Raw genomic sequence first — 144,179 nt, forward strand, 5'->3', positions numbered from 1 at the left:
TTAATGTGCTTCGAAAAATTAACGTTCCACCCAGCTCACTCGTCACGAGCAAGTTGGTTGGAAAACTTTAAGCCGTTAGATGTTACATGGTTAATAACAAAAGGTGGGCCGGTATCGATCGTTGAAGTAGAAATAGTTATTTCTGTTGCAAATCAATTTCAGTCTCTGCCTGACCATCATCAGTGCTAACATTAAAGAGCTGAGGACTCACAAATACAAGCAGTGAAACTGCAATATCTACACTTATCCACGAAGAGTACTTGTCACACTGAAGGAACAAATGCAACTACCACAGGACATTAATACTGGCACTGACGATGGTTACGCAGTGATTGAAACGGATTTGCTGCAGAAATAAAAATTTCTACTTCAACGACCTATGCTGACTCTTCTTTTGTTGTTCATACTGTTGTAGTGGTCGTGGTGCACGCAAATCCTGATGGAGTCTCCATTACATAGTTAATACCTAATGTCTATTCGGTATAGATTTACACCAAGAACATGTGGGATAGCAGGTATTCTACGCACAGAACATACAATATAACTCATAACTGAATGTAAAGCAGAACAAATTAACATAAGAGAGGTAAACAAACACACGGAAGCAGCAAATTATGACGACAAGCTAGCCTGCACCTGACACGGAAACACTGCAGGGCGAGGAGTGGACTTGGGTGACACGTATGGGACGATATCGAGCAGTCTACTTTCGTGACAGCGACTTATAGTCGTTTCCTTACAATTGCTCGAAATTACACGGTGGAAACGGCGTGTGTGTACAGTCATGGGAAAAGGCATCTTCTAAGCAGAGGGTAGGAGCAAGAGGGGTACGAGAACCCACGTACTTCTCCTGGTTAATACTCAAATCATCCTTATTACTTGCATTTTCTTTTCTTTCCTGGACAGTTTTTGTGCCACCTCTATGTCTGCTCCCTTGACGGGAGCCCATCTCGCCATGCGTTTGGTACGGCTCAGGCTGTATTTGTAAAACATGATTATTCTCTATCCACTACTATGTTGCAATTTTAAGAAATCACAGTATATTTTGAGAAGGTTCATAACTGGATTACGAAAAGGAGCTTAGATTTCTTTGCCCAACAAAGAAATTCATTATCTACGAAAATACACATGATGTACTGTATTCTATTTCAAGAGCTACATAAGGCACGAGTAAAATCATGTTGTTTACCATCAATAGTAGAAGTGATGTTAATGTTTTTATTCCTAACGTTATCGGTGAACGTAGCCTACACTAGTTTCTCAAGAATCTGGAAATGATTTGGAGGGTAATGGTACAGACACTGAATGCTGTTTTTACATGTTATAGGAATTAAGGAACGATATCTGTGACCAGCAAGTGATGATTAGAATGTTCTCTACGGGGACCTGTTGCGGTGTCTTCGTATTGTGGGCGCTTGCTGTTACTACACATGCAGCTCATTATCCTATGTACCTCGCATTCTCTGCTAAGCGCAACTCGTCCGGGTACTGGATTGTGAAGGTGTGTAATTCACTGTTTTTTTATATCTACTGTGAATATGTATAAATACATATCTTTCTTCAGCTAATTAATTGCCGGTCGCGCTGGCCGAGCGGTTCTAGGCACTTCAGTCTGGAACCGCGCGACTGCTACGGCCGCTGTTTCGAATCCTGCCTCGGGCGTGGATGTGTGTGATGTCCTTAGATTATTTAGGTTTAAGTAGTTATAAGTCTACGGGACTACTGACCTCAGATATTAAGTCCCATAGTGCTCAGAGCCATTTGAAGACAAGAATTAATTTGTGTGGGTCGCTGACAGGTGTTTGTATAGCAAATGATTCAAACTGTCGTATTGTTAAAAGAAAAGAAATAAAATTGAGGACCTAGCCACTAAATTAGAATTTCCGAAACAGCAATTTATTTTTCCGGACAGCATCGACAAACAGATTCAATTCGACGATAATAATTCACTTCTAGCTAGTCGCATCTGATGAGCAGACGATACTGATCGAATGGCGACCAAAACACAAATTACAGTCAGTTGTGAACACAGCCTGCCAGAAATTTGTTTGCTAGGGAATGAGCAACGGCAAGTGTGCTGCTAGCAAAGTTTCCCCCCACGCGTTATCACCGTGCCACTTGGCAGCGACAGACTCGAGTGAGGGAACGAATATTGCAAATATTTGTTAACCGATTGGATTATTTCCTGTCTTGCTGACTCTTTCGGCTGTTTAAGGGTACCCAGTTGAACTAAAGAGTGTTAGCTACTGGAATCGTGCAACACCGACTGCGACAACTTTGGTCACCGAAGCCTGTGCTGATACTAGTGACAGCAAACGAGTGACTCCGGAATGCATCCAGCCCAGTTTTTTGCCGTTATTGCTACCAATACTGTCCTTTCCTTAGCTTATTTCATACAACTTTTATTTCGCTTTGGCAGTAACCAACTTTTAATACGTGCATACAAGGTGAGCACGAACTCCACCGACAAAATTTCATACACGGCTTTTTATACATGTATACTAGGTGAAAATAAACCCCACCGGCAGATTTCCGGAGGTGGTTCATTGATACTTCCTGAGTGATGTGGTATAAGGGACCTGCGGTCTCCGGTTGCTGTACAGAGTAATTTTGTATTTACGATTTATTCTGTTTGCTACCCAAATTACTTTTGTTCGCCAGAAAATATTTTCATACCAATGAACAGCTTGCAATATGGAATCATTAAAATGTCTAACTCAGAGTACAGATACAAAAGAACTGTAATGTCATTGCCACTGGTGTCGTGTCAGTTCAGAATATCGGTGGCGCAGTTGGGCCACTCGTCCGTTGCATTCATTGTACCAACAAACGAGGCGTGTAAAGGCTGACTCTTGGTCAGTAAACCTGTCCACACAACATGCCACTGATCACGTGCAACTGACACAATCGAAAACAAAAATCCGAGGCAGAACTGATCAGTGCTGAATGCAAGCTCCAGGACAAAAAGTGGGCGTTAATACTGCCAGACAACAAGTATCGTGACAGAATGGAACAAATTTTAGGGTTGCAGAGTGTTCCACCAGTAATGGTCAATATGGCCAGCCCTGTTAGCCGTGCGGTCGAGCCCACGGCTTTCCGGGCGGGAAGGAGCGCCTGGTCCCCGGCACGAACCCACCCGGCGGACTTGTGTCGAGGGCCGGTGAGCCGGCCAGACTGTGGATAGTTTTTAGGCGGTTTTCATCTGCCACGGCGAGTGCGGGCTGGTTCCTCTTATTCGGCCATAGTTACACTATGTCGGCGATTGCTGCACAAACAAGTTCTCCGTACACCACCATTACTCTACCACGCAAACATAGGGGTTACACTCGTCTGATGTGAGACGTTCCCTGGGGGTGTGCACCGGGGGTCGAACTACACAATAACCCTGAAAGAGTGGTTCGATGTGGAGCGGCGGAAGGGGTGAAGTGGACTACGGCGGTCTTCGTGGGGTTGTGGACCACTGCTGCTGCACTGGGGACGGAGCCTCTCCGTCGTTTCTGGGCCCCCGGTTAACATACAATACAATACAATACAATGGTCAATATGATAGAAACGATAATTCAAAACAAAAACGTCCGGTAAAAACGGGCTCCAAAGCGCATGACTTAAGAGATCTGAACACTTCAGCTAAGATACTATGACACAAATCACTTTTACTGAAACCTCTTTGCTTTCCAGATTTTGGAAGGGGGTAGTACAGACAAAAACAAGAAAATATTGCTCAGTAAACGGGGACTCTACGACGTATACCTTAAGCGCTTCAGTACCAGAGATCTGTTGCACAGCAGCGAAAATGATCAAATGCTCATTGCTCTTAAGGTATACATTGTAGAGTCCATGTTTATTGCACATTTTTGTTTTGTTTTCAACCATACTACCACATTTCAAAGTATGAAAAGCAAACATACTGCAGTGGAAGAGATTTGTTTCACAGTATCATCTATTAAAGGGAGTGCCTACACTACGCTAGTCCGTCCTCTTCTGGAATGCTGTTGCTCGGTCAGGGATCCTTACCAGATAGGATTAACGGAGTAAATCGAGAAAGTTCAACGAAGAGCAGCACGTTTTGTATTATCGCGAAATAGTGGAGACAGTGTCACCAACATGATACAGGATTTGGGATGGACACCATAAAGACAAAGGCGTTTATCGTTGCGGCGGAATCTTCTCACGAAATTTCAATCGCCAGCTTGCTCCTCTAAATGCAAAAATACTTCTTTGACGCCAACGTACATGCGGAGAAACCATCATCATAATTAACTGAGGGAAATCAGAGCTCGCACGGAAAGATAGAGGTGTTCGTTTTTTCCACGTGCTGTTCGAGAGTGGAATAATAGAGAATTACGGTGAGGGTGGTTCGATGAACCCTTTGCCAGGCAATTACATGTGATATGCAGAGTATCCATGTGGATGTAGATCGCTGTTAAGGCATGAATTTTACAGCCCATATTTACTAGAAATTTTGGTTTAGAATGATTATTCCTCTCATATCCCTGAATATTCAATATTCTTTTGTTTATAAATGTCCGTTTTCATCGCATACACTGTACAATTCATAATTACTGGTTTCGGCCGTTGCCATCTACAGAACTGTTACAAATAGATAAGTGGTGTAACCAACTAGGTTCAATTAGCTGAACCAAAATCTACAACTGGTCTAGCGATTCGTAAGAAAAATGAAACTATTAACATGCCAGAATGAGATTTTCAATCTGCAGCGGAGTGTGCGCTGATATGAAACTTCCTGGCAGATTAAAACTGTGCGCCGGACCGAGACTGGAACTCGGGACCTTTGCTTTCCGCGGGCAAGTGCTCTACTAACTGAGCTACTCAAGCTCGACTCGCGCCCCGCCCTCACAGCTATACTTCTGGCAGTACCTCGTCTCCTACCTTCCAGACTTCACAGAAGCTCTCCTGCTAACCTTTCAGAACTAGCACTACTGGAAGAAAGGATATTGCGGAGACATGGCTTAGCCACAGCCTGGGGAATGTTTCCAGAGTGAGATTTTCACTCTAAAGCTAAGTGTGCGCTGATATGAAACTTCCTGGCAGATTAAAAGTCTTGAACTCGGGACCTTTGCCTTTCGCGGGCAAGTGCTCTACCAGGTAGGATACGAGATACTGGCAGAAGTAAAGCTGTGAGGACGGCGCGTGAGTCGTGCTTGGGTAGCTCAGTTGGTAGAGCACTTGCCCGCGAAAGGCAAAGGTTCCGAGTTCGAGTCTAGGTCGGGCACACAGTTTTAATCTGCCAGAAAGTTTCGAACTATTAACATGATAAACAACCACACTTACCACCCATACGTAGCATAAGAATATTCTGATGCAGGTGTCAACATCAAAATCTATAGATCTAGGTACACAGAAGGTGCTGGTGATGGCCTGGATACGTCGAGTAATTAAACAAATACTTGAGGCCAGTAGAGGGTGCTAATATCAGTGTACGTAAGTAACCAGTATCGTTAATTCTGTACCTGAGATCCTGTATGCGTGGGCACTTATTAAAATTTCTTCATAGAGGAAAATGAGCGTCTGACAACGAAACATCAAAAGACATAAAGTATGTGTCCTCGGAGTCTTTCGGGCCGGCATTTCTAAGTAAAGCCTTTTCGGTTTTGACGCTGCGTCAATTCGAATAAAATTTTCGGAAGCTCGATAATTTTATTCGAATAAACGCTGCTTGGAAACCGAGAAGATTTTATTCAGACATAAAATATGTGGAAATAAAAATCATGCTTAAAATCCACATAAAACGTGTAAAAACTAATAATAGAAACCTACTAGCCTCGTAAAATAAAAGTACATAATTGCGTAAAAGTCAGAACAAAATATTTTATTGTTTCTGCAACACAAAACATTTAAACGTAAACGAAAATGTAAGACAGTTAACAAGACAGTTGACTCTTGATTAAAATCTCGATAGCTGATGACACATTCGGAGCGGAATCTCTGTGGCACCTCCTCGTGCCTTCTCGGTAAGAAGTTTTCGTTTTGCAGTGAAGGAGCTTGCGAATAAGGCAGGTGGTGGCTGGCGCACACGAGCACACACCAGTTTGCTGCGGCATTCGACGCTTCTAAAACTGAATATATATAAAAACTGAATGTATCAAAATAATCAGTCATGTTAAATTCATTCTGTTCATTCAACAGTAATCCCAGTAGCCATTTCCTTTAAAATTTCAATTTCTCGTTTTGATGCCTTACTCAGTTCAGCCATAATAGCCTCTAAATAACTTTCCACATGTTTTACTTCATCCAAATATGTATCGAATACGGTTTTATTTAGGCTATATGCATATTATGTAGAACGAGTCTTGAAATTTCTTCCCGTCTGATCAATATAAAACATTTCGGTTGTTGGCATTTGATCCTGTAGACGTTAGATTCTAAATATTTGTTAGTGTTATTGCGAACTTTGTGGTGTCGCTCAGAAACAACAGTACCTTTCGTTTTAAACCCAATTTTTACTCTCGCTTTTTCTGAAGGATTGTGCAGCATTGTATGACAAAGCAATAAAAAACTTCTTTCCTCTGGACCTTCTGACTCCTGTCATGTATTTTCGACTTTAGTTTCTCTTAAAGGTTAATTACATTACTGTCAAAAAAACTTGACTGGAAAGAGACAGCAAATACAAAGGGTAAGAAGTCGTATGTTGCTAGGTCATACAATGGTGCAGTTGCCGAGAGAATAGCACAAACCTCCAGAAAAACGAGAGAAAAATTGGAATTCAGGCGAAAGGCACCGTTTTTTCTAAGCTACACCACAAAGTTGGCAACAAAAGCGACAAATATTTACAATCTGGTATCTAGAAGATTAACTGCCAAGACTGCGAAAAGATATATATTGGTGCGACGGGAAGAACTTTCAAGACTCGTTTCAGAGAGCTTGTATACAACCAAACTAAGAGCGTATTCTGTACACATTTGGATAAAGAAAAGTATATGTCAGGAAATATAGAATATAATATGGCAGTGTTGCATAAGGCATCACAAGGACAGTTATTGAATGTACTGGAGAAATGGAAATTTACGTATACAGAAAACGGCAACTGGGATTACTGCTACCAGGTGAGAAAAGGCTGGACCTTTTTCATCAGCTACGCCATAGGAAAACAAAAACTTCTTAACGAGAAGCCACGAGGCGGTGCCACTGTCTTTCCGCTAAGATTGTGTCATCGACTATCGAGATTTTAATTAACAGTCACTGTCTTGTTAACTGTCTTACACTCACGGTTATGTTTAATTGTTTTGTCACGCAGAAAGGTTTCGATTTATGAATGTCATGTCACTTGCAAACTTTCTATTCTGATTTTGACACGATTATATGTTATCTACTTTTCCAGGTTAGTAGACTTCTATTATTAGTCTTCACATGTGTTATGTAGATTTTAAGTATGGGTTTTATTTCCACATATTTCATGGCAGTTGATGTTTTATTGTCAGATGCTCACTTTGCCATATGAAGTTATTTTAATTCATGACTACGCATACTGGATTTTAGCTACTGAATTTACGGTACTGGTTACCAGTGTACTCTATTAATAGAGCCCTCTACTGTCCTCAGTTATTTGTATAAATACGGGGCATATCCATGCCATCACCAGCGCGTATCGTGTACCCAGATCTATAGATTTTGGCGATTATACCTTCATCACAGTATTTTTATCCTGTATATGGCTGGCAAGCGTGGCTGTTAATCATGTTAAAATTTTTATTCTTCTTATGTATCACTAAGCCTGTGCCAACTGGATCTGGTTAGTTACACCACCGTGTTTCCGTATGTAACTATCTGATGATGGGGATGGCCAAAATCGATAATTGTGAATTGTACAATTTATGTGATCAAGACGAACCGTTACAAATAAAGTGGCATAACGTAATCGCAGACTCATGTACGGACTTCATGCCTTCATTTGCTAAAGTGACCATTATTCTCAGGTCGCTTTGCATAAAAAATTTCAAAATACTTAAAATTAGACTTTATCCGGCTCCATAGCCAACGGGTCAGCGCATCTGACTCCTATGCGGAGAATACGACCTCAGTTCCTGGTACTGGCAGTACTTTTCCTCTGTGAGAGAACTGCAACAGTTTCGTAATGTCAACTGAGAAGCTGCTTGACTGAGAAGTAGCGGCTCCAAGGTTGACGACCGCTGGGACAGCTGTATCCTGAACCCATCATCTTCCATATTTCATCCTCATGGCAGGACAGGACGGACAATTGGTGTCGCTTCTCAAACTAGTAGGGGTCTGAATACATAAGAATAAACGTCTAAGTTAAACTCATTCCTTACATTCGCATGACGCCACGCGGCAGCAGAGGGCACGTTGCTTGCCGCAACAGCTTGGTCTTTAGGACCTGACCTCCTAGATCAATTTCATTACATTTTTCGTCATTTATGCGTTTGTACATACGATATATATGTATTTACAACACTTTTGCAGACAAAACAGTGCTTCTACATCTATCCGCATCGATTGATTACAGCAAAAAAAAAAAAAAATCGTATCCCTGTTTGTCGGTAAGACTGCTTCCACAATGTTTAATACAGCGTGGTTTGAGAGAGTCTGTTAAGCGAGAGATCTTTTCTCAGACTAAATAATCCTTATTATGACGTAGCCTATCTATTAGTGGACGAGGGATCGAACGTTTATTTATATCTGACTACGAATTCTGTAGCACTGGAAAAGCGTCCTTCAACTTTGTTATAATCAATCTGTGTGAGTTCTACATGTAAACGGTCGGTGAAATGGATTTGACCACGCGCCAGTATTATTAATACATTACAGTAAACGTATTGGAAGAAATTAGTGTGCTGCTTTTACGGGAGTAGAACGATCCTGCCGTTAGAAGGGTGATGCAATAACCTGGTGTCAGAGTAATGGTGCCGATACTTTCAAAGCCTGTTGATGCAACGCAGTGGACACGCGTTAATTGATCTGGACGCATGAAGAACGAATGAAGAGGTTAATTCCGTTTGACACATAGCATGGCTTTGCCCACTATCTGTCGCTCGGGAGAGGGAGGGGGGGGGCAGGAGGGTGATCTGTCAATATGATAAAACTTTGGGCTCTCTTTTACATCAACATCATTGTTCTAAGCCCATAAATTCAATTTTCCTAAGTTGTGCCGCTCATAACCTCAGTTATCATTTTTCTCTCGAAACATGTTCTCCCCGACGCTTTTCGGTCCACATACGTTGGGTTTTTATTTTGTGTAGTTATGCAAAGCCATAACGTCTCTTATTATCAATACGAACTTTTTCCTCAGCGACTGCTGCTGACATTTGTGTGTTTCAGATGGACATGGATCACTCGTACGACGTGGGCTGGCAAGTAAACGAGGCGTTCGAAGCTGCCGTGGACGTCGCCGTCAGGACCTGCAGGAAAGGCGAACTGTTCGATATCACAATCCACTTCAAAGGTACGCTACCTTAAAACAAGTAATGACTGTATCACACTTCTGAAACTGTGAACTGACATACTGAGAAAAGGGAGGTTTTGTTCTCAATCAGAAAAATACCATGATTTTGATATACCACGGAAATTTTATAAAGTTCTTTTTGAGTAACGAAACGAAATAACAAGCAATCAAAAGGTAATAATTGCACGAAGTGCTCTACATAGATTATTAGAGGTTGATGTTTGCAAATACATAATTCTTTGTATTATCTATGCTTCAAAATCTACGAGAAACTGTTTGATTACATTATAACATACGTGAAAGTACACTGTTTCCTGCGGATTTCTGAAGGGTGCATCACTGTCTCTAGGTTTCTCTCCATTATTGTAGCTGAATCCGTCCTCCTTGCATCGGGGTGTGGTACACACATCTTTCTGCCGGCTGACCTTTATGGTAATCCACTGGCCAAAACAACGACTACGAGGTTACTCACCATAACCTTTGAGGAACATCTTTTTGACACTGTTCAGCATCACACAACAAAAACAATAACAACAAATATATTAATATACGTGCCGCCTGTTCTTCCGGACATGTCCGAAATAACAGATACCATTTGGATCTGGCAGCCGTTATGAATCAAGACACAAAGGAGTTAATGGCATTTAGCTGCTAGTGGGCGTTAATTTACATCAGACGAGGCTGGCCACTCATCCCTTCAGTGCAGATGCACACCACACTCGAATTCTTACGGTAGTCGGCGAAACGCCACGAGTAATGAGGGTAATCGGCAGGAGTATTACGTCAGTAGTGTGTGGGTAAGTTGAGAGTCTACATACGACGGGAGACGTGGTAGGTTAGTCCGTGCAGTTACGATGATCACTACGTCGGGATGGCTTAGTCGTCAGGGCATCTGTATAGTAAGCAGGAAACCTGGGTCGGTTCGAATCCGAGTCCGACATAAATTTCCAACTTTCCCCAATTATGTAATTCAATGCTCACTAGTAGCTAAATGTTATTAATTCCTTTGTGTCTTGAAATATAACAACTTCCGAAACTGTAAGAAAAAACAAACAAATTTACGGTGCCTAGGGAACGATCGTATAGGATAAGAAGCTGTCTTGAGCACAGAGAAAGCGCTAAGTGCTGTAGTGGTGACAGGCAAGGTTTGGTAAATGTGGGTGGTTGGTTTGTCTACATGTCTTCATCATGGGCCTCACACCACTACTTCCATCGTAGCTGTCCATATTAAAGTACTTTCGAACAGAGCATACAGCAAACTGTGGGGCCACGTAGTTCACTTGCTTGATGTGGCAGATATCCCTAACGCTTTATCTGTGTCAAAGAAGCCTTCTAAACATTTTTACACCACCCAAGCCTATTTGTGAGAGTGCGACAGACCGTGGTCCAATGAATGCATGCTCGTGAGCGACAGATACGGAATATTTTGCTGTCAGTATCTGACTTGTGAATATAGAAAAATGAATTTTCCTTCGCCACTCAGAAATAAACGAGTCATCAGACATCTGACTGGTTTGATACGGCCAGCCACGAGTCGCCAAATTCATCTCAGAGTTAAATTTGCAAACTACCTCCTCAGTTACTGTATGTAATGGATGTATTCGTATTTCTGTCTCTCTCTTCAGTTTTTACCCATTTAGCACAGTGGAAGTCATTCCCTGATGTCTTAACAGATGTCCTACCATCCTGTCCCTTAATCTCGCCCGAGTTTTCCATATTTTCTGTATTTTCTCGCCTATTCTGTGGAGAACCTTTTCTTTCCTTACCTTATCAGTCCACCTAATTTTCAGCTTTCTTCTATGCACTACATCTCAAAGACTCCGATTCTCTTGTGCTCCCATTTTCCCACAGTCCATCTCTCTCTACCATACAATGCAGAACATTCTCAGAAATTCCTTCCTCACCTTAAGACTTATGTTAGATACTAGCAAACCTCTATTGGCCAGGAATCATCTTTTTGCCAGTGCTAGTCTGCTTTTTATGACCTCGATGCTCTTTCCGTCATGGGTTATTTTTCTAAGTAAGGTAACAGAATTCCTTAACTTTGTCTACTTAGTGATTGTGTATTCTTACAGTGCTCATTTCTGCTACGTCTCATCGCTTTCGTCTTTCTTCCATTTGCTGTCATTACACATTCTGTACGCACTAGTCATTCCATTCATCACATCCTGTAACTCTTCTTCACTTTCACTAAGGATAACAACGTCGTCCGCGAATCTTATCATTGATATTCTTTCTTCCTCAATTTTAATCCCATTTCTGAAATATTCCTTTATTTCCGTCACTTCTTCTCCGACGTATAGATTGAACAGTAGCGGCTAAAGATCTCACCTCTGCCTTCCATTCTTTTTAATCCGAGCGCCTCGTTCTCGGCCTTCTGGTTTTATTGTTCCATCTTGGTCCTTGTACATACCGTATATACCTGTCTTTTCCTATAGCTCATCCATCTTACACCATTTTGCATTGTCGAACGATTTTTCCTAGTCGAGAAATCCAACGGGCGTTTTTTGATTTTTCTTCAGTGTTGCTTCTATTATCAAACGCAACGTCAGAACTGCCTCTTTGGCGCATTTCACTTTCTTAAAGCCAAACTAATCGTCATCGAAAATCAATTTTCTTTTCCATTCTTCTGCGTACAACTTGAATGCATGAGCTTTTAAACTGATTAAGCGATACTTCTAGCACTTTTAGCCTCTTGCTATATTCGGAATTGTGTGGATGATGTTTTTCCGAAAGTTTGATGGTGTCACCGGTCTCATACATTCCACACATTAAAGTGAATAGTCGTTTAGGTGACACTTCCCTGATGACTCCTGTTTCTTTGGTCACGTCATCAGACACGTTTTCCTTGTCGGAGTGGCCTTCAGTGCAATCTTGCCATCTATCTTACCTCGCTCCTGCATTAAACAGTGTGAATCTCATTGCACTCTTAATGTTACCATCCTTGTTTTTAATTTCACCGAAGGCTTTTTTGAATTTCCTATATGCTGAGTCAGTCCTTCCGACAATCATTTCTTTTTGATTTCTTCGCATTTTTCGTGCAGCCATTTTGCCTTAGATTCTTATATTTCATGTTTATTTCGTTCACAAGTTACTTGTATTTATGTATTCCTCAACATTTTTGTAGTTCATTCTTTCGTCGATCAACTGAAGAATATCTTCTGTCACCCATTGGTTCTTCGCAGTTACCTTCCTTGCACCTCTAGTTTCCTTTCCAACTTATGCGACTGCCATGTTTAGAGATGGCCATTCTTCTCCAGCTCAACTGCCTACTGAACTTTTCATTATCTCTTCATTCTTCAGTATTCCATTATCCTACTTCCCCTCACACTAGTTCTTCCTAACTAGTCTGTTCATCACTACTAAATTGTGATCTAAGTGTATATCTATCATTACAATCCAATATCTGATTTCTGAATTTCTGCCTCACCCCGTATCATCTGGCCTCCTCTTGTAACCACTGAACAGGGTATTCACTATTACTAACCAAGTCCATATTCTCCCGTAACCATTTCTTCTACTCCTAGTCTTAAACCCGCATCTCAGTCCGCCATGACTATTAGATTTTCATTTCCCCTTTATGTACTGAATTATCCGTTCAGTATCCCCACCTTTCGTTGGTCATTCAGTCTTTCTCTCATGGTCACCTAACCCTGGTAATCCCCTTCCGGAGATCCGAATGAGGGACTACTCTGGAATATTTTGCCAGTGGAGAGATTGTCATTACACTTTTTCACTTTTTTCAGTTACAGGCAACATGTACTGTACACACAAATCGTCTCTTTAACGCACTATTTTCCATTGCCTTCTGCATTCTCATACTGTTGACCATTTCTGGTTCTTCCACGTTTTAGGAACTATTCCCCACCACCTCAAGGATATGTGAGTGCCCTGAATCTCTGTCCGCTCTTTCGCCCTCTTTGACAAGGCCGCTGGCAGAACGAGGATGACAATTTATGCCGGAAGTCACCAGCGGCCATTACTGGTGATTTCTATTTAAAATTTAAGCAATGTTGAGGTTAACCCGGCAGCGAGAATGTTTCTATTACCACACAAAGACGCAAGTCCTAAACCGCCAGTGCACATTTCTGAAATGTACATAGTGTTAAAATATGTATTCCACACTTTTAATGGTGGTAGTTTCGACCGAAACAGGGCAAAAATGGTGAGTAAACTTGTACTCTAAAATGCACACACTAAGAACAATAAATACATGATCATCTTCGCTATTGCCATAAGTGAGTAGGACCTTACATGATACCAACCAGGTTAACTGCCTGGAAATGTCGTTCATGCATGATGGAGCACCAGCTTATTTTTTCTTTTTTTTTTCGAAATAGTCGTGGACACATCACCTAGATATTTAATGGACAATGGATAAGTCGAGGAGATCCAGTACAGTGCTCATTTCGTCCCTCCGACCTTAATTCCTTGGTTTTTTGGCTGTGGGGACATTTGAAATCTTTGGTGCGAGCAAAGTACCAATTACACAGGAACGGGTCATCAGCGCTTGCTAACGCATCCGTAATCAGTCTGGTGTTTTCAGAGAGTGCGCGATTCCCTAATATGTCGGTCGGAAGCATTGACACCATATTGAGCACCTCTAAACAGATAGATGTGTTTTCATTACGTGGCAAGGAGGAACAAGTGGTCGTAGCTGATAAGGTACACGTTTTAGGATCCATGTACATTGAAAATATTTTCTTGCTTTGGTCCATACTATATGTCACCCACTCCTTCTTCATTTACGAAATTGTCACTTTGCAGCTGTTAATCTTCTAGCACTGAGACTGACACTTCAGTACAAGTTTAATACTATAGGAAAGGATGATATTAGGTAATGTTTATAAAAGAATTATAGCTTCCGTAAAATTTTGTACACATGTATATAGTAGCACAATATTCGACTCTTATGTCTTCCTTGCCTGTGGATGAAATAGAGATCCTGGGATTTATATTTCACAGTAAAGAAAAGAAGTTTTTCAAAATGACGGTGTACGATTGTTTATTTAACACTTTTTTTCATGTTAGAACAACAAAATTTCATAGCGAAAACTCTTTTCCTACTTGTCTATAAGTACGGCTCTCTCATGATGACCACAAATTACAGAGCACGATATGAAGACAAGGAACGATGTTCCTTCACACATACATGTTGCCAGCTACTGAATTGTGCAAAGAACACGCGCATGGAAGACAAGTTATATGCTAGATGTCGACTCAACCACAACTGTAAAGCGACTGAATTGGCGGTAATTTTATTTCTGTATATTATAAAATGATCTTCTACAAAAGGTTATGGTTCAAATTAATATTTGTATTGCTTTCCTGCTGTTCAGTAGAGAATAATTTAAACAAAGCTACAGCTTTTAAAGTTTAAAAAAAGTAATGACAAAATTAGTGACATAAATTGTTTTAAACAATAATGAAATACAACATTTGAAATTTTTAATTATGCAACTTGTATAAGGAAGTGTGTATTTAGCTTTGCTAATCATTTCAATGTATTTACGAAAAGTTATGTATGATTTTGAAAAAGACAATAATTTTCTATTTATTGAATAAATAATTTCCGTAAACAAGAAGGTAAATAATATTTTGGCAAATATCTCATGTATGCGGCATTTTTGGTAACTCATGTAGAGAGGACCCTACAGGATAACTAACTTCCTTAGCTCAAGCTTAACTCACGGAAATATGTATAATATTATTACGTTATTGATATATTTAGAAAGATAGAAAACGAATTGCGTAGCTTTCAGGCGAAAATCAGACTAAGCATTACAGAAATGCAGGTTTTTACCGCTAATTTCTATTATCTCAGAATGTTGTCATACTTTTTTTTTTTTAAGTCTTCAGTCTTCTGACTGGTTTCATGCAGCCCGCCACGTTTTCCTCTCCTGTGCCAACCTCTTCATCTGAGAGTAACACTTTCAACATACGTCCTCAATTATTTGTTGGATGTATTCCAGGCTCTGCATTCCTCTACAGTTTTTTGCTTTCTACAGGTCCCTCTAGTAGCATGGAAGTGATTCCCTCATTTCTTAATACATGTCCTGATCATCCGGCCCTTCTCCTTGTCGGTATTTTCCGCATATTACTTTTCTCTTCGATTTTGCGCAGAACCTCTTCATTCCTTACCTTATCAGTCCACTTAATTTTCAACATTCGTGCAAATGCATCGATTCTCTTCTGTTCCGGTTTTCCCACAATCCATATTTCACTACCATACAATGCTGTGCTCCAGACGTACATTCTCAGAAATATCTTTCTCAAATTAAGCCGATGTTTGACACTTCCATCATTGGTTATTTTGCTGCCTAGGTATCAGAATTCCTTAACTTCATCTACTTCGTGACCATCAGTCCTGGTGAGTTGCTCACTGTTATCGTTTCTGTTACTCCTCATTACTTTCGTTGTTCTTCGCTTTACTCTAAGTCCATATTCTGTATTCATTAGATTGTTCATTCCATTCAGCACACCACGTAATTCTTCTACACTTTCACTGAGAATAGCAATGTTATCAGTGAATCATCATTGATATCCTTTCGCGTTGCTTCTTCGATGTAAAGATTGAACAGTAAGGGCGAAAGACTACATCCATTTCTTATATCCATTTTAATCCGAGCTCTTCGATCTTGGTGGTCCACTCTTATTATTCCGTCTTGGCTCTTGCACATATTGTATATTACCCGTCTCTTCATACAACCTGCGCCTATTTTTCTTAGAATTTCAAATATCGTTAAACGTTTTATATTGTCTAACGATTTTTCCAGGTCAACAAAGCCTATGAACGTGTCTTGATTTTTCTTTTGTCTTGCTTCTATTATCAACTGTAACATCATAATTGCCTCTCTGGTGTCTCTACCTTTCCTAAAGCCAAATTCATCATCTAACATATCTTCAATTTTCTGTTCCATTCTTCTATATATTATTCTTGTCAGCAACTTGGATGCGTGAGCTGATAAGGTGATTGTGCGATAATTCTCGCACTTGTCAACTATTGCAGTCTTCGGAATTGTGTGGATGATACTTTTCCGAAAGTCAGATGGTGTGTTGCCAGACTCATACATTCTACACACCAACGTGAATAGTCGATTTGTTTCCACTTCCGCCATTGGTTTTAGAAATTCTGATGCAATGTTATCTATCCCTTCTGCCTTATTTGATCTTCAGTCCTCCAAAGCTCTTTTAAATTCGGATTCTAATACTGGATCCCCTATCTCTTCTAAATCGACTCCTATTTGCTCTTCTATCACATCAGACAAACCTTCCCCCTCACGGAGGCCTTCATTGCACTCTTTCCTCCTATCCACTCGCTCCGCTGTATTTAACAGTGGAATTCCCTTTGCGCTATTACTGTTACCACCCTATCTTTTAATTTCATCGAAGGTTGTTTTGACTTTCCTGTATGGTGAGACTGTCCTTCCGACAACCACTCCTTTTTCAACTTCTTCACATTTTTCTTGCAGCCATTTAGTCTTAGCTTCTCTGCAGTTTCTATTTATGTCATTCCTCAGCAACTTGTACCTCTACGTTCCTGAATTTCCGTGAACATATTTGAGCTGCCTTCTTTGATCGATCGCCTGAAGTATTTCTAGAGTTTCCCATGGTTGCCTAGCAGTTACCATCTTTGTACCTACGTTCTTATTTGCAACTTCTGTGATTGCCTTTTTGGGGATGTCCAGACCTCTTCAACTGTACTTCCTGCTGAGCTATTCCTTACCGTTCTTTCTATAACCTTAGAGAACTTCAAGTGTAAATCATCATTCCTTAATGCTTCCGCATCTTACTTGTTTGCCGTATTGATTCTTGCTGACGAACTTATTCATCACTACTAAAAAGTGATCTGCTACTATATCCGCTCCTGGGTACGCCTTACAATCCAATATCTGACTGTGTATCGTTGTCCTACCACGATGTAATCTAACTGAAATCTTCCCATACCACACGGTCTTTTACAAGTATTGTGATTCATGAACACAGTATTCGCAGTTACTAGCTCAAATTTATTACAGAACACATTTATTTTTCTCCTACCTCATCCCCTTTCCCAAGCCCATATTCTCCTGTAACCTTTTCTTCTGCTCCTTCCCCTACATCTGTATTCCAGTCCACCATGACTACAAGACTGTAGTCTGCCTTTACTTACTGTATTATCTTTTCAATATCCTCATATACGTTCCTCTCTATCTCTTCGTCTTCAGCTTGCGACGTCGACATGTGTACCTGAACTGTCGTTGTCGGTGTTGGTTTTCTATCGATTCTGATAAGAACAACCCTATGATTGAACTGGTCATAGTGACATACTCTCAGCCGTATTTTCTTATTCATGACGAATTCTACTCCCATTATACAATTTTCTGCCGCTTTTTATATCACCCTATACTCAGATGACCAGAAATCCTTGTCTTCTTTACATTTCCCTTCACTGATCCTTACTATATCTAGATTGATCCTTTGCATTTTCTAGCTCCCCTACCACGTTGAATCTTCTGACATACCAAGCCCCGACTCGCAGGACGTTATCCTTTCGTTGAGTATTAAATCTTTTTCTCGTGATTACTTTCCCCTTCCGGAGATCCGAATGGGGGACTATTCCGGAGTCTTTTACGAATTGAGAGATCATCATGACACTTTTCAATTACAGGTCACATGTGCTGTGGACACACGTTATGTGTCTTTAGGGCAGTGGCTTCTATTGCCTTCCACATCCTCAGGCCGTTGATCTTTGCTGATTCTTCCGCCCTTAGGGACAGTTTCCCACCTCAAGGACAGGAGAGTGCTCTGAAACTCTGCCTGCTTCTCCGCCCTCTTTGATATGGTCTCTGGCAGAATGAGGTTCATAGTAGCTTGGTTTATAATAACTACAACCTATCGTCATAAGAAGTACCTTTCTTAACACCCTGTATTTACACGGAATTTATATCCTTCACCCCGGCCATGTACAACGGTTTGTTGTATTATAAAAATTCTTGTCTGCTGTTATTATTATATTCTGTGCATAACTTCCGCATCTCAACTTTTTTAACATTGAGAAGCATAATTAAAACGTCTCAGTTTTGTCTTGAAGGTTCTATTTTGGCACTTTCCTGCAATGGTTCGCTTCCGCCGTCACTGTAGCTCTGTACCAAAACCAGTGACGAGCAGCAGGAAACGGAATATTTTGCAGACCAAGTAAGTTTCCGTAGCTATCGTTATAACCAGTGTTTTCGTTCAGGCTCACCAGTGTAATTTCAAAATGGGTTTAGCCCGTGTATTTTTAGAAATTCCTGCGCATTTTGAGACGAATGATAAGTCTGTGGTTTGGATTCCGACGCTCCTAAGATGCCCGTGAGCAAAGGTAGGTCAGAATTTCATTGGCATACCTCATCAACTCCGGTCGCAAATTAGCGGCAGACACAGCAGCTTGGATGTCTCATCGTCGTGCTTGCCGCGTTGTTTTCCAAGTTGAGATGTAATTTTCTGCCGTAGGTCCGGGAGACCCGGCGCCGCGTGACGAGTACCCCATGTTCAGAATACCGGCCAGACACGACTCCGCCTTAGGGGGCAGCGGCAACGCGACGGCGTCGTGGCAGGACGCGGCGCGCCTCTGCCGACGGCGGCGCTCCCACCTGGCGGTCGTCAACACCATGGAGGACCTCGCCGCGCTCACCGGCTCTCTCGACCACCGGTCGAGGGCCTACATCGGAATTCGAAACCACAAGGGAGCCCTCATCGATCAATACGGTAACCTTCCAGCACTTTCAGTTCTATGCTCCGCACTGCTCTTACTGTAATGACTACCTTACCGCCCGTTGCTACACGCGCGTAGACTGTAATGGCCTGCAGAGATTTTGTTTTTTATGGTCGATTTTTTATATACTTTTCCTTTACTTTACGTCTACGGCGAAAACATTTTGTTAACAGATTACCGGTTTCGGTCTTTAATGACAATCATCAAATCTGTTTCATAAAAACAAAGTCCTAATGTACTGCAGCCACAGTGGTATCGTCAAATGTTAAATGCGGAATCAGCACCAGCATCGTCAAATACATATAAATAACATCACGTGATTGACACCATGACTCGTGCATGTGATGTTATTTATATGTATGTGACGATGCTGGTGCTGATTCCACATTTAACATTTGACGATGCCACTGTGGCTGCAGTACATTAGGACTTTGTTTTTATGATACAGATCTGATGATGGTCATTAAAGACCGAAACCGGTAATCTATTAACAAAAAGTTTGTGGCCATAGACGTAAATTAAAGGAAACTTATTACATATACGGGTCACTGTTTTTTCGCGACGATGTCGCAGCTTGTGATTTTTTATATTGTTCACAAATTGCTGCAACCTCTGAGCTTTTCAAGGTAATTAGGGTCATGTAAGCATAGTCTTTTCTGAATGTTTTTCTGACTATATCCATAGCAACTTTCATCGCCTAACAAAAATTTCGTTGTATCAAACCAAGAAGTGAAATACCAGTTTTCTTAAATTTAGCTTTAAATTTTTTAATGTAAAGAAATATTTTCTTAAAAATTTTCTTTCCCTATTGCACTCCGTTAAAGGCTGAATTTCCAGAAACACTGAAACTCGTTTGTTTTTCTCTAATATCTAACCGAGAAGTTAAATATCATTTGTCATAGATGTAGCCCTAAAAGTCCTTTAGTAGTTCTTTAGTAAGTATTTATTTTAAAAACAACTTTCACCTACTATTTAACCCCTTAGTGACTGAATTCATAAAACGCTGAAACTTGGATTTGTTTATTTGTGACCGAGAAACCAAATGCAAATTTTCGTAGGTCTAGCTTCAAATTAATTGCGACATTTTCCAAAAAAAACGCTTCATCCTCTATTTCACCCTCTTAGGGTTAGAATTACGAAGAACCTCATCTTAAACGACGCTTTCAGTATTAGATCCAAATGGTTCAAATTGCTCTAAGCACTATGGAAGTTAACATCTGAGGTCATCAGTCTGCCAGACTTAGAACTACTTAAACCTAACTAACCTAAGGACATCACACACATCCATGCCCGAGGCAGGATTCGAACCTGCGACCGTAGCACCAGCGCGGTTCCGGACTGAAGCGCCTAGAACCGCTCGGCCATGTAAGATCCACCCCTCCTCCAAATTTCAAGTTTCTGTTCTTAACTGTTGGTCTGGGTGATGATGAGTTAGTCAGTGAGCCAGGGCATTGCCTTTTATTACGAGACAGAGAAAAGTAACAATTCAAGTAATATACAGGGGATGGACAAGAATAAGGAAACGCCGCGATAAATACATGCTTGAACATACGAAGATGCAGATGCTAGCCAAGCCTGCACGATATGGCTTTGTATTTGACCTCGAACTGCACCAACTGTGCAGTGTTCTCATTACTTTGCAAGTGTCACTCGTGTTCATACCAACGTTCTGTGTATCACAGCTAAGTGAATTCTAAAGTGGCCGAATCATTCATGCTAGTATAGTAAGTCTTTCCGTAACAGTGGCAGCAGAAGTGTTTGACGCCTCAAAAGGCACCCTATCGAAGGTTTATACCGCATACGGAAAAAGCAGAAAAAGTATCACCCATTAAGTCACTAGGTGGTCGCAAGTGTTTACTGAGTGATGGTGACAGGCGCTTATTGGAGAGGATTATGCCGAAAAATAAGAGGACGACAGGTGCAGGTCACTGCAGAACTGAATGTCCCACTCGCTAACGCTGTCAACAACAAAACAACCCGAAGGGTGCAAGCAGAGCTGGAATTCCAAAACCACTCATCAGCGATGAAAATATCAAAATGCCCGTAACAGGAAAACGTGGTGCCGAGGCCATAAAGTCTCGACTGTGGAGCAATTGATGAAAGCCATTTGGTCAAATGAGTCATGTTGCACACTGATTCCATATTCTGGCCGAGTTTACGTCTAAAAGAGTGACACATGGCGGGGATTGAGCGATGATTTGGGCAGCCGTATCGCGGTATTCCATGTTCCACGCGATTACTCTGCAAGGTAGCCTTAATGCGAGGATTATGCGACCACTTAAGCAGATGAGATCCGTCCCATGGGACACTGTTTAGTCCCCAGTGGTGATGCAGCGTTCCAAGACGACAAGTTTCCAGTTCACACAGCTCGCATAGTCCAGGTTCTGGTTTTGTGAGCACGAGGATGAATTGTCACATTGTGGTCTCGCCTGCAGTTCTGACTATTTTGCAGAAGGAATGGTGTAATATTCCTTTGGAAACCATAAAGGGCCTTTATTTATCTATTCGGAGAAAACTGGAAGTTGTTTTGATGCCAACAAGTTTCCTATGCCGTATTTGGAATGGTAATATGTTGCTACAACACTTTTTTTCATCCTCATACACGTGTAATGGTAAAATCTTGTGAGTTCTCAGGCCGCGTCAGTATCCTGTACAAACGTTTTCAGTACTCAACATTTCGAACTCAGCTATTTGATTCACGTTTCGACTGGTGTCACTGGATGGCTGAACACTGCTGAAAGAAAGTCAACTGAACACATTCAGTCCTTTACTCATTTGTTTCGTATTACTTGATCTTGATTGTTCATTTATCTTATTGACTTATTTACAAAATTTGATACTATACTTTTTTTTTTGGTCATCAGTCTACTGACTGGTTTGATGCGGCCCGCCACGAGTTCCTCTCCTGTGCTAACCTCTTCATGTCAGAGAAGCCCTTGCAACCTACGTCTTCAACTATTTGCTTGACGTATTCCAATCTCTGTCTTCCTCTACAGTTTTTGCCCTCTACAGCTCCCTCTAGTACCATGGAAGTCATTCCCTTAGCAGATTTCCTATCATCCTGTCCCTTCTCCTTATCAGTGTTTTCCACATATTCCTTTCCTCTCCAATTCTGCGTAGAACCTCCTCATTCCTTACCTTACCAGACCACCTAATTTTCAACATTCGTCCATAGCACCACATCTCAAATGCTTCGATTCTCTTCTGTTCCGCTTTTGCCACAGTCCATGTTTCACTACCATACAATGCTGTACTCCAGGCGTACATCATCAGAATTCCTTAACTTCATTGACTTCGTGACCATCAATCCTGATGTTAAGTTTCTCGCTGTTCTCATTTCTACTACTTCTCATTACCTTCGTCTTTCTCCGATTTACTCTCAAACCATACTGTGTACTCATTAGACTGTTCATTCCGTTCAGCAGATCATTTAATTCTTCTTCACTTTCACTCAGGATAGCAATGTCATCAGCGAATCGTGTCATTGATATCCTTTCACCTTGTATTTTAATTCTACTCCTGAACCTTTCTTTTATTTCCATCATTGCTTCCTCGATGTACAGATTGAAGAGTAGGGGCGAAAGGCTACAGCCTTGTCTTACACCCTTCTTAATACGAGCACTCCGTTCTTGATCGTCCACTCTTATTATTCCCTCTTGGTTGTTGTACATATTGTATATGACCCGTCTCTCCCTATAGCTTACCCCTACTTTTTTCAGAATCTCGAACAGCTTGCACCATTTTATATTGTCGAACGCTTTTTCCAGGTCGACGGATCCTATGAAAGTGTCTTGATTTTTCTTTAGCCTTGCTTCCATTATTAGCCGTAACATCAGAATTGTCTCTCTCGTCCCTTTACTTTTCCTAAAGCCAAACTGATCGTCACCTAGCGCATTCTCAATTTTCTTTTCCATTCTTCTGTATATTATTCTTGTAAGCAGCTTCGATGCATGAGCTGTTAAGCTGATTGTGCGATAATTCTCGCATTTGTCAGCTCTTGCCGTCTTCGGAATTGTGTGGATGACGCTTTTCCGAAAGTCAGATGGTATGTCGCCAGACTCATATATTCTACACACCAACGTGAATAGTCATTTTGTTGCCACTTCCCCCAATGATTTTAGAAACTCTGATGGAATGTTATCTATTCCTTCTGCCATATTTGACCGTAAGTCCTCCAAAGCTCTTTTAAATTCCGATTCTAATACTGGATCCCCTATCTCTTGTAAATCGACTCAAGTTTCTTCTTCTATCACATCAGACAAATCTTCACCCTCACAGAGGCTTTCAATGTATTCTTTCCACCTATCTGCTCTCTCCTCTGCATTTAACAGTGGAATTCCCGTTGCACTCTTAATGTTACCACCGTTGCTTTTAATGTCACCAAAGGTTGTTTTGACTTTCCTGTATGCTGCGTCTGTCCTTCCGACAACCATATCTTTTTCGATGTCTTCACATTTTTCCTGCAGCCATTTCGTCTTAGCTTCCCTGCACTTCCTATTTATTTCATTCCTCAGCGACTTGTATTTCTGTATTCCTGATTTTCCCGGAACGTGTTGGTACTTCCTCCTTCCATCAATCAACTGAAGTATTTCTTCTGTTACCCATGGTTTCTTCGCAGCTACCTTCTTTGTACCTATGTTTTCCTTCCCAACTTCTGTGATGGCCCTTTTTAGAGATGTCCATTCCTCTTCAACTGTACTGCCTACTGCGCTATTCCTTATTGCTGTATCTATAGCGTTAGAGAATTTCAAACGTATCTCGTCATTCCTTAGTACCTCCGTGTCCCACTTCTTTTCGTATTGATTCTTCCTGACTAATGTCTTGAACTTCAGCCTACTCTTCATCACTACTATATTGTGATTTGAGTCTATATCTGCTCCTGGGTACGCCTTACAATCCAGTATCTGATTTCGGAATCTCTGTCTGACCATGATGTAATCTAATTGAAATCTTCCCGTATCTCCCAGCCAAGTATACCTCCTCCTCTTGTGATTCTTGAACAGGGTATTCGCTATTACTAGCTGAAACTTGTTACAGAACTCAATTAGTCTTTCTCCTCTTTCATTCCTTGTCCCAAGCCCATATTCTCCTGTAACCTTTTCTTCTACTCCTTCCCCTACAACTGCATTCCAGTCGCCCATGACTATTAGATTTTAGTCTCCCTTTACATACTGCATTACCCTTTCAATATCCTCATACACTTTCTCTATCTGTTCATCCTCAGCTTGCGACGTCGGCATGTATACCTGAACTATCGTTGTCGGTGTTGGTCTGCTGTCGATTCTGATTAGAACAACCCGGTCACTGAACTGTTCACAGTAACACATCCTCTGCCCTACCTTCCTATTTATAACGAATCCTACACCTGTTATACCATTTTCTGCTGCTGTTGATATTACCCGATACCCATCTGACCAGAAATCCTTGTCTTCTTTCCACTTCACTTCACTGACCCCTACTATATCTAGATTGAGCCTTTGCATTTCCCTTTTCAGATTTTCTAGTTTCCCTACCACGTTCAAGCTTCTGACATTCCACGCCCCGACTGTATAACGTTATCCTTTCGTTGATTATTCAATCTTTTTCTCATGTTAACCTCCCGCTTGGCATTCCCCTCCAGGAGATCCAAATGGGCGACTATTCCGGAATCTTTTGCCAATGGAGAGATCATCATGATACTTCTTCAATTACAGGCCACATGTCCTGTGGATACACGTTACGTGTTATTAATGCAGTGGTTTCCATTGCCTCCTGCATCCTCATGTCGTTGATCATTGCTGATTGTTCCGCATTTAGGGGCAATTTCCCACCCCTAGGACAAGAGAGTGCCCTGAACCTCTATCCGCTCCTCCGCCCTCTTTGACAAGGCCGTTGGCAGAATGAGTCTGACTTCTTATGCCGAAAGTCTTCGGCCGCCAATGCTGATTATTTATCAAAATTTAGGCAGTGGCGGGGATCGAACCCGGGACCGAAGACGTTTTGATTATGAATCAAAGACGCTACCCCTAGACCACGGGTCTCATCCTCGATACTATACTGTAGCCCTGTGTCACTATAAATGCTAATAAAGTAAATGATAAATCTGCTCATATCATTAATAACGAAATTCGACTATAGCACTATCAAGACTAACATAGAGCAGCTAGAACATTGTTTTTAACTTATTTCTGTTCCATAATAATATCAAATTTTGTAAGTGCTCGAAAAATACCTCTGAGTAGCAAAGGACGTGCTTGACTGCCTCCACACTGCTTGGGCATACGAACTGACGTGGGGCTGTGACAAAGTGCGAGGCCTATTTAAAAAGTAAGGTTCGATCGGTCACGAAATGGAAGCCACAGCGAAAATGAAAAATGTTTCATTTGAACAGTAAGATACACCTTCCAACTGAAACATACAGTCGCTGCTCCGGCTGAGATATTTGTCGTAGCACTGTACCAACTTTCCAAAGATCTCGTCACAGAACGTAGCTGCTTTCTACCAATTCTCTACGCTGACCTGTAGCGTGTTGTCTGTGCCAAAATGTTGTCTTCATACCCAGCGGTCCATGTGAATGGATACGAAACTCTGAGGAAGCCAAGAGCAGGCTGTATGCTGGGTTATTAAACACTTCTAATCGAAAACGCTGCAGCAGCTTGTTCATTGCCACTGCAGTGTCCGGCGGCCGGGAATTGTCATGAAGAAGGAAATGCATGACTGTTACACTGTGTGGGTTGCGTAAAATGGGTCGAAATCACTCAAAGGCACTGACACTCGGCGGGAGGCACTATTGTACTAGGCATCTTTACGTGTTAACAGTGGGCTTCGAAGTGAAAAGAGCGCCGTGGCGCGATCGACGGGCGAGCTAGGCACACCGTACAACTCACCTATGCAAAGCTTCATTGGATTTTCAGAGTGGTTTCCATTTCGCGATTGATCGAACCTTACTTTCCGAACAGCCCTCGTACATGAATATAAATCTCTCGGTGTACATGCCGCGTCAGTTCAGGATAAAACTCCAAGCTTTCGACCACTACCTCCATGGTCGTCGTTAGGGCTAAAACTGACTGTCGTGAACTAGCGAGGTTCCCACTCTTATATGCCAAGGACGGCTTCTGATTGGTTGGAATACGTCATAGCAACAGCGATATGGCGCGTAGTGAAGAGGTGCCCTCTACTTCCATAGATGTAGTTTCTATCCCGCGTTGCTTGCAGCGCCATCCCTTGCCATCGAGCACCAGCGCCACCTAAAATACAGGTATTTGGAAAAATCAGCGGTGGCTGAACACAGACTGCTTAACAAGCATAAGATTTTATTTGAAGAAACCAAAGTAATAGCCCACGCATCGAATTACTGGGGCTCTGTGATCCGGGAAGCAGTCGAAATTAGACTTAGCGATAGTAACTTTAACAGAGACAACGGCTATGCACTTAGCAACACTTGGAAGAGTGCACTGGATAAAGAAAAATCGCAGAGAAAAACGTCCCGCACTTTACCTCCTGATTCAAGGGATGGCGCTGCAAGCAACGCAGGATAGAAACTACATCTATGGAAGTAGATGGCACCACTTCACTACGCGCCATATCGCTGTTGCTATGACGTATTCCAGCCAATCAGAAGGCGTCCTTGGCATATAAATTGGAAACCTCGCTAGTTCACGACCCCCCCCCCCCCTCGGGGGGAATTGAAAATCATTAAAGGAAAAAAAAATAGTTCACGACAGTCAGTTTTAGCCCTGACGACGACCATGGAGGTAGTGGTCGAAAGCTTGGAGTTTTATCCTGAACTGGCTCTGAGCACTATGGGACTTAACATCTATGGTCATCAGTCCCCTAGAACTTAGAACTTCTTAAACCTAACTAACCTAAGGACATCACACAACACCCAGTCATCACGAGGCAGAGAAAATCCCTGACCCCGCCGGGAATCGAACCCGGGAACCCGGGCGCGGGAAGCGAGTTTATTCTGAACTGACGCGACATGTACACCGAGAGATTTTTATTCAAGAAATACGTCGCGAAAGACTTCGTAGCCATATCAGCCCTCGCACATATCGACGAAACTTGAGGGACGAGAAGACAACGCGTTAAAGCGCACTAACGCCACAAAATGTCAAATCAGCGGTAACAGAGCACAGAGAGGGGTATGGCCAGGTTGTGCATTTGGAGAACATGCGAGTGCCAGGTAGGGAAAGTAATATTTACAGAAGGAAAGTCTGAGACAGTTGAACTATCGGAGAATGAGTACAATTTCAATGGAGATGACGGCTACAGATTTCTGTCTTCGTTGTTACTATTACGGAAATAAGTAGCCAGACACGGCGAGAGAGGAACATAAGCGATTACTGAGGCTGCACAACAACAATATTTCAGATTCATTCTCTGTGTTTGCTGTCAGCACTTACCGATTGACGACGGCGCACCGAAAGCAGCCTGAAGATTTTACCCATCAACTCATCCGCAAAAGCGTGGGGAAAGCCGCCTTTTACGAGGGAAAGCGAAACTGTCTTCTGACAGCAGCCATCTAGGAAGACCAGTAAAATCCTGAAGAATATCCCAGCAGATGGATCGGAACGTCGGTCGTTGAAGTAGTTGGAAAAGAAATTACTTGCCTAACGTTTTACCATCAGTGACAGAGGCCACGGAAGCATGTTAACTTATTTATTTTCGCGCTACTATTTAATCTAGCAAGCACCGTACTAAGGCCATCCCCTGGTAAATACTCGTCAGAATTGTGTCCCCGAAAGAGTACCAGATGATAGGGTAACGTCAGACTTACATGGGTAAGCGACTTGGCTACTGTGACTACTTGAGAGTGTAACGACAATTCCACGAGGGTAACCTCGTAATTCTATTCATGCTTCCTAACTTCCAGTACATCTTACGAGTTGTTAAATACATGACAGCCGACGGTTTGCCCATTCTGTGTAGAAGAATGCACACGATCTGACGTTCTCGAGAGCACATTGTAGATCTATATGCAGGTCCGGAGATAGCCGGCCAGAAAGGGTGGAATGACACATTTATAGAGGTCTTGTCCCAGAGTCCTAAGCTGGGAGGGATGCGATGGTGAGGCCCTAATTACGTTCATTTTTATGTGAAACTGGCTGAGTGGACTTAGTTCCAGACTTCCCTCCCACAGAAAAATCCGAGGAGGAACCAGAATCCAAAGGTGAGTCATCCGGCATCGAAGTCAGATGACCCTAACAGTTATTATTATTGTTATTATTATTATTTTTCATTTCACGCGAACGGTCGCATTAACCACCGTCTTTGTCTAGTTTTAAAAATAATACATAAATGCTACGCTAATGCATTTTTTATTATTTTATTTATTATTTTTATAAGTCATTGTGCTGACCTTGTCCTCAGGGTACTGAACATAATAAATTACAATACAAAATGAAATAGCATAAAACAGAATAAAAGCAAGCTCAGATTACACTTCCGGTAATAACCATTCGGCTATGGAGGCAGTTTCATGACGCACAATACAGTTTGTATGGCATTATTGTTAATCTTGGACAGAGGATTATGGACATCTCATATAAGTAGCTAATAAACCACCGATTAGATAAAATGTCTTCCTTAACAGAAAATAACCTGTATGTGACCTACCTTTTCTCAAAGTTTTTCGCAGAGCTTCTGAAACATCATGTAGTACTCAGGAGTGTGGATGTGGAAATTAAATCGATATCAGCTGTCGTCAAATGTGACTGTTATTTTTTGCTGTCTGCAGGCTCTCCAGTGGATGTCGATAGCACTTTGATGGTGCAGCCACCGTCGCCAGATTTCGACGTCTGCTACGTGGCTGATCGTAGCTTCATGATGTACCCGGAGCCCTGCGAGTCCAAAGTCAGCTACGTCTGCGAAAGGCGCTTCGCTTGAGAGCTGTTGAGTACGTCGCTCATCTGGATACACTTTTACACAAGTGTCGACTCAGTGATGGGGCTTTCGAGATATCCATTACCGAATAGTTTGCTTAAATTAGTGTGTATTTTTAAATGTGGAGAATAAAGTAATAATTTCAGGATCAATGGAACATAAATCAGTAAATAAACAGACATGCAGTTATGAAATGATTCCTTCTCCTTACATTATTTGAAGAGTTTCCTCCTTCGAGTATGTATCCTGTGTAGTACTTTTCATTCATAATGATCTCAGATGAAGTGTATGTCCAACAAAACGCCAATCCAGGGGGTCGGAATGCTTGGCTGATTCGCAAAAACTATCCATAAATTAAGTGTCTGTTATTTTGGATAATGATTTGTAACCACAGTGTTAGGACGTACTGTATTTTATCTTTGAAGACCCCTGCGGCAGTTGACTCCGTATGGATTCCGTAAGATAAATAACACGTTCTCAAATCATTATGTCCTGTTTAAAGCAGTGGCTAACTCTACTGAACGTTTTATTCAGTAACACTCAGCATTATAAATGCAGAAAACACACAATGACAATGGATTATTCAAAAAAGTTTGGTACAAATAATCTTCAAATGGTTCAAATGGCTCTGAGCACTGTGGGACTTAACAGCTGAGGTCATCAGTCCCCTGAAACTTAGAATTACTTAAACCTAACTAACCTAAGGACATAACATACATCCATGCCCGAGGCAGGATTCGAACCTGCGACCGTAGATGTCGCGCGGTTCCAGACTAAAGTGCCTAGAAATGCTCGGCCACAACGGCCGGCAATAATCTGCAACACTGACGTTATTAGTGAATATTAATAGCTGAAAACCATCCAGAAACTCAACATGCATAGGTCTCATACCCATTTGAAGGCCAGCACGTCTATGATGGGTCAATTAATTTTGTGGCTTCCAGTATTCGAGCCATTTCAAGCATACTTGACATGTGCATGATAATTGTTCCCTGATACACGGGAGATATATGCCGTTAGCAGAAATATTAGTTATTTTATTTGTAAGTACATGTAAGGAAACAACAACAGTAAATTAAAATACCTGCGATCAAGCGATCGCAAAGATACAAGCAGCTTGGCTAAGATGGAGCTCACAGAAGTCCGAAAGAAATAAGAAGACGTTCATAGAACAGCGCCGCTAACTGCCAAAACCATCAGGCAGGTTAAACGTCAGTACACTCCGAACCAGCTGACTAAATTGAAGAACATTTCAAGAAGAATAACACTAGAAACTTTTACCAAACTTTCAAGCGAAAGCTTAGAAGCTATGCCCTACCCAGCTTATTCTTCAGAGGACCAGATGGAAACATAGCCTGTAATGACAAAGACAACTGCCGCATATTGGCCAAATATTTTGAGAGTCTCCTCAACAGTGAATCCCCTAAAATCTCCTTTATCTATCAAGACAGTCCCAGACAGAAGAAGAAGTGAACATCATTCAGTCCCTAAAGAATAACAAAGCATCAGGAGAAGACACTATAGGTGCATATCTTTGGAAGCAGGCTGGCGACAAAGCAATCAGCAAGTTGACCGAAATTCTACTAATCATTTGGGATACTGAGAAGTTACCAGATGACTGGACATCTGCTCTGATCCACCCCTTACACAAGAAGGGTGATCTGAGCGACATCAGCAGTTATAGAGGGATCTCATTGATACCAGTCACCTATAAGATATTATCTAAGGCATTACTGAACAGAGCCGAACCTCAATTGGACCAGAAACTTGGAGATTATCAGGGTGGTTTTAGAAAAGGACGTTCCTGTGCTGAACTTAAAGTCAGTATTAATTCAAATTAAACTAGCGAATAAAAAGTACGTAGTTACTTTCGTCGACTTCAAGATAGCATACGATTCAATCGGCAGACATACGTCCTATGAGAATTTTGCAGGTAATGGGCCTGGACCAAAAAACCCACAGCCTTATCCAAAAGACTCTGAGTAACACTAGATCACGAGTAAAGTTTAGGGGAACACTTTCAGAAAGCCTCTTCAACTGTGCACTGGACAAGGTGATCAGAGAGTGGCGAAAATAAATGGAAGAACAAAATATACCGAGCGGTATTTACCTGGGACACAAACGGAAGGGACTAGTAGTAGACTGTTTAGCTTTTGCAGATGATCTGGCGCTTATAGCAAGCTCAGTGGAAGTAGCAGTAAAGCAGCTCAGTATGCTCAAGCTCCAGGCTGCCAAGGTAGGACTTCAATTGTCACTAGAAAATACAAAATACCTCACCAGCATCAGTGATATTCCCAGTGAACTACAGCTGGAACAAGGTCAAACTGAAAAAGTTGGCAGATTCAGGTACCTAGGGTAATGGTTGGAACCTAATCTATCAGTAGGAATAGCACTAACAACTCGGATTAATAAGTTACAATCAGCATATCGATTTATCGATTAACCATAAATGCCTATCTCGCAATTCCAAACTAAAACACTACCAAACACTTATCCGCCCTGCAGTCCTACATGCCTCAGAATGCTTGAATCTGAACTGGAAAGGCTTGACAGATAAATTAGAGATTCAGGAGAGGCAGATCTTGAAAAAATTCTGGGACCAGTCAAAACAGATGGTGAGTACAGAAGAGAATCAATCCAGGAGCTGTACAATCATACCGAGAAAGTCACAGATATAAGCAGGAAGAGACGTCTCGCTTTCTATGGACATATCACAAGGACGGACCAAACAAGACTGATCAACCAACTTCTTAACTACTGGAAGAGCAGGAATACCGTGACACCATGACCGATAGAAGTCAAGAAAGACATCCACGAACTGAACATAACTGAAAGTGACATTAGAAACCGAGAACTTCTCATAAGGATACTAAAAGAAAAGAGGTTTCATGACAGATCACCCCGTAAAAAGACTGGCGCCCTTTGGACAGAGGAGAAAAAGGAGAAACATAGCCAGAGAATGCGGGATTACTGGGCCAACATCAAGTCCCTCTCCAGCTGAAAAGTTGAATACCGTGGTCCTTAGATGACCCTTTTTTTGCACACTAAAACCTTCTGTATCCCATCGAAAGATTGTGTAGGATCACCTACCTTAGGGAAATACTCACATACTATCCTGGTAACAATCACCATCTCCACCACATAATGTGGCAAAACCAAATGGCCTCACAAACTCTGTCACTGGGACAAGTGCCTAAGATGGATGCGGTAGGCGGGGACGGGGGGTGGTGGGGACATCTCTCATATTGGCATGTTTCCCGAGTGGCGTCTCTGTCCTTTTTATTTCTGCATTGTTATGCAGTTTCAAATTTTTTCTGTACCTATTCTATTTTTTTAGCAGTTTAAGCTAATTCAATCCCTACTCCATAGAGTTGTCTTTTTCTAACCCTGACTTGGAAGTACTATCATGACTCCTCTTTTAGTATTTCGCTGCCTGGGATTTAGTTCATTTTAACCATCTAACTTACAATACTGTCACGCAAAGTTTCATCCACGACAACAAGATCACAAAGCATAGAGCTGTCAGTTCTCCTTATAACGTTCCACGTTGTTTTCCTTGAATTACAAGTGCACGGAAGAACAGAAAACCGAGATGTTTACTCCCTTTAAACGCAAAAACATAAAGTGTCCATTGTATCAACCAGGCAATGCGCAACCCTTCCGACTTCACCAAAACTCTACATGCACTAAATAGTTAAAGGAGACCAAAACATAATAAAGGACTCAGCGAACCTTTCACAGGTTGTGTTACATGTATCAAATATTGATTCCACTAAACTTTCTCATTGTCTAATAAGTTGTTAAGTTCAAAGTCACAGTGAAGACGACCGATTCACGTACGTTTGCGGATTGTCTTCTACAAGGTGTCAGAAAAATCAATTAAATGCTGCAACAATGCCAATTATACAGTTACATTGACCATATAAGACGACTGATGACACGGTTTAATTTTTATCTTGTTGATGATAGTGATATAAGAAGAGGAGTATGAGGAGTGTCTCCAGTAAGTATGATGTCCATTTTTAAAAATGACCGAGTGTACCATTATCCCTTTTCATGAGGCACTAAGAAGTACTGGGGCATAGTGTGACAAAAAGGACTCTCCAAAGCCACATCTTCTGTCCACACCAACATTCATAGGGGGCTCTTTCCATATTGGGAATAAAACTCACAACTGCTTTGTTAAGCGTCATGGCGGACTTCAGCCACGCATTTCGAAAAACGTGATGTTATTCTCATTAATTAGAGATATTGTAGCAGGCAGCGAGTAAATATAACTCATAGAGGCTGCAATTTTCTCTATGTGTTCCACTCTCCAAAGTCTGTTGTGTGGATGACACTAACTGTTTTGAATATTTTTTTATTTGTAATCAACTGTCATGATAATCAACGGTTCCAACACAAAAATGACAGTGTAATACTCCTTATCAACTATCGTGATAATAATCGCCAATCCTAAGACAAAATGAAAGTATAAAACTCCTGTGTCACTACACAACCGACGTAATGGTTAGCATGCTGTTTCAATATCAGAACGAAGTGCAGCAGAGATACCATTTAGTAACACGAAAATACAAATTTTTTTGCACATTATTTACAATGTCTGGCAGTTTCAAAAATGTTCTATGAATTTTTAACTAGAAAACACTTTAATTAATAGACACGTAACACAAAATTTCCTAATGAAGGTATTCTGCTGACTAGCTAGGGGGCTTCAGTTTTAGGGGATCCCACACAACAATTTCAAGACACTTCACTTCCTGAAATCAGAAGAAGAGCAAATACAGCCAGTGCTCATCTTTGATCACTAGTAAACTGACAGAAAAGTTGGAACACCAATCGAAATTATGGCCACATTACATTCTCTTCCAAATATGTAAGAGATATATGCAGGCCTAATATTGATATATGCATTACGAGGAGAATGTGCAGAAGTTACTTCAAAATAGTAAAAATTTATCCACCGACACAATTTAAAACAGAAGAGCTCAATTATGAAAGTATATCACTTCTCTTTGCCTTCTTTCACTGTGAGTTCCTATCCATGATCATGATTGTATAATTACAATTAGGTACGAGAAGAGCGTCACAAAATCATGAAGAATAAACAAACACAACCTTTAGGAGGTGAACATAAGCCATAAATCGCGAAATTACGTTTCTCAATTATTACATTAAGTTCTCGAGAGCGCCATTTCAGGTGATCGATGAAGGGAGGAAGTACAAAAGTGTTCAGGGAAAGTCAGGAGAAATACAGATCGCTGAGGAATGAAATAAATAGGAAGTGCAGGAAAGCTAAAATGAAATGGCTGCATGAAAAATGTGAAGTAATCGAAAAATAAATGATTGTCAGAAGGACAGACTCAGCATACAGGAAAGTCAAAACCACCTTCGGTGACATTAAAAGCAAGAATGGTAACATTAAGGGTGCAACGGGAATTCCACTGTTAAATGCAGCGGAGCGAGCGGTCAGGTGGAAAGAGTACATTGAAGGTGGAAGAATGGTCTGATGTGATAGAAGAAGAAACAGTAGTCGATTTAGAATAGAGAGAGGCTCCGGTATTAGAATCATAATTTAAGAGAGCTTTGGAGGACTTAAGATCAAACGACTATTCAAGTTGGTGAGTGGAATATATGAGTCTGGCGACTTACCATCTGACTTTCAGATAAATATCATCCACATAATTCCGAAGATAGCAAGAGTTGACAATTGCGAGAATTATCGCAAAATCATCTTAACAGCGCTTACCTCCACGTTGCTGACAAGAATAATATTCAGAAGAAGGGAAAAGAAAATATGGGATGTGTTACATAACGATCACTTTGGCTTTAGGAAAGGTAAAGGCACCAGAGCGGCAATTTTGACGTTGCGAGTGATAATGGAAGCAAAACTAAAGAAAAATCAAAACACGATCATATGTTTTGTTGCCCTGGAAAAAACTTTCGACAGTGTAAAATGGCGCAAGAGCTTCAAAATTCTGAGAAAAATAGAGGTAAGCTATAGGGAGAGATGGGTAATACACAATACCAATATGTACGAGAATCAAGAGGGAATAATAAGAGTGGATGACCAAGGACGAAGATCTCTGATTACAAGGGGTGTAAGACAGGGATGTAGTCTTTCGGCCTTTCTGATCAATCCGCACATCCAAGAAAAGTTAACTCCGCCCAAACACGCCAAGAAGTCTCAACGGTACCGATCGGCCGCCGTGTCATCCTCAGCCCATAGGTGTCACATCGCTCTTCCGGAGGTTATTGTCAATTTAGGAGACCGGAGACGCTACTTCTCAATGCAGAAGCTCCTCTGTTTGTCTCACAAGGGCCTCGCTTGCCAACAGCGCTCGACAGATCGAATTGTCACCCATCGGAGTGCTATCCCAGCCCGACACTTCGGTAATCTGACGGAAACCAGTGCTACCACTGTGGCAAGGGCGTTGGCCGTGTCCATCGAAGAAGCAACGGTGGAATAAAAGAAAGGTCCACGAGTGGAATTAAAATTTAGGGTGAAAGGATAATAATGATAGAATAGGGTAATGACATGGCTATCCTGAGTGAAAGTAAAGAATAATTACATAATCTGCTGAATGGAATGAATATTCTAATGAGTATACAGTATGCACTGAAGGTGAATCGAAGAAAGACGAAAGTAATGAGAAGTAGCAGAAATGAGAACAGTGGGTAACTTGACATCAAGACTGATAGTCACAAAGTACATGAAGTTAAGGAATTCTGCTACCTAGGCAACAAAATAACCAAAGACGGATAGAGCAAGGAGGATATCAAAAGTTGACTAGCACTTCAAAAATGGCATTCATGGCCAAGAGAAATTTACTAGAATCAAACATACGCCATAAATTGGGGAAGAAATTGATGAGAATGTACGTTTGGAGCACAGAATTGTATAGTAGCGAAACATGGACTGCAGAAAATCGGAACAGAAGTACAGCAGCCAGCCACAAATTGTTTTACCTTATTTTACTCAAAACATACCGTTTCCAGATTTCAAATTTTTCGCAGTCCGTCATCAGATAATGTTTCCTTGCTTCCATCAAAAGAAATGATACCTGGTTTCCTTTGTATTGCCCTAGGACGAACGGTAATTCACATTCAAAAAGTGTAACAGATATGTTGGGCTACAGATTTGTGTCAGAGTGCAACTTACGTAAAATATACTAATTTCCTAATGAATAGACATACTTTTTAATTTTGTTACAAGTTTGTAACTATGAATTATTGTTTATTCTAGGACAACTGAAAGCAAATCAATGTATCATTAGTTTTGATGAAAGCATGGAAAAACCATCTGATCATGAAATGTGAGAAATTTGAAACCAGCAACGGCACTTTTTGAATAACGTAATTAAAAGTAATTTGTGGCTGGTTGCTGTACAGCATCAATAATGTATTCCCTATAACAGCCACGGTATCCACTAATGTCTTTATTTCAAAAAAATTCATCAAGAAGCACTTAGTTCTAAATTTGCAGCAGCGTCATTATAGACTTAACTGAAAAGAAACTGCGACACCAAGAAGTACGTGCGACATAATCGAAAGTTGGTAGGCGTGTTTCTACGTCTGTAAGATTAAGTCACTTCAAATTTCCCGCCAGTTGAATACGAGTGGTGCTAGAAGCGCCACTATGAGAATGCAAATCAGGTTTCCTTTAAGTACACCGCTGTAACGGTTGTGGGCGTTAGTTACGTTTGAGATTGGACGTAGTGAGTTGATGTCAGTCAAGAATGCCTTCGAGGTTGGGCACCTCACTGACTTAGAAGGGGTTCCTGCTATAGGGCCACGAAACCTGCATCTTCCTTGTTCGATGTAACAGAAATATTTGGTAGGGATGTAGCCACTGTAAATGATTTCTGGCAGTGGTGGTCACGAGAATGTATGGCCGCAAGACTCGACTCGAAACGGCTACAGGCCAGTACCGATCGGCACATGGCTCTGGCGAATCGTACTGCGCCTCGAGCAGCAATCTGAGCGGCAGTTGGCGCCACAGTGACACAACGAACTGTTACAAATCGGTTACTTCAAGGACTGCTCCTCTGTAGCCTGGATTTTCGACTTCAGTGGTGTCAAGCGATAGCTCATTGGATGGCAGGGTGGACTTCTGTTGTGTTTTCTGACGAAACTTGGTTCTGCTTCACCACCAGTGATGGCCATGTGTTGTAGGAGGAGGCCAGTTGTCTGCAAACAACCTCTCGTGGTTATCCAACACAGCCGGCCGGTGTGGCCGTGCGGTTCTAGCCGCTTCAGTCTGGAACCGCGTGACTGCTACGGTCGCAGGTTCGAATCCTGCCTCAGGTTAGTTAGGTTTAAGTAGTGCTAGGGGACTGATGACCACAGATGTTAAGTCCCATAGTGCTCAGAGCCATTTATCCAGCACACCCTGACTGCAACTTTTAAGTCAGTCTGGTGATTCGACGTGTTGTGCAACAATTCGCGAAAAGCATTTTGTAGTATGTTTTCCAACAGGATAACGCTGTTGTAGCATAAAATGCTCCATAGGCTTCCGACACGTTGCCTCGGCCTACTCGATCACCAGATCTGTCTCGAATCGAGCACCTATGTGATATCATCGGACGACAACTCTACCGTCATCCGTCAGCATTAACCGTCCCTGTATTGACAGATCAAGTGAAACAGGCGTGGAAGTGCACCCGACAAACTGACATCCGGCATCTTTGTATTCTTGCAGTAAGTATTAAAATTCAAATGGCTCTGAGCACTATGGGACTTAACATCTGAGGTCATCAGTCCCCTAGAACTTAGAACTACTTAAACCTAACTAACCTAAGGACATCACACACAGCCATGCCAGAGGCAGGATTCGAACCTGCGACCGTAGCGGTCGCGAGGTTCCAGACTGAAGCGCCTAGAACCGCTCGGTCACAATGGCCGGCGCATTAAGTATTCTGGTGGTTAATAATGTACCAGTATTTCACATTTACAATGGCTTATTTTGCCTTTACATTAAATTGTGATCTTGGAATGTTAATCACCTTAAAAATATATTCCACAAATTTAATTACTGTATGTAAATTTTTTGGTGTAGCAGTTTTCTCCGTTCTGATATATTAACTTCAAAGTACGTTTGTTAAGTCAAGGAGCACGCCTGCAATAATTTTCCGACTTAAAACTTGCTATTGCTTAATTTTTGAAGGGGAAGGAGTGCAGAAACTAAATTTAGAACATCTGGAATGGATTGCAGATGTATTTTAAGTAGACTTGACATTGCAAGGTGAAAAACAAGTTCTTTTTGGTTTGACAGGGAGTAGGGAGTGTATTTAAAGAGAAAATCAAGTACAGAACGCTACAGTCTAATAAGCTCAGTCCAGTTGCCTGCATTTAAAGGTAATGCAAAAACTGACGAACTGATTGTAGCTTTGAATACATTACAAGGATAGTTTCTTGAACGTTTTAACGAAAGTTTCAGTCTTACATCTGTTTCTGAAACCGTTTGTCATTTCAGTTGAAAGCGTTCTCATGTGTCTGAAGATGTAACTAAGTGACCTGTGAGGTAATTCCCTTTTAATGACAAATCCTTGTACATTAAAACTGTCAAGAATAGCTAAATTGCTTTACTCAGGTAGTTTTCCCACTTCTCCATAATGATGTTGCGAAGGATCTATCTACAACATTTCGATCAAACATTTTTTCGCTTATGAAACTAAATAATTCACCATTATGTCGCAACTGGAGTGCGAAAATCTGTGAAATTATCTGTGTCTCCCGTATGCCAAGTAAAAATCATGTATTCAGAGCTTCAAAGATCATTGATAACATTGAAATTTTTTTTTGTGATCTATATTGTTGAGAATCGTGAAATATAAAACCAAGTCGTATGCAGTGCGACTGCACTGCCATTTTAAGGCGGCTGGTTCGCAGTTTCCTCCCCTCTGCCGTCCAATCGCTCAGACAGCGTGGCGTGGCGTTGGGGGCCATGGTGCAGCGTCGTTGAGCGCTATGATGCTCAATGCCTCAATGCCAGGGCAAAGCCCGCGAGTCGAAACGAAATCCTGGCCGCTCCTTCTTTTATGGACCGATTTCTTTCTTCTCTTATGTTCTTACTATTTCCTCACAATTTCAAATTTCATCGATATTGGTTCACGCGGAAACGTGAGAGACGATGTTACTTTCGCATTTATATGGGGTCACGCTGAAAAATAATGCTTCCAAATTTTTAATCTGAAGCTTTTTAAATAAAACGGTGATAACATTTTAGATCTTTATTATTCTCGTTTTGGATATCTGCAGCCCTCTGACCCTAGAAGGCTCAGATTTGTAGCATATATCACGGTGGTGCGTAACGTAAGTGAACGGGTGTGTGAGAAACAGCGTTCTGTAATTTCTCCTTCATCATGACAATGCCAGACCGCAAAAGAGCGCTGCGACAGCTGTAACTTTGGTACCGATGAAGCTGTGCAACCAGATGTGAGATTGTGGCTCTGTGAAAAGTCAAACGTTCTACAGCGGTGGTATCAATAAACTCATCTCTCTTTGGGAGAAATGTGTTCCTCGCCAGGATGACTATTTTGAGAAATTATATTTTAGACATCAAATATACGCATGCACAATCTTAATAATGTTAGTTTTATTTAAAAAGCTTTAAGACTTTTCACAAAAATATTTTCAGCATGTTCTCGTATATTCTTAGTCATATTAGTAATTAGCACATAATATGGAGTTCGAAGCAACTGATGGTAGCCTGCTGCTATGCCTCTAAATATGGAAATCCAATATTTGCTGTTCTAAGGAGCCTATGGCTAGATATTCATATATGTTCAAGAAGTTTGATACAACTTTTGACTCTATTGTATGAATGTCATTCATCTTCTGTACTGATACCCTACGTTTTGTTTTCAGCACAGGGCACTATGAAACTATATGCCCTAATTTGAGTATAAAACAGAAGTTTTCTTAGCGTCTTATGTACGATATCAGCAGTAAAAGGTGGGAAACCAAATTAAGGATCTATGCTCTACAAGTCACTCTCGGTGCGGTAGAAGATGTCTATTCTAGCTGGAGAAAGACGGCAGCCGTATGTGAACTGACTTCAGAAGCCTCCATATCGGGCATTTTCCGTTTTATGAATTAGTAGTAGAGACTGCTTTCCGACGTGGGCTAAAACAGACGTAACGACATTAACATCCCCCCAGTAACCGTAAACTAGACGGTAATGGACGCCAAATCTGCTGCAGAACAGATCTGTGCAATAAGAAGCCAGGTAGACTGCGGTTTAACACTACATCAGTATCATTAGGATTGGAGTGCTGGTTCAGCTGGACAAAAACTGGGGAACGAAGAAGGCCGTTTCCGATTTGAAGAACGCATTGGTTCAAATGGTTCAAATGGCTCTGAGCACTATGGGACTAAGCTTCTAAGGTCATCAGTCCCCTAGAACTTAGAACTACTTAAACCTAACTAACCTAAGGACACCACACACATCCATGCCCGAATCAGGATTCGAACCTGCGACCGTAGCGGTCGCGCGGTTCCAGACTGAAGCGTCTAGAACTGCTCGGCCACTCCGGCCGGGTAAGAACGCATTGATGTATTTTCAGGTTTTCACGTAGGGAAACCGTGCAATATATAAATTGCTCTTAATCCTTCTTTTCCGAACACGAGTTTGATAGCCATAGCACCTGCTCCCTCTGCCTAAGATAACCCATTATCCAGACTATATCTCCCACTTACTTACAGCACAATGAGCAATTCAATTTGATCAGGAGCACATTGATAAATGGAGTACCCTGTATGTCTTCAGTGTGTTACACTATCAAGATATTTTAGAGTGCCATGTGTCAAAATTTAGCCACCATGTCTGCATTCCACTAACACTGCAATTTAATCAGAGCAGCCACAGACATTGTGCAGTGAAGATAAACTGTTTCACAAACATTCTCACGGAATGCACACCCATGCTCAGATTAGTTATTTGAGAGAATTCATTTTTTCTCATACCATGCAGTAAATTTTACATACAACTCCATATGTTCTGCCATGGAATTTAGGTTTGCAGCTCCTTACTTTATAATTGTTACAAGCACATCTCGTAATCAGTTTTTATTGTAAATAGTCTTATTTACGTATATCAGTTATTTTATTAGCGGTAAATTTTCTACTGCCTGGAAATCACTACGACGCCGACTACTTATTATCATACGAAGGAGCGAGCGCCTATATGCTGACAACCACTTACGCTTCTTCGATAATAGAGTGATGTCTAAGATCAGAATCAAATGACTTGATTTTATACTACGAGGAACTTTCAGTTAGTAATGCAAAACTTCTTTCTTCTTAGCCAGTTTATGTTGAAAAAATACAAAATCTCTGAGGGACAGCGTGGAATATTCCTGATTCTGCGCCTATAGTTTCATGAAATACCGATAGATGGCGGTGCTATATTTATTCTTCTAAATGGCATCTACAACGGAAGTGCTTTCCAAACAGGGACATGTCATTGAGATTCTCTTGGCAGAAAACCAGAGCATTGCAGATATTCATAGGCGCTTGCAGAATGTCCTCGGAGACCTGGCAGGATCACGGACAGTCATTGGGCGACGTGACTTGTCATCATCGCAACAAGGTTGCGCAAACATTTCGTACCTTCCACGTGCTGGCCGGCCGCACACAACTGTGACTCCAGCAATGTTGCAACATGTGAACACTCTCATTCGAGGTGATCGGCGTCGCAAAAATACAAACGAACTACGCCATGACAACGTAAGGCCTCACACAATTCTGCGCATCTGAGAGAAGCTCACAAAACTTCATTGGGCTGTTCTTTCTCATCCACCCTACGGCTAGGATCTAACACATTCCGACGTCCATCTGTTTAGCCCACTGAAGGATGCGCTCCACGGAAGCAATAGGTGGATGATGGGAAGGTGATTGAAGCAGCAAGATCATGGGGCAGACGTATACCAGTCGAGTGGTACCATGCCGGCACTCAGGCCTTTTAGTAAGGTGTCGTAAGGCCGTCGCGCTGAACAGAGATTTTGGTGAAAAATAAAGCTTTTTAGCCAGAAGAGTAGGGAATTATACGGTGTGTTGGAATCCTGCATAAAAACGAACCTGCTTCTAGAAAAAACATATGCTGCATTACTCTTCGAACGCCTGTCGTATCATAGTATACATTATGCAATAAAATGTATCCGGACACCTGGCTGAAAATGACTGGCCCACCATAGATAATGTTGGAATTCAATATGGTGTTGGTCCAACCTTGTCTTTGATGACAGCTTCCACCCTCTCAGGCATACGTTCAATCAGGTGCTGGAAGATTTCTTGGGGAATGGCAACCCATTCTTCACGGAATGCCGCACTGAGGAGAGGTATCGATGTTGGTCGGTGAGGCGTGGCACGAAGTCGGCATTTCAAAACATTCCAAAGGTGTTCTATAGGGTTCAGGTCAGTACTCTGAGCAGGCCAGTCCATTACGAGGATATTATTGTCGTGTAACCACTCCACCATAGGCCGTGCATAATGAACAGGTTCAAAAAATGGTTCAAATGACTCTGGGCACTATGGGACTTAACATTTGAGGTCATCAGTCCCCTAGAACTTTGAACTACTTCAACCTTACTAACCTAATGACATCACACACAGCCATGCCCGAGGCAGGATTCGAACCTGCGACCGTAGCGGTCCCGCGGTTCCAGACTGAAGCGCCTAGAACCGCTCGGTCACACCGGCCGGCTATGAACAGGTTCTCGATGGTGTTGAAAGATGCAATTGCTATCCCGGAATTGCTCTTCAACAGTGGGAAGCAAGAATGTGCGTAAAACATCAATGGTAGGCCCTTTCTGTGACAATGCCACACAAAAGAACTACGGGATTCAAGCCCCCTTCATTGAAAACACGACCACACTATAAAACCACCGCTTCCGAATTTAACTGTTCGCATTACACACTCTGGCAGATGACGTTCACCGGGCATTCGCCGTACCCACACCACGCCATCGCATCGCCACAGTGTGTACCGTGTTTCGTCACTCCAGAAAATGTTTTTCCAATGTTCAATCGCCCAATTTTAACGCCCATTACACTAAGCGAGGCGTCGTTTGGCATTTACCGGCGTGATGTGTGGTTTATGAACAGCCGCTCGACCATGAAATACAAGTTTTGTCACCTTCCGCCTAACTGTCATAGTACTTGCAGTAGATCATGATGCAGTTTGGAATTCCTGTGGGATGGTCTGGATAGATGTCTGCCAATTACACTTTATGAGCCTCTTCAACCGTCGGCGGTCTCAGTCATTCAACAGACGAGATCGGCCTCTACGCTTTTGTTCTGTACGCGTCCCTTCACGTTTCCATGTCACTATCAAATCGGAAACAGTGGGCCTAGGGATGTTTAGGAGTGTGGAAATCTCGTGCACAGACGTATGACACAAGTGACACCAGTCACCTGACCACGTTCGAAATCCGTGAGGTCAGCGGAAAGCCCCTATGCTGATCTCTCACGATGTTTAATGACTACTGAGGTCGCTGATATGGAGTATCTGGCACTAGGTGACAGCCCAATGCACCTAATACACTCCTGGAAATGGAAGAAAGAACACATTGACACCGGTGTGTCAGACCCACCATACTTGCTCCGGACACTGCGAGAGGGCTGTACAAGCAATGATCACACGCACGGCACAGCGGACACACCAGGAACCGCGGTGTTGGCCATCGAATGGCGCTAGCTGCGCAGCATTTGTGCACCGCCGCCGTCAGTGTCAGCCAGTTTGCCGTGGCATACGGAGCTCCATCGCAGTCTTTAACACTGGTAGCATGCCGCGACAGCGTGGACGTGAACCGTATGTGCAGTTGACGGACTTTGAGCGAGGGCGTATAGTGAGCATGCGGGAGGCCGGGTGGACGTACCGCCGAATTGCTCAACACGTGGGGCGTGAGGTCTCCACAGTACATCGATGTTGTCGCCAGTGGTCGGCGGAAGGTGCACGTGCCCGTCGACCTGGGACCGGACCGCAGCGACGCACGGATGCACGCCAAGACCGTAGGATCCTACGCAGTGCCGTAGGGGACCGCACCGCCACTTCCCAGCAAATTAGGGACACTGTTGCTCCTGGGGTATCGGCGAGGACCATTCGCAACCGTCTCCATGAAGCTGGGCTACGGTCCCGCACACCGTTAGGCCGTCTTCCGCTCACGCCCCAACATCGTGCAGCCCGCCTCCAGTGGTGTCGCGACAGGCGTGAATGGAGGGACGAATGGAGACGTGTCGTCTTCAGCGATGAGAGTCGCTTCTGCCTTGGTGCCAATGATGGTCGTATGCGTGTTTGGCGCCGTGCAGGTGAGCGCCACAATCAGGACTGCATACGACCGAGGCACACAGGGCCAACACCCGGCATCATGGTGTGGGGAGCGATCTCCTACACTGGCCGTACACCACTGGTGATCGTCGAGGGGACACTGAATAGTGCACGGTACATCCAAACCGTCATCGAACCCATCGTTCTACCATTCCTAGACCGGCAAGGGAACTTGCTGTTCCAACAGGACAATGCACGTCCGCATGTATCCCGTGCCACCCAACGTGCTCTAGAAGGTGTAAGTCAACTACCCTGGCCAGCAAGATCTCCGGATCTGTCCCCCATTGAGCATGTTTGGGACTGGATGAAGCGTCGTCTCACGCGGTCTGCACGTCCAGCACGAACGCTGGTCCAACTGAGGCGCCAGGTGGAAATGGCATGGCAAGCCGTTCCACAGGACTACATCCAGCATCTCTACGATCGTCTCCATGGGAGAATAGCAGCCTGCATTGCTGCGAAAGGTGGATATACACTGTACTAGTGCCGACATTGTGCATGCTCTGTTGCCTGTGTCTATGTGCCTGTGGTTCTGTCAGTGTGGTCATGTGATGTATCTGACCCCAGGAATGTGTCAATAAAGTTTCCCCTTCCTGGGACAATGAATTCACAGTGTTCTTATTTCAATTTCCAGGAGTGTATAAAAATCGTATGATTTTGAGGGTGTCCGGATACTTTTGATCACACAGCCTTTTTCTCCAAAAAGTAACAATTAACAGGACAGCTGAGGTCCTAATAATAATGGTGACAGTCATTTATGGTTTCCTCAGGATCTACAGCTTTTTCAGTACGTCACAGAAATCTTCGCTAGTGCCATGAATAGGAAAACTTGTCGCCAAATATCACTGAGCGATTTTTGATGTTTGCTTGTAGAGTCATGACGAATGAAAATTGAACAGTTCCTTTCGTATTTCTGATAGTTTCCTGGCTGGAATTAAGATTTTGCTGGTCACATGGTATTGTTGGTACCAGATAGAACGTTTCCCTGCAAGAGCTGCTATGATACGAGCATTACTCCCCAGAATAATACTGATTACTCACCATGAAAATAACTGGAAATGAGAACTCCAATATCTGCCAAGTTGAAATCATTGCAATGAAATCTTGACTTTACTGAGCCCTGCACTTGCAACTAAGTTATATTTATAACATTAATGTCGGCTGCTGTATTGAGCTTAATTAACCATCCATCGGAACCGTGGTACGTCTTTTATGGTCGCATCTTGTCAGTCGTAATTTATCTTCTTGTATCCGTAGGCCGTTTCATGGCATAGTTAGTGTTAGATAGCCTACACCAATAACATAATGAGAAATGCTCGTATCGTAGGTGAATATCTCCTCGAAAGAGTAATCATGTAACGTAAGCTAGCTTTCCGATTTATCTAGTAGCTTCAAAGCACCTTTTGACGTATTAGCGTTTTTTTACTTGTTAGTATTCGTAGCAATGTCATGTATACAATGCATCGTGTCAAGCAAGGTAACGTAACACATGGTGTCATATCGCATAACATGGCACATCCCCTCATGTCATCCAACACGCCATTTGTCATGTCGTGCAATATGACACAAAGTGTCATTAAGGTTTAGGATGGCTGCATCCTGAGTTGAGGTACTCCCTATTATGGAATATGGAATCAACCCCCCCTCCCCCCCCCCCCCTCCGTCGCTCATACTTCCTATTGTAGATGCGTCCCACTCTCTAAAAGCACATAAATGTGTGACTGTTTGCTCTTACACCACTCACAACACATGTAACAGGAGAAGGAATTGGGGCAAAAAATTTTCCCCCTCCCTCACCCCCGGAGAAAAGAACCCCCCACACCGCCCCTGCCCAGATATCAAAAAATTGTGTTAGCGTCCCACTCAGGAAAAAATCCACTCTCGAAACTTTAGCTCTCAGAAATAACTTTTTTAGCTATTGCATGTTTGCTCTTCAGCTGTAAGGTACTATATATTGTTTACAATGGCTGGCAATTTACTGGATTTTGGGTACAGGATCAACGACTACATCCTATAAATTGTGAGATTCTGGTGAACCAACACGTTTCGGTTAAGAGAGCTCACTGCGATTGGAAAGTAACGTTAAATAACTTCGCTGAAATGTCTTTGAAGCTGCTAGATAAGTCGAAAAGTTAGTTCTCATTTTTTAAATACCTAACTTTGCCCAGGACATATTCGCCTATCTTGTGCTACGACAGAAACGTTTTTGATTATGATTCCTGATTTTAAACCTACCATAATTTTAACATTAGTCCGCCATAGCCTGGCAACCGCTTTACATTTTTTTAAAATTATCGTTATTATTAAAATTATTATTATTTGTGACCACAGATCGGTATATGTCTTTTACTGTCTGTCAAACATGTTGCTTATATCATAGCAAAGGATAAACGTTTTACAAAACAACAGGAAGACCATTAATTACCTGTATTTGCCTACCTTCTTAGAAAATTTTAACTGATTCGCCCAAATTTGAAGTGCTGAAGTGACGTCAGTGAAAAACTCGCAAAAACATGTTTTTGCGTTTAAACTCCAAATTAAACCAGATTTTTCAAAGAAAGTTTTCCATTTTATCGCAAAAAAGAATTTTTTATTTATCTAATTCAATTCCACAAATTCAGTTGAGGTAAGAACGAATTTTACTTGCACATGCGAATTTAAACCATCGTACCTCGACAATGGATAGATTAGAGTATTACAAAATCGTTTTGACTTTATCTAGTTTTTTACGTTCGTGCTAACTTTGGACCGAATCGTAAAAGTTTGAAATACAAAAGTGGCGTACTTCGAAAGCTAACAGATAAACGCGCGTAAAATCGGCCATGTATAAAAAAATTTCTTTTGGCACGTAAGATCCGAATGAAGCAAGATTTTTGAAATCTAGTTTTCAATTTTATCTTAATAATAATGCATTATTTATTTGTTTGACTCACCCTTACCGCGCATTCAATTCACGTAAGAACGAATCTTTCGTGCTACATTTAGCTAGACTTGAAACCGTCGTATCTCAGCAACGATGACAAACAATTCACTATGACTCTACGCATTTATCTACCTCCGTGCAAAGTTTGAGTGAATTTGTACCAATTTAAAGAACAGAAACTGTGCGTTTCAGAAACCTCCCATAAAAAAATGTTTTGCAGGTAAAAAGTGAACGGTGCATTCCTATTAGCTCAGCACTAATTTCAGGCCTATTAAACCTTTTACAGAAGGAATTAATCGATTTGCAGGATTTGCCTGGGCGTAAGCTCCGGTTCGTCGTATCAAACCTTACTTTATATACTGTACATAGCTACAGTAAGACGAATGTCCGAGTGGCTATACAAATGGCCGCTCGTTCGGGCTAGACAAGACACATTTTATCCCACGCTCGGAGCTCAAATGGGAACAGAGTACCAATAACCTCCTACGCGTGGCCTTTTCAGACATATTTGATGCAGCACTTCCGCGCTGTAACCATAAATCTGTAAAATGTTCTTGTCTGTCTGTTTGATAACACTAATCTCCTAAACTACCAGACGAATTTTCGAGAGGCTTTCACTGACAAATTGGGTGTAGCTGGAGACAATATATAGGCTCTATTTCGTCGAAATTGTTTTATCTGACACAGTTATAGAGCAAGATGGCTGTACAACTATCCAGGGGAATTTTTAAACTCTTTTAGTGCACAAACAATTAATTTGAGAAACGGTGTCCCCATTATTCTGTTGTGAAATCTAAACCCACCAAAACTGTATGATGGGACGAGGCTGTAAGTTATTTGTCTTCCACGTAACATCATAGAAGGGTTTTTTCACGACTAGATCAACATGGCTCTCTCCCATGTTAGTGAAGCAAAAAAGCTCGTCGTTCATGCTGCCAATTGTAGTAGATCAAACGTTGCACACAATGAGGTTTTATAAGTGAAAAATTCCAGGCGAGCGCAGCTATAAATAAATAACCGGCCGCGCTGGGTTTCTCAGATAGTTAAGAAATAAACCGATGTCTGGTTGCCCTGCAATCCTAATTCAATTACGTCCACGTATAAAGTTTCTTGATACAAAGCAGTCAGTCCGCTTTCGTAGATGCGCTGTTAGTGCGTCTGCCATGTAGAGGCCGAAGTTTCAGATCATCGTAGTTCCAGACATTTTCCCTCAGTAAGATAACTGGCATAGTGTGCTCTCAGTCTCGCGATGCCACCTGAGGACCTACTTGAACGAGAAGCAGTGGCTCCAAACCAATAACGGCTGAGACAGTGGTATGCTGAGTCCACGCCTGTCCATGCCACGTGTTAACGAATCCGTATGGTAGAGGATAGTACGGCGGTCGGTTGGCAACGCGTGGTTATCTGGGCCTTATCGCAAAGTTTAGCTTGTAGTATTAAACTCATGTTATTATCATAGACGATGCGGCTTTTTATCTATAAAGCGTTTTGCCGCGGTTCGTGTAGCGTTTTTACTTAGAGTCAGCAACAAATGGATTTAGAAACATATTTTGCGTACCCCCATCCCCCCCCCCCTCTCCCTTCGCCATGAACCATGACGATTAAGGGATTTAACATAACACAGTCCGATCCGGAGTGTGTCAGTTTGCCACCCGTCTGGAACCGCGCGACCACAACGGTTCGAATCCTGCCTCGGGCATGGATGTATGTGACGTCCTTAGGTTAGTTAGGTTTAAGTAGTTCTAATTTCTAGGGGACTGATGACCTCAGAAGTTAAGTCCCATAGTGCTCAGAGCCATTTTTGTGTCAGTTTTCTCTTTCTCTTGATTACGACAGCCACCTGAGTAGCCCCGTTCGGAGATTCGGATGGGAGATTATTTTACCTCCGGAACGTTTTACCAAAGAGGATGCCATCATCATTTAACCACACAGCAGAGCTGCACGCCATCGGTAAAAATTACGGCTGTAGTTCCCCCTTGCTTTCAGCCGTTCTCAGTACCAGCACAGAAAGAGCGTTTTGGTGGGGTTGCTTGATGGCTTGCGTGCCTCAGTGATGCAGATAGCCGAAATGTAGGTTCATCCACAATGGGGAGGTGTCTGCCGAGATGCCAGAAGAACTAGGCTTTTCAGTAGCTGCAGGGGCGCAGGGACAACCGTACAGGTGTACTGTTTGAAAGGCAGAGTCAGGTATTGGAATTCGGTCTGAGTCATACTCTGGAAATGGCCCGCAACGTCCCTGCGAGAGGGGTTGAACAGTTAGCAGCTAGCGGCAGTTGCGCAGTGAGTTCTGGGCAAGGCGACATACGCAACGGGAAGCAGAGCAGCGGACGAAGGTCTTTACGCTCGCTGTCCCTATCGTCCGCTCTCACCTCCTACACGTAAGTGCCTGCATCTTTTATACTTGTATGTAACGGTTAATTATTTTTCTTCACTACTGCAATAGACAACCGAATTGAATTTGGACTATCAGCGTTTGAATTTTCATACGGACTGGGACCATCTCTTCGTTATACACTGCAGACAGTTCTCCAGAGGCAAGATTTATATCACTATGAGTGTTACACGACGCCGGGTATAGTGACATCGAAGGGCATAGTAACAGTCGCAAATAGTTTATTAAAAATGTCGACCTAGTATTGCTTCAACACTTCAAGCTGTTCACGTCATTAAATACATAATTGCCGGCCATTGTGGCCGAGCGGTTCTGGGCGCTACAGTCTGGAACCGAGCGACCGCTACGGTCGCAGGTTCGAATCCAGCCTCGGGCATGGATGTGTGTGATGTCCTTAGGTTAGTTAGGTTTAATTAGTTCTACGTTCTAGGCGACTGATGACCTCAGAAGTTAAGTCGCATAGTGCTCAGAGCCATTTGAACCAAATACATAATTCGTATTGGTTGAAAATAACCTTACGTAAATAAGAAATTGTTACAGCTGCAGTTGGGCAGTAGGTGGTTATCGCCAAATTAGTAGTTTCTTTATCACAGAGAAATTAAACATCGAAATACGTTCGCTTGCAATAGGATGAGAAGATTACAAGTAGTACCTGTAGAAAGACAGCTAATGAATGTGTGCAGTTCTAGAGTTAAGTATTGAAGATAAAACAAGAAGGTGCAATTTGTTACTTATTTCTTTTTCTAGTTAATTTAGACTTGGTGAACATACAGTGATCTGTCCGTATTGTTATTGGCGGGAATGTATAGAAGATAGATCAACCGGCAAGACAGAATGTAAAACTATACATGTGTTATACTGTTGTCACTATTCGATCTCTCGAGTTTTTTACTTTTTTGTAGCTTAAGGTTGTGCAAAATAAGAGTGGAAGAGTTAAAATCACAAGAAATTAAAGCTTTGTTGGTTTTTAGTAGAACTAATTACAACAGCTGCAGGCAGATTATTACAATAAGGATACAATAAGGAACACATTTCACGTGGCGAATCAGCACATAGCACCCGTTGCAGACAGAAAACGTAGCAGAAACTGAACATGGGTTTGTGACAATATCAGATGATTCAAAACTAACAGAAATGAAAAATCATTTATTCTGAAAGTATTGGTAATAGCACGACACGGTTTCCTGGGAACGATACACAAGCTAGAGCAATTTATTTTAGAAATGAAATAGCATGTGCTGTAACAGTTATAGCGACGTGGGGCGCTATAATATTCTTAATTATTGTATACACAGATAACGTAGTTGCCGTTATCCATACCGTGTGTGACAGCGAACATCGGTTACGTTCTAGTAACGGGGATTTAAGCTTCTGTTGTGGTGTATACTGATGCTAAAGTTTGCATCTCAACATTTTTCACACACGTTTCATTCTCTGTTCAGGTGATGTATGCTATTTTTGCCGGATAAAGTTCTTTTAATAAAAGTCTAATCAACTGCAATCAATTAGTCCGCAAATGACATACCTCTCTCGAACACTTTTTTAAGTTTTTATGTATCGATTAATCAGCAAATCTGCAGAAAATTGGTTTCTTATATTGGAAACTTCTTCCTTGTTCAAAGTATCTCTTCTTATAAATTTGGTGGAATGATGAGCTAAACTGACTCTTGTTAAGGAAAGTGAAATAACAATTGCACTGGAAAAGTAAACGAGTTTAGTCTGTCGGAAACAACAATAATTATACTGGAACTTCAGATCATTATTGTATTTTCTGAATAGAAGTATTGTAAAGGTCCCATGTTTTAATGAACTGTGAATTTTCGAAACTGACTTATGGTGAGTAGCATACAAAATTATCAAAAGAAAGAGATCCAGTTCATGCCACTAAAAACTAACTACATAGGAATGTAGGATAACGGGTACATCGCTTCAGCAACCTATAAGGAGCATAACCAAACACAGAAGTTAGCATACACGTTGAGTCAAATTCCAGATACCCATGATGTGTTTCTATAGAAATGTCTGTCAGGATTCTCCGATTCAACTCTTATTCCATTTAGTGAGTGACACTGAACAATCAAATCACATGTGTATCTAGATATTCAGTCAATGTACGAAACATAGTGATGAACCTGTGCCTCGCACTGTGTACTCTAAATACAGCTCCAGATACGCTACTGTAGAGAACTTTAAAACAACGGCGCTCTGCAAAACTAATGGTGTTAATTGTCCTGTATAACACAAGATACAGGCTGCAATATTACCATGACCAGTCAACGATTCACAACAAAATGGGAACTCTAATTCAGTCTTACGCGAAAGGAGTCATCAGGTGATTCATATCCAGATAATTCATACTCTTACTGTGTTCTAAATTTTTCGCGACTTTTAAGTGGTTCAATGTGCCATATACATTTACAAAGCATACTTCTTTCTTTGCCTGAATTCAAACTGACGATTTCTTTTTTTAAGTTATGTGGTGAATGTGAATGGTGAAAATTTATTTCTGTCGCTATCGCTTGTTACTGTTTCCAGTCATTTAGTGTCAATAATTTAATAAAACAGAACTGGATCTTTTCACCTATTTTCGCACAATACGTCACATTTATTTACGTCCAGGGTCAACCTCCAATTCCTGCACCAGTCATCCATCCCCTACAGGACTTTTTTTTTCTCTGCAGTCTTCTGTCGTTGAATCTTCCCTACAGAAAACAGTACTGTGCAACAGATTCACGGAGCTGTCAATGTAATATCCCAGATCATTTATGTACATCGTTTCTCCAGAAAATCTGAATTAGTAATATAAAGTATGAAGGCCTACACTACCTTTATACGTAAATCCTACCATTTTATAAACTTTTGTAATAGCCTCACATATAATTACAAACTATGTAGGAAAACTAATCCAACGGCAATAGAGAGTTTCTTAAACCTCGTTAAGGAACAAGAGTGGTAGGATGTTTATAGTGCCGATAACGTAGATGACAAATATAATGCTTTCCTCAACACATTTTTCATGCTCTTTGAGAGTTGATTTCCATTAGAACGTTCTAAACGTGGTACTAGCAGTAAAATGCAGCCTGGGTGGCTTACTAGTGGGATTAGGATATCATGTAGAACAAAGCGGGAATTATATCAAAACGTTAGACGTAGTCATAATCAAGCTACAGTACCCCATTACAAAAAGTATTGTAAGCTGCTTAAAAATGATATTAGGAAGGCAAGAATATGTGGTATACCAACAGAATAGCTAATTCACAGGACAGAATTAAAAGCATATGGTCAGTTGTGAACGAAGTGTATGGTCAGCAGCACAATATACATTTCTGTTACTGATAAGTCAGATATAGTCCAAAATATGTACAGTGTTTAACAATCATTATCTCAGCATTGCTGGTGAATTAAATAAAAATTTAGTTTCTTCAGGGAATCATACAACTCTCTTGGCAAATTGAGATCGATGTCTGAAATGATCCACTGTGATACTGACAAGGGGGAGATTGAATCACTGAAGGCTAAGGACTCTCATGGATATAATGGAGTGCCTAGCACAATATTATGGTATTGTGCTGCACATTTTAGCCCTGTACTTAGCCATATTTGTAATTTTCCATTAGGAATGGTAAGTTTCCTGAAAGGTTAAAATAGCAGAAAAGCCGCTTTATAAAAAGGGAGAAAATGTAGACCATTTTAGACCTATTTCTATGCCATCAATGTTTGCAGAAGTTAAAGGCTGTGTATGCAAGGACAAGTAATCATTTTAAAACACATAACTTGCTATCAAATATACAGTTTGGCTTTAGAAGTCGTTTAACAACTGAAAATGCTATTTCTCTTTTCTCTGTGAGGTACTGGATGGGTTAAACAAAAAATTTCGAAAGATAGGCATAGTTTTCGATGTAACTAAGGCGTTTGATTGTGTTGGTCACAAAATATTGTTCCAGAAGTTGTACCACTACGGAATATGGGGAGTAGCTCACAACTGGTTCATCTCTTCCTTTCGCAACAGACAGCAAAAGGCAGTTATTCACAGTGTTGAGAATGGCTGTGATGTGGGCTCTGAGTGTGGTATGATCAAATGAGGGGTGCCCCAGGGATCAGTGTTGGGGCCACTCCTGTTCCTTATTTATATAAATGATACCCCCTCCAGTATTACGGGAAATTGTAAAATATTTCTGTTTGGTGATGACACTAGCTTGGTAGTAAACGATGTTGTGGCAGCATTGACTCGGTTTCAAATAGTGCAGTTCATGACATAATTTCATGGCCTGTAGAAAATAAACTAACGCTAAATCATAGTAAGACCCAGTTTTTCCATTTTGTAACACACATTTCAACAAAACCCGAAGTTTTAATTTCACAGAATGGGTATATGATTAGTGAAACTGAACAGTTAAAATTTCTAGGTGTTCAGATAGTAAACTGTGGTGGAAAGCCCACTTTCAGGATCTAGTTGAAAGACTTGATGCTATCATTTTTACTATTCCAACGATATCTGAAGTAACTGATCGTTCGACACGAAAATTTGTCTACTTTGCGTATTTTCATTCGCTTATGTTTATGCTGTTATATTTTGGGGTAAATCTTCCCATTCTAAAACAATATTTTGGCTCAGGAAAGGGCAGTTCGGGCAACAACATCAGCTTGTTCCCAAGAATAAGCAGCATTTCGCTTAGTTTATACTCGACAGAAATCCAAGCTGCAATTGGGTCGTACTTCTTAACTCTTGTGCAGACAGGCGTGCAGTATACTGCTGCATCCATTTTCGATTAGCTACCACAAGAATTCAAAATCTTAGCAACAGTGCACGTGCTTTCAAATCGAAACTGAAAAGTTTCGTCAACGGTGGCTCCAATTCTGTTGAGTTCCTTGAAAAATTAAGCTGATTCTTCTTTTATGTTGTTGATTGCGTTTACTTAAACTTATAGCTTGAATGTTTGGGTTTATAGATATTTTATTTTTATCTCTAATAAGTTTTATATTATAATTTCATGTACTGGTGCGTTCCATAACCTTGGAGATTTGCTCCTTAATTTGGACCCATTGAACCAGACGTGTAAATAAATAAAAATAAAACAATAAAAAAGTTTTTGTACGCTTTACTCATAGAGCGTCACCGCCTGTGTTGTAAATCAAGTGGTAACATGTTCAGCGAGTTCGTCATCGATTTATTTTGAAGGAACGTTTTCAGGTGCAAAAAGAATAGATGACGCTATAGGTGGGGTCAGAGCTGTATTGAATGTGGTCATGTCGGCTCCAGCCAAAGTCATGTAAAAATTATCATGTCTTGTTCACAGTGGGTGGTCGGGTATTGACCTGAATCAAAGCTGTACCCTATGTGGGTTTGTCGGCAATTATTATTCTCTACTGTGCGACGCAGTTCCATAAGCCTATCAAATGTTTGAGTTGACTGTTTCACACCACGGTAAAAATGAACCAGAAGAATGAGATGTATGTGCTAAAATATTGCGCACATGGCTCTTTGAGGTGAGAAAAGATGCTTGTCGATAGTCTTTAATGGTGACACAGTGTGTCTTCACTCCAGTGATTGTCGTTTCGATTCAGGCGTTTCATTATCGCGTCAAGTTTCACCCCCAGATCAGTATCTTGCATCTTTGCTGTAATATGTCAAAAAACCCAGTGCACTATCAGGACGCTGTTTTTGCGATGCTCTATAAGCCCTTCTTCCACACAATAGGCGCACATTTGTTGACAATTCAAAAGATGTGAATATGAAAATCTCAGAAATTTCTTAGAAAGATCGGATACTATAAATTTGAGGTTTATCTCTGCGAGTTGTTTGATTGCATGAACCTATTCTCATTAAAGAACCATGAACACCAACTTCGTTCACAATTGCGCAATTGATCACCGACCTCATTAAATTGTCGGACACATCTCCTTAACACAGAATCGCACACTGAACTGTCTCCGTACATCTTGCAAAATTGTCGATTAATGCAGACTAGATTAGTGTTTTCACATTCAGAAAACGAATTACAGGTCAAATCTCACAATCAGTGGCATTTTCAGTCCACTTCGCCATTCTAAACAAGCGCTACACAGAATGAACAGGACACAGGGAACTCAAAATGTTAACAGCTCCTTCTCTTTGACTAAAAGAGACGAACTGCTATTTTGGCGCATCTGTGGAAACAAATACGTATGAAACTTACATTAAGGACGTGCCTAGTACATTGTAAACAGAAAGGATCCCATAACGCTGTCCTCGGGTGTCACTGAAATTACTGAAACAACTTCCGAGTTAGTCCTATTAAAGGCGAGAATTTGAGTTCTATCTGCTAGCAGGTACTGAACCCAGTCACAAACAGTATTCAGTTGTTTGTTTTATTATATTCACTACTAGCCCCTAGGAAACATACCATAATAGTTTTGTTGAAATCACCAATCTGTAACAAATATCTGTGATCGTTCCCTTGAAATTCATGTTTTCTCATTAACACCTTCCACTGGAGAATTTTTCTTTTGGCCTCTACGTACCTACAACAACTTTCCTTAAATAAAAAAATGGTTCAAATGGCTCTGAGCTCTATGGGACTTAACTGCTGAGGTCATCCGTCCCCTAGAACTACTTAAACCTAACTAACTTAAGGACATCACACACATCCATGCCCGACGCAGGATTCGAACCTGCGACCGTAGTGGTCGCGCGGCTCCTGACTGTAGCGCCTAGAACCGCTCGGCCACTGCGGCCGGCTTAAATAAAACATATACCTGAATTTCTTGTTTGCTCTACAGCTCCAAATTTACTTTCGTCATTGGTTTCCCTCCTCTTTTCTCATAAATCCATTATATTCTATCTGATGTCATTAATTCCTCTCCCATGTACTCTTATCTATCTTCAGAACCTAGACTCTTCAATATATTGTCCTCGAATAAAATATGTAGCATGCACTTAGGATCGTAAGGCCCATATTCTTATTTTTGCACAGTTTGTACAGCAAGGCGTTTGTGCAGAAGTAGGTAGTCTTTCCTCGTAGCTTGAAGACACTGACAGAGTTTTAGGGCACTGAAGCAACTCCATTTCTCACATCGTTTTTCTCTCGATCTGGAATAATGACGCTCCAAACACTTACAGGTGCTAGTAACTACCTATGGCAAACTAGACTGTCAAGACCTCATCACTGTCAACGGTACGTGAACAGTGCTGAATCCTAACTGAACAAGCCTTACAGAACTCGCATGTCGCATCTGAAATACGGCCAGCGACCTGCATACTGATCACGTGACTGCTCAGCCCTCCCGTCACCCGTCAGAATCGTCATTTAACAGTTGCTCAGCATTTCTGTCCCCAGTAATGCGTTCCGTGAAGAGTGTATTGAACTTTGTTAACACCACGCTTCTTCAATGCAGGTGGAAGTGCAACTAATTCATAGCTCCTCCACGTAAACTGATCCAGTAGTATTGTTACTTAATGGATTCTAAGAAATGCATGGAGTGGAAGTCTAACCTGAATGACTCCCTTAATTCTCATCAAGAGTAATTAATGAATTATTACCCCCCCCCCTCTCTCAACCACCAACCCCCACTTCTGACCACATCTCCCTAAGCTTTTAGTAGAATAAGCGAAAATCTCACTTTGATTAGCATCATTTAACTTCTGTGTTCTTGATTTCACTTTTGGGCGTGCTGTCATATAAATGACAATTGTGATATGCTGTCCATTTAAAATCGTAGTTAATATGGAGTGGAATTAATTGTGGGTGTTCTATAATGCAATGATCTGCCTTGGACGTCATACAAAAAATGCGAAACTTTTGGTTCAGTATTCTACTATGAAACCGATTGGGTCAGGTTCATTGACACATATTTTTGCTGTTTTTGGTAGCTCTAGTCTAATGGTGAGACGACTGCTGAAGCAGAAGACAGATTGGCTCAAAATGGCTCTGAACACTATGGGACTCAACTGCTGAGGTCATAAGTCCCCTAGAACTTAGAACTACTTAAACCTAACTAACCTAAGGACAACACACACATCCATGCCCGAGGCAGGATTCGAACCTGCGACCGTAGCGGTCGCGCGGTTCCAGACTGTAGCGCCAGAACCGCTCGTCCACCAGCGGCCGGCAGAAGACAGATTCTAAGACTGAAAATCAGATGGGAAGATTATATGGAGGTCACATATTCATGATCAGTTTCGAAAGTAAGATGTCGGCCCCTACACGATTTGAATATTGTCCTCATTGAATCACTGGTGCTACAATTTAAATGGTTTACTTCGAATACTTTTACACACGATGGTCGCTTGTGTTCGCTACTGTTTTGACGAGCATCGGAACGCTGGCGATTCTTATTGTAACGTCATAACACAACTGCTCGTTTGGGGGGACAAGAAATACTTGTTTAAAAGTAACTGTAACTTCTGTTCAGCGTGCAATAGGCGAAGCACTAGTTGATAAAATATTCAATGAAATATGTTGCACTTAGCGACACACATTTTCGATGTGCTCCCCATAAAGTTAATCGCCGTCAGTGTCAAACACGACTTCTTCAAACGCATGCCGAAGGCTCCTAACCGCCTAATTGTGTTCCCTGCCAGAATATTTAGTTACTTTACGGTAATGTGGCAAATAGAAGAGTAGACTATGCTGTTGATGTATTAGTATTTTGAGCTCGTTTAGTACTTCTATAGTCATTTTGCTAATTAAGATTACTCAAAACGTAAATGTAAAAAGGATTATTGTTTCCCGTCTCATTCAGCCAGATGTGGAATTTTCGTGGTTTTCCAAGATACTTCATGACGAGTACTGTAATGGTCCTTTGTACGAATCCCTGACTAACACCATTCACGTTAGCTTCCAATTATTTAAATTTATAAAATAAAGTAACTAATTATTTGGACACTCATTAGTATTACTGTTGTAATCGTTGTTGTCTGTTGTTATTCTTATTTCTATACCTGTTCTGAAGTTCATAGTTAAACGACTTAGTGCTTTTAAATTTTAAGATAATGAATATTTTATCACACGTTCTTGTTATATATACACTCCTGGAAATGGAAAAAAGAACACATTGACACCGGTGTGTCAGACCCACCATACTTGCTCCGGGCACTGCGAGAGGGCTGTACAAGCAATGATCACACGCACGGCACAGCGGACACACCAGGAACCGCGGTGTTGGCCGTCGAATGGCGCTAGCTGCGCAGCATTTGTGCACCGCCGCCGTCAGTGTGAGCCAGTTTGCCGTGGCATACGGAGCTCCATCGCAGTCTTTAACACTGGTAGCATGCCGCGACAGCGTGGACGTGAACCGTATGTGCAGTTGACGGACTTTGAGCGAGGGCGTATAGTGGGCATGCGGGAGGCCGGGTGGACGTACCGCCGAATTGCTCAACACGTGGGGCGTGAGGTCTCCACAGTACATCGATGTTGTCGCCAGTGGTCGGCGGAAGGTGCACGTGCCCGTCGACCTGGGACCGGACCGCAGCGACGCACGGATGCACGCCAAGACCGTAGGATCCGACGCAGTGCCGTAGGGGACCGCACCGCCACTTCCCAGCAAATTAGGGACACTGTTGCTCCTGGGGTATCGGCGAGGACCATTCGCAACCGTCTCCATGAAGCTGGGCTACGGTCCCGCACACCGTTAGGCCGTCTTCCGCTCACGCCCCAACATCGTGCAGCCCGCCTCCAGTGGCGTCGCGACAGGCGTGAATGGAGGGACGAATGGAGACGTGTCGTCTTCAGCGATGAGAGTCGCTTCTGCCTTGGTGCCAATGATGGTCGTATGCGTGTTTGGTGCCGTGCAGGTGAGCGCCACAATCAGGACTGCATACGACCGAGGCACACAGGGCCAACACCCGGCATCATGGTGTGGGGAGCGATCTCCTACACTGGCCGTACACCACTGGTGATCGTCGAGGGGACACTGAATAGTGCACGGTACATCCAAACCGTCATCGAACCCATCGTTCTACCATTCCTAGACCGGCAAGGGAACTTGCTGTTCCAACAGGACAATGCACGTCCGCATGTATCCCGTGCCACCCAACGTGCTCTAGAAGGTGTAAGTCAATTACCCTGGCCAGCAAGATCTCTGGATCTGTCCCCCATTGAGCATGTTTGGGACTGGATGAAGCGTCGTCTCACGCGGTCTGCACGTCCAGCACGAACGCTGGTCCAACTGAGGCGCCAGGTGGAAATGGCATGGCAAGCCGTTCCACAGGACCACATCCAGCATCTCTACTATCGTCTCCATGGGAGAATAGCAGCCTGCATTGCTGCGAAAGGTGGATATACACTGTACTAGTGCCGACATTGTGCATGCTCTGTTGCCTGTGTCTATGTGCCTGTGGTTCTGTCAGTGTGATCATGTGATGTATCTGACCCCAGGAATGTGTCAATAAAGTTTCCCCTTCCTGGGACAATGAATTCACGGTGTTCTTATTTCAATTTCCAGGAGTGTATAAATACAATCCAGTAAAGGTAAAATACACGATTAAAAACTATTATTTGTTCCCCAGAACGTTGAAGTTTCTGATCTATACTACGAGTCTGACGTACCATAACCAGTGCGTCAAAATGTTGATGAGCTAAATAAAATTATCCCGAAAATTCTGGTAACAGTGGATGACGAACTAGAATTTAAAGAGTGTGACAGGCAGAAGCTCACAAAAATGTCACGTTTCTCTATGGTTCCATGACATAAAATAAATAGTACAGCAGCTCCAATTGACAGGAATGTAACTATATTAAAGAGGAACTGTAATCGTTAATTTGTGTCACGTTTAGTGCTGTGAAGCCTCAGCTTGCGCTTTCTGGCTCCTAAAGAGTGTAAATGTTATAAAGAGTTGCAGAGGCGGATAGCTGGAGATGTGGACGTGGTCGCTGTTGCTGTTGACGGCGGCTGTCTGGGGTGCGGCTGGGGAGGTGCTGCTACACTGCGACTGCGCGCTGCGCGGCACCAAGAACCAGCACGTCAGCATACAGTGCCTCTCACAGGTACGCCACAGCACACACTCCCTCTCACGGGTGCACTACATCACACCACAGAAAAACACACAGCGCCTCTCACAGGATGAATCATGAAACAGCACAGTACACAGTGCCTCTCACAGATACGCTGCATAGTGCCTCACTAGTACATCACATAATAGCACGAAGTTCCTTTCATAAGTACCCACATCACACCATAGCCGACGATGCCTTTCACAGGTACACCACGGCATACAGTGCCCCTCACAGGTACAACGTATCACACCATAGAAAAACTCACAGTACCATGTCACAGGTAAATCACGAAACAGCACAGTACATAATGCCTCCCAGAAATACACCACAGGACAGTGTCTCTGACAGGTACACAGAATCATGGCACACAAGAACACGCAGCGCCTCTCACAGGTGAATATAACCACAGCACACAGTGCCTGTCACAGATATATCACACTAAATGAATTGATCGTGTGGCACTACTGGCCGGGAGACCCATCTGGGGAAGTTCGGCCGCCTAGTGCACGTCTTATTTCAGTCGACGCCACACTGGCCGACTTGCGTGCCAGTGATGAGGATGAAATGGTGATAAGGACAACACAACACCCAGTCCACGACCGGAGAAAATCTGCAGCCCCGCCGGGAATCGTACCCAGGGTGTTGCATGGTAGGCAAGCACGTTACCACTCAGCTAAGGCGGACACATATCACACAGCTAGAATGTTTATAGTGGCTGAGAAAACAAATACAGGGTGTGAAACACCACAGCCAGAGTAAAATTAGAGTGCAGCACATAAATTAAATTCAACACGCCATTTCTTCGGATAACACTGATAAAACATAGAAGTTGAATTATTACTTGAAGTATTATGCAAAAACTGTCCTGCATGTAATGTAAACCCATTCCAAGGAGACCCAAAATCTTTCATGCAAATAAAATATGCTGTTATTTATTATAGATCCAAAGGATACATCCTTAACGGGAGAAATTTTACTCTCACTTAGTTGAATGGTCGGTCAGTAGGCTTTCTATATAAGGGGTCAGATGTTCGATTTTGTGTTAAGTTGCAACAGTTTCTCTTTTTTTTCCTTATTTTTTGTGTGTAAATCGTGAGGGTCAATTGAGGTGCAACTGTCGGTAATATTTGCTGTACGCTGATCGATATGGGATGACTCTGACATCTGCGAAAAGTTATCATAAAATAAAGTAATAATAAATTAATACCAGGACAGCTGAGCATAGGAACAGTCACAATGAACAGTAGTAATATATTATGTAGAACAGTCTGACAGGATAAAAACCTTCTTTTCAGAAATGGCGACTGGTTTGGACCCAATGTGGATTATCTTCAGGACCATAGTCCAGTGACGACGTGTGGAGACGATGGCATGGATCAGGAGCTGTTGATACCAGTCGCTTATGTTACTGCACTGGAGTATGGTCCGAAGATGATCAACATCAGGTCGAAATCAATCACCGAACATGAATAAAATTGCATTCATGTAGTCCAGACTGTTTTGTATAATATTTTACTAACACCACGACAGTACACAAGAAGGGTGTAGACTGTCAAAAGCGGTAGCATGAGTTACTTATGATTACGCGAATATTACTGAATTCTAGCAAGATGTGACTACACCGGACGATTCGACTATTTCGATAGGCTTTGATATCTAATTCTGGACCAACCACATTCTCTTTCTGGATTCTTTCATACATGCAGATGATATGTTAAAGATTAGATTAAAAATTGTACACAGCTAGGATGTGTATAGTATTAATTTGTCAGTTTCGTGTTCACGTATGTTTAGTAGCAGTCACAAAACGCACTAAACACAACGAGAATACAGCCTCAGTCGCTGATTATTAATAGTACTACATATATGACTCAATAAGTAGATACGTTGTGCGAATTGGTATGGGTGGAGTTTATACTTAACAGCCGAACTAAGTTAATAATTGGCTCCTTCTACCGACCCCCAGACTCCGATGATATAGTTGCTGAACAGTTCAGAGAAAATCTGAGTCTCGTAACAAATAAATACCCCACTCATACGGTTATAGTTGGTGGGGACTTCAACCTTCCCTCGATATGTTGGCAAAAATACTTGTTCAAAACCGGTGGTAAGCAGAAAACATCTTCCGAGATTGTCCTAAATGCTTTCTCCGAAAATTATTTCGAGCAGTCAGTCCACGAACCCACGCCAATTGTAAATGGTTGCGAAAACACACTTGACCTCTTAGCCACAAACAATCCAGAGCTAATAGAGAGCGTCAAGACTGATACAGGGATTAGTGATCACAAGGTCGTTGTAGCTAGGCTCAATACCGTTTCTTCCAAATCCACCAGAAACAAACGCAAAATAATTTCATTTAAAAAAGCGGATAAAGTGTCACTAGAAGCCTTCCTAAGAGACAATCTCCATTCCTTCCGAACTGACTATGCAAATGTAGACGAGATGTGGCTCAAATTCAAAGATATAGTAGCAACAGCAATTGAGAGATTCATACCTCATAAATTGGTAAGAGATGGAACTGATCCCCCATGGTACACAAAACAGGTCCGAACGCTGCTGCAGAGGCAACGGAAAAAGCATGCGAAGTTCAGAGGAACGCGAAATCCCTAAGATTGGCTAAAATGTACAGACGCGCGAAATTTGACACGGACTTCAATACGAGATGCCTTTAATAGGTTCCACAACGAAACATTGTCTCGAAATCTGGTACAAAATCCGAAGAAATTCTGGTCGTATGTAAAGTACACAAGCGGCAAGACGCAGTCAATACCTTCGCTGCGCAGTGCCGATGGTACTGTTACCGACGACTGTGCAGCTAAAGCGGAGTTATTGAACGCAGTTTTCCGAAATTCCTTCACCAGGGAAGACGAATGGAATACTCCTGAATTTGAAACACGAACAACTGCTAACATGAGTTTCTTAGAAGTAGATACCTTAGGGGTTGCGAAGCAACTCAAATCGCTTGATACGCACAAGTCTTCAGGTCCTGATTGTATACCGATGAGGTACCTTTCAGATTACGCTGATACAATAGCTCCCTACTTAGCAATCATATACAACCGCTCGCTCACCGATAGATCTGTACCTACAGATTGGAAAATTGCGCAGGTCGCACCTGTGTTTAAGAAGGGTAGTAGGAGTAATCCATCGAAGTACAGACCTATATCATTGACGTCGGTTTGCAGTAGGGTTTTGGAGCATAAATTGTATTCAAACATTATGAATCACCTCGAAGGGAACAATCTATTGATACGTAATCAGCACGGTTTCAGAAAACATCGTTCTTATGCAACGCAGCTAGTTCTTTATTCGCACGAAGTAATGGCCGCTATCGACAGGAGATCTCAAGTTGATTCCATATTTCTAGATTAGCTTTTGACGCCGTTCCTCACAAGCGACTTCTAATCAACCTGCGGGCCTATGGGGTATCGTCTCAGTTGTGCGACTGGATTCGTGATTTCCTGTCAGGAAGTTCGCAGTTCGTAGTAATAGACGTAGTAATAGACGGCGCGTATCAGGTGTTCCCAAGGGAAGCGTCCTGGGACCTCTGCTGTTCCTGATCTATATAAATGACCTGGGTGACAATCTGAGCAGTTCTCTTAGGTTGTTCGCAGATTATGCTGTAATTTACCGTCTAGTAAGGTCATCCGAAGACCAGTATCAGTTGCAAAGAAATTTAGAAAAGATTGCTGTATGGTGTGGCATGTGGCAGTTGACGCTAAACTACGAAAAGTGTGAAGTGATCCACATGAGTTCCAAAAGATATCCGTTGGAATTCGATTACTAGATAAATAGTACAATTCCCAAGGCTGTCAATTCAACTAAGTACCTGGGTGATAAAATTACGAACAACTTCAGTTGGGGAAGGCAAGCCAAAGGTTGCGTTTCATTGGTAGGACACTTAGAAGATGCAACAAGTCCACTAAAGAGACAGCTTACACTACACTCGTTCGTCCTCTGTTAGAATACTGCTGCGCGGCGTGGGATCCTTACCAGATGGGATTGACGAAGGACATCGAAAGGGTGCAAAAAAAGGGCAGCTCGTTTTGTATTATCACGTAATAGGGGAGAGAATGTGGCAGATATGATAGGCGAGTTGGGATGTAAGTCATTAAAGCAAAGACGTTTTTCGTCGCGGCTACATCTATTTATGAAATTTCAGTCACCAACTTTCTCTTCCGAATGCGAAAATATTTTGTTGAGCCCAACCTACATAAGTAGGAATGATCATCAAAATAAAATAAGAGAAATCAGAGCTCGAACAGAAAGGTTTAGGTGCCAAGCACTTAAATGTGAATTGCCGAGTAATCATGTAGATGCAGATGTAGGTGTAGATAAAAGGATCACTCCAAACGAACACTGTACACTATAGTCACAATCTTCCAGAATAACGCCTGTCATCCTAAAAACTAACAGAATAATCTTTTCCATTTTGAATACCACGTCTAGGTCACTACTACGCCATTTGTCAGTGCTATGCTTTCTTCTGAACGTGCAAGTCCAGTGAGGTATGCAGTAGATAACACGTATCCATCTCTACTCAGTTTAAATTACAACCACGTCATTCACTCTCTTTTTTTAGGTTCTTTCCATTATCAAGTACAAAGAGATTTTTCTGTAGGCACGTTTTCCTTTAAAGGAATGGAGCTCATCTTGATCCATTATCTCTCCACTTATTCTTTCTGACGTTTTATATAGCGTTTAGAGGCACCATGTGAATCTTTTACTTTTCATATTAATCCACTTGTGCCCTCTTCAGCAACGAGATACTGAAACATTCGTTTCACTGGTTTTTTACTCTAGTCGAGTGACTTTATAATTCCTGTGTCTCCCACAAGTTCCGCTGCCCCTAGGGTGTATCATTGACTCCTGCTTGTTTGTTTGTACACATATCATTGAGCACTCTACCAAACTGGGTTCATGTCAGTGTTTCACTTACAGTATCACATCCTGTATTTCTTTCGCATCAGCCTCATTCTAGTCTTTCGTTACAGTTCCGAATGTACTGATGTACTCTGACCATCTACACGTCCTAATTCGTACAGTTAACAGAGCTCTCTTATCCTTACCTCGTAGATTGATACCTTTAGTTTATACTTGTTCGAGGTTATGTTTAACCTTCCTGTATGGCCCATCGAGTTTTGCTGTTATCGGCTCTATACGATTCTTGCTTGTTTTCGAGTTTCTCTCTTCTTGCCTTGGCTCGATGCTCAGCAGCCTAATTAAGTCACTAACCTCGTAGGTCTCTAGAAGAGAGTAGTGTTCCAATGGATTGGAAAAGGGCACAGGTCATCCCCGTTTTCAAGAAGGGACGTCGAACAGATGTGCAGAACTATAGACCTATATCTCTAACGTCGATCAGTTGTAGAATTTTGGAATACGTATTATGTTCGAGTATAATGACTTCTCTGGAGACTAGAAACCTACTCTGTAGGAATCAGCATGGGTTTCAAAAAAGACGGTCGTGTGAAACCCAGCTCGCGCATTTCGTCCACGAGACTCAGAGGGCCATAGACACGGGTTCTGAGGTAGATGCCATGTTTCTTGACTTCCGCAAGGCGTTCGATACAGTTCCCCACAGTCGTTTAATGAACAAAGTAAGAGCATATGGACTATCAGACCAATTGTGTGATTGGATTGAGGAGTTCCTAGATAACAGAACGCAGCATGTCATTCTCAGTGGAGAAAAGTCTTCCGAAGTAAGAGTGATTTCATGTGTGCCACAGGGGGTGTCATGGGACCGTTGCTGTTCACAATATACATAAATGACCTGGTGGATGACATCGGAAGTCACTGAGGCTTTTTGAAGATGATGCTGTGGTGTATCGAGAGGTTGTAACAATGGAAAATTGTACTGAAATGCAGGAGCGAATTGACGCATGGTGCAGGGAATGGCAATTGAATCTCAATGTAGACAAGTGTAATGTGCTGCGAATACATAGAAAGATAGATCCCTTATCATTTAGCTACAAAATAGCAGGTCAGCAACTGGAAGCAGTGAATTCCATAAATTATCTGGGAGTACGCATTAGGAGTGATTTAAAATGGAATGATCATATAAAGTTGATCGTCGGTAAAGCAGATGCCGGACTGAGATTCATTGGAAGAATCCTAAGGAAATGCAATCCGAAAACAAAGGAAATAGGTTACAGTACGCATGTTCGCCCACTGCTTGAATACTGCTCAGCGGTGTGGGATCCGTACCAGATAGGGTTGGTAGAAGAGATAGAGAAGAGAGCAGCGCGCTTCGTTACAGGATCATTTAGTAATCGCGAAAGCGTTACGGAGATGATAGATAAACTCCAATGGAAGACTCAGCAGGAGAGAAAAAATGGCTCTGAGCACTATGGGACTTAACATCTGTGGTCATCAGTCCCCTAGAACTTAGAACTACTTAAACCTAACTAACTTCAGGACATCACACACATCCATGCCCGAGGCAGGATTCGAACCTGCGACCGTAGCGGTCACGCGGTTCCAGACTGAAGCGCCTAGAACCGCGCGGCCACACTGCAGGAGAGACTATCAGTAGCTCGGTACGGGCTTTTGTTAAAGTTTCGAGAACATACCTTCACCGAAGAGTCCAGCAGTATATTGCTCCCTCCTACGTATATCTCGCGAAGAGACCATGAGGATAAAATCAGAGAGATTAGAGCCCACACAGAAGCATACAGGGCTCATGGCAAACCCAACATCTGTAATACCATTCACTGATGCTGGTACTGCTCAGTTACCAGCTTACCAGAAATGTCTCCGTCTCTTGTTTGCATTTCGTTTAACTAATTTAACCACAGCCTGCCCACCTCTTTTTTTTCTGTTTGCACACAACAATCAAATTTATAACGCTCCACACTCTGATCATAGAACGTTAGTGATATTTGGCCTAATCCTCATAGTTACTTCCTTGAAAGCTTCCGTCTAGGGAGCTGAACAAGCAGTTACTTTAAGTTTGCTCTTTTCTTGAAGAAGTAATGTACATTAAAATAACAGATAAGCCTCTTCTCTGGTGGATAAACTTTAGTGTCTTTAATTCCCTAGTGTCAATTGCTTTCTGCTTCTTACCATACATTACTGATGACTCATTTGCCATCAGAGGCAGGTTATTAGCACTGCCTTTGTCGATTTTGACAACGATACAGAGTCAGTATACATCACTAACTCCTCTCGAATAGTATGGGGAGAATTACCTTCCTCTCGTGTGAATGAATCACCGTCGATAGAGTTACGACTTCCTACTCCCTGACAGTTAACTTTATCACTTCCTACCATTACCAGTCATTTGAAAATAATGTTTAATCTAGTCTCTTATTACTATTATTATTAAATTAATTTAATGGATATTCCAAGACAAAGTCACAATATCACATGGACCTAAGTAAATTTAATAAGGCATGTAAAAGGAAGTACGTAGCAGTTTCTCCCTGAATATGAGAAACCTCCCTCACTGCAAGGCTATGTACGAGTGTGTATGTGCCTACAAGACAGAGGAAAAATTAATTCGTGAGCTGCAACAACGAGCTTCAAGTTGCAATTGAGCAAAACTTTCATTTTTGAAATCCGGGATTCACATCCCTAACTAAGAAGCTACGTATGTAATATTTATATGAATAATAAGAAATTCTCGTCAACAATTATTTACTGTAAGACTCGCATTAAGTTTCGAAGAAAATATGGAACTTGTCTTTAATTTAGTGCCCTTTGGTGAATTATATTTTAGGTCACAGACCACACAAAGTAAGTTTCTATTACGAATACCAAAGAATTCGACAAATTCTGGACATACTTTTGCATTCACGTTTTCGCAGATTTTTGCATAGCTGTGTAAACACGAGTCACGCTACATGAAATATGTAAAACAGGTTCCGATCCATGTTCCTACAATGTGGGTGCGAGGTCGCTAAATTATATTGTCTCGTTAAGACAGCGCCATTTCGAGACGAATAAAGTTTATGACTGGATTACTAGGTGGATAGTCGTGAAAATTCTTTACTTTATTGCCTTCAGTTGTCGTGACATATTCGAGGGAATGAAACAGCACATGAGAATAGAATCCAGACGCAGCTATAAATTTTGTTATACCTTTATGGTGTCACAAAAGGGAAGGTAATTGACACAGGTAGTAAAAACTGAAATGTGGTATTTTCAGAAGTCGTGAAAAGTAATAGCTCAGTCTGATAACTCATCTCACAGAGTACACTGCTATTTCCTTGAGGCCCAAGTTTGCACAATGGTCCAAAAATTTTGTTTCGCCCAGTAGATAGAGATCAGATGGGATATTGCAGAATATCTTGTCTGCATTAGGAACATCCAGTGATTAAGTCAAACATAAGTGATCTTTCAAGATTCTACGTGTGCTTTCTCTCTCTCTCTCTCTCTCACTCTCTCTCTCTCTCTCTCTCGCTATGTACATACGTTTATTTTTGTGAGAGAGTAAGCGTCTTACGATGATTAATGAAATGAATCCATTTGCTTTTAGACAGTTCGCATTATACACTTTTCTTCAGCTCTCTAGAAGCGACAAAGTAATCATCTCCGCATTATACGCTTTTCTTCAGCTCACTAGAAGCGACAAAATAATGAAATTTTAGGTGCTACTATTTAATTTTGTAAATATTAGATAACGGTTTAGTTATTCGACTGAAACACATAAGTAGCTTGCATTATTGAAATGAGCAACCTACCGTCACAACTACAATAACCAGTTACTTCATCATGTTCTTAACAAAAGAAGCAATGCTCTACTTTACTATTTGTAGGTTACGTGTAACAAGCTAAAAAATTTTTCTTTAGTGATAACATTTTTGTAAGGGCAGAGATATTGTCTAAGAGAATTAAAATTTCGGTTTACGAAGAAGAACTGATTATTTACTACAGGCACAACTGGCGCTTAATTAAGACGGACAGTACCGCTTCTGGAACCTGTCTCGTGACGCGTACTGCATGGTTACAACTTATATAAAATCTAAAACTTCGATAATTACGATCCACAATACTATAAACTTTCTGTCGTGCCTCGAAAATACAAAATACTTTAACGAACTACGCTGTGGGTTTTCTTACTTTTCTACTGTTCGTAAAGTTTCATCTAGTTACTGATGCCTTCCGGGAATAGAACTCTATTGTTTTCTATCGCTCTGGAACACCATTTAGAAATTTCCTTAGGGTCAGGCAGTACGCGTTCCAAGTAACTATTTATGATAAAGTAAATGAACCAATAGAACAACATTGTTTACAGAAGACGAACTAGTGTTGTCTCTTGTGAGATAGTTACGTGAATAGTACAGCAAGAGGTAACACAATTTTAATACCTTCTGCATTAATTTTTCTTTTAGTGATCACGAACGGAGAAACAAGACTAATTCAAAAATAACTACGACGAGAAAGAAAGCAGCAGCGGCTATCTGTGAATGCCGAGCCTAGTGTGCATCCTTTCGGTAAATTTCTGGTCTTGACTTGTACCGCAAATCAGGTTCTCCATAATTTCACTTTAGTGGTATCTGTAAACTACTCTTTGTAGTTCTATTCTTTTCTCCATCGTTATATGAGTTCACCTTAGTTCACCCTCAACAATTCTTATCTGATGGTGTGGTGGTCGAGGTCTACTCTGTTAACAGCTGTGGATATGTCATGCAGACGCAGTACTGAGTACTATAGCATTAGCTTCTGCACTGTAATATACACACATCACGCTGCAGTGGAGCAGTACAGCTATTTACATTTGGGCAGAGAAGAAAGAAGATCCCCACTGCCCCTACAACTTTATGAAACCATATCTTAGCTTTACGTCCAGCGTTTAAAGTACATTTATGTTCAATCAATTAGACGATCATATTGCCTACTTCCTGTTTCTTTCACAGGTGGTAACTGGAAAGAAATCTTACATTCACAAATGTATCAGTATTTGTGACTTACATAAAGAAATGTTTTGTTTTGTTTACGTTTGTAAGTCCTCTTGTTCAATTATTTTTCAAAAAGATTACTTGTGACAGTTCTAGATTAAACAGGCGCTATGGTTGTCAGGAATAACTGAAATTTATGAATGTGCTGGAACTAAATGAAAACGATTTGTGACGAAAGTATTGTGTTTCACTTCGTTTTGTCAACATAATTTTTCTGAATTTCACCTGCCGTGAAGGCTCAATTATATTTCCTCACAAATTTTTTTTATGGTTCAAATGGCTCTGAGCACTATGGGACTTAACATCAGTCCCCTAGAACTACTTAAACCTAACTAACCTAAGGACATCACACACATCCATTCCCGAGGCAGGATTCGAACCTGCGACCGTAGCGGTCACGCGGTTCCAGACTGAAGCGCCTAGAACCGAACGGCCACACCGGCCGGCAATTTCTTTTTATGTTTAATAACTACTAACATTTATCGTTTACGCTTCTAAGTTTGGGAAGGAGAAACACCGCCTATTTTATACATGTACAACTCACTTTCTGGTGGACTCAGGTAAAGAATCAGCGGCAAATTGTCATCCAGGGTTACCTAGTAGCTCTTCCGGGCCGTTCTCTTGCTTCGTTAGTGCGCTGCGTACAGACCGTAGAAATTAATGATATGTTTTGCAGTCACTTTTTGTGTTCAGCTGACTCACATGCGAAGCAAGTGTACATCGCGGCACCTTTTACTTTTCATCCAATAAAAATGATCGCGGAGAGCTGACAATTTTCTCTTACGATCGCAGATTACTTTTAGGAGAGTACCAAGTGTATCTACAGAGAGAACAAAAGTAAAACGCCAGTCCATCCACTTTTCCATTGAGCGCTGTTAGAGCTTTCGGTCAATGTGGAACACTTGTATATGCACTTCTAATGTAGAAATAGTACGAAGTGTTCAACTTATCGTTAGTTTAAGAATTATAGTATATACTTGAATAGCAAAGGTACGTTGCAGTGTGTGTATATTTACAACAGCAGACCGATACAATGGAGTAGATTACAAGGCAGCTTGTATTTTAAAATTCATTGAAAGTGAAGCATGTCGACATATTCACTACACTTATGATTAAAATTACTGAACATCAGGTTGTGTGAAGCGTCCAGCTGCCTCAACCAGAGCCTCCAGACGTGGTCGTCAAACGTTTTTGCTCAAGACCAAATACTGACATTTTTTTTTGGGGCGGGGGGGGGGGGGGGGAGGTCATCTCAGGCAGAATGACTAACAGTAGTAAGGTGTGTGGTATGTTGGTCGCCGACTCGCAAGTACTAATCGTTAACAGTCGATACCGTTCAGAACCCTCCCTGTCGACACTTCTCTGTTTCGGATCGCTGCCACCCTGAGGGACCCAGAAGATGCGACGCTGTAACTGCATGACGAAGTGTTGTTGTGTCGTCTGTGTGGGAGGACGATTAACTGAGTGACAACATTAATTTTAGCTACATTGAAATGCATTGTGCAGTTTGAGACACGCACGCGGAGAGAATCCATGGTTGCAGATAACTGGGCTGTAAACCAGAGCACTTGATTATCTCGCTATGCTGTTCAGCTACACTGAAAGAATTGCGCTCAAAACACATGCGGCCAACGCTGTAGGGCACGTCAGAAAAACCCAACATATCTGAGAAGGCATTCACAGGAAGATAACAGATTGTTGCGTTTCCAGATTCTTGAGAATGAAAACTCACGCAATAGGATGTGTACCACCTGCCCTGCAAGCAAGTGACAGTGTCGACCCGTCGTAGCCCAACTGCACAGCCACTACTGCGATCTTGTAGCTTGTCATTACAGTGGACGAAACTGAGAATGTATCCGGTTCTGCAGACAATATAACGGTCTTAGAACTTCCTGGTGGATTGAAACACTGCCTCCGACCGGACAACATTACGGAATCTTGCACCTCAGGGGCAACGGCCTCAATGATTGAGCTATCCTGTCACTATTCAAAACCCATCCTTACAGCAATTACTTTCTCCTACTTTCGAAATTTCTCGCAAGGTCTACAGCATGCCTCCCCCGACTTACGCTCCCACAAGTAAGAATACCACAGAGGAATGGTTTAGTAACAGCTTAATTGTTGCTTTCAGAAGAGAAAAGATCTTTTCTGACAGGCACCTTTCTTGAATATGGCCGTTGTCTGCTGCAGTCTTCACGTACAGTGGTTCTGTTATCTGCTGCTACTACTGAGTCACGTAAATGATACGAAACATGTCTTAAATGTATTGCAAAAGCTAATGGTGGTGCTATAATCAAATGTAACAAATTGTCCATGCCCTTAGTTGTTAGATTAAATTACCTGACTGGCTGAAAACCGTAACTGTTTATGTTAACTTATTTTTTAATCTGAACGATATTTCCGCCATTTGACTGGACAACTTCTTTATTTTGTATTACTATTACGACTTCGACCTTAAGCCATTATCAAACACAAACATGTTGAACACCATCAGACATTATTAAGTGAAGTCAAGCTCTACTGAACTGGGTATCCCAGCGTGTAGGTAAGTACAAAATCACCAAAATCACTTAACAGAGCTTAATTCTACGCAACACTTTTGTACTTGATAATGGCTTGATATAAAATACACAGTTGTACAGTAAATTGGTGGAGATAGAATTCAAACATTACTACATAACTGTGGCCCAAAAATCTGAAGAGACTATATTTTTTAAGTTCTGATATGGAATCGCAATAAAAACATCGGGAAGCTGTGAAACTGCATTACATTCATTCAGTACTTCAGTTTTTGTGACCTGGTGTATTTCAGCTCGGTATGCGACGTTATGTGCAAGACCTCGTGCTGCCCACGGGTTCCAAACTCACATCACCCCTGGGAGCGTGCCCCGAACGTTTCTGTCACGGGACGACACGGAGGATTTTCCCGATACTGATTATTCTGCTCCATTGGACCACACTCACATACCGATTTCGCGAATGTTAACGGTGAAAGGCACAATGACACCATCATTCAACTTTCCACTTCGTTTGATATTTTTTTCAGTGAATGCATTTGTCGTAGCACTGACTTTCCCAGAAGTACAAGAGGGGAAGCGGATAGTTTCGCGTGTACCCCTCTCCTTACACTGTAATTCATTCTATGTTGTTGTTAACCATATATAGGGAACTACCTGTGCGATAATTTTTCCTTATTGGCACAAATCATTTTGGTTCCAGTTCGTAAAAATGAGTTGTGTGTAACCCTACATTAAGAGATAAAATGAAAAATGTCTTATGTTTAATGAAAAACAACATTTAGAAAAAGGTGTTTAGCCAGTTGCTTTGAACATAATTATTAATAATTATTAATACCGGTATATTAAATTTAATCATGAATTTTATAAAATTACTATGAACGATATTTGTCAGGGAAGTACCATGAACAAGAACAAATTTTCTTCTAAAAATTCATATGTTTTGATAAAATATTTGTTCGTGCACTAAACACTTATGCCGAACATGATACAGAAGTTGAAATTCCTGGTACTTTCTCTTATGGTTTTCTGTAAATAACTTACTGCAGCCTTCCATAAGCTGCACCTCTATCGATCTGATCATTTATAGGGTGTACAGTGATAAAATTTCCTTTATCATTTCTCTCCGAAGAATCTGTCTTGAGGAAATCGATACGCTATTCAGTTCCTGTGAGAAATACTCTCAATTTAATTTGGAAGGAAATGTCGAATCAACCTTATCGATAATGTCTGGCATTTTATCGATATTACTACTTGAGCCTTTTAATATATTTTTCTGGTGGTTCCATTTCATGATTCAATCCAGAAGGGGTATTGAATCATACTTTGACATACACAATGTACGGAAGATAGAAACATGACAAATTGCATTCTCTTCTTGAAACGATCGATAATTCAAATAAATCGCAGACATAAACTGTTTCAAGCAGTAAATAGTCTTCGACATACACGTTCCATGATGGACAGCCTATGGAACATGGAATAGTGCTTCGCAAGATCGCGCTTCGACAGGAGAATCGCAGTTATTTCTAAAAAAATCAATATAATGCTGGTTCTGTTCCCTGGAAAAAAAGTTGTGGATTCTATACACACTGACGTGATCCAAGTGCTCGTCACTTTTCATTGCTGAATTCCAGTTCAGAATTTATTGACTCCAGACGTAGCGTGTTGAAACTTTTACAGTGTTTGTGTAGTTGAATCTGTGTTTCTATAGCTTATTTTGTCCCAAAAGCCGCTTCTGTGAAAGATTTAATATATCCGACGCCTGCTAGTTATAAGAATGTTCCGTTTGAAGGCGTTGCTGCAGCATACATGCAATGCAGCCCGACTCCGATGCGGGTATATAAGCATTCACATGTACTCAAGAGATTAGTGCGACATTATTTCCTTTTCGACGTAAGTGCGGCAAATGCCAAAAAATGAACTATGGCGACTTTATTACCAAATACGCTCAAATAGGACAAACGGGCTGATATTCTTTCCTTGGCTGCCGAAGGATAAAGAGCGGTAGACGTCCATCAGAGAATGAAGAATGTTTACGGGCCTTCATGATAAAGCACGTCCCATTTCGCTAATGCCGTACGCAGAAGTTATGCCATTTCAAGTGGGAAACAATAGAGCACCCGCCCTGTGGTTCCAGTCTCTCCCCACACAACTATGACGCCTTTGGTCCCTTAAAAAAAGTGCCTCGAAGGGTCGACCCTTCGAGGTCCTTTTTTTAAGGGACCAAAGGAGTAATAGTTGCGTAGGGAGGCAGCAGGCAGCTACATACTTTCTCACGCCTGCGGACACGGTATGTTTCCGAACAGGTATCTTCAACCTGGCGCGTCGGTGGAACGACTGTCTAAAAGTTCTCGTCGGTTTTGCGTGATCTGCATACCGGTTCTGGATTGTACGGCATTCGAATAGCAACTTTTTGATCGCCCCTTATAAATAAATGTCGTCTTTTACGAAGAAGCTTTCGGTCAAAAGATACGCTGCTTTAAGGGTACTTAATTTGATGTTGGCTCGTCTGAAAGTTAACTTTGACGTAGTACTGAAAACCCCGTTTGGCGTGAGTTCCCTAGACATTTTTTGACTTATTTTTCTTTCCCTGCGATTTCAAACACGTTTATGTTAAAAATTGATATTGTAAGTACAGAACCTTACTCGAGAGTTGAATTTCATATTTGCGTCGCTCTTGCCTCTTCATGTCTGGCACTGCTCGCCCAGTTCTCTTTGCCAAATCACTGGTCATTGACTGAATGCATCAAGATTTACTCATCTGTCTTCCACTGACTGACCAAATATTATCCAATAGTGATGATATTTCAAACACTGATAGGAGCCCTCTGCTCGAGGTTCTGAGAAAAAATCTCTTTCTTTTTGTTTGTGAACCTTCAACGATCTTCCAGCATACCTTTGCAGTTATTTCTGTTGTTGAAACAAAGCTTCTCTTTTTCATATGTAGTTACTCAGTTCCGGAGTGGGAATTCGGGATTTTTCCCACTTCACGCAATTTATTATGCACAGTTAATTCACATTTTACTTAACTGCAAATAGAAACCATTTACCTTTGATATATGGAAGTATTGTTAGAGTTAGTCATGGTAATAATGTGCGAGTAAATAGAACATATCCTATAAATGAAGTGAGGATAAAGGCATTGCACTTAATAAGACTGCTACCGTCTCTCCGAAGTGACACGTAAGCATCACGTTCTGTGTACCGTCGTGAAAAGTACCGCCTTTGTTCGCTGTGCCTACTCTCTGCCAGTCTTAGCTTAGTTGCATCACTGACCCATCACTTCATCTGACCTTTGTGATACGTCAGGTGCTTAATGAATTTATCGTGAAGAAGAAGTATTTTAGCAGTTAGCAGTCATTTCCTGGAATTTACAAATTTGAAGGCCCAGGCACAATTTTACCACACCCAGTCTACCTCATATTTCACACGTTCATTTTTGCATGGAATGGAAGAAACTGGAGAGGAGCCCAAGAATTTTTTTAAAGTGCCATAGAGCAGCAGGTGATGTGCTGCACCTACACACATTAATATACTCCAAACTGTCAAAAGTAAGGCACTGCTAATGACTTTATGGTTTTATAGAAGCTCAATAATCCACAATGGCCTTAAACTTAAAATACGTTCAAAAGAGACCCAATCGACATCCGAACATTTTACGGCAAACTAGTTTACTTGTATAACATACTATCAATATGTGACATCCACCAGTAACGCAAGCATGAACGTCCAAAGATGGTACTGTTACATCCGTAATAAAAAGGTGAGGTTAAAGTACCGCAATATAATTATCTTTTAATCTTTAATGTGTAATTCATTCATAATATTTAAGAAAGTTGTCTAGTAAGTGTAATAGTGCTTTTAAAGTCATGTTTATAACTAAATACGAGCTCCTAAAACTGTAACACTATTGCTTGAGTCTGCGGTTACATATTCATTATTATGCCTTTTTTGTGTTGCATGTAGGATGTAAGCATCCTTCGATTGAAATCCTAGAAGGAGAAATAAAAAATACAGTTCTGCAATTACCCTAGATTAGAACAATTTAGTCCCTTCCTCCTGAGCAACGCAATTAACACTAACTTTAGTATGAATTTCTTCATGTTCGTAGAAAAGTAGTTGCAGCAACCATTACTTGTCCCAATAGGCAATTGCGAATTAGAAAAATCCCAGAAAAAAATATATTAACAACAGGTTAAACATGCAGGTTTAGTTTGATGATGATAAGTCCACGCTAAGAAAATACTTCCATGTTTCAGGAGTCCGAACATCGCTCTCACTTACAACATCCGCTGTTTCCCGACGTGCAGAAGAAGACGACATGTGAACAAGGTTCGTTAGCTTTTAGTTGAAAGTCGCTACAGACACACATATTTGGTGGATGATTATATTTCGGCAACGGTGAAATGCGTTTGTTGTAAATGCCGGATAACAGTAAAATATGTTTTTATGCAAAATGAGAGTGGAGAAATTCGGAGGACTTAATTAGATAGTAACACAAACAATGCAAAGTCTTTCCATGCCTTACATTTGTCATACATTCTCCATGGGCAAAATGTTTCCATTATTAAATGTCACACAACGCCAAAGCAACTATTAAGGAAGTTTCTCTATGGTGATGCAGATAACAACAAACAGCCTTACTTAAAGTTCTTATAATACGGGGTGTATCTTATGTAAGTGTAGATATTTCTACTGATGACTGGGGACAGTATACTGAAAAACGTTACATCAATATTTACGTCAGTTGTAGACCAATAATTATAACTATTACAAGTCATACATTTTTAGGTTTGTTAATACCTTCAAGTATGTGTACCAAGAGCAAGCCGATAATGCTTATTTTCCCCTGTACAACATTTCAAGTGCTGAATTGTGGATGCATGGACGTGGAACGGTTAGTGTATACCTATAGACAAAGACCACTTACCGGTGCAGTTACAGCCATGCAAAAATCATCAGGTCATAAAGTTTGTGACGTATCTGTGGAAAGACTCTTCGATGCAGAGAACAAACAACTAATATACAGTTTGTTGTGCATATTATGGTACCACAGATAAAAGTAACTACATTTACACACCTACAACCTGTGTATAATACCGACCAATTCCGGTACAGAAACTGAATCTAACAGTTCTAGCATGGAAATGTGCTTTTAAAATGAATTCAAAACGAAATTACTATTTACCAATATCCGAACTGTGCACTGATTCGTAAAATGAAAGCTATTGCATTGTAGATTGCCAGCATTAAAAAATATTTAATAACAACCAAAACGAAGAACGCGACTGGCTCTGATATAATTATTTTTGCACTCAATGCACTGCGCTAATGGACCGTCCTCTAGCTCACATTTACGGAACATATGTCGCACATCGAATATTGTCGCATGGCTTGAATTTACTGTAGTCCTCTCATTTAAAAAAAAAAAAAAAAAAAAGATATTTACGGACGGATATCGCTGTCGTCAGTCTATTTAGCGTTATATTTCATGCCCGAACATTAAGACGTTCCAAAAGGAAAACAATACTCTGTCAACGAATCTACTGGGGATCTACAAAAACCACTTGTGTGAAATAAAGCTTTCTTAATTCAAAAAGGATATCTTGCATATAGCGAAATAAGAGATGACTTAGATTTTCGACAAGTGTTTGACAATGTACCTCATTGTCAACAAGTACCCCAAAAAAAAAAGATCACACCCAGTTTCATCACAACATCTATGAGAACAGCATCGTTAACGAACAGTGAAATAGATCTGTTTACTTTATATGACAAATCTCTTATGTACAGGGTGACCGTAAATCAACGGAGCGAGGAAAAGGCAGTCTCTGGACACGGGATATTTGCAGGTTGTGAAGCAAATGAAGGTTGCCGTAGCGAAGGACTGCTTTCAGAAGCAAACTTTCTTCGTGAATGTGTGTCCCTTTTTTGCTGTGGGAAAAGTGGGTGCTACACAACAGCTAGGAAAGGTGCTGGTAAAAAATTCAGCTGACTGAGTAAGCATCCTTTGAAAACTACGCAGGGTGCTAGAACAGTGGTCCTCCTAGAGTGTGACACTTAGAGACTTCGATGGGAGCCATCAGATGTGGCACTTCACTAAAACCTTTAAGTCGCTCAGTACATTGACTGGGAGCGTTATGAGAGTCAGCAAGTCTTACGCAGCAATGACCTCTCCAATAAGGCTCTGTCTCTCCTCTGGCTGCCGCCACGTAAGACGAAGAGCCGACGTCCGAGAATGCTGCGGAAACGCGTCTGTCACCGCTAGCCTCATCCCAGCCACCTGCCACTCACCACTTGTTGAATCACACTCACTTAACAACTACCGCCAACAGAGCACCTGACCAGACTCTCGTTCTCTCAGAATACCAGTAAATAAAGACTCAATCTGACTCTGAGAGATTTTCATAAAAATAATGAGCTTACAAGTGTTTCCTTTATATTTTTGATTAATTAGCAGGTTTTGTGAGTATATGCGTTGTCCTGGAACGAGTCAGTACATAGTTTACAGAACACTGGTGGACAATTACAGAATTTTCCCTGTACTGTGTTATTTATTCGTACAGTTTCTCATATACTTTTCTGTTTCAAAAATTTTTTTACTTGTTAACACATTACACAGCAAAGTTCTGAATCACTGCAAGGTACTCCTGTCCAAAACGGAAGCATGTGCTACGAAGAAACCATTTAATTTAGATCTGAACTGAGTTTCTACTACTCAATGTTTTTCAATTCTACTGGAAGACTATTGGAAATGAATCCTGCTGAACAGTGGATATCTTTTAGTGAAACGGAAACATTCTCGAAGTGAATATCGTTTTTCCATTTAGTGTTCACTGAATGAAAGTTGCAGTTTCTTATGACTAAGTCTATCCTGTCAACTATAATCATATGACTGAATATATGTAAAGGGACGGCAGACTGCATTCTGCAACTCCTGAACAGGGGCCCCACAAATAGTTCGCGAACTGACACCGGAGATCAGTCTGACCGCCCTTTCATGGACTAAAAATATTCTTGGTGAGTTTGCAAAGCTGGTCCGGAATGTAACACCGTACACGACAACAAAGTGAAAGAAAGCAAAGTAGACAAGTCTTTACGTTTCAGTGTCGCAGGTGGTAAAGATTATTCTTGTAATGAAAATGTGTGTGTGAATTTCCAAGGGACCAAACTGCTTAGGTCATCGGTGCCTTGTAATGAAGATAGCAGCAGTACTCAGATTTTGCACAATTTCTTTAACGTCACACGTTCAGGAAAGCTTTCCATGTAACCTCGACTTATCGATCCCCACTGAGTAAAATTTCGCTATTACAGCATGTCCCTGACAGAAATATATGCATTCCGTTTCCTTCCAGTTAAGTGTTAATCAGTTCTCCGAAAGCCACGAGCTTATCAGTTACACTATTTTCCACGTCTTCCTCAATAACATTTGTGTCATCCTGAAAAAGAAAACTGTTTCGAGTCATCTGTCACGATTAGTGGCACTGTACTGATACATGTCAAGAGATGCGGCGGATCCAGAACAGAAACCTGTGGCACCACCCACTGTAGTTTACCCCAGCCACATGCTGGCTGACCTCTTCCTTGTTTCTTACCCCGAATGACAACCCTGTGCTTTCTACTCGCTAGATATGAAGTGCACCATGGTTGAGCTTTATCCCCTAAACATCTAATTTTACAACTTTTTCAAATATGCTGCATGATCCACACCATCAAATTCTTTCGTTGAAGACAATTCCTACTGCTTCGTTCTATCGTTCAGCACTGTTACTACCTTATCATTTAAATCTTGGCGAGGGAAATATATTCATTTACAGCCGATGAGTGAACAATCTGGTCCGAAAATAACATTTGCTCTGTTTACATTCTTTACATTTGTTATCAGTCTCCATTAGTCCACTCGAGCGCAGTTATATTACAATACCTACACAAATGAAAATGGATGTTCCTGTGTCTTTTTGTCCTCTGTGCTTCCCTAAACCAATCATCCGACTGCGTTGAAACTTTGATGAGTTATTCTCCGTACACCTATGCCTCCGCCCCCCGCCCCCCGCCCCCCCCCGCCCCCACGACTCTCCCAAAAAAAAAAAAAAATAAAGAGTAAGATACATAGTTGAGGAAGTATGACGTCATGAACAATGAGATGTTACAGCGTGAAAATAGATTTATGGAGCCACTATTCGAGAATGAGAGAACTTAGCGACTGGCAATAAACTTCACATAATTCCTAATTTCAAATATTCCCCAAAATTTTTTTTCATTGACACCTGCCATAAAATGGCGAAAGGGAAATAGGTAATGGCTTACTACACTTTCGCTGTACATACGGTAAAACGGCTGCATCAGGCTTGACGTTTCAATGTACTACATCGTTACTACTAATTCTGTTCGCAACTTATTGTGCATACAGTATCGGCATATATCACTAAGTGTGCTGGAAAATTTATATCACTGTACCATACATATTTCAGGAGATAGGACGTCACAAACATTGAGACGCGTGAGACTCTGCGTCTTTAGCGTTTTACTACTAGAGCTACTCGCAACACATTTCGCAAACTTATTAAACACTAGCACGGGGTGGTTATAATTAAAGGTAAACTTTCAAAACGCTGTAGAAATAACACCACTGATCAGAATGAGTCACATTGCAACGGAATATTATAGGAGAAGGGGGAAAACGTATGGCAGAAGAAGAAAAATAGTGTGAAAAGTGATCAATAGACGGCGCTATATGTGTCAGAATACGTAAAGGAAAACACCTGTCACGTGCAAGACCCATTAAAGTTGATATTAACACACCAGGTACACGGCTTTTCCTCCTTTCGCGTCTGCGACGTTCGTCATGACTGTCCGAATGCAGGATCGCGCTCTGCTTGTAAAGCTGTATTACAAGAATGACGATGGTGCACACATCGCCCTGCAGAAGTTCCAGACACTGAAGGGCTTGTAAAAAGGCGTTGGTTCGAGGACTGCCGTGGGTCTGAAGAAAATGATTCGGAAATTCGAAAAGACATGTTCTTTTGGTGTGCAACCTGGTTGACGGAGGAAACGAATTGATTCGACGTCAGTGGAAGCAGTTGCCACAGCAATGCAGGAGGAGACGAATGGTGGTGTGAAAAAGTCTAGTGCACGGAGCATTGCCCGAACATTCGACATACGAGTGAGCACCGGTGCGTAAAATCCAACGAAACATCCTTCTTTGTATCCATTCAAAATTAGCCAAGTGAAGAAGTTGCTTCCTGTTGACCTGCCAGCAAGATAGACCTTTACTTTAGAATTTCTTGCTCGGGTGGAAGTGGACAATGATTGGCCGTGGAAGATTTTGTGGACAGACGAAGCCCACTTGCATCTGATAGGATATGTCAACACACAGAATTATCGAATATGGGCAACGGTAAATCCACACACGAAGCAACCAGTACCACTTCATCCTGAAAAGGTCACTGAGTCATGCGGGTTTACAGCATCATTTATCATAAGGCCATATTTTTTCGAAGACACAGGTGCTTCCGGTCCTGTTATCTGTACCATCACTAGTAGGCGCTATGAGTGTCTTTTGCGCAATCACGTCATTCCAGCTCTCCAACAGCGTGGATTTGTGGATGGGATGATTTTTATACAAGATGACGCGCCTCCGCACATTTCAAATCCAGTTAAGCAGCTGCTGCCACGCCATTTCGGAAATGCTCGAATTATCAGCCGTCATTTCCCTACCGTTTGGCCGTCCCGATCACCTGATCGTAATCCGTCTGACTTCTGGCTGTGGGGATATCTGAAGTATGTTGTTTTCAGTGTTCCTATTGCAAACCTAGCTGCACTGAAAGCACGCATTGCGCAACACATTCTGAACTTGAGCCCGGAAGCCTTTCGATCAGTTGTGGAACTTGCTGTTTCTCGATTTCAACTTGTTGCAGAAAACGGTGGAAAGCATATTCAATATGTTTTTCGCCAGTCACACGGAAATTAATAATCCGACTTGATTCTGATTGATGTTTTTAAAGCGGTTTTTGGCCTTAGAACAATTAAAAACGGTTGTGATTGATGGCTTTTATGCAGTTGTGCGCCTCCGGACTTTTGGAAACCGAGTTTTGCCAACCGATGTGATATGACCTTTCCGTGGTGGATGCGTTTATGTAACTAACAGCACCACACCTGTGCATCCATGTACACTAAGTAGTACAGTTTGTTTAACGACAAACGTGCACCTTAGGCATTGTTGTATGATTCATTTTTTTTTTTTTTTTCATTTGGGCAGTTCCAGAAGGACAATGCGACACCCCACACGACCAGAATTGCTTTAGAGTGACTCCAGGAACACTCTTATGAGTTTAAACATTTCCGCTGGTTACCATACCCCCCAACTATGAACATTATCGAGCATATCTGACATGCCTTGCAACGTGCTGTTCAGAATATATCTCCACCCGCACGCACTCTTATGATTTATGGACAGCCCTGCAGGATTCATGGTGTCAGTTCCCCCTAGCACTACCTCAGACATTAGTCGAGTCCATGCCACGTTGTTTTGAGGCACTTTTGCGTGCTCGCGGACGACCTGTACTATATTAGGCAGGCGTACCAGTTTCTTTGGCTCTTCAGTGACTATCATTAGGGAACTACGAAGGCGTGGTGATAAATAATGCCTCCAGTTTTTAATGTGAAAACTCTTACAGCTTTTTATATAAAACCGACTTTATTAAACAATTTCTTCTCTGTTTCACTCGTAGCTTCCGTGTGACCAGGACAAATAAATTTTCCCACATGTTCCATTATCAACTGTTCCTATCGACATTAGGTCTATACATCACTTTATTCAATGTCTGTGTAATAGTACTCTGAGATTTTATCTTATACTTACTTGGAGATCGGATGACCTCCCTTAACCATCTTCGAGCGTAATTTTTTTGTGAACTATGTTGTTAAGACAGATTATTTTGTGTTGGCAGAACCGTGTTACTAGTGGGGGCCGAAATGCACGCGTTTTAGCTCACGCAGGCTGGCGTGACGAGGGAAGGACTATACTGACGTGAGGTCGGGAACATGACAAGGAATTAGAATTCAGAAAGAGGACGTAATTACTTTGATACTTAACTTTAATCCATTAATGATGGACGTCGCTCTTGACGGTACATGATTCACAATATTATTTGTCCAGAATACTTATAGTAACGGAATATGGCGCCTTGCTAGGTCGTAGCAAATGACGTAGCTGAAGGCTATGCTGAACTGTCGTCTCTGCAAATGAGAGCGTATGCACACAGTGAACCATCGCTAGTAAAGTCGGCTGTACAACTGGGACGAGTGCTAGGGAGTCTCTCTAGACCTGCCGTGTGGCGGCACTCGGTCTGCAATCACTGATAGTGGCGACACGCGGGTCCGACGTATACTAACGGACCACGGCCGATTTAAAGGCTACCACCTAGCGAGTGTGGTGTCTGGCGTTGACACCACAGATTATGTATTTAGTTGCTATAGAATTTTCCTTCATTTGTCATTTGCATTCGCCCGCTGTTAAAGTATGATGCTTATAGCGCCATCTCTTCCTACATTTTGTAAGTACTTATTTTCATTCTGCCACACGTTTTCCCCCTTCTCCGATAATATTCCGTTGCAGTTTGACGTCATTTTGACCAGTGGTGTTATTTCTACAGCGGTTTGAAAGTTTACCTTTAATTAAAATCACCCTATATTTAAAACCCCGGGCGTATTATAATGCTAAATTATGTCAAAATTTCAAATCAATCCGTGGCGTTACGATGAACTCCGGTACGAATGGTAAGTAATAAATCAAAGATCCACCACAAACTGCTGCTGAAGTGGCGGCAGTGTGAGCGGTGTCCTCGCGCACTTGGCCCCCTGTGTTCCCACCTGTGCTGCATGCAGCGTGACGTGTGCGCAGTGGCGGCCCGCCGCCTGCTGCCGGGCTACCAGCTGGTCGCGGGTGTCGGCCTGTACCGCGTCTACCGCACGCAGCGAGGCTTCATCGACGCGGAGAACCGGTGCCTGCGCGACGGCGCCCACCTCGCCGTGCCGGAGACGCCGGCCGAGGCCAGGGCCATCGCAGACCTGCTGGCCGCGCACCGCCTGCACCACGCCTGGGTCGGCATCCGGCGGCACGCGCCCTTCATGTCCAAGTTCACCACCCTGCTGGGTAAGTCGCGCTGCCGTCTTAAGACTGGCTCATGTATAAGTTACACACGGTCAGTTTCAGAGTCCAAACTAAAATTTCTAGTACCACTTTACTGTCTTACATTTTTAATATTACTGTTACATTTTTAATATTCTCGAATACTTTGATTTGCTAGAAGTACACTACTGGCCACTAACTGCTACAACACGAAGATGACGTGCTACAGACGCGAAATTTAACCGACAGGAAAAAGATGCTGTGATATGCAAATGATTACCTATCCACATATTTCACACATTGTTGGCGCCGGTGGCGACACCTACAACTTGCTGACATGACGAAAGTTTCCAACCGATTTCTCATACACAAACAGCAGTTGACCGGCGTTGCCTGGTGAAACGTTGTTGTGATCCTTCGTGTAAGGAGGAGAAATGCGTACCATAACGTATGCGACTTCGATAAAGGTCGGATTGTAGCCTATCGCGATTGCGGTTTACTGTAACGCGACATTGCTGCTCGCGTTTGTCGAGATCCAATGACTGTTAGCAGAACTGGTGGGTTCAGGAGGGTAATACGGAACGCTGTGCTGGATCCCAACGGCCTCGTATCACTAGCAGTCGAGATGACAGGCCTCTTATCCGGATGGCTGTAACGGATCGTGCAGCCACATCTCGATCTCTGAGTCAACGGATGCGGACATTTGCAAGACAACAACCAACTGCACGAACAGTTCGACGTCGTTTGCAGCAGCATGGGCTATCAGCTCGGAGACCATGGCTGCGGTTACCCTTGACGCTGAATCACTGACAGGAGCGCCTGCGATGGTGTACTCCACGACGAACCTGGGTGCACGAATGGCAAAACGTCATTTTTTCCGATGAATCCACGTCCTGTTTACAGCATCATGATGGTGGCATCCGTGTTTTGCGACATTGCGGTGAACGCACACTGGAAGCGTGTATCCGTCATCGCTACACTGGCGTAAAACCCGGCCTGATGGTATGGGGTGCCATTGGTTACACGTCTCGGTCACCTCTTGTTCGCATTGACGGCACTTTGAACAGTGGACGTTACATATCAGATGTGTTAGCACCCGTGGCTCTACCCTTCATTCGATCCCAGCGAAACCCTACATTTCAGCAGGATAATGCACGACCGCATGTTGCAGGTCCTTTACGGGCCTTTCTAGATACAGAAAATGTTCGACTGTTGCCCTGGCCAGCACATTCTCCAGATCTCTCACCAATTGAAAACGTCTGGTCAATGGTGGCCGAGCAACTGGCTCGTCACAATACGCCAGTCACTACTCTTGATGATCGGTGGCATCGTGTTCAAGCTGCATGGGCAGCTGTACCTGTACTCGCCATCCAAGCTCTGTTTGACTCAATGCCCAGGCGTATCAAGGCCATTATTACGGCTAGAGATGGTTCTTGTGGGCACTGGATTCTCAGGATCTACGCACCCAAATTGCGTGAAAATGTAATCATATGTCAGTTCTAGTACAATATATTTGTCCAATGAATACCCGTTTATCATCATCATTTCTTCTTGGTATAGCAATTTTAATGGCCAGTAGTGTATTTCATTTTCCTCAACACGCTGACCACATATGCATAATAAATTTCGAATAGGTGGATTACCAAAGATCACCCACATTGGACTTGAATTCTTTGTTGAGAACACGATTTCGTTCTGTTAAAACATGTTTTTTCCAATAATACGCTTGTATAGTTAACTAACATTTCTATACTGTCAATCAAATACTTTTTTGATGTGATACTTCATTATTTTGAACACTTGAGCAGTTATATGTCCCAACTTCCCTCCACAACTGCGAGGCATTTGAGACAGGCATATTTCTTAATTGGGGTATGGATTCCTAATACACCACACACCTGAGTCGGCAGTGTTTGGCCTATCCATTTATTTTCGGGAGAGATTAACGGCATCCACAGTGGTTTGAGATGACCGTGCCTTTTTCCATAAATACCACTGAAGGAAAAAAAACAATAAGCCATACTTTCTGAAAAATGGTATTTTTTCCGTAGCTAGTTTCCTTTCCTCGTAACAAAAAATAGTGAGAAATTTGTACAACATATCCTCGCTACAGTCTGACCTTCGGCTCAGGCCAGAAACTCGTTGTGGCGAAAAAAAGAAATCATCAAGAACTGTGGCGTAGCGCAGTTTCTTTCATTCAGTGGTATTTACAAGTAATGTAATGAATCGCAGTTCTAATATGTTTATACGTACCCTTTCGGATCTGTTTGGTTTCGAACGCCCGCATGAAACTGTTCCTGGAGCCCAGGTAGGGAATGAAGAAAGATTATAGCTTCAGGTTCAATCGATAAGGAGATCATTAGACCTGAAGGCAAGTATAGAACACTCTAAACAGAAAATCTCTGGCTTTCGTACTGATCGCGAGAGGGGTGGGGATAGTGGAAACTGGGGGAAGAAGCTGGGATTTAAGTAATATTCTGGATCTGACACTAACGATTTCTTCAATTATTGTACTAACTCACTTAGTTGTGAAATCTCATGTCACTAATCGTGATTTGTGTTAAGTTAATACAGCAATAAATTTGTGAAAGGATTTGCTTTGTAGAAGAATCGCAATTAGTATTCGATACCAAAAAGAGTGTTTTCTCAAACTTTAAAAGAAAACTCCCGAAGACCTGGGTTACCCACATGCAGAAGGAGATCTGCGAGCCGTGCTAAGAGCTCATAAATATGGCGGATAATGGGAAATTTTTCAACATCCAAGGTGTCAAACGATGAGAAATTTACAAAAATGGGGGAAATTGAATAATAAAATATAGTGGTGGTGAGTAATATACAAACTAGCGGTAAATTAGAAAAAAAATGCATTATGGCAGAACTATACCAATTGTGTTAGTTGGTAATGTAAGACTGGTCACTGCCTAGAGCCAATCACAAGGAAACAGAAGGCAGACAGTCCGGATGTAGATTCGAGAAATAAATAAGTAACATAAATTAAATAAACCCAAAATAGCCCAGTATTGTATTTTTCTACAAACCTCGAATTTTCATAGAGTTCTGTAATTACACTTTCATATTGCAATAAGCAACCTGTGTTTGTGTGTGTGTGTGTGTGTGTGTGTGTGTGTGTGTGTGTGTCTGAGTGTGGAAAATAACCTCATAATACTTGACGTTAGCACTGTGTTACTTGTATAGTGTAGTCTTGCGTATGTACCGTTTTACTTAAACAATGCAGTTCTTTCAACATGGAGCTATTTCTGCATAGCATTCCAATATCATGCTGATTAATTATCTTTGACTTTTAAGTGAAGTAATGCAACTCGGCGCAGTTTCAACGCATCGTTTTAATATTGCACTGTAGGTAAGTGTGTACCCAGTTTTACATAAATATTGCGAAAATAAAGCATACCTTTGACCATGGTGCCATTTTTACATATAACTTTAGTATTAGGCTGATATAATACGTATACAAATATGTCTGAGCTTCGCGGAAGTAACGCATATCTTTGCCTTTCAAGTGGAGATTACATAACTTTTGACTGCAAATCTGTCCATTTTCAGGCGTCATTTTAACACTTCACTGTAACTGGTGTTTTTTAATTTTCTTACCAGTACAATTGGACTAGTCCCACTCTCTTCGATTCTTTTTAAATTTCCTGTTAATTTTGTATGTCTCACCTCTATCTTTGACTTTTAAATTTCCAGCCTTTTTTTTAATTTTCCACCATCTGGCATAGGGATGTTCCAATTACGCATAGGATTTACTGATACTGACACTGAAGATTGTTTTACAAGTTCTAACTTTAGATTTGATGGTGGCAGTAGCTGAAAGAACGTTATAAATAAAGATATTTATTAAGCGATGTTGTGAGTATTATTCGTAGAATATGTTCAGAGCTAATAGTTCAGTAAACCGGCTCCTAACGCCTGCTAGTAACCACCGCTGATAGTCCATACAGTGGCACAGGAATACCGTTCTACGTCAATAGGGAAAGAGTCACACAAAAGATCTCTCTCAAATTATCACGGAAACAGACATAATTTATTGGCTTCTATCAAACCTCGTAAAATCCACTTCGTTTTCAAAACCACTACCTCCAGCTGGCTACTGGCAACGGGATCTGATCTAAGCGTTTGCATGCCGAGTACCTGCATGCTCAATTAAAAGTGTCACCCATCAAAACACTGGAAAAATCTGCCCGAAATCCTCATCCGCGAAAGGGAACGCACTTATGGAATCTCTCAGTTTCCATAGTGTAGGAAGAGGCTGATCAGGATCCTCCTTCTCCCGACCTCTGAAATACGCTGTGAGAACACCAATGCCGCTCGAAAGGTCCCACGACTTCTACAGCCCACTAGGGCTACCGACGGACCTCTCGAATTTGAGACCTCCCAAAACTCTTCACCAACTTATTTAACATTTAAGCCTTCCAGCTAGTCAGTATCAAGAGCAGAAAGAAGGCATTTCGAATGGCCATTTCTTGTACCGCTTATCTTGCTTCTGTACGGTGCTTCCGTTAGAACCTATTCACCAATGAGTTCCTGAAAACCTTGTTGTTCAAATGGCTCTCAGCACTATGGGACTTAACATCTGAGGTCATGAGTCCCCTAGAACTTAGAACTACTTAAACCTAACTAACCTAAGGACATCACACACTTCCATGCCCGAGGCAGGATTCGAAGCTGCGACCGTAGCAGTCTCGCGGTTCCGGACTGAAGTGCCTAGAACCGCACGGCCACCGCGGGCGGCTCTGAAAACCTGCCTTCGTGGAGAAATTACTCGCCCTTGAAAGATTACACCTCTGATGGAGAAACCCTCTTGCCCTGGTGTACACAGTACTCACGGAAACGACCAAACACGCGCGGGAAAGATATAGGATATCCTCCACCATCAGCAACAGCATTTCTGTTTGTTGAAATAAACAGCTACCAGCTGCAAAAAGGTAATTTTATTTCTTTACTGGTTTAAGGCGCTACCTCACTTCTTCAGAGGGTTATAAATAACAGCTTATTTGTGAGCGTCAAAAGTATGGTGTGTTCAGCATATTACTGTGGTCATATGCTACATGCACTGGCACTACGAACAACGTACTGCACACGTCTCACTTTTTGACGTTCCAAATAATTCAATATTTATAAACTTCTGAAGAAGGGCACAAGGTGCCTAAAATAGGTAAAGGAATAAAATTTGTTTGGTGCAACTGTTTGCTGTTTATTTCAACGAGCGAAAAATGTATGTTACACTACTGGTCATTAAAATTACTACACCACGAAGATGACGTGCTACAGACGCGAAATTTAACCGACAGGAAGAAGATGCTGTGATATGCAAATGATTAGCTTTTCAGAGCATTCACACGAGGTTGGCGCCTTTGGTGACACCAACAACGTGCTGACATGAGGAAAGTTTCCAACCGTTTTCTCATACACAAACAGCATCTGACCGGCGTTGCCTGGTGAAACGTTGTTGTGATGCCTTGTGTAAGGAGTAGATATGCGTACAATAACGTTTCCGACTTTGATAAAGGTCGGACTGTAGCTTATCGCGATTGCGGTTTATCGAATCGTGACATTGCTGCTCGCGTTGGTCTAGATCCAATGACTGTTAGCAGAATATTGAATCGGTGAGTTCAGGAGGGTATTACGGAACGCCATACTGGATCCCAACGGCCTCGTATCACTAGCCGTTGAGACGACAGGCATCTTATCCGCATGGCTGTAACGGATCGTGCAGCCACATCTCGATCCCTGAGTCAACAGATGGGGACGTTTGCAAGACAACAACCACCTGCACGAACAGTTCGACGATTTGCAGCAGCATGGACTATCAGCTCGGAGACCATGGCTGCGGTTACCCTTGACGCTGCATCACAGACATGAGTGCCTGTGATCGTGTACTCAACGACGAACCTGGCTTCACGATTGGCAAATCGTCATTTTTTCCGATGAATCCAGGTTCTGTTTACAGCATCATGATGGTGGCATCCGTGTTTGGCGACATCGCGGTGAAGGCACATTGGATGCGTGTATTCGTCATCACCATGCTGGCGTATCACCCGGCGTGATGGTATGGGGTGCCATTGGTTACACGTCTCGGTCACATGTTGTTCGCATTGACGGCGCTTTGAATAGTGGACTTTACATATCAGATGTGTTACCACCCGTGGCTCTACCCTTCATTCGATCCCGGCAAAACCCTACATTTCAGCAGGATAATGCTGGACCGCATGTTGCAGGTCCCGTACGGGCCTTTCTGGATACAGAAAATGTTCGACCGCTGCCCTGGCCAGCACATTCTCCAGATCTCTCACCAATTGAAAACGTCTGGTCAATGGTGGCCGAGCAACTGGCTCGTCACAATACGCCAGTCACTACTCTTGATGAACTGTGGTATCGTGTTGAAGTTGCATGGGCAGCTGTATCTGTACACGCCACCCAAGCAACTCAATGCCCAGGCGTATCAAGTCCGTTATTACGGCCAGAGGTGGTTGTTCTGGGTACTGATTTCTCTAGATCTATGCAGCCAAACTGCGTGAAAATGTAATCACATGTCAGTTCTAGTATAATATATTTGGCCAATGAACACCCTTTTATCATCTGCATTTATTCTTGGTGTAGCAATTTTAATGGCCAGTAGTGTACATGTCGTTCGTATAAGAGAGAACAGGTAGCCACTTTAAGTTTTTGGTCGCCATTGAAGATGATATTGTCTTTGTTAGGTAGTACTTCCTCGTAGCCAGCCGTGTCTTCTGCTGCAGAGATACTGTAAATGAAATACGACTCCAGGTGCACACAGTGTCTTACAGATTTAGCTTTGAGGGCTCAGCATGTCGCGGTAAGAGTAAACTGCCGCAGTCGCGGTGCGGTTTTGTGACGAGTGCGTGTCGGCAGGCGACGACGTAAAGAAGCTGGCGTTCCACGAGTGGGAGGAGGAGGGCGTGGTGCCGCTGGAGGATTGCTGCACGCTGAGCGGCCCGCGAGGCGGCCGCGGCGTCGGGCTGTCGGTGTGGCCGTGCTCGCGGCCGCTCACCTTCGTCTGCGAGCAGCCGGCGGGCGCCGCTCTGCCTCGCGGTTACTGGCTGGCCGGCGACGGCAGCGCGCTGCGCCTGCACCCGCTGTCCAAAGACCGCGACGCCGCCGCCGCCGCCTGCCGCGGAGAGGCCGCCCTGCTGGCCGTGCCGCGCACAGACTCACACGCCGAGGAGCTGCTGGCCGCCTTGCACCAGCACAACGTCACCGGGGACGTCTTCGTCGGCATACACGCCGACGCCGGAAGCGGCTTCCTCACTGATGAGGGTGAGTTTCCATTTGTTCTGAGCCAGCGTTAAAACCCTCTGGCATTGTAAAATGATGCATCGTGTCCAAAGAGACCGTATGCCTACAGCAATCCTCTGCACTGAAGAACATCAAACGGTACAGTAGTTTCCGCTCCATAAGCAGCAGGTTTCGCTGCTCGCTCGCACCGGGAAATACAAACGGAAGCGGCTCCGCCGCCAATTTTTATTGCACGACGCGGCCGGCCGCGGGTGCAACAGAACCCGTGTGGACGGCTGGAAAGAAATGTGTCAGGCTTCATAATACATATTTACATGTGTCGTGTATTATGCATTTCTTGTACATGAATGTGAATCTGCGCATGAACTTTCCTAATCCTCCTCACACCTTTCCATAAAGCGTGGCCAAATCTTAGTTGGGAAGTAGTTCTTTAGTATATTGGTGCCAACCTTCCTCCTGGGTAGGGGATCAGAGAGACTACACATGCAGTTAAAAGTCAAAGACGTTCTAGTGTTACAAATTTGGGGTGGAGAGGTTGGTCACGGCCAAGTGGTTCGACAATCCCCTCCACCGGGGCCCAGGAAGACCTCTGGGTGCCCGCGATATTCTGGGAGTGTTACAGAAGACGGGTAAGTGAGCAGACATGCCCTCAGTGCGTCTGTCTCGATGTTCGCGCGTGGAAGAGACGTATTTGAATGTTTGCACTAATTCTTTTATTTTCAGCTTCGGATTGTGTAAGGAAATGAATGTTCTCGTTTAATTTCGGAAATTTGACCCCCCGTGTTAATGTATCTGGTCCCCAGTTTGCCCGTTATCCTCCTCTCATAGTGGATTTCCCATGTAAAATATTGGGAGACTTTGGTGGTATACATTTGGCCAACGCAAGTCCTTCTTGCCCGTAGAAATGTGCGTGCATATTAGTATATAATATACCCGACCTATAAGTTGTAAAATTCTAATATCTGTAAACTGGGTCGATTGCTGCAATGCCTGTAAAGTCGAGTGATAATGTTTAAAATAAATAAATTGTCATCAATCTTTAACATACCCTAAAAATCACAAAGGTGTAGTCAAGTTAAAGGAATTCATTTAAAATAAAAGATATAGGTTGCAGGGAGCCACACATCAGCGTGTGAGTCCTACAGCCCCTTGCCTAGTATAGTACAGAAAGGGCACGCTCTCTAGGTAGCGCTCTCAAACTTCCCTCCCCAGTTAACCGTTGCGCAATTTTTATTCAGGGCTTGACGACATCAGCTTTCATCTGTCGTGCCCAGGCAAGGAGGTCTGAGCTTAATCTTTCAAACTGAAGCGCTAAAGAAACTGTTATAGGCATACGTATTCAAATACAGAGATATGTAGACGGACAGAATACGCTGCTGCAGTAGGCAACGCCTACATAAGACAACAAATGTCTGTCGCAGTTGTTAGATCGGTTACTGCTGCTACAATGGCGGGTTATCAAGATTTAACTGAGTTTGAACATGCTGTTACAGTCGGCGCACGAGCGATGGAACACAGCATCTCCAAGGTAGCGATAAAGCGAGAATTTTCCCGGACGACCATTCCACGATTGCACCGTGAATATCACGAATCAGGTAAAATATAAAATCCCCGACGTCGTTGCGGCCGGAAAAAGATGCTGCAAGCACGGGACTAACGACGACTGAAGAGAATTGTGGAACGTGACAGAAGTGCAACTATTTCGCAAACTCCTGCAGATTTCAATGCTGGGCCATCAACAAGTGTCAGCCGGCGAACAGTTCAACAAAACATCAACGATATGGGCTTTCGGAGCCCAAGGCCCACTCGTGTACCCTTGATGACTGCATGACACAAAGCTTTACGCCTTGCCTGCGCACGTCAACACCGACATTGGACGTTGATGACTCGAAATATGTTGCCTGGTCGGACGAGTCTCGTTTCAAATTGTATCGAGCGGATGTACCTGTACGCGTATGGAGACACTCATGAATCCATTGACCCTGCATATCAGGAGGGCACTGTTGAAGCTGGTAGAGGCTCTGTAATGATGTGGGGTGTGTGCAGCTGGAGTGATGTGGAACCCCTGATACGTCTCGATACCACTATAATAGGTGAAACGTACTTCAGCATCCTGTCTGATCACCTGCATCGATTCATGTCCGTTGTGAATTGCAACGGACTCGTGCAACTTCAGCAGGACAATGCGACACCCCACACTTCCAGAATTGCTACAGAGTGGCTCCAGCAACACTCATCTTAGTTCAAACACTTACGCTGGCTACCAAACTCCCCAAACATGAACATTATCGAGCATATCTGCGATACCCTGCAACGTGCTGTTCAGAAGAGATCTCCACCCCTTCGTACTCTTACGATTTATGGACAGCCCTGCAGGATTCATGTTGTCAGTTCCCCCTAGCACTACTTCAGACTTTAATCGAGTGCATGCCACGGCGTTTTGCGGCACTTCTGCGTGCTCGCGGGGTCCCTGCACTATATTGGGTAGGTGTACCAGTTTCTTTGGTTCTTCAGTGTGTATTTGTAGGGGACTACGAGGGCGTGGTGAAAAATAATGGCTCCTGTTTTATATGTCAAAACTCTTACAGCTTTTTATATAAAACCGACTTTATTAAAACTGCTTCACTCGCAGCTTCCGTATGATCAGGGTATGGCATCTTGTATCTGATTTTCACAAAATCAGCTGCAAATTGCTTATTTCTGTTTGATCACTTAAGTTTAGGATAAACAAGTTTTCCCATATGTTCCATTATCAACTGTTCCTATTGACATTACGTCTACACATCACTTTATTCAATGTCTGTGTAATAGTACTCTGAGATTTTATCTTATACTTCGTCGAGGTCGGATGATCTCCCTTAATCATCTTCGACCGTAATTTTTTTGTGAACTATGTTCTTAAGACAGATCATGTATTTAGTTGCTATAGAATTTTCCTGTTACTTATGGATAGTTGTAAAGTGGCAGATCGTTCCAGTGATGCTTCATGTTTACAAGTAAATATATCTTACGTAGTCAGATAATTTTTGCCACAAATATTGTGCATTATGTAAACGTCCAAACTTATTGTTTTATATTGTTTTCTGTTTATGTTTTTGTGTTCCTCCCATTTGTCTTTCTATTGTGTCAGTAAAGTTTTCCAGATAATTTTTATGCCTGAGGTTCGTCTGTTCATTTAGGTTATTCGGGTATGTATTTGTGTGCACATAAATTCCCGGTTCTTCCAAAATTTTCATGGTCTCAGCTTTCGATATACTGTATAGAGTTTTCAAAGCGTTTTCGATTGTGTTCGGTCTCTGATATTTATTTTTTAAGTGTAGATATAACCTGGACTGTTCTTTAAATCTGAGACTAAAACTTCGTGCTCTTTGTCCGATCTAAAAACTGTTCCAGTCATCCCAGTAAATATTATATACACCTGGATTAGAGAAGACAGGGGCGTCACTTTTTGCTGCTACCGTCTTTGTAACATATTGGTAGTGCGAAATGCTAATCGTATTTTCGTATTTCTTAACTTATAAACAAAGCCGATGCCAGGAAAAGCGACGTCCATATCTTTTCTAACCCAGTTTCACACAAAAATTTCTGCGACGTCTGCAACAGTTTTAGATCGGACACACAGGACAAAGTTTTAGTATTAAGTTTAAAGAACACACGAGAGTCCGCCAAAGCAACCAATCAAGTTTCTATCTACACTTAAAAAATAAAAACCTTAGAACGAACACAGCTGAAAACACTTCGAAAATTCCGCATAGGAAACAAAAAGGCCAAACCATAAACATTTCGGAAGAACTGGAAATTTGTGGGCACTCAAATAGTTATCGGAAAGACATCCTAAACAAAAAGACGGACTCCACACATACATATTATCTGGAACGCTTTACTGACGTAGTAGAAAAAGAAAAGGGACGAAGACTATAAAATAAATTTAAAACGATAGACAGCATTAAGATTGGATATCTACATAAGGCACAATATTTCCCGCAAAAATATCTCTGAACACTTAAGATATAATTTACTTGTAAACAAAAAGCATCGCTAGAACGATCCATTATTTTACAACTATCAAAAAATAAAACGAAAGTTCTACAGAAAGTGACCCATAATAACAAAAAGGTACATAAAATAACTTGCACTCTGAGATGATTTATGGATGACACTCGATTTAGAAGTAAGTGAAGTATAAGATAAAATCTCATGGTTATACTGCGTTCACGTTGGAACGAATGCGCAATTTCACTATCATTCTTCTATACAGAGTAAATACGTTACCAGTATGGTGCCTAATAGAAATTATGTTCCCAAATGATTCTAGACGTAGGTATGACATAAAATGTCATAGTATTATTACATAGACGCAGAATAAAATGATATATAAATGTAATATCAACAGGAACATTTGATAATGGCACTTGCGGCGGCGCAGTTCTTTCCGTCCCTTTACGACAGACCTGCACCTACCTGTGAACATTGTCTCAACAGATCATCAGTAGGAATGCCGAGTGAAACCTACTGTACTTCGACGTGAACCAGGCTGCAATTTAAGTCACTAATCTACGTTGTGGGAGAAAGTTTTCACACAAATGAAAGGTTGGAAATTTTGTGCTCAATTAATATATTCTGAAACGTAGGTGAACAAGTATCACTGCCAAGTCCGTGCTAGTCTTAACATAGTCACTGATAATCCCTTCCACTCACGTTAGCAAGTTTATGGTGTTGCATTTCCCGAAAACGTAATATCTACAAAAATACTGATTGTTTTTTATTGAGAATGCTCGCCAAATATTAAGTCTGTCGGTACCAAATGCAGTCACTGTTTTTAGCCACCGACGTGCTCAATATGTCTTTTCTTGTCACACAATTCACTTAAAAATTCCGAAATTTCTACACGCCCATCGGAATTATTATGCCGTCACTTTACAACACATTTGATGTATGAAACACTGCTGGATCCGGCAACTTCTCATTTCTATCGGAACTACAACTACACACGTCCGATCTGTTTCATGGCTAGGTTTCGACCCCTCTCTAGAATACTCTAAGTCTTCTCTACCAACAGAGAAAGGCGCGCGAAGAATAATGCTTTACCATTGGTCAGTTTACTCAACAGCCAATAGCAAAACAACACTCTCCTGCGTCAGTCCGCGCTTTTCATCAATAACCAATCTCAAAATAGTAAACCTAACGACTGCACTTTTTATCGACGTATTTATCTAATATGTTGAAGTTTTGTTTATGCATAAAGTTATTTACTATATTTATTTATACTTGAATTAACTTTCCATTTACCATAAACTTACTTTACAAATCTATTCTACAAAAATCCCCTTTGTCCATATCCATGCTTCTTCAAAATGTTCGCATACTAAATCCTACTACATAACTCGTTAAACAATTATCTTCAATTTAACCTTAAACCACGTTCACGCATCATTCATACTGCTAAAACACAACATTTTACATACACAAAAAGACATAATAACACTTTATGAACATACTAGAACAGTTTATGAAAGACATTCTATTACTTCAGTGCACTCTAGCGGGCACCATCGAAACTAAAATCACAGTCCTCCTATCCAATATTGTCCTCTATCGGCTGATACATAAACTGCGTGCGCGTCCAGTCTCGCGTCACCATCTGTCACTATCCAGCTCTGAGACACATCACCCACTTAACCGCCTCCAAGGCAGGATCGTTATACGGCGCTATGCCTCACACTTATGTCCAAACGAGCTTGTCGCGAAGTTATGTAATCAACAAGCAATAGATAATTTACAGCTAATTTTGTCAAAAGTATTAGCATTCCACATATTCATTACTTATGCCTACATTTTTATTTCTCAACATAATCACCCTGGTGACAAATATATTTCTCCAAACGGGAGACTAGTTTGTTGACACCATCACTGTAGAATGTTTATCCTTGTTGACGGAGCCACTGCCCCACCTCGCCTGTGCTTGCACCACTTCATCACTATCAAAGTGAAGTCCGCGCTAGTCCTCTGTAAGTTTTGCAAGCAGATGAAGACCGGATGGGGCCATGTCGGGACTGTATGGAGGATGATCGATGACAGTGATCCCAAGGCGTAAGATTGCTGTAGATGTCGCAGCGCTCCGGTCTGGTCTAGCGTTGTCATCCTGAACGAGAGGTAGCTTCGTGTCTAGACGAACTCTTCGAATTCATGCTTCAGTTTTCTGTGGATCTCGCACTATCTTCTAGATTATGGTGGTGTCTGTACGCATGAATTCCAAGTGCACCACATCTTGAACATCCGAGGAGACTGCGACCATGACTTTGCCTGATGATGAGATGGTCTTGACTGTTTTTGGCGTCTGTGATCCTTTGTGGCGGAACTGCACTATTACTCTCCTGTTTCCGTGGTCAAAATGGTGAACGTAGCTTTCATCACCTGTCACAGGGTTCTTAAGGGAGAGATCATCCTCAGGCTTAAAACTGAAATAAAATTTTTGACAGACGTCCGGTATCCCCTCTCTCATTTCAAGAAAAAGAATTCTATACACCCACTGTTCACACGGTTGTCTATACCGACGTTCTGCAAACGCTCTAACCACATTAACTGAGAGCTGTGTCTCTGTTAACGTACGATTTTCCCCGACGAGTTCATCATGATGTCAATACAATTATCACCGTATACAGCTTCCATTCTCCCATGTTTATCAATTGGAGGCACCTTTTTTGCGGTTAGTAACTCGATTACGCGGCCCCTTGTCACGGTTCGCACGGCTCCAGCCGTAGGAGGTTCGAGTTCTCCCTCGAGCATGGGTGTGTGTGTTGTCCTTAGTGTAAGTTACTATAAGTTAGATTGTGTGTAAACTTAGGGACCAATGAACTTAGCAGTTTGGCCCCATAAGACCTTGCCAAAAATTTCCAAATTTCAGCTTGTTTTAAGAAAAGAATATAAAGATAGTGACGGCGTCATGGTAATATTTTTCAGCCGGCCGCTGTGGACGAGCGGTTCTAGGCGCTTCAGTTGGGAACCGTACTTCTGCTACGGTCGCAGGTTCGAATCCTGCCTCGGGTATGGATGTGTGTGATGCCCTTAGTTATGTTTAACTAGTTCTAAATCTAGGGGACTGATGACCTCAGATGTTAAGTCCCATTGTGCTTAGAGCCATTTGAACCATTTCTTCTACTGGAGATACATATCTGGCCTTTCGACTAAATTAGCAGTTCGTGTACCGGTACTGAAGCCTCCATACGCTGATAATGAAGTATATGTGCTACCTTGGTTTCGGGACCAAGACTTGGAACTCAGCGTGAATTGTGTGTTGTTCTTTACGGCGATATTAGTGTTTTTCATCTTTATTGATCTGAACTCACTTTACGTCTATTTGTAACATTCACTTTCCGCTATATGGTTTGCGATAGTGATCATAGGTTGTGCCGTTTATGACACAAAACACGTTTTAGAATTTGAAAACTTGTCCATCAGTTTTACCTTAGCACGTTATTAAAAAAACGATTAAAATTTTACATCTTCCAGCCTTAACTATGAAACTTGGATTAGAATTACCAATAAACTCTTATCTCTTGACCCAAGCAGTACGTTAGCATCAAGCAGATCCAACTTTGGAACGACCGAATGCAGTAATTCTGCACTGAATTGTGTTTTAAAATGCGTAAATATAGACCAGATCATTGTGAAATTACTCTATTATCATTTGATTCTAAACTTTCAAGACGGTTCTATGTTTGAACCTGTTGGTTATGGCAATGCCACTGATCATATCTAGGACATCATGAGGTTTCAACTTCCAGTAGCAGATATGTGGGAATTCCCGAGCTCCACTCAAACCCGTCGTTGACACTTCTCAGCAGCTCCGGACAGTTATCGCTGTGCACTACCGATACTTGTAAGTTGTTAGCGTATTTGAGATGTTGCACGGTTTCAACAAGACAATAACTACACTAATACCAGTAACTATCAAGCATTTTATGACTGGTCCGCAACTCGTGGTCTTGCGGTGGTGTTCTCGCTTCCCGCGCGCGGAGACCCGGGTTCGATTCCCAGCGGGGTCAGGGATTTTCCCTGCCTCGAAATGAGTGGGTGTTGTTGTGTTGTCTCCATCAACATCATTCATCCTCATTACAGTCGGAGGAAGGCAATGGCAAACCACCTCCGCTACGAACTTGCCTTGTCGGCGGTGCGGGTCTCCCGCGTCGTTCCCTACGCCCCTCGGAGTATGGGACCTCATCATTCTATGACTGAGTGAGTGGATCATCCCCACAAGATTACAGCTCCGTCACCACACTGGCACATTATCGTCTTACAGCCTGCGAAGATCTCTTCGCGTTTGTATAACTATTTATTACGTTATCAAAAAGTATACCATGAGACTATATGGTGTAGGTTCATTCAAATATTTTAGTTGACTTCATTCATGCTGTTCGAAGTGGCTAACCGTACAAAGGTCGTATACTTCCAGCTGACATTAGGGCAATTTTCAAAATTTCGTGTTTTGTTGAACGTATGTGGCAGCAGCGTTCCTTGCTGAGGAACAGCATCTGTTAATGTTAAAGAGCTCTACTCAGATATTTTAGTTTATTGGTATGTTTCTTCGAACAAAATTTTATCTGATCAGTGTCTTTCGTTATTGGCGATATAGCGTCCACAGTATTGGTTTCGACACCAGTGTATAAGGTGCAATTAAAAAGAAAGCGAGGCAAGGGCTGTAAAATTAAAATCGCTTAAGTGATAGCCTAAGGAAGGAGCTGGAGGCCCTATATGAACTCCGACACCCGATATTTGCTGTTAGGGGGACATGTGCGCACATCCATGTTACGACAGAGCGATCATGTGCAAGCGTCAACAATGCACCATACTCAGTAGCGCTGAAAACATAGAAATGGAGACGTCGAAAGAAGCACAAAGGGATTTATGCGTTATCTTACAGCGAAAGGAGTGTGGAGAAAGGAAATTAATCGAATAATGGCACACGAGTACGGAGACAACTGTCTATCTGTTGCAATTCCGATGCTCAAATGGTTCAAATGGTACTGAGCACTATGGGACCTAACATCTTAGGTCATTAGTCCCCTAGAACTTAGAACTACTTAAACCTAACTAACCTAAGGACAACACACACATCGATTCCCGAGGCAGGATTCGAACCTGCGACCGTAGCAATCCCGCGGTTCTGGACTGTAGCGCCTAGAGCCGCACGCCCACCGCGGCCAGATCCGATGCTCAACCCGACCTCTTGGGCAACAACCGCCACCATAAGTCGCCGGTCTTTGATAATGAAGGCATCTACCGGCTGTACAATGGTACCGATAATGTTATGTATCGATCCAGATCATGCGTCGTCTGCTAAAGACATCCGTCCTTCCTTGAAGCGGCTGTGCCACGCCTTGGCCCTTACAGCGGATATGCGGTACCTTTCATTTACTTGTGCCATTCATCGAGGAATTTGTGTTTCCTGCACGTCTTCGGATGTCAGAAAACGCGCTGCACCCCTTTGCTCTTCTTTTGAAGCCACCATTCCACCGTTTACAGCGTGACTGATTGCAGTGGATGTTCGACGAGTGCGAGTGCTCGTTTTGTCGTCTCTAGGGTGTGCGTCCATGTCCGTCTAGGGGCGAGCTTAGGGTCTCGGCGCTCTTATAGGGACCACACCTTTTTCTTGTTCCGTAGGCAGTGGCATTACGAGCCCTTCCTCGGTTTCCAGTTTACAACCTCTGACTGGTTTCTTTGTTTCTGAACGCTCCTTACATATAATACACTCATCTAACGCTGACTTCTTCACCTCCCTAATGCGGTAGCCTATTTGTCGCAGTTAATGGTATGTTTCTTGGAATCGATTTTTTATGGTCCACTGATTCCCTTAACGCGATCAGAACGTTTGAGCTTTCTTCGCTTTACTGTCAGTACTTTGTTCTGTCGTGTGTCCTACAGGTGAGCCCTTGGAACTGCTGGACTTCAAGAACTGGCTGCCAGGCCACCCGCAGCGTTCACGGGAGACTCGGCGGTGTGTCTGCATGGAGACCAGGGGCGTCCTCAAGGTCTGCGACTGCGAGCTGCCGCTGCCCTTCTTCTGCGAGATACACTTCTGACCCACGGCTCTGCCGCTGTTGCTTCTGATCTTGTGTCCTGTAGATGTGTTGTGCTACGTACTTTAAACTACTATGAAACACTAGTTGCACTTCGACACTCCCTTTTTTGTAATCCATGACACAGGAGCGAGATATTAAGCTTCTATTCACAGAGAAAGTTCCAGACTTTCATTTACCAGTAATGTTTCTGTACGAAGTTGTAATAAACAGATGATCACAATACGAAAATATATTTTTCTGATACTTTTATTAATATGAAGCGGTTATCACACAAGAGACATCTCTGTCGATAATTTCACTTTATCTATAAATGATTTGCGGTGTTGTAGTTTGCCTTTTCAGTCGCCACACAAAGCAGAAAAGGATTATCTACCTTGATACGAAAATCCATTAGTAAAAGATAGAAAAAATTTGATTATATTTCCTTTCATTAACGAAATAAATTTTTATTCTATAGTCTAGTACTACTAACAATTGTACATTGGACCTTTAACCTTATTTTGCTCCAAAGACCAGGAATAACAGATACTTTGTCTCATTCTCTTGGGGAGAAGTACAAGACTATTTAAGAAGAAGAACCGATTAGACTCTTCATATTTAGATTCATAAGTTAGATTCACAAGATTCATAAGTTAGAAACAACGATTGTAACGTCACTGCATAGAGGCAGGTTCAATGATTCCACCAAACGACACGCGAAACGTGAATGGCTCAAAAATATCAAAACCTTAGCAACATTTCGCATCTCACACAAGTCTGCTTGTCAACAGTTATTGAATTCTAAGGTTCAACAAGTAATATAGGGCTGATCTTAATGAGTGGAAGGCTGAGATGGGAAAGTAGATGAAGTCGTTCGAGCTGTTGGATATTAGAGAAAAGGTATGCAGATGTTCAATTAACAAAATTATTTCTGATAAGCAAAGGTCGATAAACTCTGTGTGTTCTGATCGTTAAAAAGCAAACAGGAAGTAGTAATATTTGTAGAATCTATCATGTTCAAAAGCGAACCTCCCCCGCCCCCCCTCCCCCAACTAGTAATATTATGTTGAAAATGTTTATGGTAAAGTATTGATTTATCCTGAAATAGTAATCGTACATAAAATTATCATCTTTCTTGTTTTCTTAACATTTAATCCAGAATTATAATCATATGTTGAGTTCATCCCATTTGCGTTTAACTGAAAATCGTGTACGTATGGAAGTCGATTTGGAATACAGTCTCGTAGGAAAAATGTTACAAGGCTACACCTCTTGCAGGCATCTGGGAGTAGTGTCAAGAACCGTTATTTCCCTCAATCTTTCAAGTGACTAACAGGGGCTGTGCCGTCACAGTCACACCTGAAACAGAGCCGAGACACCAGAACAGCTCCGCAAATTACGAAGCGAAGTAGCGCTGATGAGTCTCTAAAACTAAGCACTCATAATCCACTGATAAGTCTCTAGAAAATTCATGAAGGGAGGTTTGCAGTTAAGAACATCTTGTAACTTTCTACTTGTATGTGCCTCACTGATTAACAAGAGAACAGATTTATTGTTATTTTGCTATTGAAAAACAAAGAAATACGAGTCAGCTAATTTCTTGTTGATTGAAGAAAGCGTTATTCGAATATAATTCTTCCTATAGCTTACTAGTCTAAGAACAACATGAAGAGGAACGCAAGGTTTAGCCTCTTCATCCGACGGATTGATCATACCTAACAAACATTCTCACACTTCCTCATATTGAATTGTAGATAAGAAACTATATTTAACGTCCTGCTTTAATTAGTTAAATCGAAAAGATGCTGCCACCGTCCTTCGCGAGATGGTTGTGACATAATACACACATGTCCATTGTCTAACATCAATAGGTCTGAGTTAAACTGAGACAGCAGAAGAATTTTCATGCTAGCCAGTTATGACTGCGTAATATTCGTCTTATTTGGATAGAAGAGCAGAGTGAGAAGAAAATTGCTCCAAACAGTTCATGAGTGGCAGTTTATTTATCATTTCCTATTATCAATGTTTATAATAGAGCTCCTATTGCTGTGTATCGTGTATCTGACCAGCCAGACAGTTTCAGTTTGTATGCAGCATATTGACGCATTTGGCTAAGTTATGTAGATGGTTTCTCGGGGAAGTTTACTCAATTGCTGGGAAAAGGATTCGTTGCTTGTTTTAGTCGCAAAGACATAAGACACATCATTTTCACTTCAGAGATAGTAAATAATAAGGAAATTAACTGAGTTTAGTCTTTGCTATCGCACTGACGAACGCACAGTCTACGGCTGGCGAAGGGAATGTGACGTGCCTGTCACACAAACAATCCTAGTATTTTCCTTAAGCCGGCCGCGGTGGCCGAACGGTTCTAGGCGCTTCAGTCCGGAACCGCTCGACTGCTACGGTTGCTGATTCCAATCCTGCCTCTGGCATGGATGTGTGTGATGTCCTTAGGTTAGTTAGGTTTAAGTTGTTCAAAGTTCTAGGGGACTGATGACGTCAGAAGTTAAGGCCCATAGTGCTCAGAGCCATTTGAACCATTTGCCTTAAGCAATTCATAAAAACTACGGCTGGCAATCTGAACCGTCGTCATCCCGAATGAGATTCGGAAAAGAAAAAGAGTTGAATACGAGCCAGCAGGAATGGAGTTACTGTGAATCACAGGTAGATCTACATTTATACTCCGCAAACCACGCAACGGTGTGTGGCGGAGGGCACTTTACGTGCCACTGTCGTTACCTACCCTTTCCTGTTCCGGTCGCGTGTGGTTAGCGGGAAGAACGACTTCCGGAAAGCCTCCGTGCGCGCTCGAATCTCTCTAATTTTACATTCGTGATCCCCTCTGGAGGTATAAGTAGGGGGAAGCAATATATTCGATACCTCATCCAGAAACGCACCCTCTCGAAACCTGGACAGCAAGCTACACCGTGATGCAGGACGCCTCTCTTGCAGAGTCTGCCACTTGAGTTTGCTAAACATCTCCGTAACGCTATCACGCTTACCAAATAAACCTGTGACGAAACGCGCCGCTCTTCTTTGGATCTTCTCTATCTCCTCCGTCAACCCAATCTGGTACGGACCCCACACTGATGAGCAACACTCAACTATAGGTCGAACGAGTGTTTTGTAAGCCACCTCCTTTGTTGACGGACTACATTTTCTAAGCACTCTCCCAATGAATCTCAACGTGGTACCCGCCTTACCAACAATTAATTTTATATGATCGTTCCACTTCAAATCAACCTCTGAGCCAGAATTCGTTAATGCCAACCGTGAAAAGTGAAAGAGGAAATTAGACACTTTTATAAATTCGGTTTATCTGTTTTGCAATAAGAAGATTATCGAAGTTCACGTCATCATATGAGAAACCAGCTGGTAATGGAAGTGCCCAGGGCCTAGTCACGCGATCCTGGCAGGCACCCGGTGGGGGATGCAGTCAGGTCTGCACTCTGCGCACCCGAGGGCCGGATCCGCGGCGGCCGGCCACATTAGCAGTGTGGCTGTTCCGGGCCGGCCGTGGCGCCAACGAGCGCAGCCACCCCTCCGATTAGCGTCGTTACATTCTCATTAGGGCGCGCGCGGCCGGTGCAGCCTGCGTCTGCGGCGCAGCCCGCCCCTACGGCAGCGACCGCCGCACCGGCCTGACCCCGCGCCGGCGTGTGTCCTGCAAGCGCCGACCTAATGACAAGCAAGCGGGGGGGAGGGAGTCCACTCGGCCACAGAATGGTGATTCTCACCACATTTGGTTCTCTTCACTGCAGGTCACACACCTGTCAGAAACATTCTGAAAAGCTTGTGATGGTGTAGAAGGGGAGGCTGGTCTGAGCAACAGTTGTTAAGAAAAAAAATTCGACACGTTGCGCCTTTTACGAGCTACACTCCTGGAAATGGAAAAAAGAACACATTGACACCGGTGTGTCAGACCCACCATACTTGCTCCGGACACACGCACGGCACAGCGGACACACCAGGAACCGCGGTGTTGGCCGTCGAATGGCGCTAGCTGCGCAGCATTTGTGCACCACCGCCGTCAGTGTCAGCCAGTTTGCCGTGGCATACGGAGCTCCATCGCAGTCTTTAACACTGGTAGCATGCCGCGACAGCGTGGACGTGAACCGTATGTGCAGTTGACGGACTTTGAACGAGGGCGTATAGTGGGCATGCGGGAGGCCGGGTGGACGTACCGCCGAATTGCTCAACACGTGGGGCGTGCGGTCTCCACAGTACATCGATGTTGTCGCCAGTGGTCGGCGGAAGGTGCACGTGCCCGTCGACCTGGGACCGGACCGCAGCGACGCACGGATGCACGCCAAGACCGTAGGATCCTACGCAGTGCCGTAGGGGACCGCACCGCCACTTCCCAGCAAATTAGGGACACTGTTGCTCCTGGGGTATCGGCGAGGACCATTCGCAACCGTCTCCATGAAGCTGGGCTACGGTCCCGCACACCGTTAGGCCGTCTTCCGCTCACGCCCCAACATCGTGCAGCCCGCCTCCAGTGGTGTCGCGACAGGCGTGAATGGAGGGACGAATGGAGACGTGTCGTCTTCAGCGATGAGAGTCGCTTCTGCCTTGGTGCCAATGATGGTCGTATGCGTGTTTGGCGCCGTGCAGGTGTGCGCCACAATCAGGACTGCATACGACCGAGGCACACAGGGCCAACACCCGGCATCATGGTGTGGGGAGCGATCTGCTACACTGGCCGTACACCACTGGTGATCGTCGAGGGGACACTGAATAGTGCACGGTACATCCAAACCGTCATCGAACCCATCGTTCTACCATTCCTAGACCGGCAAGGGAACTTGCTGTTCCAACAGGACAATGCACGTCCGCATGTATCCCGTGCCACCCAACGTGCTCTAGAAGGTGTAAGTCAACTACCCTGGCCAGCAAGATCTCCGGATCTGTCCCCAATTCAGTATGTTTGGGACTGGATGAAGCGTCGTCTCACGCGGTCTGCACGTCCAGCACGAACGCTGGTCCAACTGAGGCGCCAGGTGGAAATGGCATGGCAAGCCGTTCCACAGGACTACATCCAGCATTTCTACGATCGTCTCCATGGGAGAATAGCAGCCTGCATTGCTGCGAAAGGTGGATATACACTGTACTAGTGCCGACATTGTGCATGCTCTGTTGCCTGTGTCTATGTGCCCGTGGTTCTGTCAGTGTGATCATGTGATGTATCTGACCCCAGGAATGTGTCAATAAAGTTTCCCCTTCCTGGGACAATGAATTCACGGTGTTCTTATTTCAATTTCCAGGAGTGTATTTAACTTTGAAGTTAGCCAATCAGATCGTCGGGCGTGCAGTTTCAAGCAGCCTGCCGCAGACAGTGTCGACGGACATGTTCTTGGTTTCGCTCCGAACTAACGTAGCTTTTGCTCACCGCCGGCCTTTGTGGACGAGCGGTTCTAGCCGCTTCAGCCCAGAACCGCGCTGCTGCTACGGTCGCAGGTTCGAATCCTGCCTCGTGCGTGGATGTGTGTGATGTCCTTAGGGTAGTTTTCGTGACAAAAAATAAAAACACCTACAGCCGTCCATATGATTTTATTTTATTTTGTCGCTACCAGTTTCGACACTTCATTGCATCATCTTCAGGCTGTCTTAAAGCGGTAGAGGTTGATACGATCCCCATGCATAACCCATCACTTGCCAGCATTACTGGATTCGCAGATAATGTGTCAGCACTCCAACAATCAACTGTCAACCTACCAAGTTGATGGTTGGAGTGCTGACACATTATCTGCGAATCCAGTAATGTTAGCAACTGATTGGTTATGCATGCGGATCGTATTAACCTGTAATTGGATTTTGCTGGATTGGGATTAGCCGAGCGGTCTAGAGCGCTGCAGTCATGGACTGTGTGGCTGATCCCGGCGGAGGTTCGAGTCCTCCCTCGGGCAAGGGTGTGTGTTTGTCCATAGGATAATTTAGGTTAAGTAGTGTATAAGCTCAGGAACTGATGACCTTAGCAATTACGTCCAATAAGATTTCACACACATTTGAACATCAACCTGTCTCGCATCAAAACAGCCTGAAGATTACGCAATGAAGCGTCGAAACTGCTAGAGACAAAATAAAATAAAATCTTAAGGACGGCTGTAGGTGTTTTTATTTTTTGTCACGATAGTAAACGGCCGTCGTTCCAGAGACGTCCTGCTAAATGGATGGAGATACAAAAGCTTAGGTTGATTACGTAGGTTTAAGTAGTTCTAAGTCTAGGGGACTGATGACCTCAAATGTTAAGTTCCTTTGTGCTTATAGCTATTTGAACCATTTTTTGCTGACCTAGAGTAAATTTATCACTTCCGAAAAAAGCACATTTTTAACTAGTAGTCTCCATAGAACATGTAATAACTCACGGACCTACAGATGTCTGTGCATTACCGCATTTTAATGCGTGCAAGTGCTTGAAATTGCGCACACGACAACCCGATTGGCTAACTCTACTGATAAATACGAGGGTGAGTCAAATTAAAACCTCAAATATTTTTTAAAATATTGTTTATTGTGCAGAAGTGGTACAAAGGTGTTTCACTTTTCAACATAATCTCCCCCTCGCTCAATGCAAGTCCTCCAGCGCTTACAAAGTGCATAATTTCCTTTAGACAAAAATTATTTTGGTAGTCCGCACAACCACTCATGCACCGAGTGGCGTACCTCTTCATCAAAACGGAACTTCTTTCCTCCCATTGCGCCTTTGAGTGGTCCAAACATATGGAAATCACTTGGGGCAAGGTCTGGTGAGTATGGTGGATGAGGAAGACACTCAAATTGCAGGTCTGTGATGGTTGAAACTGTTGTACGGGCAGTGTGGGGCCTTACATTGTCAAGTTGCAGAAGGACACCTGCTGACAGTAACCTGCATAAACATGCTGCAATGTCATTCAGTGTCACTCGGCGGTTTTCCTTCACTATGGCTTCAACTGCTGCAATGTTCTGTGGAGTCACAACTCGTTGTGCCAGACCTGGACGAGGAGCATCTTCCACTGAAGTCACACAATTTGCTAACTTCCTACTCCAATCGTAGACTTGCTGCTGTGACAAATATGCATCACGTTGCTGAACAGGTTTCACATCCTCACTACGCAAAAACCGAGTAACAGAAAGCTGTTCTTCCCTGGTGCAAGTCGCAAGTGGGGCGGCCATATTTATACTGATACTGCGACGGTATGTGTGCATCTGCACTAAGCTGGCACCTACAGGCCATTCTGCACGCTGTTTGTAGCACGCTTAACAACTTACAGGATAACGGCGCGAAATTTCGATTTGTTATTACAAATTTAGGGTTTTCATTTGACTCACCCTCGTAACTCGGAAATGGAGCAACGTATCGAAGTTTTTTCTTAATAATCATTTCCAGCGTAGCCTCCCAAGATGGTTTCTGACTACCCTATGGAATGTTACACGTCACATAACTCCGATAGCAACTTCGACTTCAGTCGGATTTTTATATTCAGACCAGCTCTTAGACCAGTGAAGTAGAGCGGTGGGTTGTCGGGCGACGTCCACCACTCATGACATGTACTGGTCAGTTCCGCATTACATGGTCCCCGGTTACTTGTTATCAGATAGTCAACCTATGTGGCTCTGTTTCAGTCTGATACTCATGATTTATTATTTTCATATCAACGAAGATCCCTCATAATTTTAATTTCGGTGAAATTTGACCCGTTTAATATGGCAGTGTTTGAATGGTGTCAGCTACTGGTACCGTCTCGATACACTTTTCCCGGACATTTCTGCAGGTCTCAGTTGTCCCATTTTCTCTTCACAAGAGTTATGAATACATACCATCATAGAACTCAGTGTCGTGACAGTACTTGAGAATCTGTAACAGAACGTAACGTACCTGCACCATTTAACATTATTGTGTGATAACATTTTTAGTAAAGGATATGATCGGCAACCCATTCCGTATGTGAATGGCGTGAACATACTGGTCGAGAGACAGTAAATGGAGTAAATCTATAGTCATGTTTCAGAAATGTAAATCACCCGACTATGTAAAACTGCTCCCGTTGCAAGTCACTAGCCTTTCGACTTCCATGACTGAGCTGTATTAAGGAATCCTCCGGCATGGTGGATGGCATGGTGGTTTTGCAATTTGGGACTGTGAGTAGTTTTCCTGAGCCAGCCGAAAAAATGTCCACTCGTTATGGAAGTACACTTTGTGAGGCTTCGCTCCAGGTCGGTTACGGAATCATAAATCTATCACTCAGTTTTTTCGAAGCAGCAGTTAAAATACCGTCTCATTTTTCAAAGCCGCCGAGTTTATTTTTCAGTATAATATGTTCGGAAATTCATACCACTTATCACATTATAACTGGAATGAGAACTGACTGTCCAAGCTAACGATTACTAATTTCATTTTCGAGAATGAATGTGAATTTTGGGATAGAGTTCTACAGTATATGGTACGCAGAGTTTACAGTTTCTTAATTCCAATTCTTGCTCTCGGGGCCTTGTTCGGTATTTCTGCGTTTTTGTACTATTAATTTTAGCTTTCCTTACTTCTTTGCCAATTATGAGCAACTAAGTATACAGCACTACATTGTTGCTGTTTTTTCTGAAACCTAATTTTTTACCAGTTAGCTTTACGGCTAGGTAAATACGCCACCACAAAAATATATAAAAGAGCTTCTGAGACACATACTCATGGGTGGAAATGTGTTAACAATGGTGGACGATAATCGTGAGAGCGCGAAATTTTGAATAACAGCATAGCTTCCGAATGATGATCTACACACATAAAATTGTCTGGTATACTGGGTGATCAAAAAGTCAGTATAAATTTGAAAACTTAATAAACCACGGAATAATGTAGATAGAGAGGTAAAAATTGATACACATGATTGTAATGAGATGGGGTTTTATTAGAACCAAAAAAAAAAAATCAAAACAAGCTAGACGCTTGAAAGACCTCTTGCGCGCGTCGTTTGGTGATTATCGTGTCCTCAGCCGTCACTTTCATCATGCGTGGCCTTCCAGGTCCCCAGACCTCAGTCTGTGCGATTACTGACTTTTGGGTTACCTGAAGTCGCAAGCGTATAGTGATCGACCGACATCTCTAGGAATGCTGAAAGACAACATCCGACGCCAATGTCTCACCATAACTCCGGACATGCTTTACAGTGCTGTTCACAACATTATTACTCGACTACAGCTATTGTTGAGGAATGATGGTGGACATATTGAGCATTTCCTATAAAGAACATCATATTTGCTTTGTCTTACTTTGTGATGCTAATTATTGCTATTCTGATCAGATGACGCGCCATCTGTCGGACATTTTCTTAACGTTTGTATTTTTTTGGTTCTAATAAAACCCCATGTCATTCCAAGCATGCTTGTCAATTTGTACCTCTCTATCTACATTATTCCGTGGTTTATTCAGTTTTCAAATTTAAACTGACTTTTTGATCACCCGGTATGTAGGAAATGCAGTTATGACAAGAAATATTTACACCGCTTAAACACTTTTTGTACAGGAGTTGGAGGATAGGGCTGTGTTCGCAGAGAATGAGAGAAAGACTGCCACTTGCTAGGAACGGAAACAAACGATATATCAAAAAAGACAAAGAACTGGACTCGAATTCCGGTTTGCCACACGGATTCATTGTGTCAGAGGGACGAAATACGGTCAAAATTCTATCAGTTGATTATTCGTTCCTTCCAGTAATGCGTCATCATGGCTCCAACAGAAATTTTGCCGCTCAGAAGTTTTGAAGTCATAACTTCCCGTCTTTATGATGATTGTAAAAATTGCAAAATTGTAAGTAAATATGCATATGGCCACGCTGCAATTGGGATGTCCACGTTAGAGCTAGAAGTACAAGGAGAGCTTGGTGCGTGACTGCTACAGCACTGATCGGAGAACCCGAGGGCGACACAAAGGGAATAAATCCCGCTATCGGAGCCAAGTGACGCAGCGACACATCCCGTATCTGCCAGTGGGGAAAGTGCAGCGGCGATACAGGAAACCCATTACCGGGAGCTTCAATAGCCAATAAACCATTCGCCATCACGCTAAGCTCCCCAAATGGCTCCGTCATTGCTGTGATAACGACTTGAATGGCCCGCTCGTTGGCTCTACTGACGAACTGAACGCCCATCGATGATACAATCTCAAATGTACTGAATAACGGTGATGCTAAAGTTCCCCAGTTCCGGGCTCTCACGATTACTTCAGCGACATTAATGTACAGCAGCGTTGCAATGAAACGAATGAGCATGTAGAATCTTCGGTGTACGGCAAGACCGTTTGATACTATTTCTGCAAGTCGCATATTAGTGAAGCAGGGATTATCAGAGAAAAAGAAGTTTTGAACTTGGAGTAAATGTGGCATCTCAGCCTCAATGAACAAAGCAAAAATAAATAACGTTAGTTCAGTGGCCTGACTAAGGAATAAAACAGAAGTGAGGACGCAAACATACAATTACAGGTAGAAGAAATGGCCAGAGTCCAAAAGTACCATTCGAAGTGGCAGTGGGGTTCTGGAGAATAAGCTGTAACATAAACCACTTCGATCCCGTGAAAGGAGAGCTGCAAACAAGAGTAAATATTAGATTAATTGAGTGGCCGTAACATAGAAAGTCACCCGGTATTACTAATTGATTCCTGATGACAATCAGTGTACCTTGTAGCGGCGACGGTTGATGTTTTCGGTAATATCTAATTGTCACATCCAACACTAGATGCTTACATATTTCCTCGGTTTATATAAATTAAAGTTACTTTGAAGAAGCCTGTACTTCTGATTACAGAGCTGCCATAACAACAAAACAATCATATACAAGTGTTCTGAACCAAATCATATTTTAGTCAGTACAAGAGTGTTACTGATAACATTCCCAAACCAAGGATCCAGATTCTCTTAACGTGCATTTTGCCATTCACATGTACTTTACCATTTTTGTTATTTTACTTGCACTCCAAAAATTGTGAAGATGCTTTTATATTTAGTTCAGGAGAGAAAACGTACCAGAAATATAGTTCAAAGATATTATAATGTACTGAGCTTGATGTATTGTCCCACAGTTTTTGAGGGAATAATTGTAGAGTTGGAAATACACTGCGGATTATTTTCAGTCTTGTTGTATACTTCAACCATTCTGGTTAGTTTAACTTGCTGTATGCTATTAAGAGATACTTCTTTAACTCATAGGATATACTAAAACTCGAAAGTTACTTCATGGCCTAATATTAAGGAATAACTACGTTTAATATATAGATGCAATGAAGAAGATTGCGGAATTATACACAGGAATATAAAGTAATTTTCCCTCGCTCAATATCAGTACAGGAAAGGAATAAAGATTGCTAATATTGCTATAAAGTTTCCTCTACAAAGCACTGTACAGTGTCGTGTGAAATATGCATGAACATTGTGATATCTAATTGAACAAAGCATTAAAAGTGTTCTATATGCACCTAACGTGGATCTCAGCCAAGTTATTGAGTGTTACCGAGGTATAGAGCTCCTAAAATTATTTATGATATCAACTTACTGGGGGGAAAAAATCCAGCTGCATTTCATAACAACGAAATTTACGCATTTTAGCACTTGAATAAGATGCAACGATTATAAAAATGTTATTGCTGAATCACGTTGATGTTTTCACAGCTCCTTCGCAACTCGATACTCACATATTGCACTGATTTGATTTGATTTAATATATATTAACCAAGGGAGACAAAACAACAGTGGTCGTAGCCCCCCGGTTCCCCTCACCGAAACTAAGTTTATAGTGCTGTATTTCTCCGTATCATTCAAGAAAAGTCAAATTTACCCTTAAGGGCATCGGATAATACATGTTGAAAAATAGCGTTCTGAGATTCCAGCGTAAAAAAATCTCAATTCTTTTCTGTGCTAGATTATGTTCACTTTATTGCGCCTATTTTCATAACTAACAACATAATTTTTATTGTTGTGCATCTTAAGGAAGAGAGGTGGCGTTATAAAAATTTTAACATACAATCACTAATATCACGAACATAATCCCTGTTCCTAATACACTACTGGCCACTAAAATTGTCACACCAAGAAGAAATGCAGATGATAAACGAGTATTCATTGGACAAATAAATTATACCAGAACTGACATGTGATTACATTTTCAAGCAATTTGAGTGCATAGATCCTGAGAAATCAGTACCCAGAATAACCACCTCAGGCCTTAATAACGGCCTTGATACGCCTGGGCATTGAGTCACACAGAGCTTGGATGGCGTGTACAGGTACAGCTGCCCATGCGGCTTCAACACGATACCACAGTTCATCAAGAGTAGCGACTGGCGTATTGTGACAAGCCAGTTGTTCGGCCACCATTGACCAGACGTTTTCAACATATGGCGATGACGAATACACGCTTCCACTGTGCGTTCACCGTGATGTTGCCAAACACGGATGCGACCATCATGATGCTGTAAACAGAGCAGGGATTCAACCGAAAAAATTACGTTTTGCATTCGTGCACCCAGGTTCGTCGTTAAGTGCACCATCGCAGGCGCTCCTGTCTGTGATGCAGCGTCACGGGTAACCGCAGCCATGATCTCCGAGCTGATAGTCCATGCTGCTGCAAACGTCGTCGAACTGTTCGTGCAGATGGTTGTTGTCTTGCAAACTTCCCCATCTGTTGACTCAGGGATCGAGGCGTGGCTGTGCGATCCGTTACAGGCATGTGGATAAGATGCCTGTCATCTCGACTGCTAGTGATACGAGGCCGTTGGGATCCAGCAAGGCATCCCGTAGTACCTTCCGGAACCAACCGATTCCATATTCTGCTAACAGTCATTGGATCTCCTCCAACGCGAGCAGCAAAGTCGCGACACGATAATCCGCAATCGCGATAGGCTACAATCCGACATTTATAAAAGTCGGAAACGTGATGGTACGCATTTCTCCTCCTTACATGAGGCATGACAACAACGTTTCACCAGGCAACGCCGGTCAACTGCTGTTTGTGTATGAGAAATCGGTTGGAAACTTTCCTCAAGTCAGCACGTTGTAGGTGTCGCCAACGGCGCCAACCTTGTCGGAATACTCTGAAAAGCTAATCATTTGCATATCACAGCATCTTCTTCCTGTCAGTTAAATATCACGTCTGTAGCACGTCATCTACGTGGTGTAGCAATTTTAATGGCCAATAGTGTATTAGTGGCCGTATGCTAAAATCTTTATCACGAAAACAATAACTTAAATACGAAGGCATCCCTTTTTAATCACCCATTTTCCAGGACTCTTCCTTTAAAGTGGAAGATCACCGCCAGTAACCGGTGGAAATTTTGTTTATATGTGAGACGTGGGACTAACTTGTTTTACGCATCACGATGTTCATTTGTTTCAGTGTGGCACCTGCAACTTCTTTTCCAGCTTGTAAAAAGAAGTTTGTTGTATTTGAAGTAGTGCTGTGATCTATGTTTTCCGTGTGGCCTTATTTTGTCTTTCATAGTGCCACGGCTAAGAAAGCGCTTCCAAAACGAAAATTTCCAGGTAATACGCACACGAGAACTAGAGAAGTGGCAGCATCTAGTCAAGGTACTTGAAATAAAAATACTACTGTGTTACCAGAAATACTAGGTTCACATGATCTTGCTTCGCCACCTAGCATGTGGAAAAAGAAGCTTCGTAATTTGAGTGAAAACGTAAATAGGGCTACCGTTGAACCCTAGTCAGTAAATAGTGGTAATGTCATTAATAGCAGTAATCTTCATTCTACATTTGTAAATAATAATACTAGTTGTAAATACTGTTCAGCTGAAAATTCTTGGGACATAATAGAGAATAAAAGTGTTAAGTTAGGATTCTGTAGCAAGCTGCTGATTAATTGTAAAATTTTAAGTTCATCTAATTCAATATGAACTTCAGAGCCTACAAGACACAGATACGGTGATATAAATTTAAGAATTGTTTGTGACATGAGATGCTTTGACAAAGGACAGCGTAGTGCGGAACTTCTGTGTAGAATGCTGGTTTTCCCATCACGATCATCTAAGTTTTCTGATTACCGTGATATAATTTTAAGAAATTGAAAGATAAGTGAAGATAGTATAAGAATTGCTGCATAAGAAGGCGTGTCAAGGAATGATGGGACCCTGCAGAAATGTGTCCATCCCTCTCATCATGGTGTTGTTGCTGCCAGATAATTTGATGCCGCTAGAGTTATTGATGTAGTGGTCTTGGAAAACAACTGTCTAGGTTGTAATAATGAAGTAATCACAAATGTGACACAAAATGTGTTGGGTTTAGTGCAGATATGGAGCTCCAGGATGCTGTGGAAATTTTCGGACGATTGGTACATGTACGTGGTATGCGTTATTTACAATAACTCGGCGATGGTGATCGTACAGCTGACACAAAGTGCAATGAGTCAAAGCCCTATGGTGATGGAGTCGAAATTGCAAAATTTGACAGTCTAGAGCAAGCCCAAAAATGAATGGCAACAAGGCTACTAAAGTTGAAGTCACAACTACACAACCAAGAGTGTAAAAATTTAGTGACAACGAGGTACTTAGTGCGGCTGGGCAACTTACAGACAAATAAATAAATGCAGAAGCCATGAAAATTCTAATATGGGCTTCCTTGTTGCAGAGATCTTCAGCAGATGCAAAACCTCAACATACTCTAAGAATTAAAAGGAAGTGAATTTTGGTGTGGTTTTCAATGAACAGCTGTTACTGTCGAAACGTACAAGCATATTCACTCACATGAGTATGCTGGCGTTCAGACAATGAAATCTGTGTATAAGGAACTGAGTAAAGAGAAGTTGCTGCAAAACTGCCTTCACGTTTGAAGCCAGAGCTTGAGTGGAAGCTTCAGCAACTGTACACGGCATCGTCTGCCAAGAACTGTGTAGGTTGAAGTGAAAGATACGCAGGCTGGCGTGTATGATGCAACTTTGTGCTTCTGTAATGGTTCTATAAACAGGGCAGAAGTATCCTTTGAACTTGGAATAAAGTTAGGAACGAACACTACCGGAGTTCTTCGCTAGAGTGATAAGCAGCGAGTTTTTTATGCAGATCGAGCAGCAGAGGCCTTTTCAAAGTTGGCCAGAATTAAGGAAAGACTCCAAAGCAGCCAAGAACGACATCAGGGTCCAAATCAAACGTTCAAAGGTGTGTGAATTCCTACGGGACCAACTGCTGTGGTCATCGGTCCTTAGACATATATACTACTTAAACTAACTTATGCTAAGAACAACGCACACACCGATCCCCAAGGAAGGATTCGAAACTCCGGCCGGAGGAGCCGTACAATCCGTGACATAGAGCCTCAAACGGAGTGGCCACTCCGCGTGCCAAGGTCCAAATCAAAATAACTACTGGACTGCAGTGATCTGATTGTTTTTGTTACCAAAAGCAATAAGAATATTTCTTTAAATGAGTATTGCTAAAACCCACATTTTTTTGTTGTGTAGGAACGATATTCTCAAAAACAACTATGATATTTGGCAAAATTACTTTACACAATTCACACTATATGTTCCCCAACTTAAGGACTGTATGATGCTTTGTGAGAGCAAAACAATAAAATACTTCAAATAATTTATCAAACAAAAGTATTACAACGAAGAACAATTTGTGGTGGAAACATTATTCTTTCCAGGCTTCTCAACGATATAACATACACTAACCACATTTTCATATAAATAGCTTTTACACTTTTTGAGAAAATGGTACCTAAAGAGGACTATATTTTGTATCTCAAACATTAATATATATTAACTAATTATTTTTATATTCTGTATGGGAAGTGTTTAATGAGATATACATTATGTGTATCAAAATATTTATTGACCTGAAGTGAGAATTTTAAGTGGTATGAGATTTATGTCCAAAACCGAAAGCTCGTGTATCCTGCCCGGTTTCCTTAAAGGGTAGCCTTTGTTAGATCTCTGTTAATCATAATCATTTCAGGATTTATATACCCAAATATTTTGTGTCTTTTGGCCTCCAGTGCTTCGCACCGCAAGTTTAAATATGGTGTCATTACATCTCCCGTACCACATGGTCTGCATTTACACTATTTCTATAGCGTTGATGTTCCCATGGCCAATCAGTAGGCCTGCCATAAGTTTAACCTGCTTCCTGTTCAAGCCCAGGATTGTGTAACACCTCTTTAAACATGGTTTCCGCATCATTAGCCCATTAACCTACCGTGATTTTCTTTCTGGGTTTTATTCCAGTGTTCTACATGCTGCCTCCTAATCCAGCTATGTAGTTTAGATTTTTGCGCCGCCTTGGTGATAGGGTCTATAACGATGCAGTCGGGATTTAGCTTCTCCCCCCCCCCCCCCACTAGCACTCCGTCTTCAGGCCACAAGGGGCCCATCGGTACCATCCGACAGCCGTGTCATCCTCGGTTGAGGATGCGGCGTGTGGTCAGCACACCGCTCTCCCGGTCGTTATGATGGTTTTCTTTCACCGGAGCCGCTACTATTCGGTCGAGTAGCTCCTCAATTAGCATCACGAGGCTGAGTGCATCCCGAAAAATGGCAACAGCACGTGGCGGCTTGGATGGTCAGCCATCCACGTGCCGGCCACGCCCGACAGCGCTTAACTTCGGTGATCTCACGGGAACCAGTGTATCCACTGCGGCAGGGCCGTTGCCTGCAGTTGGGATTTGCTAGTAAATTATTCTGTTTCATTAAAAAATGTGAGCATGAATTCATCGGACTACACAACGACACATTGGAACAAATTTATAGGAACACATGCCAATGAAATTTTACTTTTGTGGCCACTAAATGTTAACCTTAAGTTAGAAAGAAAGAAAACATTCTCGACAGTTGAAAGGCTGATGTACTAGTAGGTATTGCTAATGATGTAATTTAACGTAATTTGCTGTAGCACTCAATCACATAATAATAAAGCCACTCAAATGCATTTATACAACTATCCTGCTAATCATACACTAAACTACTCTGCTAATCATACAATAAACAACACTAATATTATTAAAGATCATGCTCCGCAGTTAATATACATTTTAGTTTATAGAAACGACTGAAATGGATGTTTGCATAGTGGCGAACCTCAACTAATAACCAATATAATTTTTGACTATGGGCTATAAACACACTGCCATTTGTGAGAAGTGCAACACCTAAAAGGGATTACCCGCATAGCACCACACTTGGAGGAAGTGGCGACGGGTATGCAAGCAATACGTGATACTTTTTGCAGCGAGAAGGGGTACACGTAGGCCGAGCAGAGCCCTCTCGTGTTGGTCCGACAGGGTCGGTGTTGCACCATGTGTAGTCGGTGCAGAGCTGTCACACAAGGTGGAAACACTACAGTGAGTGCCAGTATGCCTCGTCGACGTCAAAGGGAGCCATATCGGCATGTGAGTGAGTTCGAACGGGGCAGAATGATCGGTCTCCGGGAAACGGGGTTGTCATACCGTGACATTTCAGTTCGCACAGGGAATGCTGCGACGACAGTGATACGTGTGTGGAAGCAGCGGAAAGAGGAAGGTCGTACGCAGCGCCGGGAACTGGACCATGGAATATGACCACAGCACGGGGTGACCGTCACTTTGTCCGCATGGCCATTACGGATCGTACAGCGTCATCCACAGTGTTGGGTCGTTGCTGCAGCACTGCAACAGTCGTGAACCTGTCTGCATCGACGGTTCGTCGCCGTCTGCTGCAGGTTGGGTTGGTTGCACGCATGCCATTACGTCGGATTCCATTGTCCTGAAACCACAAGCTCCTCCGACTGCAACACCTTAACACCGTCACTGTAGTGCTGAGTGCTTGTCTTTCCGGATGAGTCCCGCTTCAACGTGTTCTACAATGATGGCCGCATAGCCGTCTGGTGGTACCACGGTGAGCGCACCTGCATTGTGGAGCGGCATAGCCGACAAATACCAGGTGTGATGGTTTGGAGCGCCATGGGTTACAGCAATCGATCTCGCCTCGTACGTATTGCGGGCACTTTGAACAGCAACCGGTACCTAACGGAGGGTGTGGAGCCTGAGGTACTCCCCTCGCTTCAGGCATCTCAACAGGCCACATTTCAACAGGGCAATGCTCGGCCATGCATTGCGAGTAATGTACAGGCCTTCTTCGAAGAGTGACGGGTACCATTGCTTCCCGGTCCTGCACGTTCGCCAGACATGTCACCCATCGAACATGTTTGGGGTATGGTTGGTCGGCACCTGGTGCGTCACGGTCCTCCAGTAATTGGTGTCACGGATTTTAGGGCTCGGATACAAATTGCGTGGACGGAAATCCCTCAGGAACGTATTCAGAACATTATTGATTCAATGCCACGGCGTACAGCAGTTCTATCTGCAGCGCATGGTGGCCACACGACATACTGAATAGTAGGCTTCAAAGGTCATGTACAGATTTGCCATGTTCCTAACATGTGATATTAAACAAATTGAATTCATGCGTTTCGTTCTTGGCGTTGCAATTTCAACAAACGGTAGTGTAATAAATGACGATAGGTTGTAAAATAGTCAATAAAAGAAGCAAGTTCACTAGATCGTATACAATTTTCAAATTTCAAAACATAAACGAAAAGAGTCATCAAGAAACTGCTCTTTACAAGAATGAGGAACTTAGGTGGACGTTGCGTATTTTAATGGCATCTCCATGGCCCACTTAACTTCGTCATCCAGGACAACGAATTTCTTCTTCCTCCTTAATATACTCCCTCCACAAATATGACAAGCCACTCTTTTTCACGTGAGAATACCTTTTCATTCCAATGCAGCTAAAGAAACATATCGCCACATCGAAATGAGGCCACAGACTATTCCTCCTGTTGCTGTTATCATAAATGAAGCTTATGCCTAATCAGAGGAGTTCTCTTAAAGGCATAATAAAATATTTTACCTAATGAACATTCTTTTTTTACACAGTCTACTGTTTTGTGTTGTGTAACTTTTGAGAGAACTGATTAGAAGACTTATGATATCAGTAATTACTAGCTTGCTCTGACAGGAAAATGACAGGATTTACGCAAACAGTTTTCTATGCTGTAATGGATGTCCTTACTCGTTACATTCACAGAACACTGGCCCATTCATCAAAATACCTCAGTCTGAATTATTAACTGATACTAACACATATGAGAACGAAAATCATGCTTTGCCATCATGTTTCGAAAGTGTGCTTTTTAAATTGTGTTGATGTCTTGACTTAATTGTGTATTCCAAGTCATCGTCCAAGCCCTGACCAAACTACCACTTTGGTCGTTACCTCTAACTCCTGAGTAGCCAGGGACTCGCTGCATGTTCACCCTCTACTTTCCACTAGCATCACAAGAGTTTCATAGCATTCTGAAACTATCTTTGATATCGTTTCATTGGCCGACAGGTGTTTAAGAGCTCCTTTGTAGTCTGAGTGAATGTAGATGCTACGATCCTTGTAACACCTACGTGAATTCTCCTCTGTTCACACTCTGACAGCAGATGGCTCCACCTGGAATCTGAAATACCGTATCTAGCTTCCCTAGAGAGATTTCGCCCTGCAGTCGAGACTACATCCCTTATAGGGGTTGCATACGACGAATCCTTCTGCAATATTACTTGTACATTGAAGCTTTTTAACACTGTGACCCTCTTGGAATAATCTTCTGAATTATGCTCTAAACATTAGGTTCAGTATGAGAAGAACTACAATCGTCAATGAGACAGATTTTTCCTAGTACAAATAGTATTATAATTCATGTAAATTTGACCATGACATAACCCTAAAGCAGTGAAATACTTCTGCGTCAGTCCAGAGGATAAGCAAAGACGTAGTCTAACGTTACAGGAGAACAAGTGCAAACGAATGTTCTGTCGGCATAATCTGAAGCAGAATGACAATTTTACTCACAGTAACATTTAAAAAATTTACTCATATCTAAAGCGATAATGCAGGAAGTAAGCTTCAAAGACAGAAAAAACGTAGAATGCCCAAACTTTAAAGCCAAGAACTGACATGGAACTTAAATTATGACTTGGTTTCTTTTCCTGTATTGTTAGACCCTTCTTACCTGTCTTTTTTAGCCCAACCACATACTATAATGAAGTCAATGGCAAGCATCCTGTGTATCTATATTAGTGGAGTCCTTCAATCCACAACGCATCTCTGCGTGATGATCGTTCCAGATCATGTATATTACAGAAACTGGTATGCCGTTTGTGTGTGTAATATTATTCAATAGTCAATACACTTCACCTGATAAAAGATGCTAAAACGAGAACGCAAGAAAATGCAAATTTAGTGTAGAACTCTACTAACTTCAAAAGTAATACGGAGTCTGACTGAAAAATTGTCCAGAAGGGTCATCCGGTCGACATGAAATCAGTTTAATCATTGGATGCTTTTACTGGCCACCCAAATCCGCTGCATCAATTCCTTGAAACGCTACACTCAGTAGTACGGAAATACTAAGACATGAGATATTAGTTGGAAGCAACAACAACCTAACAAGACTAGGACGTCTATGTGTTCGTCGCAAGTGATATTGGCAGACCTGTGAAGGACTTCTGAATACTTCCTCCGAAAAGTGCCCTAAGCACCTAGTTCGCCAACACACAAGAAATGTAAATATTTTATATCCAGCAGCTACATACGAGCCTGGTATTATCGACATAGACAGTACAGAGAGAGGGATTACCTATCACAATGTCGTCACGGTCATACATTCTGACGAGTTTTTGGCCGCATTAAAGTTCAAGATGTTGAAGATTAGATTTAGCAGGGCTGAGCTTGAACTGCGCGGACAGCAATGGCAGGGCGGGGGAGGGGAGCCTTTTCCCACCGAATCTGGCGGCCAGAGTGAATTTCTGGCCAGCATCGTGAAAGAAGACAATGTAGGAAACGTGTGGAATGGGGGTGTTAGCCTACTATTGGAATTACAACATTAAAAGACATTCATTATTCCGTAATAATTCAAAGCAAAAATATCACAGTAATTACGGCACTGAGATGCATCTTTTGGAATATTAATACTGCATACATTTACAAAATTAACCTGTAGGAGTTAGACACCGGCAGAAAATGAATATGACCTCACTAATCAATGAAAATTAGTAACTGCTGAACTCCGCATGATATCTCAATAAAAATGTTATGAGTTGATATCCTAGCACTGCAACGTCTCACATTTACACCTATTTTATTTACAAAGCTATTGCAATTTACATCTTTATTAATAAAGTTGTTATAACATCGAAGCCGCCACAGTAACACAGTGTGTGAATCTAGTAGGCCAAGTGTCATATAATTCTATAAAAAAAAAGGAAATATCGTGTGGCTGTGGCCTCTCGTCGGTTAGACCCGTCGCCTGGTGCAAGTGTTTTTAGTTGACGCCATTTCGGCAACTTGTGTGTCGATGGGGATGAGATGACGATGATGAGCGGATAAAATCTCCGACCCACCCGGGAATCGAGCCCAGGCCGCTTTGCATAGAATTCTGTCACGCCAACCACTCAGCTATCTTTTTTTTTATTGTTCTCATTTTTGTTCGACTTTGTTCGTTGCATTTGTTTGGTGCAGATGTCCCATGACACCCGTTCAAGTTCAGTGTTGAGCCGTTAACTCAGTTTCTTATTACAGAGGGCAGCTAGCCCTCTGACCGAACACGCTGAGCTACCGTGCCGGCGCTATCGGGGCAGAAGCATTGCACTGTACGTTGCTATACAGTCTTGGCAAATATAATACATTATGCTATGGAATGGAAATGAAGTCCCATACTTCTTAACAGAGCGTAGGGGAATGATGCGTGAAACCCTCACCACGGTATTAGGCAAGGTCCTAATGAAGCATTAAAAACAATTGTAATTTAAAAGCGGCAAAACATCCAGAATATGTCATGATATTAGTAGATTGAGCACACGACAACGTTCCAATAGAGCAGATCAAGGTCATTTATTTACATGTTCTAAATGTTTCATCATGTTCATTTGTTGTAAGCACGTATACCTTAGTTACTTGATGAAGTATTCATGTGTGAACTTTAGTAAATAGTATATTGTGTTAGGTAATAATAGAACCATAAGAAAACATGTAGTCGCTTAAGACATATGCCTAATTTGTATATTTATTAATAATCTTGTTGTGGTCGATTTACTGGATTTTAAGAAACTTGACAGTAACAGTTTGGGAAGGCGAGTTTTCATTGATACGAGCAATTTGGCGACCAAGCGATCTGATTGTTTCCGGGAAGTTTGGAAGGATTCGAGATTTAGTTTTGAAAGAGCACTGTATGGGGATTCTGGAGAGGAGACACGGTGTAGATCTGGGTGACGAGACTCGGCGTGACATGTGTAGCACTACCTGCTACTAATAAATAAGTAATATATCGATAATGTTACTCTTGTGAAAGGATATTATTGTGATCGTGACTGTCTGAATGGTAACGAATGGGACTAATTTTGTTTCCCTAAAGCATTCTGTTGCAATGAAGCAGTGCAAAGATAAACGGGAATCAAACCAAGATTCTACACTGAAGCGCCAAACAAACTGGTATAGCCATGCGTATTCAAATACAGGGATATGTAAACAGAATATGGCGCTGCGTTCGGCAACGCCTGTATAAGACAACAAGCGTCTGTCGCAGTTGTTATATCTGTTACTACTGCTACAATGGTAGGGTATCAAGTCTGAAATGACTTTGAACGTGGTGTTAATAGTTGGCGCATGAGTGATGGGCACAGCATCTCCGAGATAGCTATGAAGTGGCGATTTTTCCGTGCGAACATTTCACGAGTGTACCGTGAATATCAGGAATCCGGTAAAACCACAAATCTTCGACATCGCTGCGCCCGGAAAGAGATCCTGCAAGAACGGGACCAACGACGACTGAAGAGAATCGTTCAACGTGACGTAAGTGCAACGCTTCGGCAAATTGCTGCAGAGTTCCGTGCTGGGCCATCAACAAGCGTCAGTGTGGGAACCATTCAACGAAACATCATCGATATGGGCTTTCAGAGCCGAAGGCCCAATCATGTACACTTGATTCCTTCACGACACAAAGCTTTACGCCTCTCCTGGACCGCTCAATACTGACACTGGACTGTTGATGACTGTAAACATATTGCCTGATCGGACGAGTCTCGTTTGAAATTGTATCGAGCGGATGGACGTGTACGGATATGGAGACAACATCATGAATCCGAGGATCCTGCATGTCAGCAGCTGACTGTTCAAGCTGGTGGAGGCTCTTTAATGGCGTGGGGCGTGTGCAGTTGGAATGATAAGGGACCCCTGATATGTCTAGATACGATTCTGACAGATGACACGTATGTAAATATTCTATCTCATCACCTGCATCCATTCATGTCCATTGTGCATTCCGACGGACTTAGGCACTTCCAGTAGGACAATGCTACATGCCACACGTCCAGGAACAATCTTCTGAGTTTAAACACTTCCGCTGGCCACCAAACTGCCCAGACCTGAACGTTATTGAGTATATCTGGAAAGCTTTCACGTGCTGTTCAGAGGAGATCTGCACCCCTCGTACTCTTATGGATTTACCGACAGCCCTGCAGGGTTCATGGAGTCAGTTCCCTCCAGCACTACTTCAGTCATTAGTCGAGTCCACCGTCTCTAATGACCTCGTTGTCGACGGGACGTTAAACACTAACCACCACCATCGAGTCCATGCCACGTCGTGTTGCGGCACTTCTTCGCGCTCGCGCGGGCACTACACGATATTAAGCAGGTGTATCAGTTTCCTTTACTCTTGAGTGTATTAATAATGAAATGAACTGTAATTGCGTAAATGAAACAGTCGCCATTCTAATCAAGCATAGTTGTACACTGTACTAGTATGATTCATAAAGAAAGTTAAGTATTGGGGTTGACTTTACTTGATACTGAACTTCTGTTTTGCTGATAAGATACACAACAGTGGCACAATTTAGCGAGCACTGTTCCAGTAATTTTACTTGAACTATACGGGAGGAGTATGACTGCGTTTAGGCAACAACTGGCTCTGAATAACACTATCTGTACAGCACAGTAAGAAAATGATAATTATATGTAAATGATTACTAATGATAGAGCACTACTGACTTAGACAAGATGTTCTTTTGTCTGTTTAATTATAGGAAATTACTACTACTGAAAATTTTATAATGTTGTGAAGTTTGCCTTTTTGTAATGATTTTTATTTGCACTCTCAAGGAATATTTTTTATTATTTAGCTGAGGTGGAACATGAACATCTGGATCTAGTATAGTACGCTTATTGTTGATTAGTGTTATTGTAATATGATATTGAAAGCTGGCTCAACTATCAGCATAGGGACCCACAAATTACCATAATCGCGGCTGAACACTTTAGTCACAACACAATGTGGGAAACATTGTTACCTACACAACACATGAAACTGTAAACACTATTATTTCAATGAGAAAAATCATTGAACTGAAAACTTTAAATCTACTCTTTGCTGAATCTTTGATTGTCCATATAAGGAAACATATTTCATTAAATAACTGTGTACTGTACAGCTCCACAAAGTTAATGAAGATAATCGCTTTTGAGTTCAGTAAATTGGGATACTCGGATTTATCGTAGTACTTGGGATAGGACCCAGCAAAAGGCTAAGGATAAAATAAGGCGGCTGAGTACAAAGTTTACAGAACACAAAATTATTACTGAAAACGAAACCAACAGCTGGTCCCTGCAGTGATACAGTACTCAGCTGATAATTTGAGATGAAGGCGGTGGCAGCGGCGGCCTCCTGTGCTATTTGAAAATAGACGGTAATAGTGTCCATAGTTCCATAGTTCTTCCTTGGTAACAAGCTCTTTAAATTGTCTTCTTAGCGTAGGATTTTCATAGTACCTCGTACAATGCTAACCAAAGTATTCCATGACCAAGAAGCCGCATTACTTCTACATCCGAGGCTATATTATATAATCTTGCAGTTCTTCTTCCCTCTTTCAGTTCACAAGACGCACACCCTTTGCCTGCTAGCCACCACCTGACTCATGCCGCAAACGAGCTATGCAAATTCTACCGCGGGACCCACCTTTTCTGTTCCTACCTACCTATTTCCATTTCTGAGGGACTTCCCTCCGAGTTTTACAAGATTACAAACCTACTTTCCCTATGCATGAACCAGTACTACAATTAAAGTTTTAACTTTTACATACTTTTACAGCTTAATACCTTCGAAATTACATTCTTAGATTAATTACAGCTACATAAATTATCGTAAATAATGAATAAAACACTGACGTGGATGTTACATCAAAGAGTATGGGTGTAGAGAAGTCAAATTAACTAAAAACAAACAAGTCAGATAAGACCATTAAAGTTAATATCGATAATTGTGTTACAAGTGGACTTTGTACTGGACACTGAGGAATGTCGATGATTCCGATGAGGTGAAATGTTGAGTTCTGAGCAGCAAGTGGGCGCAATTACTTTAAATTTTTCCGATAATTTTGAATTTTCTGATTGATGTGGGACTTAGTCTCAGAGACTTATTTTATAGACCTCTGATGTTTAGTTAGACTATGGAGATTCTGCTACCATTCAGTTTACACTTTTATGCAAATTTTAATGCACTCGGAAATCATTAATAGTTTTGTTGGATATTTAAATGAAATTCTGTAGTACTCCCAGTTTCACAGTTTCGATGTTTTGTCTGACTGAATAAAAAGTACACGTTGCTTAAATATTTCATTGTCCCCTGCATCAATTATTCATTGGAATTCAACTTTTTCGTTTATAATTGTTATTAATGTTTCAAATGGTGTTACTTAATAATTTGCATTACATGACAATGCTTGGGTAAGTCGACTGCAGGTCACAGGTAAACTATAATATTGCACTGAAATATAGTGCTGAGCATGAAAGCAGACGTTTACGGCTCGAGTCTGGCTATATCGAGCCGCATTTAATAGAGCCGTACATAGCCCAAGTACCTATCCATAGGTAAGTCGTAAATCTCTTTCTGGCCGGGAATTTGATTAATAAAACAACCACGGGTACGTCGCACAACAGGCTAGAAAAAAGCTCAGTTGAGTCCTGTATATAGGAAGAGTAAATAGAGCAGACCTCAAAATTAAAGTCGTTTTGCTGAAGAACTCTTGAGCAGATTCTATGTTCGCATACAAGAAATTTCATTTAGAGAAAATCTTTTATCCACAAGTCGAAACAGATTTAGAAAGCATTGCTCGTTTGAAACTCAGCTTATCCTCTTCTCGCACGACATCCAGTGAACCATGAATGAAGGGCAGCAGAAAAATTCTATATTTCTAGATTTCGGGCTAGCGTTTGACACAGACTGTTAACGAAGGTCCAAGCGTACCAAGAAGTCTGATACATGAGCGGCTTGAAAACCTTTTACTTTTCGCAAAGAGCGCGCAAGGGAAGTGTGATGGGACTGATCTTATTCTCTGTACAGATAAACCGTCTGTTGAACAGGCTGACCAGTAATATTCAAGTATTTGCCGATGACTCTGTAGTGTACAAGAAGTGTCGTCTTTGAATGCCTTAGGAGAATTTAGGGTGACTTCGACAGAAATTCTACTGGGTGTGATGAATGGCAGAGTGCTGTAAATGTGGAAAAATGGAAGTTAATGCAAAGGAGTAGGAAAAACAATTCTGTTATGTTCGAGAACACTTTTAACGGAGTGCTGCTTGAGTGAGTGATTTCGATTAAATATTTAGGCGTAACGTTGCAGAGCGAGAGAAAATGGAGCAGGAGGTCGATACTAGGAAAGCCGAATGGTCGACTTTGGTTTATTGGGAGGCTTCTAGGAAAGTGTCGCTTGTCTCTAAAGGAGACAGCGTACAGAATATTTGTACTACCCATGCCTGCGTACTGCTCGTGATCGTTGAGTCCTCTACAGGTCAGATTAAGGAGAGGCACTGAAACAATCACTGGCGGACTCTATGTTACCGGTATGTTAGATCTACGCGCTAGTATTAGTGAAATGTTATGTGATCCAAGTGGTAACTCCTGGAGAGAGGAAGTCGTTCTTTTCATGAAACGATACTGTAAAAGTTTAGAGAACCGTAAGAAATACGGTGTTTCCATATTTTTTTCCAACTCCTCTACATGTTAGACGCCGTATGATCACTCTGCAGTCTGTCGAAAATGTCGGTTCTCTAAACTTGTACAGTATCGTTTCATGTAGAGGATTTGGACACCGTAAGAAATGGGAGGTAACGCTGCTCACGTCCGTAGGTTTAACCTTAAAATACCCTACACGTGCCTCCTGGGTGGTGCTAATTGAGCAACAGTGATTACAGACAGCCAGACTATCCATAGGATCTCCTGGCAATGACATATCAACTAAATAGCAGGAACAGCTCTTTTCAGAGCTCATTAACAAGAAACATTGGACCAACTATCAGACTCCTTCAACTGAATATCGAAAGCATTAGCAGGGCAAAGTGTGACTACCTGTCAAAATTTTTGCTGGACAACAATATCGATGTCGTCGCCATTCAGGAAACACGTGTTCCCAGCGAAGAAATATTCCGAAGCCGAGGTCGAATTCCTGGATATTCAACACTCGGTGTAACTTACCACGATGTGTATGGAATTGCACGTATGTCCGTAACAACATAAACAAAGCTTCACTGATTTCTGTAAGTGTGGAGGCAGATATACATACAGTTGTCATACAATTGCACGGCATTACTATTACAAATGTTTACAAACCACCCAAAACAACATGGCCCGATTTTGTCCTACACACAGCAGAACATCCTGCAATTTACATAGGAGACTTCAATAGTCACCATGAACTTTGGAAGTACTCTGAAAATGATGAAAATGGGAGCATGCTTGCAGAATGGGTCGAAGAGAATAATCTTCATCTAGTGTTTGATGCCAAAGATCAAGGCACTTTCATGTCATCTGCTTGGGACAAGGATTCAAATCCTGACTTATGCTTCGTTAGTTGCAACGAAACTGGCTTTCCCATCAACACCACAAGGAAAGTGATAGATGCCTTTCCTCACAGCCAACACAGACCTGTAATAATACAAATTGGTTGCACGGTTCCTGTCATATGATCAACTCCGCATGCTCGATGGAATTTCCAGAAAGCTGACTGGATGAAGTTTTCAACAGAACTGGATAAGACCATTCAGCGGATACCTCCATCACATAATAACTATCAACGCTTCATTGGTGCAGTAACAGCAACAGCTAAAAAGTGTATGCCAAGAGGATACCGAAAAGAATATGTTCCAGGACGGAATGATAAAAGTGAAATATTTTACCATCACTTCCAGCAAAGTGGTGACCAAGAGATAGCTACGGAACTATTGTCCAGCTTGGACATGTCTCTGAGGCAGAAATGGGCAGTAACAGTCGAAAATATGGACTTTACCCACTCGAGCAGGAAAGCATGGAGTCTTCTATAAAAACTGGGAGGAAGTGCACCAGCATGCAGAAAAAATTCCGAAGTAACACCAGACCATATTGCTTCCCACATCATTACCACCTCAAGAGTACCTCCTGACAAGAAAAATACAAGACATATCAGACGACAGCTTCGTCACCTGAAAAAGAAGGCATCTCCCTCATCTGAGTTTACCCATCCCCTCACAGTTTCAGACATTGACTCTGGACTGAAGGACCTCAAACCTCCTAAGGCGCCTGGATTCTATGGTATCCATCCAGAATTCCTGATCCATATGGGAGGGAAAGCTAAAAAATCGCTGGCAGATTTCTTCACTGACATCCTGCTGACTGGTCAACTTGGAGTATAAAAAGACAAATATAATATCTGATCTTAAACCTGGCAAACCCAGCAACAAGGTAGAAAGCTATCTCCCCATTGCCCTAATTAGCTGCTGCTACAAGCTTTTTGAAAGGCTAATATGTAACAGAATAAGTAGCGCTATCCTAGAGAACGTTCCAGTTGATCAGGCAGCCTTCAGACCAGGGCGTGGCTGCTGCGACCAAGTAGTGTCTCTCACATCCATCATAGAGTCAGGATACCAAATGAAGCAGAAAACATCTGTGGCATTAGTTGATCTAACTGCCGCCTTCGACACTGTGTGGAGGGAAGGTCTTATCTACAAATTTCTCCACATCGTATCCTGCAGAACAATGGCTCGACTGATTAACAGCATGCTAAGTGATCGGAAGTTCCAGGTAATCACTGGAAGCAAACATAAGTAAGGAGGGGAAGCTGAACAACGGATTGCCTCAAGGATCAGTTCTCTCACCCTTACTGTTCAACGTTTATCTATCTGATCTGCCTAACACTTCGTCCAGAAAATACTGCTATGCCGATGACCTGGCTCTAGCCGTAAAACTCCAGGAAATGAAGACAACAGAAGAGATTGTAGCCAATGACCTGTCTGCATTAGATAATTACTTCAAAATCTGGAGACTCCAACCCAGTGTGAGTAAAACAGAAGTGTGTTGTTTCCATCTAAATAACCGGTTGGTGAACGTAAAACTGGAAGTAAGTGTCAGAGGCAGAATTCTTCGTCATAATTGGAACCCAAAATATCTTGGTGTCGTCCTGGATCGTACACTATGCTTCAAACAACACCTTCTTAACTTAGCTCAAAAGTTGAGAACTCGAAACAACATCCTCCATAAGCTATGCGGAACTACCTGGGGATCTTCAGCGACCACCCTGCGATTTTCAGCTCTGGGCTTGGTGTACTCAAGTGCTGAGTACTGTGCACCTGTTGGGACGAACAGTCATCATACAAGGCTTGTTGATACCCAGCTGAATATGACAATGCGCATAATATCTGGCGGAATCAGAGCTACTCCAGTTTATTGGCTTCCACTGTTAACCGGTATAATGCCTACTGATCTACGCAGATGTACTGCCCTTATGAAAGAATTCCACAAGATCTACAGGAATTCTAACCTAGCCGTGCATAGCGACTTACCACCTTTAAATCGTAAGAGACTGAAATCACGCCATCCAACTCTGTGCGATGTTGCTGACATCGTTGCTAAGGATGTCAAACCTCTTGAAGAATGGACAGGTCGGTGGGAAGCAGTGACAGATGTGCACCTGCATAACATCTTCTCAGGTGCTAAACTTCCAAGTGGATTCGACCTACCACGCAAGACCTGGACTACTCTCAACAGAATCCGTACCGGCCATGGCCGATGCAGGGATGCTCTCTTCAAATGGAAGAAACTGCCTAATACAGCCTGTGACTGCGGGGCTCCGTACCAGACTGTTAACCACATTGTCAGTGAATGCAGGATTCGAGCCTATCACGGCGCCAAAGAGGACTTCCTGCTAGCAACTCCAGATGCAGTGCGCTGGATTGTAGGACTTGACATTCAGTTGTAAAGACAGACTTAAGTTTCCTGTGTGTCAGTATGTACATATGTAAATGTAATTTAATTTCAAGATATGTCTGTATTAGCCATACGCTAAATAATAATAACCGTAAGAAATCCATACTAGAAAATAAATGCCAATCCTAGTGAAGCCTGCAGTTCCCATATTGTATTTCGTCACGAAGGGCACTTGCCCACTGCCGTCAACGCGCTGCTACTATCAGAACGGTATTTTGTATAGATTTAGGGGCATTATGTTGGATCTACGTGATTCTATATTTCGACATAATTGTCGTAAGGAGTGTGACAAAAATATAGCTTAAATCTTTGTCTGACACTACAGTAGTGAAGCCATAGTCATAATACATAAAATTTTTTCTTTAAAAAGATTGGTTACATTACCAGTTTCTCCAAATGACGTTTTAGATTTGAAAATGACGAGATAGTTCGTTGAAAGCGGTAATGTAATCCCGTTTTTTTTAAGAAAAAAATTATGTACTGTGACTATGACTTCACTATTGTAGTTCAAATAAACATTTAAGTATGTAAGTGAATTCGAACGCGAACAAAGTGTTGGTGGCCATATGGTGGGTGCCTCCGTAACCAAGGAGGCACGGTATGCAAGATTTCTACCGCATACAGGGAAATCGGGAAAACATCACCCGCTAAGTCAGCCGGCCGGGGTGGCCAAGCGGTTAAAGGCGCTACAGTCTGGAACCGCGTGACTGCTACGGTCGCAGGTTCGAATCCTGCCTCGGGCATGGATGTGTGTGATGTCCTTAGGTTAGTTAGTTTTAAGTAGTTCTAAGTTCTAGGGGACTGATGACCTTAGAAGTTAAGTCCCATAGTGCTCAGAGCCATTTGAACCATTTTTTGAACCCGCTAAGTCACCAACGCGGACGGAAGTGTGTTTTGAGTGGTCATGACAGACGGTCATTGAAGGACGACAGCTGCAAAGGTCACTGGAGAAGCGAATGTTGCACTCACGAACGCTGACAGTATCAAAAAAACAAGAGAGCTCCGTAAAAAGGGAACTGCCGGGCGAGGTGGAATTCCAAAACTACCCATCAGTGATGCAAATGCCCATAATAGGAAAACATGGGGCCGAATCCATAAATCCTGTACTGTTGAGCAACGAAAGAAACTCACGTGGTCCAATGAGTGTTGTTGCCATTGTTTACAACCTCTGGCCAAGTTTATATCTTAAGGAATGAAACCCGGGGGGCTATCCGTGCTGATCTGGGCAGCCATATGGTGATAACCCATCTGCTCCATTGTTACTCTGCGGTATCGCATTACTGCCAAGAATTATGTGACCACGCTTGCTGATCATGTCCATCCCATTGTACAATGCTTGCTCAGAAATCGTGATGCTGTGTTCCAAGGCGACAGGACTCGTGTTCACACAGTTCGCATCGTCTATCATTGGTTCAGTGAGCAAGAGGATGAATTGTCGCGTCTCATACGCCAGTCACCAGATGTCAGTCTTATTTAGCCGCCGTGGTTAAATTTGGAGAGAAGGATCCGTGACCGCTATCTATCTCAGTCGTCATCAACTCAACTTGCTAGTATTTGCAAGAAGAATGGTATAAGATTCCATTGAAAATAATACAGTTTTCAGTGCCTTTGCTTTTCCTACACCGTTGTAGGCATTGTAATTTGTTGAGTTCTTGGCGTTTCCCTAGTTTTGTCTACCTCCTGTATCTCGCGTATCGACCATGTAGACAAGGTAAGGGAAATCAGGGCTGGGCTCGCACGGAATCTTAAAGACAGTTATTTTCCCTCGCTTCATTTGTGAGAGGAATAGAACTGATGTGACAAGCAGTGCTACAAGGTACCTCCTCCACTTAGTATGTGACGCACTGCAGAATGTGTCTGTAGATGTTCTTGTAGATCCAGGTGTGAAATATGGACGCGGTATACCAGGCCAGCGTACAGTCTTCATTCGATGCACCCTCTGCTCCAACGCCTTAATTTTTGGGCCTAGCTGCCACTGAGTCCTGTTTTAGAAGGCTCACGTGATGGTCTGGAAACTCTCTGTGGGCTGCTTGACCTCTACTAGAAGGAAAAGACCCGGGGTACTTGCAAACTTCCGAGCGCGGTTTCGGATGCGGTGAATGCGTTAAGTGACTGTTAGTGACAAATGTGTGTCAGATTTTATGCCCATCGATGAATAAGTGCAGTCGTTGGAAAACATCAATCCTCATGTTCCGTAATGAGTACAGATACCACGGGTTTATGGAAATAGTGTCAATGAGACACCTGACTAATCACAAGTGATATATAACTGTGTAGATTTGTTACTTGGTGACTGGTTTGTGATTACCATGTCATTAGCTGAAGTCGCTAGACCCCATTCTGATTTTTCTAAGTAAAGTTCTCATAGAATTTAATTTACGCGAGAACTTGTTATTAGCATAGTACCGTCAACAGTGAACAACGGAGTGTCTTCGGGACCTTTTTGTGGAATGACGTACAGTAAGAATCTCGACCGCTGAGGCGTCTGCCTGACTCCTGTGTGTATCAGCCTGTCGACGCTTTTTTATGTTACTGTGAATAAAGTGAAAACGCACAAAACAATAGTTAGTGGGAGCTCTATCGTAAGTGAACCTCAACGATGTTTCGAAAACCCAGGGCTGTTACAAAAGAGAGGAACACAATTCCAACGGTCCTGGAAAGAGAAAAGTTCAAATTTTTATGTATTCAGTATAAGCACCGTGTGTTTCACGACAAATGTCAAGACGGTGGCTCATTTCGTGCAGCATATGAGAATTTCTCTAACAACGTCCGACGTAACTAGAATGACATAATTCCAGAACGTTGGATTGAGAGAGGAAGAACAGAAGATGAACTTCATCGCCGGTGGCCTCCCACGTCCCCAGACCTCATAACCTGTGACTTTTATCTGTGGGGCTAAGTAACAGACCGTGTTTTTATCCCCCCCTATGCCTGACACTCTTAAAAGTCTGCGACATCACATTGCTGAAGCTATGAACTCGATAACGAGAGACCAGCTGCCTCTTGTGTGCAAAAAATGAACCACCATTTTGATATTTTACGTAGATCACATGGTGCTCTCATTACATGCATTAAAATTTGAGCTTTTCTCTTTTCAGGAACGTTGGAATTGCGTTTCCATCTTTTGTACTTTAAACGCAATAAATGTTTGAAATTTGTTCCTTCTTTGTGAATAGCCCTGTATAGCTCACTCTGGATTAATTCATGAAACTGATAATTAAGATGGCAGCACATCAGTTACGATCACCAGTGAAAGAAGTGATTCTGGCACAGAAAACTAAGATTAAAAGATACATGAACTGGAATGCTTTGGAAGCGTCTGAATAAAGGCATGTGGCAAAGCTACTTCTAGAAGTAACGAGGCGCGAAGGAAGCCGATGAACAGAGAAAGACAGACGGGGAGAGAAAAAGAATAGGGAGTGGAGGTGGGGGTCTCACAGGCGAACAAGCTGAAAAAGAAGACAACTTACATCGTCATAAAACACTGTTCATAGCACACCGGGAAAGCTCGCGGCAAGAAAAGGAGAAAAACGGTAAAGACGTAATTTCACCGCACCATCTAGTGGAATAAGGTTCTCTTGGAAATATTTCTGAACGATGTAAGGAGGTGCACCTCATTCTCGCACACACAACGCCACGGCATGGCTGAGTTCTTACGACGTTATGTGTTCTACCATTCCCGTGTGTATATTTTTCACCATTCCTCCACTGATACATTCAGGTATTTCTCTAGATTTTAATATTCTCCACTTGCAAAACACTTTATAGAAATGTCTTCACGACATTTAATTCTAGGCGTATGCTAAATCAACAAAACTGGTTCATAGTTAAAAGTTGCAAAAGTTATATTTGCCGACTTTGTCTTCAGAGAGAATAACATGGGTAGAGACAACTTCCAGCAAAATATTTGCAAAGAAGTTTCACTTACCGAAGCGATAGATTCGTTAATTTTATCCGTCCATTCACAGTAATGCACAATCGTATGATCAATTTTCATAAAGAAACTGAGAATCAGGCAGAAGCCTCTGAAACCAGCTAAGTTTCTTACTTTATATATGTCTATGGTTGCAATCACAACTATAATTTTTACGCTGTTTGTCGCAGATTAGGACAATATTGTTTTTATTGAACACCTTCAAATTTTCATAGTCTCAGGATTTATCCCAAATCTATTTTGCACCTCGTAAAGGAGAGAAGTGAAACGGGAAGCAATTCTGCAGTGCTGCAACTATATGAATTTACAAACTTCGAAAAATGATGGACAGTTTCTACATAACAAAAGCAAAAGATCGTCGCAAGGCTTGTAAGAGTTCAAGGCTGCAGTTACATGTATCTACAAATTTCGATACATACCTTATGACTGAAATGCTACAGTTACATTATAAACGAGAGAGAAAATATTTCTTAAAACAAATAGAATATTGAAGTTGTGATAATACTAAAGTAGCATTTCGATACTGTGCCAAATTTTTGTACTGAAGTTGATAACGTCGTCAGTTTTCCAACGTATGGATTACTTTTATTTAGAGATCACTAGTTTCCAAACCTGACTGAAAGGGAATGATTTGAAACATAGGTGCGAGAAGATATAAGAAACTTAAAGGTGCAACGCTATCATGCTAGAGTATTATGTCGATGTATCCACTGGAATTTAACATAACGTCGTTAACAAAGATTCATACTTACATATTGCTATAGTCGAGACTGACGCAGTCTCGCTACTGCCCACTAATTTTCCACGGTGTTCCAAAACGTAAGGTGCGTACTACTCACCTGTAAAAAAGAAGAAAACTTTGTAAATGAACATTTGAATTGCACAAGGAGACTGCAATGTCCAGTCCACGAAATTATGTGGAAACTAGTTACCGAAAGGTGAAATACGGCTAAGAATAGTTTAGGAAAACAATGTTCTAATGAATGGATGAATATCAAAAAGTAAAAAAAAATAGTATGGACACAATTTGAGTGTTGGAAGAGCCTTTGCACTACGAATGACATCTATCAATTCATCCGTCTCATCTGAATAGCGTACGTGACAGCGAAATATCAATATGGTGTCGACTTGTATGATAAATTAATAACTTAAATTTGACAAACAGAAAGTAGAGAGTCATATTAGGCAACTCCACCAGTGCGTTTCGTCGCCTGAAATTAGAGTTTGGCATTATTGTTCTTGTTGAGGAACCAGTAGTTACAAGATGATGTCTAATTTTAACAAGATGTCTAGCTTGGGTTGATCAGATAACCATCGAAGAAGTACTAAAGTGAGCTAAGGGAAATCGATTTTTAAGATACGAGTTGTCAAGAACACGGGTTATCTTTACAGAACGCATTAAGGGCAATCAAGGAAGAGTTCATTTGGTAATAGAATTTTGCGGGTAAAATCTGAATGTGAAGGCCAAGGATCGACTGGAATGAGCATGTAGAGGATGCAGGTTGTAGGAATTATGCAAAGGATGCAGAGAGTTGTACAGGATAAACCACATCGGATTGAAGACCAGTCAGCACTTCATATTCAGTAAGACAGAGTATCATTGTTGTAAACCAATCTACAGTATTCTCATCATATTGAATACCACAAACATTCTCGAATAAATACGAAAAATCTGGGTTTTCTGTATATTAATTTTACAATTTTGGTAGATAACTCAGTGGATAAGTTGTATTTCAGGTCCATTATCATTACTATGGATCTAGTTCCAGTACGCCATTTAACGAAGCTACGCTGCGCTACAGTGCTTGGCGCGGGTTTCACTCCTGCAACAATGTGTTAAACAGATCTTTTATGCCAGTCAGCTTGAGTGCCGCTTTCAAAACAATATCAACCATGAACCAACGACTGGGCAGCCATGCTTTTTATGTCTGTACATGATCAAGAGTATGCATACGGCTCCCTGTATCGCAGTCAATACATAAAATGTGCACTTAATAAAATTACAGCACAGAAATTCGGACTCGGTAGTGATTTCAGGGTTTACGCTGATGGTAAATAACACGGTGAAATGGTTCAAATGGCTCTGAGCACTATGGGACTTAACATCGGAGGTCATCAGTCCCCTAGAACTTAGAACTACTTAAACGTAACTAACCTAAGGACATCACACACATCCATGCCCGAGGCAGGATTCGAACCTGCGACCGTAGCGGTCGCGCGGTTCCAGACTGAAGCGCCTAGAACCGCTCGGCCATCCCGGCCGGCAATAACACGGTGAATCTATTTTTCCTCTTTTACATTCTCGACATGAAACAGAATGTGTCAATCCACAAAGAATATCTACATGTCATTCGGTACAGTCAATAGGTCAGAATAGAAAATGAAAGCAAAAGCTACACAATCACAGCTTATTTCGCTTTTCAGTTTAGGAGGGAGAATGAGAGTAAGATTAAGGGCTTAATTTCTCGTCGACGACAACAATCACAGCTTATTTCGCTTTTCAGTTTAGGAGGGAGAATGAAAGTAAGATTAAGGGCTTAATTTCTCGTCGACGACAAAGTCATTAGAGATGGGGCAAAAGCTGGGATTGGAGAAAAATAAGGACATACAATGAACCTGTATGGTTCCACACACAAGTCTCAGACATCTACGCTGCATACACTGATAAGCCAAAACATTTATGACCGCTGACTTCCGCAATGTTGGATGAAGCATCATAGCGTTGCGGGCACGTGACGAGCTTACAAAAGAATGTAAGCGGAGCATATACGGACGGGGAATCGCCCTAGCGAAGATATGGTCTGCAGATGGGGAAATCCATTGAGAGAAGCGACTCTGACAAAGGGCAGAGCAAGTGAGCGAGTATCTTAAAAACGACAAAGCTGGTAAAAAGTTCACGTGTTACTGCCGTGAGCATCTACGGAAAGAGGTAGAAGAACAGTGAAACTACCACTAGACGCTAAATAGTTGGACGTCCGCGATTCTTTACGGAACGTGGGGTTCGGAGGCTTCTCTGCTCTGTAAAGTAGGATAAATGCTGATCTGGTGCATCTCTGCCGAAAGAGCACAATGCTGGTGCACGCACAAGTGTTTCGGAGCGCACCGTTCCTCGTACATTGTTCAACATGGATCTCGGCAGCAGATCATATCTACGTGTTCACTTGTCGAACCAACGACATCGACAGTTACGACCAATGGACACGTGTCTGCTATTCGGGTGCATCACATTTTTGCTTCACCAGATTGATGGTCGTCTACACAAACGCCATCATCGTGGTGAGCGGCGGCTCGAAACGTGCAGCGAGCCAAGAACGTAGGCTGGTGGGATCAGTATTATGCATGGGGAGACATTCTCCTGCGCTTGCATGCCACCTGTGGTAGTAATCGAAGACACGCTGACAGCTGCGAACCACCTGCCACCCCTCACGCTTGATATCTACGCCGACGGCGGTCTCAGCAGTATAACTGTCAGTGTCTCGGAGCCAGAACCGTACTACAGTGGTTTGAGGAGCATTATAGTGAACTCACATTGGTGGCTCGGTGGCCATATTCGCATCAAGTAAACCGCAAGGAACCCATATAGGTCGCTATCGAGCGCCATCACCGCGTACACATTATTCATGCGAATTACCTAATTACCTGACTGGGGCATAGACATCTAATGCCACATACCTCCACAAACCTACCAACCTAGTGTAGGATCCCTGATATGCAGAATCAATTATATATTTCGTTCCAAGCTATTAAGCAGGTGGTCATAACGTTTTGGCTCATCAGTGTGTATGCAGATGAAGCAACGAATGAAAATTTATACCAATACTGCTCTGCTCACTAGACAGATGTGCTGACCAACCTGGCACAGACGCCTTGTACAGGTACGTGGACTATTGGAACAATACAGTTTCATTTGATTAAAGCACCTATGCCTGGGTTTCAGGCAGGACCCCCACTTTGTCCGACGCTGAGATGCTATTGCAATGCAATTGGAAATCTTCAGCAATGCAGTTCAAGTTTAAGGTGAATAGCAAGTTGACTGAGGCATGAATGGGAGTATACACTGAGGAACGGTGTGTGCTATGGTAGTTCGTGCAGCTGTGCAAAGCCACTATGCCAGGATGGCGTAGTAGTTAGAATTCAAGTGGTTCAAATGGCTCTAAGCCCTAGACTTAGAACTACTTAAACCTAACTAACCTAAGAACATAACACACATCCATGCGAGAGGCAGGATTCTAACCTGCAACCGTAGCAGCAGCGCGGTTCCGGACTGAAGCGCCTAGAACTGCTCGGCCACAGAGGCCGGCTGCGGTTAGGGTAGCTGCCTAGTGAATAGCAGATCTGGCTTCGAATCCCAGCCTAGGTACAAATTTCCGTTCTTATTTACTTCAATAAGAAAATCGTCTGTGCCCTTTGAAAGGAACTATTCCACCATTTACCCTAAACGATTAAGGAAAACTGCGGAAAACCTAACCCTGTACTGCCGGGCTAGGATTCGAAATGCCGCCCTCTCGAATACGAACCCAATGTCTCACATAGTAGGCACACGTGGCGCCAGCCGTCCTGTAACTTTGCGTGAATAGAATCTGCGATGGGCTCACATGACTCCTCATTGGTCTGAGATGCGAGTGTTCACCAGAACTGTCACAGCAGCGTGTCTGAATGCGAGAACTGCTTCACTACTGCAACGTTTCCGGTAATTCTCAGCGTCCGTACTGTTTTCAAGATTGGGATTAAATTTCAGTTTTAAACTTGGGAGCTATTTCACTCATAAATATTAAAAATAATAAAGGATAATTACTAAAAAACCTTACTCTTGGCTCCGTGCGAAATTTTTTGCCAATTATAACAAAAAGTTGCCAATGGATTTAACGTTCACTGCTGGTAGAACAAAATCAGCAAAATTCATAAATGTGCCAAAAATATTTTGAAATGGATTGCACTCAGCAGCTAATTAGGTAGTAAAAGTAATTACACATGACCATATTTTATCCCGTCCTCATCAGTCCGAATTTTCGGTTTATTTATTTATTTATTTTGTTTAACCGAGAATGTGCGGTATATAGTTGGTACGGTGTATCTATAGCTGTTATACAGGGTGATTCAAAAAGAATACCACAACTTTAAAAATGTTTATTTAATGAAAGAAACATAATATAACCTTCTGTTATACCTCATTACAAAGAGTATTTAAAAAGGTTTTTTTTCACTCAAAAACAAGTTCAGAGATGTTCAATATGGCCCCCTCCAGACACTCGAGAAATATCAACCCGATACTCCAACTCGTTCCACACTCTCTGTAGCATATCAGGCGTAACAGTTTGGATAGCTGCTGTTATTTCTCGTTTCCCTAAATCGCAGGGGGTAAGATCAAGGCTTCTTGGAGGCCAGTGATGAAGTGCTCTGTCACGGGCTGCCTGGCGACCGATCCATCGCCTCGGGTAGTTGACGTTCAGGTAGTTACGGACAGATAAGTGCCAATGTGGTGGCGCTCCATCCTGCTGAAATATGAATTGTTGTGCTTCTTGTTCGAGCTGAGGGAACAGCCAATTCTCTAACATCTCCAGATACTGTAGTCCAGTTACAGTAGCACCTTCGAAGAAAAAGGGACCAAAAACTTTATTGGCTGAAATGGCACAGAAAACGTTCAGCTTAGGCGAGTCACGTTCATACTGAGTTGTTTCCCGCGGATTCTCAGTGCCCCATATACAGACGTTGTGACGGTTGACTTTCCCGTTAGTGTGGAAAGTTGCTTCATCACTAAACACAATCTTTGAAACGAAAGATTCATCTGTTTCCATTTGAGCAAGGATAAAATCACAGAAATCGATTCTTTTAATCTTATCAGCTGCAGACAGCGCTTGAACCAATTTCAGACGATAAGGTTTCGTAACTAACCTTTTTCGTAGGACTCTCCATACAGTTGATTGTGGAATTTGCAGCTCTCTGCTAGCTCTGCGAGTCGATTTTCCTGGGCTGCGAACAAATGCTTGCTGGATGCGTGCTATATTTTCATCACTCGTTCTCGGCCGTCCAGAACTTTTCCCTTTGCACAAACACCCATTCTCTGTAAACTGTTTATACCAACGTTTAATACACCACCTATCAGGAGGTTTAACACCATACTTCGTTCGAAATGCACGCTGAACAACTGTCGTCGATTCACTTCTTCCGTACTCAATAACACAAAAAGCTTTCTGTTGAGCGGTCGCCATCTTAGCATCAACTGACGCTGACGCCTAGTCAACAGCGCCTCAAGCGAACAAATGTACAACTAAATGAAACTTTAAAGCTCCCTTAATTCGCCGACAGATAGTGCTTAGCTCTGCCTTTTGTCGTTGCAGAGTTTTAAATTCCTAAAGTTGTGGTATTCTTTTTGAATCACCCTGTATTTGCACCGTAGGTAGCTTAGAGGTCGCTCGTCTCACGCTTTCAGCCACCATCTGTCTCTAATGACCCACTGTCGGCGAGACGTTTCAACCCAATCTTCCTTCCTTCCTTCCCTACTTCCTTACCGCTATCGTTACTACTGGCGATTCTGAAGTAATGAGAAGCAGTATAGACGGCTATTTGTGATTCCTCAGGGGAAGTTTGTGAAGTTGACAACATCTTTAATTTCTCCTAAATATTATAAAAAATTTAAGGTTGTATCAGAATAAAAATAGTGCTGGTTATGGTATGATGATCGAGGACAAAATTTTTATTGCAGTCTGTTTTACTGCAGAGAACGACAGTTAATTCGATGTGGACAAGGAAAAATGGCGTTTGAGGGGCAGAAATAATGCCTCATGCAGAAACTAATGGATTACTCAGAACGTCAGCCGGAAACAACTCCAACCGAACTGACATCACTGAAAGTCTACGCGATCGTGCAGCTCTCAGACGCCACTCACGTTTGAAACAAAAGAATCTTACAAACTGTTCAAATAAATAAACGTGATCAGACTACAGTAAATATAGAGTTTAGGCATCAAAAAAGTTTTTAATATGTAAGAAACTATCAGCCTCGATTGCACTAATGAAACCATCCTTTTCCTAGGTTTCAGACCAAGTAATTGAGGCTTCTTCAGAAGATAAACCTGATTCTATAATATGTCTACGAGGGCATGGTCTAGAAAGAAAACTAAAACAGCCTGACCATGCCCTGGTAGACATGTTATAGAATCAGGTTTATCTTCTGAAAAAGGTTCAATTACTTGGGCTCAAACCTGGGTAAAGGTGGGTTTCATTACCGCAATCGAGGCTGATAGTTTCTTATATGTTAGACTATCACGATTGCTGACTGGGCTGCAATGTTGAAAGTACTAAAAAAGTGTTTCTTGTAAAAAATATTTGTACATTGCAGTACATATTAGTGGTTTTGCATTTAGTAGAATATTCCTGGATTTTTCAAATATTCGGTAATATGGATTACATCCGGTCCCACCTAGTTCTGATAGACGATGTTCTTGTGTATGGAATTGCACTA

The 144,179-nt window shown here is 42.2% G+C and overlaps 2 protein-coding genes and 1 pseudogene across 2 annotated transcripts; 2 read left to right on the top strand and 1 right to left on the bottom strand.

Moving 5' to 3' along the window:
- The first annotated feature begins 1,331 nt into the window (after positions 1-1,331).
- LOC126234430 (uncharacterized) lies at positions 1,332-29,212 on the top strand. The gene is made up of 4 exons (XM_049943124.1): positions 1,332-1,501; positions 9,295-9,418; positions 18,893-19,147; positions 28,873-29,212. The coding sequence occupies exons 1-4, from the start codon at positions 1,361-1,363 to the stop codon at positions 29,019-29,021; spliced, it is 669 nt and encodes a 222-aa protein (XP_049799081.1). The 5' UTR covers positions 1,332-1,360; the 3' UTR covers positions 29,022-29,212.
- Positions 29,213-60,493: 31,281 nt separating this feature from the next.
- Positions 60,494-102,533, top strand: LOC126235068 (uncharacterized). Its single transcript, XM_049943802.1, has 4 exons — positions 60,494-60,622; positions 84,936-85,203; positions 92,071-92,475; positions 102,376-102,533. Exons 1-4 carry the CDS (start codon positions 60,494-60,496, stop codon positions 102,531-102,533), a joined length of 960 nt encoding a protein of 319 aa, XP_049799759.1.
- Positions 102,534-119,010: 16,477 nt separating this feature from the next.
- LOC126238084 (5S ribosomal RNA) lies at positions 119,011-119,128 on the bottom strand (annotated as a pseudogene).
- Positions 119,129-144,179: the final 25,051 nt, after the last annotated feature.

Source organism: Schistocerca nitens, chromosome 2 (genome assembly GCF_023898315.1).
Source record: "Schistocerca nitens isolate TAMUIC-IGC-003100 chromosome 2, iqSchNite1.1, whole genome shotgun sequence".
NCBI classification, from domain to species: Eukaryota; Metazoa; Arthropoda; class Insecta; order Orthoptera; family Acrididae; genus Schistocerca; species Schistocerca nitens.

What these genes read in the sequence shown, in the direction of transcription:
- LOC126234430 (XM_049943124.1), top strand. Translation starts at nt 1,361, where the DNA reads ATGATTAGAATGTTCTCTACGGGGACCTGTTGCGGTGTCTTCGTATTG. An exon ending in CCGGGTACTGGATTGTGAAG is followed by an intron (nt 1,502 to 9,294) that starts GTGTGTAATTCA and finishes TGTGTGTTTCAG; the next exon opens with ATGGACATGGATCACTCGTA. An exon ending in TATCACAATCCACTTCAAAG is followed by an intron (nt 9,419 to 18,892) that starts GTACGCTACCTT and finishes TTTCTGCCGTAG; the next exon opens with GTCCGGGAGACCCGGCGCCG.
- LOC126235068 (XM_049943802.1), top strand. Translation starts at nt 60,494, where the DNA reads ATGTGGACGTGGTCGCTGTTGCTGTTGACGGCGGCTGTCTGGGGTGCG. An exon ending in GCATACAGTGCCTCTCACAG is followed by an intron (nt 60,623 to 84,935) that starts GTACGCCACAGC and finishes TGCTGCATGCAG; the next exon opens with CGTGACGTGTGCGCAGTGGC. An exon ending in CGGCTTCCTCACTGATGAGG is followed by an intron (nt 92,476 to 102,375) that starts GTGAGTTTCCAT and finishes TGTGTCCTACAG; the next exon opens with GTGAGCCCTTGGAACTGCTG.